This window comes from Malaclemys terrapin, chromosome 16 (genome assembly GCF_027887155.1).
Source record: "Malaclemys terrapin pileata isolate rMalTer1 chromosome 16, rMalTer1.hap1, whole genome shotgun sequence".
NCBI lineage: Eukaryota > Metazoa > Chordata > Testudines > Emydidae > Malaclemys > Malaclemys terrapin.
In genome coordinates, this window is record NC_071520.1 from 6968841 (window position 1) to 7113019 (window position 144179).

Consider the following 144179-nt stretch of genomic DNA (forward strand, 5'->3'; position numbering starts at 1 on the left):
GTCCAGCCCGGGACTTCCCTGCAGCCCTCCCAGCCGCTCACTCTGCTAATCCCGGACATTGTGAGTGCTTTACAAATTCCCCCCGGACGCTATTTTTAGAACAAAAAGGAGGACATGTCCGGGTAAATCCGGACGAATGGTAACCCTATCTAATAAAAAAAGAGGACCCTCCACGGGCCCTGGCCCCGCCCATTTCCCCTCCCCCTAGCCCCGCCCCAACTCCACCCGTTCCCCGCCCTAACTCCGCCCCCTCCTCCCTCCCACTCCCAGCCAGGGGGAAAGGGCTGCCCCAGCGCTACCGGCTTCACGGTTTGCCGGGCAGCCCCCAGACCCTGCGCCCCCGGCCGGCGCTTCCCCTGAGCCGCCGGAGCAGAGCAGCTGGAGCCCGGGAAGGGAAGTGCCTGGCCGGCGGCTCGGGGTCCGGAGGCAGGGGGGCTGCCCGAAGCCAGTAGCGCTGGCTCGGGCAGCTCGGCTCTTAAAATCTGAGAGGGAAGGAGCGGAGCAGAGCAGCCGCGGGAGGGGAAGTGCCCGGCCGGCATTTTCCCGGACATGTTTGGCTTTTCGGCAATTCCCCCCAGACGGGGGTTTGATTGCCGAAAAGCAGGACATGTCCGGGAAAAACCGGACGTATGGTAACCCTAGTCAGCAGGGGCTGCTGATCCGTCCCATTCACCAGGGCTGCCATCCTGCGGCTTCAGCATTAGTGGCTGGGGTGACTTGGGGAAAGGTCTCAACCTCCCCACATCCCACTTCACTGCTGCCAGAATCCCTCCTGCCCCCCCCCCGCTACAGTCCCCTCCCTACCCAACCTGGGTGGGGCTGGAGGAGAGGGGTCGGAGAACTTGAGCTGTGGAGTGGAGGTGGAACAGCTGTCAGGGGCACTGAGGGGGACGTGGCAGGAGCTCCCCGTACAAGGAGGGGGGTTGCCACTGGAGGTCACTAGGAAGGACAACAAGACTCCATCCTGGGGGTCAGGAGGGGGAATCCATCCCTCAGAGGTGGGCAGGGGCTGGGTAGAAATGCTGCTGGTTCCAGGGGCCGTTAATCCCCCCTGATTCCTCGGAGGCGTCTGAGTCTCAGACAGGTTCTCGTTCCCTTGCAGCAGGAGGACGTCACGGCCAATGTGATGCGCCAGCTCCGTGTCATGCGGCACTTGCGCCAGGTGCCTGAGGCGCTGCAGGGCCTGTGCCTCTGAGGCCACCAGCAACTCCCGCTCCCTGCTGCAGGTACTGCTCTGGCTCTCTGTAAATGGGGAGCTAGTGGAAGGGGAAATGGAGCCCCCTAGCACTCACAGAAACCCTCTCCCCTCTCTGTGGAGCAGGGTCCTTTCCTCTGCCCCCAAATTCCTTCATCTGGGACAGGAGCTCTTTCCCTCACACCCATTCCCCTCCCCCCTTTCTTTGATCTACCCCCATCCCATTCCCCCTGCGCCCAGGCAGAGCTCTGCCTGCCCCATATGGGGCAGAAAGGCCTGTGATATGCAGGGGGTTAGATTAGATGCTCTAACTGTCTCTTCTGCCCATAAAGTCTACTCATTTCTGAGAAACCGACTGCAGCATTGGGAGCAGCCTCTGCTGTTTTACTGTCTAGCCGGCTTGCTTCCTAGAATGAACACTCATTGAGCGGGGTGATCCACAGGGAGTAGCTCAAACCTCCAAAGTGTCTGGCCTGCGGCAGGACATTAACGCTGCAGGGGAGGAGTGGGTGTGACAGTGACATCACAAAGGCCTTTTGCAGGACCTCAGCCTATTGGTCAAAGGTGCTGGGGAGGTGGTGACCTCACAGAGAGATGCTGACATCAGCCAGGCAGGACAGGGGCTCAGGGCCAGGGAAACCTCAGAGTCCCCTGTAGCTTTCCTTCAGCAAGTCTCCTTCTCGAGGTCTCTCTTTGAGGACTGAGATAGTATTAGGGGTCACGTACGTGAGCGCCAGGAGGAACCTCTTTTGAGTTTTCTCCTTTCTTTTTCCTGATTTTACTAGAAAACAGACGTCCCTGTTTAGAAGGTAAGAGCCTCCGAGAGGTTTGGAACCTGTTCAGTCTGATCCATCTGTTCCACAAGTCCTTCAGTCCAATCCACTTCCCTAACTAATTTCCTTAATTTTTTAAAGTTAGCCCTTTTGAAAAAAAAAACCCTAGTCACAGATCTATTTTTGTTTACCCTTCCATTTAGTTTAAACTGAATTAGCTCATGATCGCTCAAACCAAGGCTGTCCCCTACAACCATTTCTTCTAAGAGATCCTCACTACTCACCAAAACCAAATCTAAAATGGCATCCCCTCTTGTTGGTTCAGCAACTACCTGGTGAAGGAATCCATCAGCTATCACATCTAGGAAAATCTGAGCCCTATTATATTAATAGCACTTGTCCTCCAGTCTATATCTGTTAAAGTCTCCCATGATCACACAATTCCCATTAGTATTTACTTCATTAAAAACATTGAAGAGGTCTCTATCCCTATCCAAATCAGACTCCTGTTCTAACAGACAGCAAACCCCCCCCCCCTCCCCCCCGAAAGGCAGAGATAGAGCCCAGGAATCGAGATGGTGGGGAAATTTCATTGAAACCGTTTCTGACTGAAAATCCTATTCAAACTAAACCAGTTTGTTTCTTGAAATCATAACAAGTGGCAATGAAAATTCTTTGTCATAATGTGTTAAATTGTCTCGTCGCACTCAAAGAGGAGACACTTAGATCTCAAAAATTAGATAAGATGCTTCAGTCTGAGCTAAGTAGTTGCTGCTCTTAACAATTGCAAAATAATACAATACAAATAAAATAAACTATTTCAGCCATTCTATTATGTCCTAATCTGATCTGAGTAAACATGATAGGACACCTCATCTTATGCACTGCTCCTAGTGACACTCTCCAATAGACCCAGCAGTCCTTATTTCCAGGCCCCTTCACTAACCACTGCTGCACACTCCCTCCCACAGCTGGCAATTACAACCAGGCCCTCATGTCCGGTCCCCCTGCTTTGAGAGGGAGTGTACTCCACTGGAGTGATTGGAGCAGGGAACTGGGAGTCAGGACTCCTGGGTTCCATTGCTGGTTTCCTATTGACCTGTGGGACTTGGGGTAAGTTGCTGCCCCCTCTAGTCTCTGTCCCCAGCAGTCAAATGGGGATTTCATACTTTCCCACTATTGGAAAGTGCTGGGAGAATCCCCCAGCAAAAGCTGCTCTGACAGTGCTAAGCAGCATCTGTTTGCTTGTGAGAATGTCCTATGGGACTGTGTCAAAAGCCTTATTAACACCAAGATAGATCACATCTACTGTTTACCCACCTCCACCAGGCCCCTAACCCTGCCAAAGAAGGAGCTAGGATTGGTCTGGAATGATTTGTTTTTGACAAGTCCATGCTCACTAGTCCTAAGAACCAAATTGTCCTGCAGGTGCTGACAAACTGATTGTTTAATAAGCAGAGGCTGCTCCCAATGCTACACTCGGTTTCTCAGAAATGAGTAGACTTTATGGGCAGCAGAGACCATTAGAGCATCTAATCTGACCCCCTGAATATCACAGGCCTCCTGTCTACCACAATAGCTACTTTTGGGGCAAACACATTCCGGAAAGGCATCTAGTCTTTATTAAATGACATCAAGAGATGGAGAATCCACCACTTTCCATGGTAGCTTCTTCCTGTGGTCAATCATCCTCGCTGTTGAATATTTGTGCCTTATTTGTCATAGGAATTTGTCTCTTTTCACCTTCCAGCCATTGGGTCTTGTTCTGCCTTTCTCTGCTCGATTAAAGAGCCCTTTAATACCCAATATTTTCTCTCCATTAAGGCATTTCAACACTTCAGTGAAGTCACCTTTCAATCTTCTTTTGATAAGCTAAACAGGTTGAGCTCTTTCAATAGCTCACTAGAAGGCATTTTTCTCCAGCCCTCAGAACATTTGGTGGCTCTTTGCTGCCCCAGCTCCAATTTCTAGGACCATCTTTTTCAAAGGAGGACACCAACACTGGAGGCAGTATTCCAATAGCAGTCTCACTGCTGCTGTGTCACCTCCCTATCCTACTCACGGCTCTGCTCCTTCGTCTAATGATGGCTTTAGCCCTGTTCACCACAGCATCACACTGGGAGCTCATGTTGAGTGGCTTCTCCACTATGGCCCCTAAATCCTTTTCAGAGTCACTGCTTTCCTGGATACACATCCCCATTCTGGAGGTGTGGCCGGCGTGCCTTGTGGCTACGTATAGGACCTTGCATTGGGCTCTGCTCAAACTTGTTTTCTTTGAATGGGTCCAGCTGGCCGAATGAGCCAGATCGCTGTATATCACTGCCCTCTCGCCATCAGGAATTACCACTCTGCCTGTATTTTGTCACCCCCCAATCTTATCCGCAGTGATTGTATGTTTTCTCCCAATTCATTGATAACAATTATTTTAAAAAATTAGTCCTTGAGAGCTTCTTCAGACCCTTAGTACCCAGGACCTGCTCCCCACAGCACAGTGAGAAAGGCTGTCCAGCCCTGCTGGTACATACCGGATAAGCACAGAACAAACACACTTTAGGAGCTGTGTTGTCCATAGGCTCTGAACAACATGTGGGGGTCAGCAGCTTACAAATGCATGACAGACCTGTAGTGTAGACAGGTCCCAACTGTGTCTCGGTTTCCCACCCTGCTCTAAGTTTAGTCACAGCCGCCATGTCTTTTCCGCCATGTCCCTTAACCCCACGTCACTGCAGAAGAGAGATTTTCTGGTAGCCAGCTGGCTCTCGTGCATGTGGATGTCGTTCCAAAAGACGTGCTGTGGCTCAGTCCCATGCTATGGTTGGCTGAAGGAACCACTTGGTCACATTCTAGGCCCTGAGTTATACAGGAGGGGCGACTAGATGCACATAATGGTCCTTTCTGACCTGAACCTCTATCAATCGCTACATTTTCTGCTGCTAGGAAGAGAACTCTGAACCTATTTTCTCTCATTCACTTTCAGTCGGAATAATTTCAATCCAGGCCAAAGGATTTCCTCTTCCATTGTGTCTTCAGCACCTTTGCGAGCAACCAGTTACTGTTACCCACAGGTTTCCAGTTTCAACCTGTCCCAGGGTGAGATGGCCAGGAAAGGGGTTGGAGCTCAACTGCACCTGGCCCAGGTGATGCAGCTCCCTAGGGGGATGGGAATAAGTGTGGGGGTCACGTGACAAGACGCAGCCTGTGACTAGGACCCAGGCCTGCTGAGAGATAGAAGGGCAGCCTGTGCTCAGCCAGGAGAGAGACCCCAAGGGAAGCAGGCATGGGAGGGGCTTGGAGAGTCCTTTAAAGGTCAGGGACAAGCTGGGAAGGGGCCAGGCTGAGCACTAAGGACAAGGCCCTAGGAGGGAAAGACAGGGCAGTTTAGGAGATGGGGCAGATAGTCCAGTTGGTTTCGGCTCCCAGGACCAGACACCCAGAGGTGAAGGTGATTGTCGGGGCTTCTATCCTTCTTCCCCAGTGTAGATTTGATAGTGGAGAAGACTGATGCCGTAAGGGGGAAGTGAGTTACCCCAAGGTCACCCAGTGAGTTTATATCACGAATGCATACTCGGAAGGATCCAATAGAAACATGGATTTTCCAGTCTCTTCTTTCTAGGAGTCCCCAGGGCTAAGGTAAAACCCCTGCTGCCCCTCCCCATTCTGCTTACCTCCAAGATGTGCTGGAGTTTGTCTGTGCTGGGGGGTGCTGTCAGCAGGATCGAGAGCTCGTCATCCATGTTCTCTGGGCAGGCCTTGCTCAGAGCCTGCCAGCGGAGGGAGACCAGGGGTCAGGATTATGGAACCTGTTGTGACACCTGCCAGGATGACAGCAGGCCCTGTAGTCCTTGCCCAAAGCAGCTCTCTGCAGAGGGCCTGGTGCACAGCAGTGTAGGGAACAGCCAAGCTGCTAGGGATGGGAGCTGGGCTTCCTGGCAGAGTCCAGCACCCAAAGCCCAGCATCTGCAAGGAAGGGATTCCCTACAGAGGGGCAACATCATCTCCCACACACAGGGAGTCTCCCCCTGACACTTGATTCATCCTATGGCCTGTTCCCATCTCTGCCCACCACACTCCCAACTCAGCAGCTCCAGCGACCGAAGGGAGCACGAACCAGAGGCCTTCCTGCTCCTGGGACAGAGGAGTAGGTTGATGATCTACCTGGATGTGAGCGTTGGCCTTCCCCATGCCCAGGGTCTAGACTCCATTCAGGGCAGCGCACAGGAACTGCGATTCCTATTCTGGATCTAGTGGCAGCTTCAGTTTGCTGGCAGGAGACTGTACATGAGACCTTGCAGTTGCGGGGGTGACACAGGCACTAACATGTGCATGGGAGTTTGAGCAACAGGGCAGAGGCCTGTGTGGGGCAAGGAGGGCAGGGATTTGGGAAGCAAGAGCAGAGGATCAAACCCTTTCTTAATGTGGGTCGGGATGATCCCCATTTCAAAGATAGAGAAAGTGAGGCACCAGGTGGGAGAGTGACCTGGCCAGGATCACGTTACCGCTCAGTGGCAGGACTGCAAACAACCCGTTCCCTGATCTCCTCACTGGACGCTGCTGCCCCTCCTGTATGACCCCTCCAGCCATCCTCGCCCACAGGCCATCCCCACCACTCTCCAATACCAGGCTGTTTCCACAATGGAAGCAGGCTTGTAACAGAGTTCACTCACCGATAGGTGCCCCTTCCTTCAAGGCCTGGGGTCACAGATTTCTTGGGCTAGCATGCCCGCCAGCAGGTTTTTGGCTGGGAACTCAGCCCTTCGGCCAGGTGACCATCTTTTAGTCCACTCCTTCCTGGGTCGCGGTCATCCCAAACGAAAAGTCAAAAAATGTCTTTAACTGAAACAAGATCCTCTGTCCCTTGGGGGCTTTTCCTCAGCCTGACTTTGGCTCGGCCTGCCCTTGCTGGCCTTGGTAGCCCTTTCTATGGCCCTGTACATCCCCTTCCTTAGAGACCGTGGGAGAACCAGTCCTACCCTGGATTCTAGGTTCTGCCCCAAGGCCCTGTACCGAACAGCTAGGCCTGCTCCTGTACCTTTGTTGCGGTTTCCCCTGGTTTCCCCTCAGCTGGAGCTCACTCTGTAATCCATTTGGCCTAGCTCCAGGCTTTATAGCCCACAGGCCAAGCCCCCCGTTATATACCCTCCTCCTTAGAACCTGGCCCACGCGGGGGCAAGTTCTATTCTTCTCCAAGCTTCATCCCTCGTCATCTCATCGCTGTCACCGGCTGCGCGCTTGTACAGCCTGTGCGCAGTGTCTGCAGCTCCACTGCCAGCTCGCTCGGGGCAAACCTTCTCTTCTGCAGTATCCCGACGCTCTTCCTGCAGCCACTCAGTCTCATGAACAGCTGCTTGCAGAGCCTCTTCTGAAGCCTTTAGCGTCTTCTGTTGCCTTTTTGCTACTGCCGCTGCATCTGCCAAAACCTTTTCGGTCAGGGTCTGAGAACCCACCATGGACTGCTCCACCCTTGTGTTTGTCCCTCCTCCAGTCTGCTTCATCTCTGGGCCAATCATTTCGTCCTTCATCTCCCTGCAGCACCCGACAGGGTGTGTTGGTGGAGGATCTGCAAGGTCCATGGCCACCCCAGCCACCTCCACCTTGCCTGCCTCATGGGGGTTTGTGTCAGAGGACACCTTCTCCTTTCTTTCTAACTTCTTAGGGCCCTGGCCCCTCGTTCAGCCACTCAGCAATTTCCTAAGCAGGCCATGTCTTTTGATATGGCCTGCTTCTCTGCCCCCAAAACAAAGAACTCTTGCTCCCATCTTGGCATTAGGCCACGCTTGTACACTTTCTCAGGCCCTTCTCCCTGGGCTAACCTTCTCAGCACAGCCCAGGCATGCTCTCCTTCTCTGCTCTTTTTGTCCATGGGCATAGCAGACCCTGGGTTGATTTCCCTTTGCAGGATCTCTCACAGGTATTGCTGCTGCTGCGTCTGTAGCTCCACCTGCACTTCCTTCTGCGTCTGTTGGTCTTCTAGGAGCTGCTGGAGAAACCCCTAGATCTGCTTTGGCTGCTTAGCCAGTCCCTGGAACTGAAGTGGGAAATCCAGCGACCAGCTTGGTCCCTTGATACACCTGCTTGCGGGAGGGATAGCTCAGTGGTTTGAGCATTGGCCTGCTAAACCCGGGGTTGTGAGCTCAATCCTTGAGGGGGCCATTTAGGGATCAGGGCAAAAAACTGTCTGGGGATTGGTCCTGCTTTCAGCAGGGGGTTGGACTAGATGACCTCCGGAGGTCCCTTCCAACCCTGATATTCTATGATTCCTTCAGCAACCAAGACTTCCCTCACGGATCACAGGGGGAACTCAATCCTGCCAACTATGCCAATCATAAATGAATCTACTCATCGTTAGGTGCCCCCCGGCAGCCAGGCATGGCATCACAGCCCTCTCGCTGGGCTAGCGTCCCCCATCCATGGTCGCTCCAGCACCTCGGCAGTTTCTCTGCCTGGTAACTCCGGCCAGGTCACCACCTTTAGTCCACCCTTCTGGGGCCCAGCTTGCCTCACACTAAAAGTCCAAAGAGGTCTTTCCACAGACAGAAGTCCTTCTGCCATCACTGGGGCACTTGCTCAGCCTGTAGCCCCCTTGCTGGGCTTGGGAACCCTCTCCAGGTGCGTGTACGCCACCTCCTCTGGGGCCGGTAGGGGAACCCAGTCCCACCCTGACATTGATAGCAGCTCAGGGCCCTGGACCCAACAGCTAGGTCTGCACCTTTCTCTTTGCTGCACTTTTCCAACCTCTCTTCTCAAGTTCCCCTCCAGGCTTTCCTTGCTGCTCTGAACTTCCTACCTCGTTCTCAATCCTGTTGCTACCCCAGCTGGGCTGTATCACCACTGAAGTCTGGCTCTTTAGGGGGGCGGATATGGTGCCTCTCAGTTCGGGCTCATTCTGTAATCAGCTTTCTGTGAGTGCTAGGGGGCTCCATTTCTCCTTCCACTAGCTCCCCATTTACAGAGAGCCAGAGCAGTACCTGCAGCAGGGAGCAGGAGTTGCTGGTGGCCTCAGAGGCACAGGCCCCGCAGCGCCTCGGGCACCTGGCGCAAGTGCCGCATGATACGGAGCTGGCGCATCACATTGGCCGTGACGTCCTCCTGCTGCAAGGGAACGAGAACCTGTCTGAGACTCAGACGCCTCCGAGGAATCAGGGGGGATTAACGGCCCCTGGAACCAGCAGCATTTCCACCCAGCCCCTGCCCACCTCTGAGGGATGGATTCCCCCTCCTGACCCCCAGGATGGAGTCTTGTTGTCCTTCCTAGTGACCTCCAGTGGCAACCCCCCTCCTTGTACGGGGAGCTCCTGCCACCTCCCCCTCAGTGCCCCTGACAGCTGTTCCACCTCCACTCCACAGCTCAAGTTCTCAGACCCCTCTCCTCCAGCCCCACCCAGGTTGGGTAGGGAGGGGACTGTAGCGGGGGGGGGGGCAGGAGGGATTCTGGCAGCAGTGAAGTGGGATGTGGGGAGGTTGAGACCTTTCCCCAAGTCACCCCAGCCACTAATGCTGAAGCCGCAGGATGGCAGCCCTGGTGAATGGGACGGATCGGCAGCCCCTGCTGACTGAATCCTCCTGTTCTCTCCAGCAGGGCCGGCTTTAGGAAGGGCAGGGCCCAATTCGAACATTTTTGGTGGGGCCCCGGCAGGGATGACTAACAAAAAAAATAATGGAAAAAAAAGCCTTTCATTTCTTCCATGTATTATTTACTTTCCATAACTATATAAATCATAAAATTATATATTATGTACATTGCATCATATATGCTGTTGATCGGTTATTAATGAGCTCCGTTTCACGTGTGTGGGTCCCCGCCACTCCCTGAGGGTGTGCTAGGGTGACCAGATGTCCTGATTTTATAGGGACAGTCCTGATTTTGGGGTCTTTTTCTTATAGGATCCTATTTATCCCCCACCCCCTGTCCTGATTTTTCACACTTGCTGTCTGGTCACCGTAGGGTGTGCACATGTGTGGGTCCCAGCTGCTCCCTGCCCCCCTCATTGAAGCAGGTGTGCAGGGTTACTGCCCTGGGAACTGCAGGGCACCAGTGGACATGGGGCTGGCTGGAGGCAGGGCAGGGGCTCACTGGAGGTAGGGTCTGGCTGCAGGCAGGGCAAGGGGTGTGGGGCTGGCTGGAGACAGGGGTGTGTGGGGCTGGCTGGCTTTGGGCAGGGCCGCAGGGGGGTGCAGCAGGGGTTGCCTGGAGACAGGGCAGGGGGTGCGGCAGAGGCTGGCTGTGGGCAGGGGGTGCAGGGCTGGCTGCAGGCAGGGCAGGGGGGCGGGGCTGGTGCAGGCAGAACAGGGGGGGCGGGGCTGGAGGTAGGGCAGGGGTGCAGCAGGGGCTGGCTGCGGACAGGGGGTGCAGGGCTGGCTGGAGACGGGGCTGGCTGCGGGCAGGGGGTGTAGGGCTGGTGCGGGGACGGGGTGCAGCAGAGGCAGCTGGAGCCCCGGCCCTTTAAATAGCCCCCGAGTCCCCCGCTATCCCAGGGCTCTGGGGGCTATTTAAAGGGCCCAGGGCTCCCCTGCTTCTACCGCCCCGGCCCTTTAAATAGCCATGGGAGCCCTGGGGAAGCAGGCTATTTAAAGGGCCGGGGCGGTAGAGGCAGCGGGAGTCCCGGACTTTTTAAATAGCTCCCAGAGCCCCGCAGCCCTACCCCAGGGCTCCAGCAGTGGGGGTCTGGTAGCAATTTAAAGGGCCTGGGGCTCCGGCCCCTGCTGGGAGCCCTAGGTCCTTTAAATTGCCCCCTGGGGAAGCCGGGCCACCCTGGTACAGCGCACCGGCTCTTGCCAGTACACCGTACCGGGGCTTGGGCCCGGGGCCCGATTCAGGGGAATTGGTTGAATTGGCCTAAAGCCGGCCCTGGTGGGGGTATGGCCACAGAGCCTCAGGGAGGGGAACCCTGAGGTGTGGGGGCTGGGTGGGTACTGGGAGTTCCTCCTGAAGGGACGGGGGTTGGCCAAGGTCACTCAGCCCCGGGGTGTGGGAGGGGGACTGGCTGAGGGCACTCAGAGCCCCAGGAAGTGGGGGGGGGGGGCTAAGGGGAGGGACTGGCCAGGGGCACTCAGAGCTCGGGGGACGGGCTGTCCGGGGGGGGGCACTCACAGCCCCAGGAGGTGGGTGGGGGAGGGGCACACAGGATTTCAGGAATTCCCTGGCAGTGAAGAGCTGCTGGCGGCAGGGAGGAGCCAGCCGTGACAATCCCCACTTGGGATCCCTGGCTGGGCTAGTGGCTATGGGGGCCCGTGGCCAAGCTGCAGCGGAAGGTGACCTGAAGGAAATGCCTCGGCCTCGGCCTCCTGCTAGGAAGGGCCTGGGCCAGACAATGACCCACCGCGCAGTGTCCCAGCTCCCTGCCCCACAGCAGAGTAAGGTATGAGCCCACCTTGTGGGGAGGGGTCTGGCTCTTTTCAATCCCTGGCCTACGTGCAGGGACTGTGCTGCTAGGGATTGGGCTTGCATGGCTAGACGGACAGGGCGGACGAGCTCTTTCCCTCCAAGGGGCCTGAGAACAGCTGCTGGCTGCACAGAGTAGCTGCTGGCAGCTGGTAACAGCTGGGGTGGCCAGAGAGGAACACAGAGCTGCGGGGGCAGAGAGCGGTGGGGCCGGAGGGAGGGGAATAGGAAGCCTTGCGTGAGGTTAGATGTAGCTTCTCTTTGGGAGGGGGGCCAGGAGGAAGAACCCAGCTGTCTTTTAAACACTGCAGTTCAAACTCCACCAGTGGGCCTGATTCAGCAGGTCCTGCTGTGGCCTGTCTGTATTCCCAGCTGCCCCGGCAGTGGGACACACAAACGCTGCTGCCCTCCCGTGTGTAACGCAGGGGCCCGCCGGCCTCCCTCTTTCCATAGAGGCAGGACCTCAGAGTCCTGTCTCCGTTTCCAATGCAGCCCCAGCTAAGGGCAGGAATAAATTCACAGCCATCGCTGCCTCCTCTGCAGGGTAGGAGGGAGGGGCTCGCGCCAGGCACAGCAAATAGCGGACTCAGGACTGAGACACCTGCTTGGAGATCAGGGGATTGCCTGGAACAGGGGGCCACTGGGCAGTAAATGAGCCTGTAGCTCCAGGTGCATAGAGGCATGACTACTGTGCATGTGCCCAGAGCTGTCCCTTGGGTACGGCGAATAGGGGTGACCGCCCCAGGCCCCATGCTATGGGGGACCCTGTGCATCCATAAAATCATAAGGAGACGGGCGGGCAGGCGAGAGGGGGGGCGAGGAGAAGCCCCCCTACCAGAACCTCCCACGCCGCACAGCGGGTCCTGCCCACTGGTGGGCCCTGCCGATCAGCACCTCCCCTCCCTCTCAGCGCCTGCCGCGGATCAGATGTTTTGCGGCATCAGGAGGCGCTGGGGGGGAGGAACGAGGGTGCAGCGCGCTCGGGGGAGGAGGTGGGACTGGGTGGGGAAGAGGGGGGCAGGAAGAGGTGGGGTGGTGGTGGAGCGGGGGTGGAAAGAAGCAGGGCAGGGGTGGGGCTTTGAGGGAAGGGGTGAAGTGGGGACGGGGCCTGGGCAGAGCCGGGAGGGAGCACCCCCCAGCAGATTGAAACACGGCGCCTATGTCCCAGGCTCCACACCCCGCTAGGGACAGCCCTGCATGTGCCCCCACAGTTTGAAAACCTCTGTGCTAAATGGAAGGCAGAAATCGGGGGTGCAGCCTGGGATCATCAGTATTTTGAATTTCCTGGCAAGATAAAGTATATGATGCAGAATTCCCATAGTATTGGAGCAGGTGGAGAGGTAAAATAATAATAATAATATCTACCTCTTAGCCCTTTGCATCAGTAGACATCAAAGTGCTTTACTATGAAGGTCAGCATCATTATCCAGCTGGGGAAACTGAGGCACAGAGGGGAAGTGACTTGCCCAAGGTCACCCAGCTGGCCAGTGGGAGAGCCAGGAATTGAACACAAGCATCCTGAGTCTCAATCCAGTGTGCTATCCACTAGGCAACACTGCTGCAAGAGACAAAATGAGCCTGAGACTGACTTGAGGTACTCACATAGCAGGCACGCAAAGCCATACTGCGGCATCATTGGTGAGATGTAGAAAAATTCCCATCCCAAATGGGGATGAAAAGCCCAAATCGTGAAAATTTTCACCAATCAAAAGAAAAAACAAAACAAAAACAGAGCCGATCAATCAAAATGTTTTGTCAATTTCAAGCGGTTTTAAAAATACATCCATGTTCTAAAAAGTAACTTTAATTTCTAAACAAAACGTTGATTTGAATCCAGACTTTTACTTTTGAAAATGTCAAAACAAGAAGTTTTGACAATTTCTCAATTCCCCCCTCCGAACATTTTTAAAATGGAATTTCAGCACTGAGCCTTTCCCACAAATAATGTTGGTTTCAATGAACTAGCATTAAAAAAAAAAATGGTGGAAAGATTCCCAACCAGCATTCCTGCTCAACACTGTCATATCCAGGAGAGATGTTTCCTTCTATTCAGAGATTAAATCCATTAGCGCAGAGGGTCTCAAACTGTGATCCGTGGACCACCAGTGGTCCATGAGCTCCATTCAGGTGGTCCACAGATAGTTCCCTCTAAGGTGCACACCTGGGCAGCCACACACAAGAGAATGAAGGGCCACCCACCTAATTAGTGGAGCTGCATAGGCCTGGCTTCACTAATCAGGTGCCTGGACCCTGGAGAAGACGCACATGTAAGGTGAGGTGATGGCCTTGGGGGGAATAAGAGGTAGGTGGGAGGGGGCAGTGGTGAGAAGAGGGGCTGGAGGGAATTTGGGATGTGCAGGGCTGCGGCGGCCAGAGAAAAAGGCGACTTTCCCCAGCTCCAGGACTGTGGCTGCCAGGGAAAGATGGCCCTCCCTTCTAGCCCCAGCTCTGTGGCTGCTGTGGTGGGGGAGAGACCCCCCACTCCTTCCCAGCCCCCACTTAGGAGCTGCTGTGGTGGGGGAGAGAGGGAGAGACCCCCCACTGTCCTTCCCAACCCCAGCTAAGGGGCTGCCACGGAGGGGGAGAGAGGGCACATCCATCGCATTAGAAAGATAAGACTACTGATATCAATATGAGTTGTGTTTTTATTTGTAGAACAAAAAAACATCATGCATCCGAAGAAGTGGGCTGTAGCCCACGAAAGCTTATGCTCTAATAAATGTGTTAGTCTCTAAGGTGCCACAAGTACTCCTGTTCTTTTTGCGGATACAGACTAACACGGCTGCTACTCTGAAACCTGTCATTAATTAAGGGTTTTTTTTATATAGCGCTTTTATCCAAAGCGCTTTACAATAGTTAGCTAACCGTACAAACAACATTTGGAAAGATCATTATGTGGTCCGCTGAGACCCGCAGCAATTTTCAAGTGGTCCATTGAAAAAAAAGTTTGAGAACCACTGCAGTAGCATTCTAAAACCATGCGTTAGAGACCGTGATGCTATTCTTCATGCAGTTAGAGCCAGGAGTTCCCCAAGTCTGAGCAGTGGCAGCCCACAATACAGAGAAAATGAATGTTAAGGGCTTGCATACACAAACTATTAGTTGACAGCAAGCTGGGATATGAATCTATACTGCACTAGCCTGCCACGGACCAACTGTCCAATCCTGCTGCTGCTCGTTAGCTGCTTGTTAAGTGCACTTCGGTCTAGCCCTGTTTCAAAAGACTAGATGGAAGCCCATTAAGGACCCGTTGTCTGGCTAGTGATTTGGAAGGCCCAAAGAGTTCAAGGTGTTTATAAACTTTTTGACTTTCCAACAGTAGATAGTAATAGGCAGGCCCGTGTTTATTTTTAAACAGGGCTCTGGTTTTATTTAGTTACTTGTTAAACAGCCGAAAGCATTTGTTCAAATTGGAAGTGTATGGATTGAACACAAGAAAGAGTAATCAATTCAAAACAAGCATTTATATTGAAATTGTGATGGAGTGATTATGCAAAACAAACTTAGTCAGACCTGATCAAAGTCTCTCTCCTTCTGTAGTCAAAATATTAGAGTTTATTTTTAAAGCAACCTTTGATGGAAAGGAGAAGGTTAATTTTACTCTCACTTCCTTATCCAGTTCTTACCAGACAGACAAGGTGGAGGAGAGACAGGGTGAAATATGGCTTTTGTTGAAGTTTTTGGAACACCCGACTGCTGGTTAGTTACAAGTGGATGCTTTGGCTGGCAAGTGGACCATGACACCCGATGCTTGGACCCTGGTTAGTTAAGATCTGGTCAGGGCTGTCATCTGGTTAGAGCATTTCTCCTTACACAAGGCAGGTTTGGATGGATGCAATATAATTGACTTCATGATTTGATGAAAAGTCAAGAGAAAGAGAACTTCCACTATGTTACAGCATCTGTGAACCCCCAGCACTAAGACACGCCTGCATCACCTCTGCCAGATCACAGAACCTGGGAACCCCCAGGACTGAGACATCCCTACATCCCCTCGGCTAGATCACAGCACCTGGGATTTTGCCATTGACTCACCTCAAACCAATGTCCACTGATTTTGGGCATCCACCTTGAGACACCTTTCAAAGAACCCTAGGGTTAGAAGTAGGGTGCCTTTACGTGCCGGTTTGGCTGGGACAGTCCTTTTTTTAAGCCCTGTCCTGGCAGTCCTGCCTTTTTGGGCAGAAGTGGGCGTTTGTCCCATTTACTCTTGCCCACTTGATTGGGAATTTTTTTGCTGAGCACCTGCGGCTCTGGTTGACTTCAGCTGGAGTTGTGGGTGCTCAGCTGCTCGGAAAATCAGGACTTAAGGCCAGATTTTGAAATGTATTTAGACTCCTAATGATGCAGATCGGCGCCTAGTGGGAATCTCAAAAGCACCTGGGCCCTAGGTGCTTTTGCATCTTTAGGTACCTAAATACCTTTAAAAATCTGGCCCTTCTCAGGTGGGGCACTCAAAACTATGGGCCACTTTTGAAAACATTGGTCTTAACCTCCTATGCCTCAGTTTTCTCTCAGTAGCCTAGGGCCCCGCAGGGAGGTTGGCCTGTGAGTTCATTAATAAATATTCCTAAGATGCTAGGAGATCTTTTTAAATGCAGGCAAATGCAGCAGGTCTGAATGGAGGGCATCCAATCTGGAGAGGTGAAGAGAGAGGAAGGCATCCTGCCCCTAGCACATCAGGGATAACTCATGTACCACATCCCCCAGGTCCCCTCCATAACGTTCCCAGCAGAACTTCATTCCCCAGATACAAAGCACAGCAGCGTTTCATGGTAGCAAGCAAACACCATGGGCCTGATTCTCCAGTGCCTTGCGTCTTGTGCAATCATTTAAGCCAGTGGGTGCAAAACACCATGGTATCAGAGCAGTCGCATTTTATATCCACCTTGCACTTGCCTTGCACGGGTGAAAGTGACTGCGTGCGGTGCAGGACAGCCATGAATCAGGCCCTGTAGCTTTCAGCGCCGCAGTAGCTTTTGGGGCTATTACAGTTGAAACTGACACGATAGATGACCAGACTCCAATGCGTGATCTTCTAGCTCTTTGGCAAACTTGCCTTTTTTTGCTATAAATGATACATCTTTTCTTTGCCCTATTACATTACAAATACGCTGGAAATCTTCGCTTCTGCCAGGCTGTTACTGTAAGCAGTTTGAATGACATCTAGTGGTGAGCTGATGTCAGGGGAGGGCCCTGAAGACACCTTGGGGAGTGGCCAGCAGGGCGGCTGGCGGAGAGGGCCAGAGCAGAGCGCCGCAGAGAGGCGCAGCAGTGATCTCTTGGGGCGATGAGCGACTGCCCGAGCAGCGGAGTGTGTAAGGTGCCTCCTTACCAGGACCGGCTCCAGGGTTTTTGCCGCCCCAAGCGGCGGGGGGGGGGGGGGGGGGGGGGGGGAGGGGGAAGCCACGATCGCAGTTGCGATCGGCGGCACTCGGGCGGCAGCTCCACCGCGCCGCTTTCTTCTTCAGCAGGAATTCGGCGGCAGGTGCTTCCCTCCAAGAGGGACCCGCTGAACAGCCCCAAGCACCTGCTTGCTGGGCTGGTGCCTGGAGCCAACCCTGCTCCTTCCACGCCCCCTTCCACACAGGGGGGGAGGTGAATTCTGCGGATGAACCTCTGAACTCTGGGGCTGCACTGGCCAAGGACAGCAACTATGAGTGGGGTGCAGAGAAGGGATGGGCAGGGACCTGGAGAGGAGAGAGGGAGGGGGTGGGTGGGAACTGGGGAGGGGAGCAAGTTGGGGCTTGCAGGGCTGCTGTGGGCCTCTCACCCGGCCCCGGAGCTCCCTGCTGCCAGCAGGGGGGAGAGAGAAGCCCCTTCCCCAGAGCTAGCTGTTGCCAGCAGAGAGAGGGCTGGGGGGAGTCCTCTGGCCCCAGTCCCCGGGCAGGCTGCCTGCACCCCAAACTCATCCCTAGCCCCACCTCAGAGCCCGCACCCATAGCCAGAGCCCTCACCCTCCCCCCCGCATCCCGATCCTCTGCCTCAGCCCTGAGCCCTGTCCTGCACCCTGAACCCCGCATCCCCAGCTCCATCCTAGAGCCCTCACCCCCGCACCCCACCCTCTGCCCTACCCTGGGCCACCTCCCACACACCGAACCCCTCGGCCCCACCCCACGTGGCTCTCACATTGACGTTTTTTTGCCAAAGTGGCCCCCACTTCAAAAATAGTGACGAGCACTGCCCTAGACAGCGAACCTGGCCCTTGCTACAGCTGCCTCCACCTGGCGGAAGGGTTGGTTTTCCATCTAGGTGTCCTGGTGATTTTACTTCCCCAGGATTGCTTCCAGCTGCCTGTTTTGGTAGCGCCCATTACTGTAGTCACTACACACTTTCATTCCACTGAAGAAAACCAGTATCTACATCAATAAACAATTTAAATACCTCCAGCAGCGATGCCCCTCGTGACCCGAAGAGGGAGCTCTTTGCTTGTCTAATGCCCTAAGATTCAAAATATGATGCACAACAGGGAGTCTTGAAATTGAGGAGTGATTGAGCCGGAGACAGGGTGGAAGGGTGCTGGACATTCACAGGTGTGGTTTGCTCTGATGTTAGTCTGATGGGTGCACCTGGGCCTGGCTGTGTTGTGGGGTGTTTAGACCTGTGGTGGGACCATTGTTGGTAGTTCTACACCCAAAGAATGGCGCACATTTGCCCTTACACACGCTGGGCACATTTGCCAAGCTCTTCTGGCCAGTTCCCTGGCTCTGTGCCACCTGTGCTCTCCCCTATACCCAGGGAATCCCTGGGCAGCTGCCTACAGCTGCTTTGCGCTACTGGCGCTGCAACAGGGAAACCCCCAAACTAACCAAAGAGCCAAGTGACTCCCCCCAGCCCCATCCGGAAAAGACCTAGGGGCTGATTCTGATCTCAGGCCAGCTAAACTCCACTCCTGACTCCTCGCCTTAGAGACCAGTTGGGCTTGTGTTCTCTAGGCATAGGGTCCAGAGGGTGGGGGTAGGGTGGCAGGTGACCAGTTTTCTACTGGAAAGTCTGGTCAAAAAGGGGACCTGACAGTGTCCAGTCAGATCTACTGACTGGACAGCCAACGTCCAGTTTACTGCGGACAGAGGAGGTGGGAGGCACCGGGTCATCACCCGCACCAGGCCCTACTCAGCCAGGGCCACCTCCGGTCTGCACTGGGCAGCTGCAGCTCCCAGCCCTGGCTCCGCAGGCGAGTCCCTCCCGACCCAGGCACAGAGGGGGTGGAAGGGGAAAAGCAGGGAGCGACCGGGGGAGAGGGGAAGAGAAGCGAACGGTGGAGCAGGGCTTTGGTGGAAGATGCGGGGCAGGGCCTCAGAGAAAGGAGCAGGGGAGGTTCTGGCACTTCTGCTGGAGTGTCCGGTTTTTAAATATATAAAGTTGCAACCCTAGGTGGGCTATATCTAGGCATAGTGGGGTGAAGCTGAGCAAAGGGGAAGTTAGATGGACTAGCGCCAACGGAAGGATGGCACAGTGGTTAGGGCCCCTAACCTGGGATTTGGATATCTGGGTTCATGTCCCTGCTCCCCCACGACTTCCTTTGTGACCTGAGGCAAGTCACTTAGCCTTTCTGTGCCTCAGTTTCCCCATCTGTACACCGGGGAGAATAGTCCTGTTCTCTCCCACAGAGCATCTGAGCACCTCACAACACCTATCCTTTAACGGGGACCAGAGACGTATCACAGACCGACTGGCGTGCTGACGGTGAGCTCTGTGAGATGTTGGAACAATCTTCCTGCATTCAGCTGCTGGGGCTGGAGAAAGTACTGGGAAATATACAGCAAGGGGCCAGTCCTACCCTGGCTGGCTAGACCTTCTCCATAGCTGACAGCTCCGATGTTCCTGAGCTTACTAGCCTACTACAGTACGTGCAGCCAGACCCTGTTCCTTTAGAAGTGTTCCTTGGCAGAACGGATATTTGTCAGCAAGCAGCACCCCGTCTCGCTCCCTTCCGAGCTGGTGGGGGCGGGGTCCCATCTGTGGGGTAATGGTCAGCCTGGTCCTCCGCGGGTGTAAGTGAGCGCAGCTCCATTGACTCAGCTGAGGAGCCGGCCCCAGCTCCGGGTCAGTCCTGTAAGACCAAATTTAGGGATTGGGGATGAGTCTCTCCACGTTTTGGGGCCCAATTTGACACCCCAGAAGGTGCTGAGCACCCCCCCGCCCCCGAGAACCAGACTCCATTCAGCTGTTTCAAATGTGGCGCCCAAACCCCCGAGTCACGGTCAGGGGTCAACAGGGTCTGCACAGCTTGCAGCAAGCGACGCCTGGCAAATCAGGGAAGTCCTCTATACCCAGAGGCCATGTAGCATGGGCAGGGGCCATGCCTGCTTCCTCCCGGGGACAATCCAACCTTCCTAGCACCCAGATAGTGCTGCCAAATGCGGACTCAGGTCATCTTCCCCTTTATCTAGCCTGGTACAGAGCCACCCCCTGCCACTCCCCATTTAACAGTGATCTCCCCCCCCCAAAAAAAACCCCTCCCTCCAGGGAGGCACTTCGCACTACTGGCCCCATGACCTTTCCCCACCTCTCCAGCCTAGGAGTGATGCCCTGTCGCTGGGTGACAGCTTTCCTAGGGGGCCTGAGAGCTGCGGGAACGGGCCCCTATGTGGCTGCAGCTGCAGGCACAGGCAAGGGAAGGCAGCAGCCCTGGATAAAGGGTGGGTGATGCCCGCCCTGGCCTTCCCCTGCACTCTTCCTTCCACTTCTTAGAGCCCCCTTGCTTGTCCCCTGGCTGGCAGCATGGGCATCCATGTCTCAGGGGGCTTGGCTATGAGGAAAGGAAGATACCTGTGCTCCAATAACTGTATTGGCAAACAGAGCCCAGCCTTCCCCACGGAGCAGTCTCTGGGCAGTGTCATGGGGCCAGCCACCCGGTCTCCCTCCCTAGCCCCACCTCACTGCCTTTCCCTTCACGGGGCTGTCGGACCCATCACTCGGAATGGGGGCTCACACTGATGCTGGCATGTCCAGACTGTGTCCTTGCCTCCCCAAGCCGCCGTGGGTCCCTGGAGGCCCAGAGCAGCCCCTGCCATCTCTGTATGGAGAGACCGCTCGGCCCAATGACCAGATGGGCTCTCACGAACAGGGATGGATTCAGGAAGGCACCTCGATATTAGACAGTAATTCCATGGCCTTTAACCTGACAAAGGCCCCAGCTCCTCAGCTGGTGGAAATCGGCATCGGCGTCGTGGTGTGGTGATGTCACAATGCCTGCAATGGAGTGGTGCCGATTTATGCTAGCAGCCCAGGCTGTATCCCTACAGGGATGCAAATGACCAGCCACTTCTCTCCCTTTGCAGCTGCCCAGGGGACGTTCAGGGAGATGGAGTGTACTTAACCAACCTGGAATTGGGCCCAGACACCTGGGCTGACTCCCGTGAAAAGTACCAGGGGATCTTTAACATCCGCAAGGGGGCCCCGGCCTCCATTTTCTCTCTCCCGTCCAAAAGCCCGTAACAACGACACCCTGCATTCCTAGTGCCAAGCCTTTAAAAATAATGGGTGGCCTCAAATATCATGAGATTGTTTTTTAATTTGCTTTCTGGACCTTGAGGTTACACTTCGGTCATGTTTTCAAAGCTTTTCTCTAAAATCACACAGGCTAGAAGCTGCATTCATTTTAAAAAGTTAGAGATCCTCACGGACTCCCCTGACTCTGGGAGCTGGGGCTTTAAGACAGACAACAAACATGAGCTAATAGTAGGGTGACCAGACAGCAAATGTGAAAAATCGGGCCGGGGTGTGTGTGTGTGTGTGTGTGTGTGTAATAGGAGCCTATATAAGAAAAAGACCCCAAAATCAGGACTGTCCCTATAAAATCAGGACATCTGGTCACCCTAGCTAATAGCCACTGTTGGACCTATTCTAGATTTTTTTTAACCCAGTTATACTTTTGGCCTTCACAACATCCCCAGCAACAAGTTCCACAGGTTGACTGTGCGTCGTGCGAAGAAGTATTTCCTTATGTTTGTTTTAAATCTGCTGCCTATTAATTTCATTGGGTGACTCCCAGTTCTTGTGTTATGTGAAGGGGTAAATAACACTTCCCTGTTCACATTGTCCACAGCGTTCATGATTTTATAAACCTCTATCATATCCCCCTCTGTTACCGCTTCTAAACTGAAGAGTCTCAGTCCTTTTAATCTCTCCTCCGGTGGAAACTGTTCCATACCCCTAATCATTTTTGTAGCTCCTCCCTATATCTTTTCCAATTATAATATATATTTTTTGAGATGGGGCAACCAGAACTGCACCCCATATTCAAGGTGTGGGTGTACCATGGATTTATAGAGTGCCATGATGATATTTTCTGTTTTCTCTTTCCTAGTAGTTCTTAACATTGGTCGATGTTTTGACTGCCGCTGCACGTTGAGTGGATGTTTTCAGAGAACTATCCACAATGACTCCAAGATCTCGGTCTTGAGTGGTAACAGCTAATTTAGATCCCATCGTTTTATATGTATAGTTGGGGTTATATTGTCCAATGGACGTAACTTTGCATTTATCAACATTGAATTTCATCTGATTTTTTGTTGCCCAGTCACCCAGTTTCGTGGGGGTCTCTGAATAAGGAGGGTGTTAGCCACGACTCCCACCTACTGTAGGAGCTCAGATACCATGGTGATGAGTTAGGCTGGCACAAAGGGGATCTAGGGCAGTATGACAGGGTGTTCTACTCACCGCAGGTATGGGGCCTCCTCCTGTCGGGCCAGTGAACGCCAGCCAGGGCAAGGCCCCAAAGTCACCCAGGGAGCTCACCTATCAGCAGAAGGTTCTGTAGTGCATCGGACACCAACGAAGAGCCGCTCCGTCCCAGCCCAGCAACGGGGGGGTGGGACATGCTGATACCACACCCTGCCAAGCTCTTTGCTTCTCAGAGTGCTTGGCAAAGGCGGGTGAGGATCACGATCCCCATTTTACAGCTGGGGAAACTGAGGCACTGCTAGGGGCAGTGACTTGCTTGAGAGCCTACACCGGGCCCATGGCAGAGCTGGGATGAGAACTCACCTCTCTGAAGGATGTCCTCGGGGGGCCAGATTTTCAAAAGGGCTCAGCTCTCTAAATAAATGAGCAGATTTTCAAGAGAAGCGAGGAGCTGATCCCCTTTGAGAAATCAGGTTCCAGGCGTGGATACCGAGCACTTGGAAGTCTGGGCCCGCTGTCACCCAGAAAGTTTGTTCTTTAACCCTTTCCTTGTTGCAGGACACGCCCAGGACAACTGGCAGTGTGGCAGGTGCACCATGGTTAGGCCAGGCACCCACCAGCCCGCGAATGGAGGTGGAATGAACTCTGCTCCAGGGATCAAATCTAGCATCCAGGAAGGGGTTAAACAGACTGTTTTTTGAAGCAGGCATTTACTGTAGAGACGTGTGTCTTTTAGCGGGTCTGGTCCCTTACAGTCCTTTAAATAGGCTCCACCGAGGACCCTTGGGATTCCCAGAAAGTGCACAAGCAGCTGCGTCTTTGCTCTCCCGCTTCCCCCCATCATCTCCGTGATGGTGGCCATCAGATCAGCACAATCAGGGCCTCTAATGGACTGGTTAGCCACAGCTCTGGCTGTTACTCTCCTGCCTTCTTGATTCCCTGGACCTCTCTCTGTCACGGCCATCAAGAAGCAGGGGGTTGGGGAGGGGGGTGAATGGTGACACCGAATTGCGCTTCGAACAGGAGAGGGGAAAAGAGGGCTATTAACAAGATGGTCCTTCTGTACGTTCAACTCGAACTGTCACAAAGCATTAGGCGGCCTGCTCATCGGAGGAGCTGGACAGGGAATGGCACAGCGCAAAAGAGCAGGGGTCACCTTGCTGTTAAATAGTATTATGGGCTGCCTGCAGCCGAGCGGCTGAACTTTCAAAACCACCTTCGGAACGGGAGCCTGAGAGCCTTGGGGCCATTTTGCAGCAGGGGGATGGTGGGTCTGCGATTCTCCCCCGGGTGGTTAATACACCCGGAGAAAAAAGGACGTATGCTTTTCGATTTGGTCCTTGAAGTTTAGCCGGCAGGAATCAGGGTGAAAGAAAGGTCGATCCTTTAATAAGACAGGCAGATACTGCAGCTCCTACGTACAACTAGGTAGGGACGTAGAGGGAAGTCACGGCCTGATTCAAAGCCCGTTGACATCTGTGGAAAGACTCTTCTATGGGCTTTTTGACTCTTAGTACATAGCAGCTAGGAGGTGGAATCCTGTAACCAGCTGGTAGAGCCCATGGGAGGCCATGAATCCCAGCCCATCTGGCAAGATTGGGGAGCCAGAATGGCTATGATCAGCCGGCTCCTGCAGAAGCCGTGATCCTGGAGGTAGGAGGGACACTGGCTGCAACTCCTGCACTGAGACAACTTGGAGAACTTTGCTCATCAGAGATGCAGAGTTTTCCAGGCTTTGTAACTGCTAGTCCAGGACTGGAAGGATGGACGCAGCCCCGGGGGAACCTTCATGCTTGTCTGATCAGGAGCAACTTGTCTGGAGCTGGACGCTGGTGAAGGTGAACAGGGAAGGTAAGACCCCAAGGGAAGTTCCGGTGAGTGCCCCTGCTGAGTCACCGAGACGGTTCTGTGTCAGGCGGTCCCATGCCACTCCTTTCCCTGGCAACAAGTAGATAGCCAGAGCTCTGAGAGGCGCCCTATAGCAGCTCCATGCCAGGAGTAGGGATGGAGAACCAGCGAGTGGATCAGTACCACTTGGATCAGTAGGGAGTTCATACTAGAGCTTAACTGTTGTCCCTTTCTGTCCCCCAAGGACCCACAAGCAGGAGACCATTTAACAAGGTGTTGGAAGCAGATCCACAACAAGTCAATTTCCCTCCCCAAGTGACCAGAGCCAGTTTCTTCCAGACCGGATGAAGCTTTAATGAACTCACTTGCATTCGCACATGCATCACCGCCCCGTGTCAAGCCTGCCGGAGTGGACAGCACTTCCCCTTAGTAGATGAGTTAATGAAGCTCCTTCCTAGCTCATTGAGGAGAGCCCTGTATTTCTGGGGGCCAATGGCTGTGTGGGATCTGTACCCGACGCCCCCTCGCTGTGGTTAATTCATGTCCCCAGTGTTAGTGTATGTTCACAGGCAAGAGCTGCTACAGTGGCCGTGACAATCTCCTCTCTACAAAGGCGAGGGGCTGAGTATATTCCAGAGTCCATGCCAGAGGGAGCCTGGGGATCTGTATTCTAGTTCCTCCTCTGCCTTTTCCCAGCAGGTTGGCCTCTTGTCTGGGCCTCTGTTTTCTGGCCGGGAGCGACAGCCTTTGCTCACACAGAGGCACCTGACAATCAGCTAGTCTGGAAGGTGGTTCACTGATTCAGCATTGCTTAATATGCTAGGCACACAGAGCGTGCGTGCGTGCGTGCGTGCGTGCGTGTGTGTGTGTGGGACGGGGGGGAGAGTTGCCCTCCCAGTGCCACATTATATCCCCCCTGACATGATGACATGCCAATGGAATTCCAGCACTTCCGAGAACGCCCCCACTTTCTGCCTCAGTGAAGCCATGCACAAGGTCTGCATGTTTAACAAACCCCGGCGACCTCCATACAAACACCACGGAAGGATCAAAGCTGGGGCATTCAGCCCCAAAAGCACAGGTCCTTAACACCGAAACTAAAGGAATAACTCCCTCAGGTCTGACTTAGTAGCAGGCTGTTACAGTTACTAGCTGAACCACTAGTGGGAGACATGATCGCACACACTAAGTGTCTTACACTCGCATCTATCCCCTTCATTTTCCCCCAACAGTTGTGTTATACAGCCATGGTCGAAGCCGGGGGTGGTGGCTGGTCTAAATTCTGCTGCTGTTGAATATGCTTAAACTATTCATATTATTACAGTAGTAACCAGAAGCCAGACCCCTACTGCGCTAGGCACTGTACACATTACATGAGGTCGTCCTTACCTAGAAAAACTTACAGCTAAGGCTGGTCGAAATATTTTCGTCAAAACTGTTTATTGGTGGAAAGTTGGATTTTGATGAAGTGATTTTTTTTTGGCTAAAATTTCAATTTTTCAGTGAAAAACTGAACACCTGAAAAACCAAAATATTTCAATCTGGAAATGATGCCATGGTGCCTCATGGTAATTGCAGCTTGGTGGCCTCATGTACCTGTTGGCTCTATGGGCTTGTCTCTCTGACCAGAGTACATCTCCCAGGATTCACCATGGCCTCCCATGATGCACTGCCTCCCTTCTCCAAGAGCTGGGACCATGGTGCACCATGGGAGATGGAGTATGACCACTGAGCCTGGCCTACAGTGGAGAATGTGAGCATGAGGAACCCAGAATTCAGCTCCTGTGAGGCACCCCAGCAGCACTTCCAAACTGAAATCTTGGGGTTTGACTAAAATTCTTGGGTTTTGAATTTTTCTCCCCAAAATTGAAATTTTGCATGGAAACCTCATCTCCCATTTTCCAAACAGCTCCACTTACAAAATAAGTTTACAGACAGCACGTAAAACAAAGATGGAGGCACACAAGGAAGCAAGTGCTCTTGTGGTAGCGTGACAGGGCTTATGAGATGAAAGTCCAGCCAAATATCCCAGACACAGAACATCCACCTGACTCTCCTCATCTGGGCATGGTGGCAGCAGAAGGGTCTCTGCTGTGCTGTCATTTCCTCTCAAACAGCATTTCTAAACTGCTAGTTACAGTTCAAAAATCAAATACCGCTTGCTTTTGGGCCTTGCTGTCATTAACAAGAACGTGGTGGGAGGCTGTGTTGTCTAGCGGTTTGAGAACCAGTGAGTTTTCATCTACACTATGCGCCACTGGTGGCGGCATGTAGTGTACATGTAGCTACATGCCACAGTGAAACATGAGCTGCATGTGCACTGTGGGGCATAGCTACGTATGGCAGTGAAAGGCTCTGGTAGCAGGGAACGGTTCAGCCTTTCCCCACTGCCTTCCTCCACCAGAGCCTTTCCCCATGGCAGGCAAAGACTCGAACAGTGGGGATGCAGCGGACAGGGACGCACTGCTTGGGAGAGCAGGGTCATGTAGTAGATACCCACATCCTCCAGGCATGTCTTTATTCCCCTAAGCCGTGCCTTATGGTCTCCACTGCTATTTATATCCCTGCTGGGGGCCCACATGGGTACGTGGTCTATATGCTGCTGAAAGATGCATGGCATGTAGAGGTGCCCTTAAGGCAGATTTCTGAAGGCTCAGAACTCAGCCTCCCAAGCGCTGTTGAAAAACTGTCCCTTACTCTGGTGCCTAAATGGGACATGAGCTCTTTCGAAAGCCCGATCCTTCGCAGCTCTGATTCGTTAGAGGTACGGAACATTCCCAGTGACGAAACTCAGACCCTTACCTTCTCCCTGGGCTTGTTTCCCTCTGTTAAATGAAGATAATGGGCTAAATTCATCCTTGGTGTAACGCCATTGAAGTCAGGGATGGATTTGACCCAGCTTTAGAAGGTGCTTTGAGATCCGCAGCGGGAAGACACTCTCGCCCTGTGAAGCGTTAGTAGTCAGTATTACTCTGGAAGAGAGTTGGTAGACGTTGCTGTTTCCTTTCGTTTGCCACGTGCGGCGGCAGGCTGAATGCGAACTGGCTGCTGGGTAGCAGAGGAGGCCAGGAAGCCTGCATTGTATGCGAGCAGCGACGGGAGTGAAGGGTTGGCAATGCTCCGGCTTCCTGAAGGGGCACCCGCAGCTGACACTGATCAACGTCATTCCCACCGGGCAGCTGCTGCGATTCATAAACAACCGGCGGTTACATTGGAGTGGGGAAAGAAAATTAAAGGCCCCGTTGAATGACAGGGGAGCCTTTGAAATGCAGTGATTTATAGGCCTGCCCTCTCCCCGCCCCTCCTTCAGAGGAGTTCTCCAGCACAAGGATCTGAACAGAGAAGCAGAACTAGGAGGCTTCTTGAAGGGCCTCCATCACCTCTCTCGTTTCTTGAGCAGGGCTCCCTGATGAACATCCGTTCTTTGGTCCATGCACCGACGCACCAAGAACAAAGGTGGGCAAGAGGGAATCCCCTGTACTGCGTATCTCTTGGGCTGCTGAGACTCGGCCCAGCCTCCTGTGCTGCCGCCGGTCCCATTCTGATCAGGAAGCAGATAATACTTGTGCCAGCGATCGGGTGATTAACCAGCCACGCGGAATAACTTTGCTGCGCTGGTGGCTGTGAGGTTGGACTGCTGCAGGGTTACGGAGGGCAGGAATGGACGAATGCGAGTTTGTTCCTGTTTGATACAAACACACTCCTCTCTGGAAGAGTATTCTGGGAAAGGGCAGCAAATGGAAATGCTTGTATGTCGGATCCCCATCCCCTGCCCTGGGCTGGATTGTGGGTCTTCCAAATGTAAACCCTGTGGGGCCAAGATTCTCTCTCTGTCCGTTTGTAGAGTGTCTGGTACAATCGGGGTCCCCTTCCCGGTACAATCGGGGTCCCCTTCCTAACTGGAGCCATGGAGTGCTTTCATAATAATGTGATAAACCCATAATCAATAACAATAGCAAATAGGTGGGTTGGGATGTGGAGCCTCCCCCCACAACCAGGTCACGTATTTGAATTAGCCTGTGGAACTCACTGAGAACAAAAGCTTAAAGCTATTCAGAAAGGGACTGGACATTGATATGGATAATAAGCAAAATGCCAGAGTTAGTGTGGTACAGATTAAAAAAAATGAACCAGAGTTTTGGAAAGGACACAAACCCACCTGTGCTTCTGCAATACTACTAGTACTAATCATTATGATGGGCATAACCCAGACTGTAACTACCAGGGGTTAAGAAGAAACTTTCCCTGGAGGCAGGTTAATCCATCACTGTCTGCTGGGGGAGGTGGGGCCGGGGGAGGCTCTTGCGCCTTTCTCTGACGCAGCTGGTCTTGCTAGTGACAGCGAGGTCTAGGTGCTCTGATCCGCTCTGGCAATTCCTATGGTCCTAAGGATCCAGAAATCATTATTATCTGATGACTGTTCAGCAGCCTCTGGGAAATGAGTCTCACTTCACCTGCTGGTGGACAGATCTGTCTACCTAACTAATGTCACCACCACAACGGGCACTCGCCAGGGACAGAAAGGGAAAAGGGATCTAGGGCTTATAGTGGACCACAAGCTAAATAGGAGTCAACAGTGTGATGCTGTTGCAAAAAAAGCAAACATGATTCTGGGATGTATTAACAGGTGTGTTGTGAGCAAGACACGAGAAGTCATTCTTCCGCTCTACTCTGCGCTGGTTAGGCCTCAGCTGGAGTATTGTGTCCCGTTCTGGGCACGGCATTTCGAGAAAGATGTGGAGAAATTGGAGAGGGTCCAGAGAAGAGCAACAAGAATGATTAAAGGTCTTGAGAACATGACCTATGAAGGAAGGCTGAAAGAACTGGGTTTGTTTAGTTTGGAAAAGAGAAGACTGAGAGGGGACATGATAGCAGTTTTCAGGTATCTAAAAAGGTGTCATAAGGAGGAGGGAGAGAACTTATTCACCTTAGCCTCTCAGGATAGAACAAGAAGCAGTGGGCTTAAACTGCAGCAAGGGAGGTCTAGGTTGGACATTAGGAAAAAGTTCCTAACTGTCAGGGTGGTTAAACACTGGAATAAATTGCCTAGGGAGGTTGTGGAATCTCCATCTCTTGAGATATTTAAGAGTAGGTTAGATAAATGTCTATCAGGGATGGTCTAGACAGTATTTGGTCCTGCCATGAGGACAGGGGACTGGACTCGCTGACCTCTCGAGGTCCCTTCCAGTCCTAGAATCTATGAATCTATAAACGTATGTGGAGATTGGCTGCTCCGACATTGGAGCAGGATGGTAAAACATGGATAAGACTGACCTCTCCCTCTAGGTGGTTCCTCCAAGACAGAGGGGAGGTGCATATGGGAGGTTTTCCCTGCACCTGTCTAAGGTACTTATATTCATAGGACCCAAGCACCTCACAATCTTCAACATACTGATACTCCAGACTGTGAACCCCATTTTACAGATAGGTAAGTGAGGCAGAGAGAGGCTAATTGATTTTCCCAAGCTCCCACCTGCCATAGCAGGGAATCAAACCTGTGTCCCCTAAGCTGCAGGCTAGTACACAAGCCCCTGGACCACCCTGCCCCTTAGTTCTCACTTCCTGAGGGTGCAAAGCCAGCCTCTTTCACTAGCGCTATGTTCACTGACGATGGCCACCCTTGTGGCTGTGGTTGGGACCCTCCATTTGTGTGTGCAAGGTGGGTCAGGAGAAGGGAAGCCACCCAGCAGTGCCCCCCAGTCCCTCTTCCCAACACGCTTCTACCCTCAGCTTCCTTCTCTGGGTGCTGTGTGTGTAAAGGGGCTTGGGGAGGGTCCACGCAGCAGCTGCCTTTGATCAGCCTAACATGTGGGAGACAGGAATGCCGCCTCATGATCAAAGGTGGGAACTCGGTGACAGCCAGGACTTGGCAAAACCTCATCCGTATTAATACACGGGGGTGGGATTACCAACCCACCCAAGCAGCCCAGTCTGCGGCCAATCAAGGCTCCAGGGGAGGAATCTCTGCCCACAAGGCGGGGGAGGGAGAGGAGAGATGCCCCTGCACTGTTTCACAATCAGTGCACTTACAGATAGAAGAAATACACAAGCTGCCTAGTCCCTTCTATCTGCCCAGCCAGGGCAGCTGTGCTCCTTGCACTGGGGTATTGGGGGCTTTAGTCACGCCCGTTCGGCAAGTATCAAGCAATGGGCTTCCGCCTAAGCTGCAGGACCCCGTTACCCTGTCCGAGGCTCCCCATACACAGCTGTGCCGATGCCCCTCAGTCCTGCCCAGCTAGTCAGCCCTGGATTCTCCCCACCACAGCTCTGCCAGTGCTGACGTACAGCACCCCTTCTTATACCAGTCCATGGGCCCCCACGCCACCCTGCCTGTGCTACCCCCGCAGCCTGCGATCGGTCCTCTGTCCCCAAACCTCCACAACCTGGGAGCTGCACATCTGGCTCTTCCAAACCCAGGGGGGATTAAGAAAGGCCCCCGTTTGTGTCCCATCAGGGAATTATTTCGAGGCACAGGCCCAGCAGCCAATCAGGTAGAAGAACCCACATTTTGAGAGGAGGGTGAGAAAAAAATAAACCGAGGTGGCTGTTTTTGAAGACACTGACCCCTGTGTCCTTGGACGCCAGCCAGAGGGAAGCCGAGTCACCCAGAAAGGATGATAACACCAAACACTGGGAGTATGCCGAGCAGGGGGCACACAGGGCGCAAGACTATCTGCAGCATTTCATGCTTCCACAGACTCGCATCCATCTGATCATGCCCGGCTCCTTTTCCTTCTGCGTATCCACGGTGACGCACATTCTTCTTTCCCTTTCAAGATTTCTAGAAAGAACAAAGCATCTGGGAACTAAACAGCAAGCGGGTTAGCTGGGGAGACATGTTCTGGTGGCAAAGAGCATAGATAGCACATAAAACGCCTTGGAAGGATTCGCTTTTTAATGGTAAATGTCGATTTCACCGTGCATGAACAAACGGATGAAAAAGTATTTCCACTGATAATCATCCAAATTTACCGATAGGCAGAGTAAGAAAGGCTGCTTGACAACGTATTTGAGTTTGAGTTAAGGATATTTACTCTGTGTGTTTTGCCATGGGATGTTGAGAATGTGTGTTTTAGCCATTACGAAGCTTTAACACTTTGAATCTCAACATCAACTGTCATTAAATGATTATTGGCCGACCCCCTATAACGTCCCATAAGAAAGAAAGTTTAAAGTGATAAAAATAGGGGGATGGATGCTTAAAACCATAATTTTGCACAACTGCAAAAATTTAACGGATAAAAATTTAAAAATGCTTGAAAACAAACATTGATATCATCCAGCTACGTTATTTTTTAAAAATCGATCACATATTGCCACGCCTGCACGCGCACCAAGTGCATCGCTCCCAGGTTATCATTCTACCTGTTCCTCCCCAGTCCCCCAACAAACAGCAGATCCTTTAGTTGTCTCCCCAGCAGGCAGGACATAGGAGAGAGCCAGGGAGGTAGATGCTGGCTTCCAAATCTCAGATCAGTTGAGACCCTCGGGCACAAGCCATCCAGCCTACACAGGGCCCCGCTCCCAGCTACAGGACACACAGACTGCAGAGGGGCACTTGCCCTGGGAGATAGGGGCATCATTCAGGCCCACCCAATCCTAGGAGCGCATACTGCTGAAAACCGGAGACTGACGCCCTCCTCCCATGTTCGCAAAGGGCAGCTGCCAGGGCTTGGGACACTGCTTTTAAGCTCAGAGACTTTCCCAGTCAATCCAATTCCCAGCCTCCAGCCCTGGCTACTAGCCTCCCTCAGTTAATCCCTTCTTGACCATACTGCCCCCACCTGGTAAGAAGAGGGAAAGAAATAGGACCCAGAGCCTAGGGGCAAAGGACCGTTCCAATGGTTGCTCTGCCCCCTCTGTACAGACAGCCTGTTCCCTGATACTTTGCGCCTGAGATGGCAGAGGGAGGGATGTCCTAACACTTTTATCGCCCCCATAAAGATAAGGAGAGGGTTAAAAGGTCACTGGCTATAAAAACAACTCTGAGGAAAAGGGAAAGTGGCCAAGTCCAGTTAAACGCCTCTTGAGAGACAGCTGGGTTCTAGAAAAGGGGAAACCCACGTCCACTCTCTTCCCTCCATTACGGACTCAAGTGTCCCACTAGGTCATGTGGCCTAGGTACCTGTATAAGGGTGCAGGATTTGTGGGTTTGCCTTCAGCCCGTGAACCAGTCCGATGTCACCTTCTCTCTCTTTTCCCCCCCAACCCATTGTGCAGAGAGATCCTTGCTGTTAGTGTGGGAAACTCCTCTGGGGGAATTGGCTTGATTGAGCTGTAACAAGCAAGTCAGGACAGTTAAAGGCAGGATTCTCAGCCAGGGAACTCCCTGCTGATGGAGAGAAGAGTGAACTGCTGCATCCGCACAACACGGGCGCACTCAAAACTCTTCGCTTCACCCACAGTGCAGCAGCACCAGAGTCTAGCAGAATTGGACTCGAGGGGGAGGACGTCACTGCAGCGTTAACACAGGGGATCAGCCCCAGGGTAGCCTAGCCACAGTACAACACCCAACCCAGGTTGTGTCCTTACAGGCGCTCTGCTCCGCCGGGCGTTGCGGTGGACTGCTGGGGGCACATCCCAGGATTCGTTGTGCTGCAATAAACTGAGCTGCTCTTTGAGTCTTTCCCAGGGAATTGTGGGAGAACTGGTCTGTTTTTGATTGTGCCTTACACTACAGAAGCAGAGTGGGCCAGACCCTGGACTGGGATCAGGGGACGTAGGTTCTGTTTCCCCGTCCATCAGGGGACTGTTGCCTCTCGTCTTAGACTTAGATTGTAAGATGTCAGGGACTGTCTTTCTGCTGGTGCAGCGCTTAGCACAATGGGATTCTGGCGGGGTTTTGCGAGGAATACAAATAACAGTATCTACAACACAACAACTTTACCTTTAAGGCACAATTTAGGCCCTCCTAGAAACACATAATGACATATGAAGCATGAGAAGAAATCTGGAGCTATGTCAATATGACCACCTAGCTCTTAGACAACACTCCTCATCAGTCAAACCCAAAGGAAGTGGGTATCCTCATCTCCATTTCACAGAGGGGGAAACTGAGGCACAAAGAGGGACTTGCCCAAGGTCACTCAGCAGGTCAGTGGCAGAGCCAGGATTAGGAACTGGGTCTCCAAAGTCCCAGTTTGGCGACCTAGCCACTTAGGCACTCTGCCCCTTACACTGCGGTAATAGAATCACACCAATGGATCGAAGAGCAGAAGCCGGTTCCTTGAGTGAGAGAGACGTGGTTTTATATTAGGCTCATCCCCAAGTTCTGGCCCATGCTGACCTCTCCTGTCTGTGCTCACTCTTAGCAAATTCAGCCACGCCCAGCAAGCAGCTTTGGGCAGGAGAACGAACATGCTGCTACCATCATGGTGCCTACAACACCCAGGTGCAACACTTCTACCAAAGCTCCATCCAGCCCTGAGCTTTTCCATTTCCTTTCACATACATTTTTTTTTGGGGGGGGGGGGGGGGGGGCTGTCCCATTACTTATGTAAGTATTTATTTTTGTTGAACAAGGCACCACTGTCATTGTAAAAAAAAGAACCATTTAAAGGCCTGATAAGTATTAATCGTGGGGGGTCACTCTCTACCCAGCGGGGTCAAAGATTACTTCCTCACACTTGGCTGCCTGATAATAAGTCAATCAGGGCTGGGGTTTCGAGACAGAATTTATCAGCAGGCTCTGGGAAAGTAAAGAGATGAAGGTGGCTGCTAATCCCAAAGCCAGGTGATAATGGAGGGACCACGCCAGGGGGTATAGCAGAGAGTGAGCCTATGTGCCCTGGGTATCTTGGCTTTAGGTGTCATGGACCATGCACAGGCAGCACGGTGTGCATGTGAGAGAGATTATGGGAGGTAAATAGCAATAGAAAATTGAATCCCAGAGAGAACTTGTCTTTCTATAAGAAATCTACTCAAGGTCTGTAGTACAAACCTTAGAATATCAGGGTTAGGATGGACCTCAGGAGATCATCTAGTCCAACCCCCTACTCAAAGCAGGACCAAGCCCCAGATCCCTAAATGGTCCCCTCAAGGATTGAGCTCACAACCCTGCCTTTAGCAGGCCAATGCTCAAACCACTAAGCTATCCCTTTTTTTAAAAAGCAACAGTATTTTGCACAGGAATGATCCCAAAACACAACAGCTTCCAACTCCGCAGCACCAGAGCCATCAAACTAGAGGACTGCTTCAGCATTTGGAGCTGCTAGGAGTGAACGACTGGTGTAGCCGTAGCTCTGGACGGGGCACTGCTTCTCCATCTCGCAATTCCACAGAAGGGCAGGTAGAACCAGGAAGTCCTGGGGGCGTCCTAGCCATGCTCCTGATCTGGATTGTGGAATAGTCAAAAAAAAAGACCCACCCAAAAATCCACAGTGGGTTTTGCACTGAGCTCAGCGCATGCCAGGACAGAACTGTGGTCCAGGCCGAGCAGTGTGGACACTCGCACTGTGTAAGCTCGTTCTCATTATCTGACTGCAACAAAGTAACCCAGGGCCCTGGGCTTCTGATGGATGAAGGATGGAGTTGCAGGGTGCAAGGAGCTCCCAAATCCCACTCCTCGTGGGCCCCAGAGCCTGGCAGTGCATCCCCAGCATTTGGCCCTCTCACCACTCTTTTACTTCCAGACGCTTTGCAGACATTAGTGAAGCACCCACGGAGGGAACGTCTACACTGCGACCCAACCGAGCTTGTGCCCTAAAATAGCAGAAGAGCTGCAGCAGGTCAGGCTACCTGCCCGAGGAGAATGTCGCCTGAGACACGAGGTTTATGCTCGGATGGCTGGCCTCTGCCACCATCCGGGCCACTGCGCTATACTGCTATTTTTAGCACATCAGCTCGATCAGGGCTAGTGCGGGTACATAATTCCCAGCTCGGGCAGATGCCTCCAGCTGCAACGTAGACGTACCTTAATTGCCCACTCTAGAAGACGCCAGGCAGTGCATTCCCTGCGCTCCGCTGCACCAGCAATTGAAGGCTTGCCAAACCTGCGTCCTTCAAGCCATTCCCTCCCTATGCAGCATGCCAAAGAATGGCTTTGCTTTGCCGGGCCTGATGCCCCGAAGAACACACAGTACTGAAGGGAAAGGTTTGTACGACTTCCCTATTGCACCCCCGCTGAGCTTGGGACTCTACTGTGGTAGACGTGAACACACACACTGGAGAGACAGTTCCTGTCCTGAAGATTCTACGGTTTAACTACATAAGACAGACAAAATCAAACCAACCAGATAGCTTTCTTTGACAGGTAACAAGCCTTGCGGATGGTGGGGAAGCAGTAGACGTGGTATATTTTTACTTTAGTAAAGCTTTTGATACTGTCTTGCATGACCTTCTCATAAACAAACTAGGGAAATGCAACCTAGATGGAGCTACTATAAGGTGGGTGCAAAACTGGTTGGAAAAACCATTCCCAGAGAGTAGTTATCGGTGGTTCACAGCCATGCTGGAAGGGCATAATGAGTGGGGTCCCGTAGGGATCAGTTCTTGGTCCGGTTCTGTTCAATATCTTCATCAATGATTTAGATCAGGGGTCGGCAACCTTTCAGAAGCAGTGTGCCGAGTCTTCATTTATTCACTCTAATTTAAGGTTTTGCGTGCCAGTCATACATTTTAACGTTTTTAGAAGGTCTCTTTCTCTAAGTCTATAATATATAACTAAACTATTGTTGTATGTAAAGTAAATAAGGTTTTTTAAATGTTTAAGAAGCTTAATTTAAATTGAAATTAAAATGCAGAGCCCCCCAGACCGGTGGCCAGGACCCAGGCAGTGTGAGTGCCACTGAAAATCAGCTCGCATGCCGCCTTCGGCACACGTGCCATAGGTTGCCTACCCCTGATTTAGATAATGGCAGAGAGAGTACACTTATAAAGTTTGCAGCCAATACCAAGCTGGGAGGGGTTGCAAGTGCTTTGGAGGATAGGATTAAAATTCAAAATGATCGGGACAAGCTGGAGAAATGGTCTGAAGTAAACAGGATGAAATTCAATAAGCACAAATGCAAAGTACTTCACTTAGGAAGGAACAATCAGTTGCACACATACAAAATGGGAAATGACTGCCTAGGAAGGTGTACTGCAGAAAGGGATCTGGGGGTCATAGCTAAATATGAGTCAACAGTGTAATGCTGTTGCAAAAGAAAAAAAAAAAGCAAACATCATTCTGGGATGTATTAGCAGGAGTGTTGTGAGCAAGACACGAGAAGTAATTCTTCCGCTCTACTTGGCGCTGATTAGGCCTCAATTGGAGTATTGTGTCCAGTTCTGGGCGCCACATTTCAGGAAAGAATTGGACAAATTGAGAAAGTCCAGAGAAGAGCAACAAAAATGATTAAAGTCTAGAAAACATGACCTATGAAGGAAGATTGAAAAAATTGGGTTTGTTTAGTCTGAGAGGAGACATGATAACAGTTTTCAGATACATAAAAGGTTGTTACAAGGAGGAGGAAGAAGAATTGTTGTTCTTAACCTCTGAGGATAGGACAAGAAGCAATGGGCTTAAATTGCAGCCCATTTAGGTTTAGGTTGGGCATTAGGAAAAACTTCCTGTCAGCGTGGTTAAGCACTGGACTAAGTTGCCTTGGGAGGTTGTGGAATCTCCATTACTGGAGATTTTTAAGAGCAGGTTAGATAAACACCTGTCAGGAATGGTGTAGATAATAGTCCTGCCATGAGTGCAGGGAACTGGACTAGATGATCTCTCAAGATCCCGTCCAGTCCTATGATTCTATGAAAATGTGGGAGGGGAAACTGAGGCCCAGAGCAGGGAAGTGACTTGCCCAAGGGCACCCAGAAGGTCAGTGGCTGAGTAAAGAATAGAACCTAGATTCCCTTTTCCCAGTCCAGTGACTGGCCCACTTTGCTCCTGATACTTACAGAAGCAATCAAGGATCCAAGCCAATATTTACTTGCTGAAGGGTTTGCAGGGGACACAGGAAGTCAGCTGCCACATGGCTAGAACTGCAGGCTGGTAGTCAGACCTGCAAGAAAAGGCAGGAACCTGTGGTCACTCCCAGAGGCAGCCGCCTCCCCCTTAGCTTCCCAGGTGCTAGAAACCAAAGTAGGCTCCTTCTGGCTGGGTTCAGGGCAGCAATTTGTTACCAACAGGTACAGCAAGAATTAGGTGGGTGTGGGGGACAGGAGAGAGAGAGAGAGATGCAGAGAGAGGAAAGAAGGAGAAACAGATGAAAGAAGGGTGAGAAAGGAAAACTCAGCAGCAACTCTAAAAGCCAGGAGGAGTTGGCGTGAAAGGAGAGAGGTGCGGGCACAGGGGAGCGAAACAGACAGGAAAGAAAGAGAGGAGAGCATTGCATTGGCACAGCCTGTCAACACGACAGAGCAGGGAAAGGCTCCGAGGCAGCACTAGGGACAGGTCATTGCTGACACTTCAACATGGCAGGAGACCAACTAACTGAGCAGACAAGCCCCGTGCTGAGAGAGAGCAGGAGGAGGACGAAGGCTGAGATCAGAGCCCCTCAACACAGAACCAGCTTGGCATCCCCTCGGCGAGGACACAGGCCCCCCTCGTGCCCCGGGGAGCCAAGGCGCTGTCAGGGGGGCAGGTGTGGCAGAGTGACTGCTCCTTTCTCTCTCACCAGAGGACAGGCCATGCGCCTTGGCAGCAGCAGGAAGGCCTCAGTGTCAGCTCTGGGGGAAGGTTTGGATCTCGCCCCCCCCGGCCCCTCCGACATGCATCTTGCAAACACTTTCCCTATCAGAGAGGCTTTACATGGCGAATATTGAAAGCACCTGCCTGCCCTGGAATGGAATCAAAGGCCCTGGCGTGCCATTTGAATGGAACAATTATCCCCAGCCAAATGCTGTGCAAAAGAATGTAGGGCACCGTCTCATTTGGGAGCCCCCAAATAGGAGCAGAGTGCAATTAAAATAAGCAATGCCAGATGGTTTATTAGCAAATACAGAGCTGGGGGCCGAGATTTGTTTACACATTCCAGTAAGCGGCTTGGGAGCTAGTATATCACAGGCACGCTCCCCTGCGCGCGCACACACCAGATGATGGAGCAGGGGGGTATTTTATTTGTTGAGAAACGTGGCGTGCAGATACTGCGGCCGTGAGCTCATCAGTCCAATCGGTGGGATTAGATTCGATTATTGCATTACCACAAAGGATAAGCCCCGGAGAACGGTTGCATTCGATTAATAGAATGTAAGGCCAGAAGGGATCTAGTCTGACCTCCTGAACATCACAGGCCAGGACATCGGAGCCAGTGAGCTCAAGACCCTGCGTTTGGCTAAAGCATCGCTTCCAGAAAGGCATCGTCCAGTCCTGATCTGAAGCTATCAAGAGCGGGAGAATCCAACACATCCCTTGGTCGTTGATCCCATTGGCCACCCACTCCCATGGGGAGAAGCGTGGGCCTTATCTCTAATTGGAATTAGTCTGATTTTAACTGCCAGCCATTGGTCCTTGTGCTGCCTTTCTCCACTAGGTCAAAGAGCCCCTAAGGAACCAGTGTTTTCTCCACGTGACGATCCGTATACACTGCAATCGAGTTACCGCTCACTCTTTTTTTGAGAAACTAAACCGATTCACCTCTTTAAATCTCTCACACCAAGGCATTTCATCCAGCCCTCAATTCATTTGGGGGGCTCTTTTCTGCCCCTTGGCCGCATTTGAAGGATGTTGAAAAGCTGGAGACCAGCACTGTGTATCCCACTATTGTTCTCACCAATGCCGCAGACAGAGGTAAAAATCACCTCCTTGCTCCTACTCCCGTTTTTACGGCCAAGGATTGCATTAACCCTTCATGCCATAGAATTGCACTGGGAACTCATGTTGATCTCCTTGTCCTCTGTGGCCCCTAAATCCTGTTCGGAGTCACTGCTCTCCAGGTTACAGCCCCCCCATTCTGTAGGGGTGGCCTGCATTCTTTGTTCCTGGATGGATGATGTAGCATTTGGCTGTATTAACCCCCGTTTTGTTTGAATGGGCCCATCTTCCCAAGCAATCCAGATCGCTCCCTGTGAGTGCCCCACCCTCCTCATTATTTACCACTTCACCAACCTTTGTGTCATCTGCAAATATTAATGATCAGTGATTTGATATTTCCTTCCAGATCATTGATGAAAATGGTAATAGCGTTGGGCCTACTGCAGACCCCTGTGCAGCTCCACCAGAAATATGCCCATTCAAATACAATTCTCCACTGACAAGGACTTCTTGTGATTAGCCAGGTCTCACTCCATTTAACATGTGATTCATTGATATTGTCTAGTCAGTGCTATTTTTTAAATAAGAAATGGGATGGATCCCTTGGTGATTACCTGGTTCTGTTCATTCCCTCTGAAGAACCTGGCATTGGCCACTGTTGGAAGACAGAATACTGGGCTAGATGGACCTTTGGTCTGACCCAGTATGGCCGTTATGTTCTTATGTCCTTCAGCACTAAGTTAAACACCTTACAAAAGTCTAAGAATTGCATCTATGCAATTACCTTTATCAGCCAAACTTGTCATCTCAAAGAATGAAGTCAGGTTGGTTTGACAAGATCTAGTTTCCATCAAACCATGTTGAACGGCATTAATTCTAATTCTGTGGACACAGGAGATTCCTAGTGGAGTCTGTGGGACAGAGTTCCCCTAGCTGCTCCACTCCTATCAGGTGTTTGATCCTGCAGCTTAACTCGAGCTGATTTATTGGGGAAGAGGTGACTCAGACTCCAGCCTTCACAAAAGGGAAGGAGGAATCACCCTGGTCAGTGGCACTGCTTGTATGTATAAAGTTCAGCAGGTGTCAGTGTTTGCAGGATCAGAACCTTAGTTGATGAGCCAGAGACCTTGTCTCCGAAAGATGCGCACCTCTGGCATATACCCACTAAGGGTAACTAGCCACAGGGACAAACAAGCAGGGATAGAGAAAGAAATTGCTCTCTCTCTTGACATCTTCAAATCAAGACAGGATGCCTTTCAGGAAGACATGCTGAAGCCAAACACAAGTTACTGAGCTCAGTGCAGGAGTAACTGGGTGAAATTCAATTGTCTGTGCTACACAGGAGGGCAGAGCAGATGATCTAATGGTCCCTCCAGGCCTCTTGAAGTCTATAAAATGTTAAAGATGTTGAAATCTTGCAAGCAGAGGGAGATTTCAGCCCCAGCTGGGGAATCACGTGGAAGCTCTTGTGAGTTCTCAGACCTCCTGAATTGTCAAACTCTCTCCAATCCAGCTTTTCTGACAAGATTTCTGCCGTCTCAGCCTTTGTTGTATTGCCAACGCTTGCTATCTGAATCCCAAGTCTCCAGATATTTGGGGTTTCTGAAAGCTCCTGGAGTTACGAGAAGTTCCATTTTCACTGAAATACATTAAAGTTTCTAGCTCTCACGGTGGGGGAGAAAAGCTGGAAATGTGATGCAAGTGTGGGGTAAAGGCTCAGAAACCAGAAGGCAAGAAGTAAATACCCAACATGTTTTTTTGTTTTAAATCACGATTTTTTAACATTTGATATTGGCAATAATGGCTTCCTCCAACGTAGACACAGAAAAGTCATGTTTTATGATCATTATTTGTGACTTGTATTATGGTAATGCCTAAGCGCCGAAGTCTCAGACCCAGAGTCCACTGGCTAGGCGCTGTAAACACACAACAGAAAGGTGACCTCTTCCCCAGAGAATTTACAATCTAAAGGCTAGTCTAGGCTAGAAACGCTTTGCCCATACGGCTGTACTGGCAGAACCCCCTACTGAAGATGCAGCTTCTACCAGAAGAAGGAGTTCTTTTGGTGGTATAGTTAAACCGCATCCTTGAACAACATAAGCTATCCCGAAAATAGGTCTCTTTTGCAGATATAGCTGCCTCTACACAGGCGTTTTTGCCAGCATAGCCATGTCAGCCAGGGTGTGTTTTTTCCCACACCCCAGGGCCCAGACTGGTATAGCTAAGTAAATGGTGGTAGAAATCTTGCTGGTGATCGTTTGTCCTGTAGCTCAAATGACACAGCTGTGTGCTTTCAGAACTGGGGGATGAGGTATTAATCCTGCCTCCCTGAGAGTCTGTGATTTATATCTCAGGAATCCGTTTATTTAATTTTCCTCCTGCCATTCCAGTGTTTATTTTCAAACTGGTTGCATAAACCAAAAAGAGTCTTTTTAAAGCAATGTTGGGCGTGGTTATTTTGATGATAGGTCATGCTTTGGAAAACAAAAAGCCACCAAAAATTCATCCTTATTGCTACTGACTTTGCATCAGCAAAATCGTGTAAGTGAACGCATTTTATTAATCAGCTTTCATAATTATCTTGGAAAGCTACTAAAAATATTCAATGTTCTTTAAAGGATTGTTTTTAGAAGTTGAAAGTTAATCGTACCTTACTCTTACGTAGCACATTTCAGCTGTAGACCTCAAAGCGCTTTACAAAGGAGGTAAGACATCACCTTATTTTACACATGGGGAAACTGAGGCATACAGAAGAGACGTGACTTACTCAAGGTCACATATTACTAGGAGAGACACGAATAGAGCTCATGCTTCCTGAATCTACTCTCACGTGCTAGCCATTGGGCTAACACAGTCACACAATATAAGAAAATACCTGTCCCATAATTCAAATGTTTTATATTCTGCCCTAATATTTCAGTACAAATGGTTTCAGCTTAGGCCCGGATTCTGTCAGTGTATCCATGTGGGCAGTTCCTGGCACCACGCAGGCCCAAGATCTTCTCAGCACTTCACTGTGTGCTGTGGTCAAAACTAGAGTTTGCCAAGAACAGGATTTTCTATATTGGCATAAATTCCACAATTTCATTTTTTTTTTCCTGTTCCAAGACAGGCCAAAACCAAAAATGTGGAAGTTTCCTGAAAAACAAAATTCTGAAGAAAATTTTGTTTGGGTCGATCAAAATGTTTCCTTCCGATTTTAATCTTTAAAATGTTTTTAACTAGAAAACCCAATGAATTTCAGTTTGAAAAGCCATTCCGAAAATGTCCAAGTGGGGCGTCTCCATGTTACCAAAATGCCTCGATTCATTTAAGTTTCCTAAAACAAAATGTTGTTGAAACGGACACTTTTTCAAAACATTTCAATTTCTACAAAAAAGACTTTTTTCATCACAACACCAGTCTGATCGGTTGTAGTCAAAATGTGTTCATTGATCCATCCTGGCTTCCCAGGAATAACTGGGATTGGTTTGATTGGGAGTGATTTACAAATCGATGGTTCTCTATGTAACGCCTCTGGGGGGAGATCTGTGTTCTCCAGAGCCAGTTCTACAGGCCTGCTGCCAGACACAGCTGAGAGCAGCCTTGCGAATGCCATAACCTGCTCTGGCTGTCCTCACAAAAGGCCTTTATGCCAGCTGGGTACTGCTGGGCTGCTGCCTGCCCATGCCTTGGGCACTGGGGAGTCTCTGGCTGGAGTAGTGGCAGGGTTAAGAATCTGTCCCGTTGATTTCAGTAGATTTACGCTGGTTACATGAGATCAGAATATGGCCTGTAGAACCATATCTGCTAGAGATGGACAAGTCCGCCTCTAGCTCATCGGTGCTAGTGACAGGGCAGGCTCAAGCAGGTGCTTGGGGCGGCCGCTCCGGAGACGGGTGGCACGTCCAGGTATTCGGCGGCAATTTGGCGGACGGTCCCTCACTCCGCCTGGGAGTGAAGGACCTCCCGCCGAATTGCCGCCGCAGATCATGATTGCGATCGCAGCTGCGGCTTTTTTGTTTGTTTGTTTGTTTTGGCTGCTTGGGGCGGCCAAAACCCTGGAGCCGGCCCTGGCTAGTGAAGGTCTGTTCCCTATTGTCCAGTCTCACTTCAAAGGAGTGAGCAATGGGGCTTCCACTGGCTACATGGGAGACTATGCCACAGCTGAGGCAATCTGTCAGGACAGGTTCTTCCCAAATACACCTCTACCCAGATATAACACGACCCGATAGAACACAAATTCGGATATAACGTGGTAAAGCAGCTCTCTCGGGGGGCGGGGCTGAGCGCTCCGGCAGATCGATATAACGCGGTTTCACCTATAACGCGGTAAGATTTCTTGGCTCCCGAGGACAGCGTTATATCAGGGTAGAGGTGTATCAGCATTTGTTGTTGTTCATGTTTCTGCTCTTCCTGTACCCTAAGCCGTCCTTCTCCCTCCTGTGTTTACAGCCCTGCAAGCCAGGGCCTGAACCCCTCACTGGACACCTCTGACAGTTTATATACTGCGGCGAGGTTCCCTCCAACAGTAGGAAGAGATTTTAGTGCCCTTTTAAGTGCGGTTAAGAATTACAGCAGATCTTCCCAGGGGAGGAATGAGAACAGGCGGCTCCATCTGGGAAACACTCCGCAGCCTTCCTGTTACACGAGGGCTTGGCAGCGCCGGCCCGCGGAGCGCCAGCTCCAGCCCGCGTGGCTAACAAAAGGCAATGGAGTCCCGAAAGCAGCCATGGAGCCTCGAGAGCTCTAGCAGGAGAGCTGCAAGCAACGCCACAGCAAGCAGCTCAAAGGCAACGGCAACGAGCAACCGCTGCATGCCATGCAGCCACAGCCAGCACTCTGTACTCGACTGCTTGAGGTGGGAGACCCCCGTCTCCCTGCCTTGCCCACAGTGCTTCTGCTGTTTGTTTTTGTGTCCAGAGCTGGAGGAGGTACGGTTGCCAAGCAGAGGGGGCTGACACCTCTAACGAATTACAGTCATCCCAGCTCGAGGTGAACTCCAAAGCGCCTGTTTACACAATCGCTGAACTGCCTTCAGCCGCTCTTTGGTGCCAGGAGTCCCTCCAGCCGTGATGGATCCCAGCCGAGTGGGCGCAGAGGCTCGTGTTTATCATGTCAGAGTGATAGGCTTTGGATGGGGGAAACAAGTTGCTGTATTTCCTGGCGTATTGGCCACAGGCGTGATAAGATGCCCACCCAACGCTTGTTCCAGAAAACACCCTTTCCTGCCTTTTCCCCCAGTCACTGCACAAAAGCCTATGGCTAGAGAGCACCTCACATCAAAACATTTTAGAAACTACAGCTGCTGGGGATGGTCATGGTGCTCTGATGGGAGTGCAAGGAGCCCAAGACCACACAGGATTGGGCCCTAATGAGTGAACTGGAGCAAATACCGGTGGGAACGCATTTGTGCAGTTTAGAAGTGAATTCCCCGTTCCAGGGGAAGAGTCACCCCTGTGCAAAAGGCCAACCCAAGGCCTATCCACCACATAACTACCGCAGAGCTTTATTCGGCTTCCCATCTCCCTACTACCTGAACAACTTCGGTCCCACTTAAGCCCATGCGGGTTAAGCCACTGCCTGAACTTCTGGCTTAAGTTGTGCTAGCAGCCCAGGACTCCAAGCAGCCAATATGGGAGTCATGGACCAGCAGGGCTGAGGGAAGCCCCAGTGACCCCATGTTTCCCCTAGCCATGTCCTCCCATACACCAGCAGCAGGTAGAAGCTACAGCACTGCTCGCCGGTCACTGGGAGTTCCCCATACACTGGCGAGGTACTCCCTTGGCTAGTTATGTGGGCTCTGTGGCCACTTTCTGCCAGTTCAAAGCAGCCATACTGCACCCAGGTCTGACAAGAGGGGGAGAAAGTGGGGGGATAATTGTACGGGACCCTGAGCTCAGAGGGAGCCCAAAATGTCTGTGTAAATAAAATGAAATGGGAGGGCAAGCCCAAGCGAACGTGATGTACCGGGGCACATTTCTTTAATGAGCCCGTCCCAGCACTAATAGCAAAAAGGAAATGGGATAGAAAACTAGGTTTGTCTCAGGCCAGCCAGGAGGTGGAGACATCACACACTGTAGCTGGCTGTTGATACACGGAAGGGAAGGGACCGTATTCGGATGCTAGATCTCTCTCAGAAGTGACTGGTGTTCCAGTTTTATTTCAACCTAAAATGACCCAAATTGTACCATGACATGCTCTGCCATCTGCATGATCTCCTCTAGGCCATGCTGATTTCCCTGCTGCAGGCCTCCGGGCTGCAAAGCTTCATGAGTGGTGAAAGGTGGAAAGCACCGAATTGGCTCCGTGGCCATCATAGAAAGCGTCCCAGTCCCTGCTGCAGGGGCTGACCAGCTAAAGGACAACAGAGTTCAGTAGGGTGAGACAAGGGACTGGAGGAGCCGTACTGCAAATAGCGAGGAGGGAGTCAAAACCATAGGCTACACGCACATGGGTGCGCGCACTAGGCCGTGGTGCTTGTTTTAGTCATGTCAGCATATTATTATAGCCAGCTCCCTTCTCCAGGAACTTGGAGGAATAAGACCTCAGGGCTGGCCCTTGAGGGAAGAGGCTTCTCCTTCCCCGCTTATCTCCTGACCTCCTCATTTTGTTCCAGAGTTATTTTTGGAAATAAAAGCTTTTCTTCCTCCCCCAGCCCTTGCTTCTACCACACAAAGTGCCATTTTAAGCATCCTGCCCACCCAACCAGAAAAATGGCAGCGGAAGCCAGGGTAGAGTTAACCTTTAGAGCCACTAGAGGAAAGGAGAGGCCTTCTCGACTGATTAACCCTCCACTAACATGGCCACCTGCATGGAAAGGCCTCATCGGCATGATAACACAGGGAGGGGCACAAGTGAGCCGAGCTGCGAGGTCTCAGCATTCTTCTTGCCATTTGGTTCATTGGATGAGAGCTCTGAGAAAGGAAGAGATGAAAGAACAAAAGGGTGGATAGAGAGGGGGGGGAAAAAGAGGGAAAGGAGCATGGAAGGGATTCTGCAAAGGATGGAAACTGCAGAAGAAAGGGGCTTGGAGGGCAGTGAGTGCCGCGGGGGGAGGGGGTGTTGCTGGGTGACTCACCGAGGCAGGGGTGGAGCTGGCGCAGACAGGTGCAAGTGGATACCAGGATGGGGCCAGCTGGTGAGAGCAGCCTGGAAGACCACAGGGCAAGAAGAGTTCCCAGCTGACTGGTGACAGTTGCACAGACTGGCTTGCTGCTCTTCCTGTGGGATTAAGTAGTTGTCTCTGGGGGTCATCTGACCTGGTCCTTACTCATGGATTGGCTGCTGCAACATGCTTGAAGGATGAGCCATTGCAGGCTCTGGCTGAGGGCTTAGCTCACAGTGACGTGTCCATGCCTCTATGCATCGAGTCTCTGCTCTCAGGAGTCACCGGACCAAGTCCCTGTGTGCTTATTATTAATATCACAGCAGCACCTTCGGCCCCCAGTTATGATTTATTATTTGAGTTGTGGTAGCACCTAGGAGCCCCAGTCCAGACCTGGGCCCTGTTGTGCTAGGCGCTGCACAAAGACAGTCCCTGCCCTGGAGAACTTACAGTCTATATAAATGAGATCAGGGCCCCATGGTTCTGTGCACACTGCATACACACACTGGGAGACGGACCCTGCCCTTGTAGTCTAGATGAGACAGATAAAGAGAAACTGAGGCACAGAGAGGTGAAGTGGTTTGCCCAAGGACACACAGCAGATCAGTGGCAAAGCTCGGAATAAAATGGTCACATATAACAGGGTAGTATCCCAATAAATAGTCTGCAAGCCCTCTAGTGGCACGCTCTGTGTTCTTACGTTTCGAAACGTTCCAGAAGAGCCATGCTAATATGCAGCTAGGCCTTGCACGTAGTTAGTAAACCCTGTTCTCTGGACCCCAGCATGCTCACATGGCTTCTTCAGATTGCATTTGGTGTGTAGAGGGCACAAGACCCAACAAAACCCCAGGTTTCTGGATCCCCAGCCCATGCCCTATCTGCAAGGCCCCACTGCTGGCCTGCTCTGGGGCCTGAAAACACCATAGGTATCAGGCTGGGCGTATCGGCTGTATGGCTCCTTCCCACAGCTGAAAGCGGCTCCAGGTGTGTAGCTGAGCAGTTTGAAACTTGCCCACCTACAGACCTCAGGCAGCCCTTACTCTGGTGAGCGCCCCCTGCTGCCACTAGTCCTATAAAACCGCGGGGCAGTGCCGCCCAGGCGCAGGACTGCAGGGGTCATTGCGCTTTTGTTGTCCGCCCGCGTCACCGTGCGCCGACGCAGAGTCACAGTGGGAAGCCATTGAGAAGGCTCAGGCCCCGCGTGCTGACCCCACCTGAACTACAGCCTCTTTCCCAGGATACGCTGACGGCAGCCCTGTGTGCTCATTGCAAAGACATCGCATGTCCCGGCAGCTCACTTGTGGCTTCTTTCCAGACGTGGCCCCTCTCACTCTCCATGGGAGCGGGGTTTTTTTTGGCTCCTTTTGCCCTTGTTTTTGTGTGTTCTTCGAATGGCTGGAGCCCTGCCCATAAGGGAAGGGGGGGATGAGAGATGAGGGCTCCAGGATCTGACGACCTCTTCACACATACACCCCCTCCGGGCCCAAACACTGCCAAGTCAAGGGCATGCTTGGCATCTGTAGGTCAACAGGGTTTCTATGCCGACGCCAAGGAAACAAATCCCCGTCATTCATGGTGATGGAGATGATGGCAGGAGACTGGACAGGTGCCAGATCCCAAACAAAGTCAGAGGGAAGGAGAAAAGGCACACGTGCTGCTTGGTGCCAGCTGCTACAAACACGTCAGGGCAACAGGGCTCCGAGGCAAAGGTACTGCCTAGAATGTTAACCTCTCCAATGCCACGAGGATGAAGTCCACTAAGAGACCTGGGCACCGATCCTCAAAGGTATTTTGGCACCTAACTCATTCATTTCGCTGGGAATTAGGCTCCTAAATCACTGTGTTGAGTGGGGACCTGGAGCCTTTACATTCCACCTGCCCTCTAGGAAGGGAGTGGGGTTGGGTTTTTTTAGAACAGCAATTCAATGGATGTGCGATGACCAGCATCTTGGCTAGGAGGAGCATGGGATTGAACCGGAGACCTCCAGAGCTTTCAAATAAAACAACCCTGCTCCTAGACTTGTGCACCAGGCCCAGCTCTTGTAAATAGTAGCTGGAATAGACACCTGCCCTCTGGGGATTGGGCACCAAGAGGGACACGAAACACCCACAGACCAGTGGATTGTAGATACGCCATGTAAAGCCAAAAATCCCCTGTGGGATTTTAACACTCCACGACTGCAGCTTACGCAGTGAGAAATTGGACAGTCACGGCCTATTTGAGTACAGTAGATTGTGCAAAGTGATTTCTGAGTCAGGGCACTAACTTTTCGCCCTGAGGAGGGCAGCTAGTCTCAGCTTGTTAGAAGAATGACCCTGGGCAGTGGCTGTAAAGGGTTTTCACTTCCCCCATTTGGAGTCTCTCCTGCTCTTCCCCTTTCCTTTGGTTTGCATCCTGCTGTGCAGTATTGCCAGAGCTTTCAGCACATCTCCACAGTAGCCTCATCATTTATTTTGCTGCTCAAGTGCTTTATGCTTCAAAGACAGCCTGGAGGATGTATGCGCTCCCTAGGTAGAGACCCCCTGCCTCAGAGTTGAGTCTGAAGAAGCTGTTGCAGTATAGCTCCATCTGCTGTTGCAAAACGGGCCTTGCAGTTCAACGGAACACGATTTGCAAAGATGCTATGGAAGCTGGTGCATCAAGGAGCTAGGAGACAGGGCCGGCTCTGGCTTTTTTGCCGCCCCAGGCAAAAAAGCCACCGGCCGCCCCACCCTGTGTGGGGGGGGAGGGCGGCCGGAGCCCTGGGGGGAGGGGGGCGAGCCCCGGCGGGGGCTCCGCTCTCCCCCCGGCGGCCGGGGGAGGGCGGCTGGAGCCCTGGGAGGAGGGCGGCGAGCCTCGGCGGGGGCTCCACTCTCCCCCCGGCAGCCAGAGCGCAGGGGGCAGGGCGGCGAGAGGGCGGCGAGCCCCAGCCAGGGCTCGCTGCTCTCCCCCCGGCAGCCGGGGGGAGGGCGCCGGGGGGGAGGGTGGCCAGAGCGCCGGGGGGAGGGCGGCGAGCCCGACCGTGGCCCCGCTCTCCCCGGGGGCCGGAGCGCCGCACCGCCCCCCTCCTGGTGCCGCCCCAAGCACAAGCTTGGTGGGCTGGTGCCTGGAGCTGGCCCTGCTAGGAGCCCTGGACCCCCTGGTGTGTCCTCCCTACTGCCAACCTCAAATGCCTGCCCCTGGCAAGAAGTGATACAGCCTCATAAAAGAAGCAGGCTGGAAGAAGGGTGACCCAGAGTGAGGATTCATTTGTCTTGTTGCCGTATGTTTCTGGATGCCCTTCCAAAATCCTGGCTGCCTCCTGGGCTTTTCCTGGCTCTGAAGAGCCAATCAAGTATAATCCCTCTGAATGTGACAGAATCCTTGGTCACCTGTGTCCCTAGCTGCAGAGAGCCGTCAAATCCCCCTCACTGACACGGCAAAGCTAGAGATAAATACAAGAGATACAATGGCAGCTCCGGGGTGGCCCGGGAAGAGGACGTGGTGAGTGGAGGGGCTGTTGCTGGAGGCACCAAGACAAACTGCAGCTCATAGAAGCTGTGTGGCCTAGTGGATAGTGCACTGGACTGGGACTCAGGGGAAGGGGAAATATATGCTCAGTGTCATGAAGGAATAACAGTGAGGTCTGTTATGGGGAAATTCACTCCTGTCAGTGGGATCTGGTTTGTGGACTCGGTGTTTCCAAGTCCACACTGCCTTGTAAACCTGGGCTTACAACTGCCGGACCTGGCTCTGACTCAGCCCCGACAGAGGCCTAGGCCCCAGGTCCTGAGGGCTTCCTGCCCTCAATCAGACGGATGTGTGTGTGGCTGGAAGAGGGGCTGGGCTCAGTGTGCAACACAGACGTACCTACCTAGAGCTGAACTGGTGCCCAGGCCTTGTGCTGGCTCCCTCAGGCCACGGCACAGTCTGAGCAGCGGGGAAGCCTCTTTGCCAGGGCACTGGAAATAAGGCGGGTTACAAAGATTTACAAAATGGACAGCAGGGAGCAATCGGCCGGGGGTGGGGGGGAAGCAGAGGGGGGAAATAGAACCTGAGGGGCCTTTTCTACCCCAGCCTGATCTGAAAAGAGGAAGGGAAATAGGTAAGCGTCCTCTGCTATTTGAAGGGTACAGCTGCACATGCCTCTGGCGAGGAAAGACATCACCACAAGATGTCACCAGAACCCTTTGAGCAAAAGGGAGAGAACCCCGTGTGTTGTTGAATGGGCTCATCTGTACCCTGGCCAGGCATTCACCTGGTGTGCCTATCGCCTGCCACCGCCTGCTGCAACAGGCGAGGGATGCCAAGGGAGCGTTACCAGACAGTTGTTCTACCACCAGGCCGTCACTATGGTGATCGCTTGGATACATCACTCCTGGGGTAAGCTGGATAGCAGCAGAGGTGAATGATACTGGAGCGCAGGCATGGGCTGGCTGTTTGCCATCAGTATGTAACGAGCTGACTCCATACTCTGCATCCAACATATGATAACAAGGGAAGGCATGTGGCCTCCTTTAATTAGAGGACCAATTTCTCCATAGCCATCTCTGAAATTTACCTTTTTCTGTGGGAATCCCCTAGTGCACTGAGTTATTTCACTGCAGCCTTTCACCCCTCTAGAGACAGGGGGTTAGAAATCCTAGATCACAAATGAATTAAATTAGCTGCTCTCAGTCTAGTCTTTAGAAAACTTTCATTGTTGGGAGTGAAACAATACCAGTCTGCTGTGATGGGCAGTGTCTGCTCAGGCGAGGGTTGAAATGACATGGAGTGTTTTAGGTAGCTAGGCAGAGCTGTGTAGTATAGGATTGGGAGAGAAAGGCTGTTTGGTATTGGAAGAGCAGTGTGGCGTTCCACAGGACTAGCAGGGAATGCTGCAGGTCAGATATAACTTTCAATGGCTGAGCCAGAAAAACCAATAACTTAATAACACTGTATGGAATAATTGATTATACACAGTGTAATTAGTTATTACCTGCAAGCAGCCCTTGGCCTCATGAGGGTATCACTTTTAGGGACACTATCCTTCACCCCAAAGTCAAATTTTAAAAAAGTAAATCAAGCAAGCCAAGATAAAGAAAGCCAAAGGTGGCAGCCAGCTCTTTTCTAGTCAATGGGAAGACAGACACAAGCCAAGTTATGTGTGGATATTAAGTGTTTGTGGAATCAGGCCTTGCGTTGAATGTGAATAATAATTAAGCAGCTGAAAATCTGGATTCTCAATGAGCAACGATGCAGAGGTTGTATCCTTGTCAAACAGCCTTTCTCCCACACGGCCCATGTTCCCTCTTTATCCACAACCCAGGGGAGTCAATGGAAAGACTCCCCCACTGATTTCAGTGGGCTTGGGGTCAGCCACAGAACAGCAGATATTCTATAAGGGGCAGAAGCTGGCAGGGTCAGTGACATCGGAATCATGCGATTCCTCTGAACGAGCTAGACGGAGCGACAAGGAAGTTGAGGCCATGCAGATGTTGTCCTTTCTGGAGCTGAGGAGAGTTCTCAGTGCACGTATGGTGCTGTGTGTCCTGCTCAGGCCTGGCAAATAAAGAAGGCTGATGTCGATGGGGATAGTCCAGCAAAAGTTGAGCGAATGGAGTGGTGGAAAGTCTCTGCACATACCCTCCCACTGGAACCCAGACGGACAGATGGGGGCAAGAGAGACGGCATGAAGGACTAGCCCAGCCCCCCCAAAAATGAGAGGTGTCAGTCACAAGAGGAACACGGGGGCAGTGACTGTCTTTTTGCTCTGAATTTGTACAGCACAAGGGGTCCTAGCCCATGATTGGGGATCCTAGGGGATCCGTAATATACCTAACAGTTAAAGACAGGGCCAGCTCTAACTTTTTTGCCGCCCCAGGCAAAAAAAAAAGAGCGCTGCTCCGCTGTAACACCCCCCCCGCCACCAAAACCCCTGCCCCCCCCAGCACCGCGCCCCCCCGCCCTGCCAAAACCCCTGCCCACCCCCAGCGCCGCCCCGCCCCGCCAAAACCCCTGCTGCCCCCCAGCGCCGGGCCAGGCCGCCGAAACCCCCCCCCGAGCGCCGCGCCACTGCACCCAAACCCCCGCCTCCCCCCCCGAGCGCTGCGCTGACCTGCCCAAACCCCGAGCGCCGCTCCAGCCCGCCCAAACCCCTGCCCGTCGCCGAGCACCGTGCTGGGCCACCCAAACCCCGAGCACCGCGCCGGGCCGGGCCGCCCAAACCCCCGCCCTCGCCCCCAAGCGCCACGCTGCACTGCGCCGCCCAAACCCTGAGCGCTGGGCCGGGCCGCCCCAACCCCCGACCCTCGCCGAGCACTGCGCCGGGCCGCCCAAACCCCGAGCGCCGCGCCAGGCCGCCCAAACCCCCGCCCCCCCCCCCGAGTGCTGCGCCAGCCCCCACCCTCCCCAGTGCAGCACCGCTGAAACAAAAACAAAAAACCTCGAGCGCCGCCCCACCAAATCAAAAAAACAAAAAACCCCGAGCGCCCCCCGCCACCCCAAGATTGGCCACCCCTTCCAAGGTGCTGCCCCAAGACGTGCTTGGTCGGCAGGTGCCTGGAGCTGGCCCTGGTTAAAGATAGTAATTCCCCTATGGAGAGCCAGGAACTAAAGCTGGAAAATGCCAGCCAGGAGCCATGGTGGCACAAGGGATGTGTGGGGGAAAGCAGTGTCACTGCACCTCCTTTTGGCAGCTTTGGTGCATCTGACCCCAAATCTGTATTTAAAACTAGGTTTTTCTGAGCTTCCCTTTGGTGACCATTCCTGAAAAGTAGCTTTAAGGGGAAAGGCTTTGACTACCGGGAAGGGCACTGGGCTAGGAGACCTGGTGTCTATTCCTGGCTTTGCCACTGCCTGCAGACAAGTGACTGGAGCTCTCCATGCTTTGGTTTTCCCATCTGTCCAATGTGGCGAGCGGTGACGGCCCCCATTGGAGCTCTATGGATGCAGAGTGCCATGTGCAGAGCCAACTCTGCGCCAGAAACCCAGCCCTGCCATCCAGAAGGGAGAGTTCCCGGCAGGGCCGGCTCCAGGTTTTCTGACGCCCCAAGCAAAAAAAAAGCTGGAGTGCCGAAGCAAAAAAAACCCCCCAAAAGCCGGAGTGTTGCCCCTTGAAAAGAGCCGCCCCCAAAGGGCCAGAATGCCGCCCCTTGAGAAGTGCCGCCCCAAGCACATGCTTGGAATGCTGGGGCCTAGAGCCAGCCCTGGGTCTGGGGAAGGAACAGTGATATTCAGGGGAAATATTAAACAGCAGTTTCCTTTCAATCGATGAGACAGGAGCCTCTATCCAGTTTATGGCCGGATCCTCAACTGGTGCAAACCAGCATAGCTTCATTCGAGTCAATGGAATTACTCCCGTTTACATCAGCTGGGGATCTGGCCTGTCCACTCTGTGCTCCTGGTGTCACCGCTGGAGGAGAGGCTGAATTTAATGCCGTGCTTGCTTTTTCCAGGGTAATTCCTAGCTGAAATTTACTCATGGCCAGATGCCTCTCAGGCAGCCAGGTGAACCCGCAGAGCCCTGCACTTAGCAGACGGGACTAGGTGCAGCTTTCTTGGCAGCTATCTGGAGGGGGCCAGTGCTGAAGGGGGAAAGGGCTGGTTTGCTAAGTGCTTTAGAGGTCTGTTTGCTTCTGGGAAGCGCTGATGGCTTCTGAAGGGAAATAGGCTGGTGCGTGACTCTACCCTTCACACGCAGCTCTTTCAGCAGGGCCCCGGCTCGTGTGTGCGTGCTGACATCTCCTCCTGCTGCCCACCTGCCTGCTGCTAAAAGCAGAGAGAAAAACCCAATCCCTGCCTCTCGCCTTCTTCCCACGATGGGTGTGGTGGCGACGGGCCGGGCAAGGGAGGCGAGGGACAGGACAATTAAACTAAGTGGCCGTTTCCCATCTGATGGGCCTCCTGCGCCCCCTTGTCAGGCTTGTGCCCTGGGAGATAAGTGGCCGGAGGCCCCTGTGGAGATATGGACGTGGGCGTGGCTGCCTCAGGGAGCCCTCTCCCTGGCGGAGGGGCAGCGTTGTAGCCACACTTAGATCGGGCTTTGGATTTCAACCAGGCCCAAAGCTGGATCCCTGTTTAATCAGGGCTTTCAAGCACATCTCTAGCAAACCCCTGGTAGTGACAGGGCCAGCCCTTCTGCAGAGCAGGATGGAGTCCCCAGAGCAGAAACCACGGGATGCTTGAGCTTAGTCGGCTGCAAACCTTTGGCTCAAGTCTGAGAATGGACAGATTCCTCCTACAGCCCGTTATCCAGTGGAGGATTCATGTGCTTTCAGATGCAGTTCCTTCTGAGGGGGCAGGCTATGCACTGTCTCTTCTCCTCTCAGAAAACCTCTTCTGGGTTTTCCCCACAAAGGGGGGTCCATAGCCCAGGAACCCCTACTTCAGTCCTTCTGCTCACTTACTCTGTGGCTCTCCTGGGCCCCTCTATCTTTTCTTTCCTTTCTCAGCTCACACTCACTCACCCACACAGCTATCAAGAGAGTGTAAAAGCTTTATTCTGGGGAGCCACATTGGCCAACAATGGCTGTTGCTCTTGCATAAAGATCTAGTGATTTCCAAGTGGCCAAGTGCTAGTGTAACCACGTGCAGAGAGCTTGCACAACATCTATGGGTTTAAATAAGATTTAAGTGGTACCTAGGCTTTCCGCTGGCCCCAGGGTACGTGGGTGAATTTCACCCACTAAAATTGTGATTGAATGCAGGGAACAGGAGCCAAGTAGTTCTCTAACCAGGTTGCTGGAAATTCACAGACTCTTAATTCTTGTTAAGTAATTCAGAGTGGCCAACCTTTGAAATCTGCTCACCAGACAGTATTGTAAATTATTTGGGAGGTTGGCAGCCTGTGGGCAGCTATGAGTACATTCTGAGGAGCGCTAGTTTATTATGATGATAGTAACACATGGAGACTACTGCCGAGATCAGGGCCCCATTGTGCAAGGTGCTGTACAAATACATAGTGAGAGACAACCCCTGCCCCAGGAAGCTTAAAAGTACAGACAAAGTACCCAAGGGAAACAGAGAGAAGTGATTTGCCAAAGATCACACTGCACATTAGAGCAGTAAATAGAATCTGGATGTCCCGGGCAGTGCACTACCCACTAGACAACATTGCCTTCCCACTTTAAAATATGAATTTTAAGCCTCAGGTTATCAAAACATATCTCCTCCTATTCAACCCTGTGTCACGGAGTTTGGGGGGAGACAAGGCCCTGCACCCCTGGCTTCCTGCAATTCACAGTGACTCTCAGCCAGACAGTAGAACAGAAGGTTTATTAGACGACAGGAACACAGTCCAAACCAGAGCTTGTAGGCAAAAACAGGACCCCTTAGTCAGGTCCTTCTGGGGGGTAGGGATCTTAGACCCTAGCCTTGGGGTTCCCGCCGATTCCCCAGCCAGCCCAAAACTGAAACTCCACTGCAGCAGTCTCACTCCCCCTCCCCCCAGCTCCTCCTCTAGCCTTTGTCCAGAGAGAGACCTAGCTCCCCCCTGAGCCCTTATAACAGGGCCAGGTGTGGCCTGGTTGGGGCATGGCCCCAGCTGTGGCTGCCTCCCCAATCAGCCCAGCCTTCCTCCACCAGAGCGGGGTAACTGCATGCTACAAAGCCCTGGTGTGATTTCGTATACATCTAAATGCTAGTGCTGGGAAGTTGCACATCACTGACTGGGCATCTAAAAATCTTGCCACTGATTTGAGACAACAGGGATGCTCCACTATTGTCATGTCTACCCGTCTATTTAGTCTGCCAGCTTTCATATGTCACCAGCCTCAGCCACACCCTTATAAAAGAACCATTACAGGCTGATAGCCAAACAAGAGGTCATGCTCTAAAGCTGGTTATTGGCCAGTTTGGAGCTGATACCAGAAGCAATTTCTTCTTCAAGAGTTTTGCAGAATATGGAATAGACACTGGGGCCTGAGTTCCAATTCTCTTGAACTCATCGGCGACTGACCTCTGACCTCACTGGAACCACTGACCTGACTGGAACAGGGGCAGGGCCCAGGAGAGGCAAGCTGCTAATGTCCAGCAATAAGGAACTACCTGTGGCAAAAGAGGGCTTTTCACCCAGAGGCTGATGGAGAATAGATCAGAGGGATCAGAATGGTGGGATTTTTGCAGTACTGCCAAGCCTAGATGTTCAAAATCAGGAAGCAGGCCCTCTAAATTCATGAGATTTTTTTTTTTAAATGATAATTTGGGGTTTCTTTTTATTTGTTTTCTGATTTTTGAGACTTTAGAGGTCCCATTTTCCAACTTCTCTCTGCAGCCAGGAAAGCTTTTTCAAATAAGAATCCCCATCCACTTTTCAAAGGTGGGAAGTATCATCATGCCCTTTTACAGATAGGGAAACTGAGGCACAGAGCGGTAACATGACTTGCCCAAGGTCAGCCAGCAGATTAGTATCAGAACTGAGACTAGAATGCAGGTCTCTGATAGCCCAATCTAGCCACTAGGCTACATTGACTTGCCATTAAAAGGAAACCTGCGAAGCCTATGTAATCACATGACTCCAGGAGCTGGGGCTTTAAGAATCTGTCCTCCCCCCCACCGGGAAATATCACAGGAGCTGGCAACACTGTTCTCCAAGCTGGACTTCAACAGGAGCCAAGTTAGGCCAATGCCGAGCACTCTGGAAAATCCCATCCCAGTTATTCTTAATCCTTGATCTTCTCTACGGAGATGCATTAGCCTCTCTGTACAGCCCCCCCAGTGCCTGAGCCATAAGTGGGATCCCGCTGAGTTTATTACGGAGGCAGAGGTGCTGACTCAGCAAGGTTTCGCAAAGCTTGGTTCTCCCTCCCCTCCCCCCATTTAGATCAGGTTGCGTTGTTTAATGGACTGGTTCACAAAAGGCACGTCTGTTGCAAGCCCCCACTGCGTCTTATAAAAGTCAGCACTGCCGTCAAGCCGCGAGCTGGGCTGGATGGACTCGCTGCTGTGCTTTAGAGGCAGGTTATTGCCTTGTAAAACCCCCTCGCTGGAATGAGCAGCACTCTATACGGGCAAATCAATGCTGCCCTTTGATTTGTTAAATAAAAAAAAAAAAAATTAGATTTCAAGGAATATTCAATATGTTTTGCTCTTTGGTGTCCAGAAGGAAAGGAAATTATTAGCCCGTTAACAACTGCCCCTTGGTCTGTTTTCCCTAATTCAAAACAAAGTGCTTAGAAATTTGCAACCGGGTCAGCTTGAAACATTTTGTTTTGCCTCTGATCACTTGCAACACCCTGTAAACTTGGTGGCTTTTCGCTCCCTCACTAAGGGGATTTCTCCTGTTCGTTTTTTCCATGTGTCTCCAACATATGGAGCAATAAAAACCAAGCTCGTAGCTGGTGTTGTGAAATCGTTGGGGGGAAAACAAATTCAGATCTGCGTGACCTGGCGGAGACCCGGACCCGAAGGAAGCTCATGTTTTTATTAGCCAGGAAATTGCAGGATCAGCTCGGGTTGTGCCGGGTGTCCACATTTGTCCAAGTTTCACATCATAACTTGCATCTCGGTGGAGTCATTAATATGGAAGGAGAAATCTGCATGGATGGGATGGTAGCTTGATGGGAGGGTGAAGGAGCGAAAAATGGATTGTGATGTAGATGGTTGGGTGGGTGGATGGATGGATGGATGGCCGGGGAACAGATGAAAACCTGAGTGAAGAATTGAATAGATGGAGGATAATAATGGAGAAAGAGCTTGGGGAATCTGAGTAGATAGAAGAAAATGAATGAAAGGAAAGGGGCCTGAGGCAAAATGTAGGGCTGGTTTATAGAAAAGTGACAGAGTCTTCTATGGCCCTGACTGTTCGCAGGCATTAGAACCTTGCATAGAAATGCGGACTGACCCCGCTGATTCATTGTGGCATGTGGAGATCACTGGGGATTTGGGGGGAAATGGCTCTCTGGGCAAAGGGAACTAGATACGGGACAGAGAGATTATACACTACAGGAAGAGCCCGAGAAGCAGCCTTGTGTGGAAGAAGGCTTGGGCTGGGATTTATGTTGACGTCTGGTGGTTTCAACTGCCTATAAATGATCCATCCCAGGAAAACAGGGTGAGTTTGAGGACTGGGCTAAGGGTCAGGACGTAGTCCATTCACAGGGTTGAATAGCTGCTCATTAGAAATTATATTACTGGTAGTATTCAAGTAGATACCAAAGGCCCCAGTCAGGGCCTGGGTCCTATTGCACTTGAAGCTGCAGAAACATATAGGAAAAGATAGTCACTGAAGAGCTCAGAGGCTGAAACAGAGCATACGGGGCAAAAGAAGTCTAGGATATATTAGCTCCATCCACTCTGTTGAATTAGTACTTGTACCCTTTAACAATGGGCCATTTCCTCACCTGGTATAACTCACTGTACAGGAGCTTCACTGAAGTCAATGGAGCTGCACTGATTTACGTCTCTGGAGGAGTTCATCCCAGGTATATTTTTGTCTAACTTATTTTTAACAAACCATCCATACTAATTGCTGTTACCCCGCCCGCAGTCATGCGTGCTATGCGTTATCTGTGCATACACATTTCACCTGCTTTCCTAGCCTATGACCTCTGGTTCTGGCCCCAGGCAATAGCTCACATGGAGTTGTCACAAAACTGCTATTTGCTGTGAGAACAGCGAGAAACAAACAGGAGATTAACAGGGGACCTCGCACCAGCTCTAACTGCAAACTGCTGGGAGGTCCCCTGTTAATCGCCCGTTTGTTTTCCCAAGAATAATTACCCCAGAGCATTCCCCAAAACAAAGACTCTGTATTATATTGGTTCCCTGTTACAAGTTGGCTTGCCCCACGGGCTGGAGAGCCTGGGCCTAAGCTAAACCTGCCTATGATGGCCCCCGCCTGAGAGGAATCAGGTGATTGATTCCCGTATACAAGGAGCAGGAACCTGCAGGGCAGAGCCAAGCCCGAGGCAGAGGCAATTGCAATCTCTGTCTCTCTCTCTGGGCAGGGAGGAGGATGAGAAACCTTGGGTTGGGAGGACTTAGGAGTGGACTTTGTTCTGGGGCTTTGAGCTATTATTTTATATTCCTAGAATCTCAGGGTTGGAAGGGACCTCAGGAGGTATCTAGTCCCACCCCCTGCTCAAAGCAGGACCAACCCCCAACTAAATCATCCCAGCCAGGGCTTCGTCAAGCCTGACCTTAAAAACCTCTGAGGAAGGAGATTCCACCACCTCCCTAGGTAACCCATCCCAGTCCCCAAGGAGGGGTATCGTGACCAAGAAAAAGGCTGAAGTGAAGTTTCTTTGAACAGTCCAAGAGGGGACACTATGTGTATATGAATAAGGGTGTGCATGCTGCTTTGATTATGGGCATGATGGCGTGCGTTTGTGTGCTCTTTGCATGTGCAATTTTGACCATTAATTGCACACGCCTGTAGCGTGTGGCTGCGTGAACTGGTCTGAATTGCTGTACCTATGTGTATAGCGCGAGTGTGTGTGTGTGTGTGTGTGTGTGTGAGAAAGGTCTGAATGACTATCTCTGCCAGCTGCCTTGAGCTCAGGGAGGGGGATGCTATGCGCTAAATTCCTTGATAAGGACTATGTGAACACAGCGCTTTGTGCTATCCTTTCCTTCTCGGCTTTGCTTCTCTCCAGGGGCTCGTGAGCAGGGGCGGAGCTGGGGGAGGCGAGCAGACGGCTGGCGTTTGTAAAATTGTGTCCAGCTGTCATCACTGGCATTTGTCAAATGAAGTGACCACTCTCAGGACAGGTACTATTTCAAAAGTGGACATCACTTTAAAAAAGTGCTAATGTACGAGGCTGTCAGGTCCTGGCCTCGGGAGCAAGATCAGTTCTCTGATGTTTGGGGGAAAGATAAGGAAGCAGCGTAATCGCTGGCTGTGGTCTGTGTCTCTAACATACCCCGGGGAAGGGACCTAGTCTGGGCTGTTTCTACAAGTCATTCAGCAGAGTGCAACCAAACCTCATCTTCCCGAAACTCTCGCTCAATGATCATCCTCCCAGCATCCTTGTGTTACTCCAGGCTGGGAAGGAGGTTGCGTTTTGGAATGGGTTATTCCTGATTAAGCTCACAGTGTTATTTAATGTGTCAGGGACCAATCATATGTTCACAGAAGTAATAATATTCCAAACACCAAACAGACTTGCATAGTGAACTACCATAGCATCTACAGGCCTCAACTGAGAGATGGGCCCCCACAGGAGCCAGTGGGGCCTAGTACAGTGGTTCTCAAACTTGGGCCGCCGCTTGTTCAGGGAAAGTCCCTGGTGGGCCGGGCCGGTTTGTTTACCTGCTGCATCCGCTGGTTTGACCAATCTCGACTCCCACTGGCCGTGGTTCGCCGTTCCAGGCCAATGGGGGCTGCGGGAAGTGGTGCGGGCCGAGGGATGTGCTGGCCGCCTTTCCCGCAGCCCCCATTGGCTTGGAGCGGTGAACTGCAGCCACTGGGAACCGCGATCGGCCGAACCTGCGGACACGGCAGGTAAACAAATCGGCCCGACCCGCCAGGGGCTTTCCCTGAACAAGCGGCGGACTGGTTTTGAGAACCACTGGCATAAGGGACTGGGACTCGCAAAACTTGACTTCTGTTCCTGGCTCTGCCACTGGTCTGCTGGGTGACCTTGGGCAAGTCACGTTACCTCTTTTTGCCTCAGTTTCCCCATGTGTAAAATAAAGATAATGATACTGACCTCCTTTGTAAAGCGCTGTGAGATCTACAGCTGGAAAATGCTAGAGGAGGGTAGTATTATTATTGTGCTAGACACTGTACAAACACACAGTACGAGACAGCTCTTGCTTTGAAGGGCTTAGTAGTTTAAATAGACAAGACAAAGAAAGGCAGCTTGATTATAAACGGGAAGGTGAAATATAAAGAGATTACATGACTTGTCCAAGGCCACTGTGAGGAGTCTCTGGCAGAGCTGTGAGTCACCACAGATCTCCCGGGTCCCACTCCAGGCCCTGAACCAAGAACCCAACCCCCAGCTCAGAGCTGAATGAATAACATATTTAATAGAAACAAAAAGTTATTTCAAACTGAAAATTAAAAAAAAAAATCATTTAAAAAAGGCCAAGATGGGTCATTTCAATTTTTTTGGAATCTTTTTAAAGTCTTTTTTTCCACAATGAAAAATGTGGCAAAATTGACACGTTTTTGAGAAACATTTTGGTGTCGTCAAATCTGCATTTTTTGTGGGAAAAAAGTTTGGCGGGAAAAATTTTGCCCAGCTCAAATTGCAAACTCCTCAGGCCAGGGACTGTCTCTTACTATGTGTGTTCCCAGTGCATAATGCAAAGGAGATCCTGATCTCCCATAGCTGCTACTGTCAGGGGCGGCTCCAGGCACCAGCGCACCAAGCGCGTGCCGTGAGGGCGGCAAGCCGCGGGGGACGGTGTGCCAGTCACCGTGAGGGCGGCAGTCAGGGAGCCTTTGGCGGCATGCCTGCGGGAGGTCCACCAGTCCCACGGTTTCAGCGGCAATTCAGCGGCGGGGACGCCGAAGGCGTGGGACCGGCGGATCTCCCGCAGGCACACCGCCAAAAGCCACCTGACTGCCGTGCTTGGGGCAGCAAAATTCATAGAGCCGCCCCTGGCTACTGTAATCTGAAGAGCAGTGATAGGACAGCAATACCACCGTGATCTAAAAGGCGGCCATATATTTTCTTATTTCCTCCCCATTTTCACCGAGCTGCTTGGCTCCCACCCTTAATAACAGATCTTGGTGGATTTTGTTCTAAACTTCATCCCATGAGCTCTGCACTCTTTCACAATCAGCTGCCAACTCTACACAGTGACCTTTTAATGGCACCTAACCTGGTTGAATTTTAAAAGTCCCCCTCCCTTTTCATCCTCCTTATCTAACGCTCTGTAATTCCAGACAAGGAACATGATTTGGAGGGGGTTTTTGCTATCTCCCCCAGGTACTGAGACAGATGGGCAGGGCCATCTGAAAGCTGTTCCTTTAGTCTCATTGCCTCAGGAGCGAAAGAAACATTATTTGTTCATTTCCCATCTTTGCTCTTTACCTGGTTAGCGCAGAAATGATCAAACCCTAAACTGGAAGGGTCGGGTCTGATTTCAAGAGGTCAGCAATGGACTGCTAAGCGGGCCACCTGATTATATTGTTCTGGCCATTCAGGGTCCAGCTACGCTGCAGTAAACAACAAAGCATGACACCAAGTCTCAGAGCTGGAGTCAATTGGCTCAGGCTGGCGGGGCTTGGGCTGACGGGCTAAAAATAGCAGTGTAAGATGTTTGGGCTTGGACCGGAGCCCGGGCTCTGAGACCAGCCCCCAATGTCTACTGCAATTTTATACCCCCGCAGCCCGAGCTGCTTGAGCCCAAGTCAGCTGACAGGCCAGCGGTGGCCAGGCCACAGGTCTTTTATCACAGTGTAGACGTGCCCTGCGAAGCCGACCACCCGGGGTATACTGCTCTGGTCATTCAGAGTCAGCGCCAATGCCCACTGAAATTAACGGGAGCCTTTCCATTGACTTCCCTGGCATTAGATTGGGTGCTTGGTCTATCTGGGCTTCCCCATTCTGCTCATCTGACAAAATCCACTTCTCTTAAGATTAAGAAGGGGAATTTAATCTTTATATTCAACTCCGGTGAGATTTACAACCCTGTGCAGTAGACCACCACACTATTTTGAGTTTCTGGATTAAAATCTTTTTTGGTGAATTTAATAAAAAATTACTTGTGTTGGTTTTTTTTATTTAATAATAAGATACGATGGGCGGGCCACATAGCACAGTTCACGGACAATAGGTGGACCGCAATCATTACTGAGTGGTGCCCACGAGAACAGAAAAGACCACCTGGTCGGCCTCCAAGAAGATGGGAAGATGACATTGTTAAACGTTTCGGACGAACATGGAGAAGAAAGGCAAGAATGTGAGAAGAATGGTGTATGTGTTGTGATCGGCGCAGTCTTAACGACAGCTGAAGACCGATCGATCCACGTGATGCAGGTGAGGTTAATGTAAAATGCACCAAAACTATTTAGAAATTTGGGTCAAATTTGGGAAATAGTTTTGATATAGAAAAACTTGGGGGGAAAAAGGTAAATATTGAAATGTTTTGTTCTGACATTTTCAAAACGAACCATTTTGACATTTTGTTTTGAATCCACGTTTTCAAAATGACATGTTATTTAATAGAGTCCAAGGCCATAAAAACCATTTTGAATTGGAAATTTGTTTAGAAAATGTCATTTTAAATCAATATTCAAAACATTTTGTTTGACCTGAATATATATATATATATATTTTAGTTTGTTGAGGCAAAAACAAAACAAAACAGTTTTGGTTCAAAATTAACAATTTTGTTTAAAAAATTGTTTTATCAGAAAAATCAATTATTTGCTCCGCTCTAATTTGGAAGACCTACATGGCCTGACCCCTCTGCAAAAGGGTGAATTTCTCATAATTGCTACATAAACAGATCACAATGTTGACCAAGAAGATCCATCCTCACTTGGGATCCGAAGGGAGTTTTGTCCCCTGGATTTTTCCTTCAGTGCTACCATCATAATGGATTCTAGCCATGAATGGGTGATTCCTGTTCTTCTCACATGGGTGATTCCTGTTCTTCTCACATTTTTTCTCTGTTGGGGTGAGAAGGGTCTTTGGTCTTCACCAGACTCTAACAAGTCTAACTCTGGTATTTTGATACCACCATGACACCTTCTGTGGTGATGCTGTCCGTATTCACAAGCTGAACTGGCTCAATACCAGGATGGGAGACCTCTGAGGAACGTCTAGATGCTACTTGAAATGGTGTTGGTGGCTTAACTGAGAGGAAACCTTCCACAATTTTGCAGCAGTGTAGACACAGACTGTGTTTAGCATTGTGTCAGCTAGTCCGGGTTAAACACTAGTCCCAGAAGGGTTTATCCAGAACTAGCTGACATGCTGCTGAACATGATTTTTCCATCTCTACACTAACTATGTGGCCGGCGTCTCGTTGATTAATTTGACTCTTCAAAGGCATGTTCCAATAGGATAACAGTTTGGAGTGAAGACAAGCCCTTTATCAAGAATGATTGCAGCTGATGGAGAAAAGCATTGTATTTTGATGAAAATATTTGATGAAAATGAAAACAAATTAATTTTTGACAACCTATTTTGGGTTTTCAGTGAAAACCTGAAAATCCCCAAAATGAAAATATTTCAGACAACCAAAATATTTATATGAAAATGGGAATTTTCCATTTGACCAAAAAGTCATTTATCACTGAAAAAAAGTTTAGATGAAAATGTTTCAACAAGTCTCATACTGAACCAATGCCCCTGTTTGGTGGTGTTGGTAGAGCTGGTCAGTTTTCTTGTTGGAAAAATTTCACATTAAAAAATGAAAGTTAGTCAAAATTAAAGTTTTTCATGGAAATGTGTTGATTTTATGGGAAAAAGTAAAAATATTTTGTTTTGATAGTGTTGAAACCTTTCTTTTCAGTGGGGCCATTTTAATTTTTTTTCTTGTATATTACTGCAATTATTTTATTGTATTTTATTATCATATACATTTTTACTTGTATATTATATTACAATATTAACTGTAATATTTACGTACATATATTTATAATTGTATTCTAAAAATCAAAACTAAATAAATGGAAACAACACTATTGAAATGAAACAGTTTGACTCTATCAAAATGAAACGTTTCAATAGTCCTGAACTGAATGTTTGTTTCACTGGATATTTTAAAAATTCCTGAACCAGAATTTTTTCCCCCTGAAATGTCAGAATTTCTCATGGAACAGAAATTCTTGTTCTCGATCAGCTCTGTTTACTAGACACTGTTCTTTGGCAAATGCCATCTTTCCATAACTCACACAAAGACACCCTGAGGTCCTTACCACTTATGATAATAAAATATCCCATGGCACATTTCTTTCTTCTTTGTTACTAACATATTTTGAGTAGTGTTTTCTGTTGTTGCTTTAAAAGTAAATAAGTGTAAAGGATAAAAAATAAATACTTTTATGCACAATGCCGAATTAGCATGTGGAACTCACTGTCACTAGAGATCACCAAAGCTAAGACCTTAGTAAGATTTTTAAAAAGGATTAGATATTTATATGACTAATGAGATGTCCACAGTTACAGGATAGATAGGATAAATAGGGCTTAATAGGGTATGTAGGTTCTCATGCTTCAGGGCGTAAGCCAATCTTTAATTGATGGGGCTTAAGAAAAAAAATCACTTATAGACTGTTTGTTCCTGTATTGTCTACTAGGAGGTTTCCTGTACCTTTCTTCTGAATCATCTGGTGTTGGCTACCAGGATACTGGAGCAGATGGGCCATTTTTTGATTTGTTATGGCAATTTGTGTGCGACTGTCAAGAAGCTGTAGGCACAGATGAGTATCCAGGTGTAAGTACTGAGGTAGGAAAAAAATAAATTACTAAAATTGTTCAGATACCTCAAATCAGAAACATCAATTAGACTTTTCAGCAGCTTTCAGCCTTGACCAGCTCTGCCCCAGCCACCAAACCTCACAACCACTAGTGGTAGGTTTCTTATCATGGGCATCTTACCAGTAGGGATAGGGAAGGCATCATCGTCCCATGTCTAGGCCAATTGCCTGAGAGGAGACCTGATTCCATTGCTTGTTTGTCACTGACCTGTTCTGTGACCCCTTTGTGCCTGTTATGCCTTCTAGGCTTTGTCCAGCTTGTCTATTTAGACTGCAGACTCTTTGGGGCAGGGATTGTCTCTCACTATGTTTGTACAGTGCCTAGCACAGTGGGAATCCACTGTCACTCAGGACCTCAAGGCATTGCTTTAAGACAAATACGTAACAACAACAACAATAATATGGGCTTTCATGGGGTTAATGAACTCGTGTGAGGCAAAAAGTCAGTACAGTTTTACTACCCGACAACTTCTACCAGAAAATCTCATATATAGTAAATCTCTTAAAACTTTTATTTGTAAAACATGATTTTACTATGGAACAAAAAAAATTTGGGAAATTACTTAGAAAAAAAAAAACCTAAAAAGAGCTGAGAGTTGGAGGATGGATTAGTGAATAATGTGTGAAATAAAATATTCCTGTCTAATATGTCTAAGCAGCTCCAAGATTATATACCGTAAAAACAATGAGGAGTCCAGTGGCACCTTAAAGACTAACATTTATTTGGGCATAAGCTTTTGTGGGTAGTGGGTTTTTTACCCATGAAAGCTTATGCCCAAATAAATCTGTTAGTCTTTAAGGTGCCACCAGACTCCTCATTGTTTTTGTGGATACAGACTAACGCAGCTACCCTCGATACAAGATTGTATAATGACTGGAGGTACCGACTGAATTTCTGAGAGTAAGTTTCCTTGAGGATATTTACTACTTCTGTCCCAGTGCATTCTGGGAGAAGGGAAATTTCAGTCTGGAACAAGGAAGCCAGAGGATGAGGATGTCATTCCTGCGAGTTCCTCAGGGGATAAAAAGTCAGGAGCCACCAATGAGAAAGATGGTGAAAACACAAAATACAGGGAAAAGCAGAGCAAAGAACTGTGCTGTGAATGGGCCTGAGCCAAAGAGAGTCCGAGTAACCCATAATTCTCAGTGGTGCCTGTTGGAATTGCTGGTATTCAGCACCACCCAGAATCAGGCGCTCTGTGACCCACAACAACAGAGTAAGGCTTCTGCACCAGAACTAGGACAATCTCTTTTCATGAAGTTTTTATGGTCCAATGACCCATCTGCCATCTGGGTAGCAACTAGAGCTGTGAGCAACTCAACCGTTTTGATTGGCAAGGGTCTGTGGTTGGTTTAAAGTCATCAGAACATGAGGCTTACCAGCTGTATCAGACCAGTGGTCCATCTATCTGCATCCTGTCTCTGGCAGGAGCTTCTGAAGAAGGTGCAAGAACCCTCCAGTAGGCAGTTACAGAATAACATGCCCACAGGAAACGGTCCTACCTAACCCAACCCAACCCAAAGCCAACCAAGTAGGGTCTCATTTCAGGCTTTCTCAGTCAAATTTTCTAGACCTTGCTGGGGGCAGGATATGCAAAGCCACATCGGACAATTAAGTGCTCAACTCCCTGCTTTTCAGAAAGGGCCGAGCACCCATCCTGTGAGAAACCATGCTCCTCGAAGGCATCTCAAGTTGAACACAAATAACTGACTCTCTAAGTAATGAGCCAGTTTTGAAAATCTTGCCTATCCCCAAGGAAATTTCTAGGCCAGGAGTTTCATGCTCATTTGTGTGGCCAACTAGGAGATCACCCTTAGAGAGAGACTAGTCATCTATTTTGGTGTTAGCTCCTTTTCCCCCTTCTTCGAAATGTTAATGGAGGTCCTTCTCTTCTCAACGAGAAAGCCCTCTCTCTCTCTCGCTGTCCTCTCTAAGGACCGCCAATGAGAAAGCCCTCTCGCTTGCTGTGCTCCATTGAAGTTACTAGTTTAAAGTCCCTTTGAGGCTGTTCCCCTCTCCCATGTCAGTATGAGATAAGCCATGTGACTGTATTAGTCCCGATGAGCACTTCCATTTAACCCTGCTATTCTGTCTCCAAGGCCCATCTCCTTGCAGCGGGGCAGGGAAATATCAGAGGCACCCATGTGACCTTTCCTGGCTCAGAAGGTAGGGACTGGCTGTGGGAGAAACACCCAATTATTTAGCAGCTGTCAGGGTTAAGCTAAGTAACCCTAGGATGGGGTAGGTTGAGCCATGTGTGTGAGAGAGCAATCTCCCTAATGCAGACTGAGGAAGAGAGCGACGTACGAATTAAATATATTGCGCAACGCCAACTAGATGGATGCCTGGTTTTCGAAGAATGAAAAAAAGCTGGGGATGTCCCTCCAGACGCTGGAGCAATGGGCTCTGAGCAGACAAGCCCCGCCAATTCATCAGAGGACGTCAAGCTCTCAGAGCTGGCCATGGGATAAATCAAACTGCAAGAGGGGATGAAAAAAAAAAGTGTCGGAGGGGGAGTTGGGGGGAGGGAGAGGGACGGACAGGCAGTGAGAGGGAGAAAAAAAACTAGATCAAAGGCAGAAATTCATCAGAGATAACGGAATTATTTATTTTTCCTGCTGCTAGTGGGGATTTTTTCCCCCTTTGAGGCCCCCCAGATCCTCTGGGTTCCTACGTCTCCAGCCAGTCTGTTATTCTCAGGCATCCCACCCCATCCACAAAGCAACATGTTCATTTCATCACACTGCTCTGCTCTGCACAGGGAGACCTTTTGATCTTCATCTTTTCTAGTGTTTACGCGGGACAGTGCAAGAAATATATTTACAGTACACGAGGCTCTGGCTGATGCTGTCTGTACTCATTTGCACATTAATATTGGGAGCGAGGAGGAGGAAAGAGCGCTCCTTTAATTCCCCCATCATTTGTTAAAATGTTTATTTATAAATCCACAGGGCCATTTGTCTGGTTATTACTCAGGGCTTGATCAAATAATAACTCAGATTCTCTGGGTCACACAAGACAAACCAAATATACTCTAGATGGGGGTCTTTGTATAGCCTGTAGGTCCATCCTCTTGCCTTGCACTTTGTGTTTCAGGGACTTGGGTGGGCTCAGGGGACACATGGAGCTCTTCATCTCTAGGGGTGTCAGTTCAACTCTTGCCTAGGTCAATAGCAATTAAAATTGTTACTGCGGGAGAGCTTGTCCTGGGCTGGCTGGTGGGCTTAGGCTAGTTCCAGTGGCCAGGTTACAAGAAACCACTAACTGGCCCCCTTCTCGGCAGTCTCAAGTATTGTACAGACTCCACAGTTGCCATCTAGCCCCTTCCGTTTGGGAGGCACATTGGAGGTTGAGGGGTGGGGGGTGAGGGTGTGAGAAGGGAGCTCTCTTTACTGCACTTGCAGTGAAGCTAAATAGAAGGCTTCCCATTCCGTGTTTGTCATCTACATCTCCCCTCTAACTGCAGGGCTGGGCTTTCTATACCTCTTCAGGGGCTTTTTCTATTCCTTTAGCTTGGGGTTGAATAGACTGGCACCATCTCTCTTTTCAAATGGTTTGCTTTGGTCTTCATTGCTTTTCCTAACTCTTGGAACATGACTACCCCATAATATCACCCCATAGGCCATTGTGTGTCAGTAGCTGCTGTTGTGTTCTGGAGACCTCACAAAGCTCCTGGTAGCAGAACCGGAGAATGGAACGCATGTCCTTCCAGCAGCTCCCATTGGCCCAGAGCAGCGAACCGTGGCCACTGGGAGCCGCGATTGGCTGAACCTCTGGTCACGGCAGGTACACAAACCGGCCCGCCACGGGCTTTCTCTGCATAAGTGGCGGAACAAGTTTGGGAACCACTGGTCTAGGGTTTTGTAATAAAAACAACTGAAGTCCGTGAATGCAGATACCTGCTCTGTGACGGGGTGTATAATCTTTTATAACCTTGATTCATGTCATATGACCAGGGCCAGGAAATAAAGAGCCATCTTTTCCCCCAGTATGCTTGTGTGCTCCACTACGGTTATAAATACCTCCAGAACAAATGTGTGTAGCATATACACACGTGATCTGTGTGGAGCAGGGTGTCCAGATGTCCCGATTTTATAGGGACAATCCTGATTTTTGGGTCTTTTTCTTATATAGGCTCCTATTCTCCCCACCCCTGTCCTGATTTTTCACACTTGCTGTTTGGTGACCCTAGTGTGGAGGGATAACCACCACTCATACCCCACCCAGATGGAAGGATATTTTATGACCTTTGTAAATCTCTCGTTGGCCCTGCCCAACTGGGTGCTTTCCTTTAACACTATCTAAGCCAGCGGTGGGTGTCCTGGCCTTCAGGATCCTAGAGTGTGTGCAGGGGAAGAACCATCTGGAGGGTTATAGCTGGTTATAGAGAGCTGCTGGGGAGATGTTTGTTGCCCTCTATGCACCATCCTTCTGTCTGAACTGTAGCATAGCTTGCAGCTAAGGAATCTCAGGAGGAAAAAGTCTCATGTAGCTCCCCTATCCGCCAGAGTAGGGCAGGCCACATGCATATACATTCTTACAAAGTTCAAAGGGCCCTTTGGAGGATAAAGCCATAGATCAGCCAAGCTGTTCAAATCAGTCGAGAGGAGGGATGGTCTTGTGTTAAAAGCATTAGGCTGGGGCTCTACAGATTTGAGTTTAGTCCCTGGTTCTGCAAATTGCTTAATCTGTGTTCATCAGCTATGAAATTGAAATTGGATGGGGGGAAGGAAATGCTTCTCAGTGGTATAGGGTAATGTGTTTGTTAACAGAGCTGGTTCAAACTTGGAAATTCCAAAATTCCTTGAGCTCAAATCAGAACAAAACATTCAGAATTTCAAAAAGTTTCCCACTAAGCAAAAATGCCCCAACATTGTTTCAGAAATATTTAAATGATGGTTTGGGACTTTTTCTTTGCAATAACATTGAAGCACTTTGTTTCTGCTTTTTCATATTGACCTACTGAAACAAAAAACATTTCAATAATTTTTCATTGAACATTTTGATGAAATCAGTATGTTCCCATGAAAGGTTTCAATTTAGTCCAATCAGCATTTTCTGACACATGCTCAGTCAGAACATTTTCGACCGGCTCTGTTCACTAATGTTTTGAGGTGCTCAGATACTGTGGTGATGAGGGCCATATAAGGCGATAGATTCAGTCAGATTCCTCCACCGTTTGTCTGCGGAATGCTGACATTTGAAATGGATTTAAAAAAAAAAATCTTATTGCAATATGGCACCTTTCAGTTGGATTAGCTATTGTTAAATAACATTTTAAAATAGAATAGTAATAGCGAGATCTCTAGATCTCAAAGTGGTAGAAGCTCTAAGGATTAAGGTTGCAAACCATTTCCATTTTTAACCCTCTTGTTTTCTGGTGCTCACAACTTTGCAAAATTAATATAGGTATATAGGAAAATGGATATTTTAGGAATGGCTAATATCAGTTTTTGGTAGTCTTAGTTTAAGACTTCTTGCAGTTACTTTAATCCCCCTTCTCTCTCTCTCTCTCTCTCTCTCTCTCACACACACACACACACACACACACACACACACACACACACACCCTAGCTGTAGTCTCCCTCGCGGTGGTGCAGAGGGAACGGCACAGAGCAGAACTCTGAGCAATTAACAGCTTGGAGTGGATTTCCCGCCCCGCTCGTTCAGTCCTAAATTGGTGAGTCACAGCTTTGAAATCTGCGCTGGATGCCAGCTGAAAACAGAGGCTTTACACGATCAAATTGACAGATGATGCAAGGGCTGCCCTGCTAGGCACAGACTCATCCATATTCCGAGTTAAAAGAAATATTGCATTTTTAAGGGTAAAGAAACATATTTAAAAGATAAAGGAAGAGAAAAGCTTGCTGGTCATTAATTATAATAATAAAACAGAGGAGGGGGAAAAATTCACTTTAAAGACACGTTAAAGCCCCCTAATCTTCAAAGAGATAAAGGATGGCCAGCTGCCCCCAAGTGAAAGAGACTCCGCCAGGAGGCAGCCGCGATTCCTAAACTGAGGAGCACTCGAAAGGTTACTCCCGCACCCGGCATGAAAATAGGCCAGGGAATAAACTTGAACTGAGCTTGACTGACTTCAGATGCTAAAAGGGAGGGGAAGGAGGAGAGGACTGATGGACACTGTACATAGGTCTGAGGGATGGGGACAAACGGCTGATGCCAGCTCAATGGATTCATGGGCCTGGGAAAAAAGCGCTACTCACTGGCCTCACAAGTCATGACTTTAAAGGGAGAGTGGAGTGCTCTCCTCTGACTTAGTCATGTCCTCCTCCCACCCCGAGAATATGCTTTAAATACCTACTGAATATTGGGCTTTCCCCAGACTGTGCAGATCAATGGCTGCAGCTGACATTGGTGTGGTAGGTGGGTTTGACTAATGTCATTATTATTGGTGTCTGGGTTTTGATTAGGGTTGGACCAGGGCTGGTGGGTATTTAGGCCCAGATCCTGAAAAGACATTTATGCTCCTATCGCCAATTGAAATCAGTGGAAGTTAGGAGCCTAAATACCTATGAGGATCTTGGCCTTTAGCGCCTGATTCAAAGCCCTTTGAAGTCAATGGGAATCTTTCCCTTGACTTCAATGGGCTTTTGTTCAGGCTAAAGGTCCATAGAACATTTCCTGTGTTGGGTATTGCATTGGACAGATGGATGTGAATTAGGTGGAAGATAATGTAGAGGGCATGGTTCTCCACTGCCTCGCACTTGGTGCAATGATTCACACACACACTAATAAAAAGTGGGTGTCGAAAACTACCCGACCTGAATGGTTATCATCATCAATCATCATTTCATATCTGTATTGCAGAAGGGCATAAGAGAGCTCTAGTCATGGACCAGAACCCCATTGTGCTAGGCACATTACCAGCACAGAACAAAGACCTTTGATTGGGGTAAATGACTACACAAGATATAGAAAAGTGGAGAACTAGACCCAGATTCTCTGCTCTCCCAACTTGGGGCCCACTTAATTTTGAACTCACACGTAAAACTCATTGAAATCAATATTCTGCTTAGGATTTGTTTCAAATTTGACATTGAACTCAGTGAAGGCAAATGAAATAATAATTAAAAAAAAATAGAGAATAGAAGATTGTGTCATACAAACAAAGCCTGAGCATAAAAACAATCTGTCCAGGGAAGAGGGTTTTGTTGAATTCCAAGTAATTCCCCATTCTGTTGTATGATAACAAGAATTCTTATGTGTATGCACACAAGCTTTTAAAGGTTCTAGACCATCCACAGCTTTGAAGGCCTAGAACGGACAGTCAAACAACCATGGGACAAATGGCTAGTTTTATACTGGCTGGGCCAGCAAGGTCACAGTAAAGGAGAAATTGGAGGATTCTCAATCCTCCATGAAATGTATAAGGGACCCTGTTTGAAGTGGATTGGGAGTGGATGCAGAACAGCAGCCAAAGCCATCAGTGACCAGAAATGTTTGGACCAAAGCAATCTGGACAGTAGGTCTGGAACTGGGGACGTTCTACCAGTACTCCTCTCCAGTCTTCACTTCTTCCTTCAGGAAAATATTCCCTGCCCCCTAAAAATTTTGGCTGAGAGCAACTGGGGAAACTTCATTTGAAATAGGGGCAGAAGTTAGCTGATGTAGCAGGGATATGAGTCACTTAGGAGAGTTTCTCCAGCACTGCCATGATAGCAGGACAGCCTGTAGGTAAGAGATGGTATTTAAGCATGGGGGAGGGGAAGGGGTCAGCCATGTGGAGGTGCAAGTTACAGTCCAAAATGCAGCGCTTTCTAGAGGGAGTTCAACACCATTATCCACTTAAGACATTCCTCACGGAACGTTGAAAGGCGTTTCCTAGCAATGCAGAACCTACACACATGCTGAGGAAATTAGAGTTTGCTGCCTCATGCCTAGATTGTCGCTAGTGCTTTGTAAGTGCAATTTATTGGATTATTAATAATATTCTGTTATACTTCTTTTAACAAGAACCGAGTCCAACTGGTGATCTGCCATCTGGGTGTAAATCATTCCAAACAAACAATACAACTCCACAGAGTCCAAACTAACTGGCTTCCAGGAGGGCTTCTGGAATTGTAGCCATGTGCTGCAGCAGATTAATTCACTAACCTCTCTGTGAGGAGGTGTCTTTCCCGATTTGCTCTACAAACACAGTGAATTTACTGTGTGGAATCCAAACTCATCCCCTTCCCTGGCGTTTAGCTTTATGACAACAATAAAAAACCAACATGGTACTTTAAAAATCACCTCAAACCTTCTCCCCAGGTGTGGCTGCTCCCAAGGTTCCTCCCTTAGGGCTGCTCAGACCACAGATCCTGCCCTCTCTGAGAGACAATCCCACTTCATTTATATCTGGGTGGAGTAATGGTCATCTGTCTCAGTGAGCCAACAGAACCCACCCACACCTTTCCCACCAGAATCAGAACTTGCTAACAGATTGGGGTTGCTTTGGCCAAACACAACCAGCCAATTACACTTCCTGGCTACTGGAACAGAATGAGAACAATTAACGGTCAAAAAGAACGGAGTTTATTGAAAACAAAAACAAACAAACAATATAAAGGTCAAGATCAGAAGAAAACCAATCTCAAGTATCCTGCCCCCAATTTACATAAAAGGAAACAAACAAAAAATCTTAAGTCTTCACCAGAAGGATTCTCATCAGACAAACCTTCACGTTAGTGCATTTTCTAGTCTCCATTGTACACACCCAGGGCCGGCTCCAGGCACCCAAGCACATGCTTGGGGCGGCACCTCGTAAGGGGCGGCGGGGAGAGCGCGGCGCGGCATTCCGCGGGGGGGGGGTGCGCTCCGGCGGCGTGGCGCTCGGCGAGGGGGGGGCGGGCGCCGGCGGCTCAGCGCGGGGCTCGGCGCTCGGCGGGGGGGGGGGGCGGGCTCTGGCAGCCTCGGCGGGGGGGGCGGGCTCCGGCGGCGCAGCACTCGGGGGGGGGGGCGTTCTGGCAGCGTGAGGCGCAGCGCTGGGGGGGGAGGGTGTTCCAGCGGCGCTCAGCAGGTGGGGCGGGCTCCGGCGGCGCGGCGCTCGGTGGGGGGGTGGTGCTGGGGGGGTTGGTGCAGCGCTCAGCGGGGACTCGGGGGGCGGCACTTTTTTTTGCTGCTTGGGGCAGCAAAAAAGTTAGAGCTGGCCCTGTACACACCACAAACCCAATAACCCAGGGGTGGCCAACCCATGGCTACGGAGCCACATGCAGCTCTTCAGAAGTTAATAAGCGGCTCCTTGTATAGGCACCGACTCCGGGGCTGGAGCTACAGATGCCAACTTTCCAATGTGCCAGGGGGTGCTCGCTGCTCAACCTCTTCCCGCCCCCTCTCCTGAGCCTGCCATGCCCTCGTTCCTCACCCTCCCCCAAGAGCCTCCTGCATGCCACAAAACAGCTGATTGGGAGGTGCGGGGAGGCAGGGGGAGGTGCTGATCAGCGGGGCTGCCGGTGTGTGGGAGGCGCTGGGAGCAGGGTGGGGGAGCTGATGGTGTGTTGCTGACGTATTACTGTGGCTCTTTGGCAATGTACATTGGTAAATTCTGGCTCCTTCTCAGGCTCGGGTTGGCCTCCCCTGCAATAACCTGATGCTTGGCCAAAGTTCAGGACTGGAATAGCAGGGGTGAGAGTTTCAAGCACATTGGCAGAGCAGTGAGTGAGTCCGGGCTGCTCTATGCCCACAGGGCCTGGTTTTCCTCATGGCAACTCTGGCAGATCAGGAGAGTCACCAGAGTAGAACTGGTACAAGTGAGAGGAGAATCAGGTCCACAATTTTGTTTAAAGGGAGGGGGGAGATATACGGATTCACTCTATTTATCACCATCAACACTATGCTTGGCTTGGGGTCAAATTGTAAAAACACCTTTTAATTAGAGCTGGGTAAAATATGGATGTTTCATTTGATTGGACATTTCAAAACATTGGGGGAAATTGTTTTGGGTTGGACCAGCCCCCTGAATTTTGAATTTTTTTTGGCAAATCAAAGAGTCAAAAGAGTGTTCATTTTGAGTCACACGCTTCATTTTGATTGGCCATTTTTAGTTTTTTTTTTAAATAAGAACATTTTGGAAAAAAAAAAAGTCTTTTCAAACAGCTTGAACAATTCAGCAGTCAGCATGGATTCATGAAATGTTTCAGTGTTGCCTGATCTGTATCCCCCCCTTCGCAAAAAGCTCTACTTTTAATGCAGCTCAGAGCACCCCTCCTGGACCCCAATGCAACTGCTTGGTAGATGTTCCTATTCCCTTTTTCTACAGATGCCTTTAATACCCACCTAGCCAGAAACTGAACTGTTCCCGTTCCATCCTTTACTCCCTTGCTGAGCAGTTCCTTTTACATCCATTCCTGGGACTACTTGTCAGGCTTTACAGAGTCCCTTTCTGTATGCGCCCAACCTGGGCCACACATGCAGGGAGCCATCCAGATGCCTGTTAGATCTTGGAGGAACTGATGGTGGAATGCAGCCTGATTCTCACTGCTTTGGCAGGCTCAGAGCCCCAAACCTATTTCACTCAGGTGAGGTAGGTTAGAAGTAGTATATCCATTTTGCGGATGAGTTCAGTTGAGACACAAAGCAAGCAAGTAACCTGCCAAAGTCAGAGAGTGACTAAGCGGCAGAATCACTCAGGAGTCCTGGCATCCAATCCTAACAGCTGGACCACACACCCCTGCTTGTCTCAAATAGTGTTCCATTGGCCTGAGCCAGCGAGCTCCATCATTGATGGACCAGCATCTCTCTAGCCTCCAAGGGCCCTGGAGGCTTCTAAAAATTGTTTCCAATCTAAGAGCTGTGCTAGCACTGAGAGTATATCATGATGATCAACACCACACTGTCTCTTCACCTTGCCAGCCAAAACTAACAAACACCCAGCTCCTCATTCATTATTCTAATTCCATTGTAAAACATGCCAAAGCTGGCTCTGTCTGCGGTTTTACTTGATGTACTGCCTTTGCAAGAGAGGCAGGGTCTAATGAATTGGGTAAGCTTGCCGGTCAAGTTCTATAGCAGCTGCAAAGGACCTCACAGCTCTTCCAACCTCTCCCAGCAGGGGTCACTAGAGGGAGTTGCATGGAGTGCAGAGGTAATTCCAATTCCCTCAACAAGAGTCATTCTAGAGCAGGGGTGGCCAACCTGAGCCTGAGAAGGGGCCAGAATTTACAAATGTACATTGCCAAAGAGCCACAGTAACACATCAGCAGCCCACCAACAGCTCCGCCCCTCCCCCCGCTCCCAGCACCTCCCGCCCACCGGCAGCCCCACCGATCAGCACCTCCCCCTCCCTCCCTGCACCTCCCGATCAGCTGTTTCATGGGGTACAGGAGGCTCTGGGAGGGAAGGGGGGAGGAGTGAGGGCATGGCAGGCTCAGGGGAGGGGGCGGGAAGGGGTGGAGTGGGGGCTGGGCCTGTGGCAGAGCCGGGGTTGAGCAATGAGCACCCCCCGGCCCACTGGAAAGTTGGCACCTGTAGCTCCAGCCCCAGAGTCGGTGCCTATACAAGGAGCCGCATATTAACTTCTGAAGAGCTGCATGTGTCTCTGGAGCCACAGGTTGGCCACCCCTGATCTAGAGCATGGTGCAGGAGCATTGGCTGTAGAGTACGTCACAGCTACTCCTGCCATAATCTCCACCAGCAGGAGTCGCTGTAGGGAATGGCGCACGTGTGTTGGCGGTGGAAGCTCCCACAGACCTTACTAGGATGCCTGGGTTTTTAAGGGTTACTTTCTCCTGTATCTATCTGGACCATTATTTCTGCAAGTAGACTGTCACTTTGATGGTTTAGAAGCTCAGCAGGGCTTTAACCCTTCACTGTCCCTACCGCTTGGTTGCCACTGAGAATGTTTAGCATGGATCTCCTCTGACTTTTTCCCCGAGGAGGCATCAGTTCTAACTGAAGCCAAGTTCTGCATGCAGGTTCCTGAGTGATTTTATGCCAAGTGACATGCTGTATGGGTAACCAGACCGATTCCATAGCCATCTCGCAGCATGCCGGCCAAAGGACCTTGTCAGTTCGTCTGCCTCCTAAGCGGGAAGGGAGGCGGGGACCGCCCTCATCAATTACAAACATCTGTTTCTCCCGGATCAGGGCAGAGCAGCTGTTATCTCTGCCAGAGTGAGACTCAGAGTTGGAGAGTCTTTGAGTTATACAGTGATATCACAATAGGGCTTTATTTGGCATGACAGCTTCCATGCAATCTCTGCGCCCAGTTGCCAAACATGGGTGTCTAAACTTAAGTGCCTAAAGACACAGTCACCTAACTGGGTACCTTGACACTTGAATGTTAGGGTTAGGCTTGCACCAACCCCTGAGGTCTGAGCACCCTTGAACTTGGTGCAAGTCTAGACCAGAATGCTGTCACTGGTCCTCAGATCTATAATGAACCTAGCCCCCAATCCTGCATTAGAGGGACCTCTGGATCTGGATCTGAACCTTGTATCTCAGCCCCATCCCTATGAAACATGGATTTAGGTACCTACATTTAGGGGGTCCCCGATATATCCATTGCTGGGATGGAGAAAGGCTTGTGCATAGGTCCCCGTCAGTGCCACCAAACCCTGTTGGAAAAAACAAGCAGACAGTTAGCCCTGGTCTGCACTTTAAATGTAGATCGACTTAGTGATGTCACTCACACCCCTGAGTGCTGTAGGTGTAGGTGCAGGTTGGTCAATGGAAAAATTCAACCTAGCGACCGCCGCTCTGGGAGGTGGGTTATTGACGTCGATGACAAAACTCCTTCCATCAATGTAGGAAGTGTCTTGTAGCATAGACCTGCCCTTAATATGGCCTGGAGTGGCACTGAACTTTTCTATGGCCCCACCCCCTCTCCCGGCCAGGTAGAGGGAGCGGCGGTTGAGGGAAGCCTTGGCAATATAGCCCCATTAGCTCTATGCTTCTGGGGAGCTAGGGGGCCTCAGAGCCAGCATGGAGATGCCAGGCCTTGGCATGGAGAGCCAAAACCTCCTGCAGCTCTCCCAGGATCAGCAGCTCTTAAGGGGTAAATGTGGTAGATCAGCAGTCTTTGTACAAAATATGCCTTGTGAGATGACACTTAAAAACTCATAATTTGCTGATCAATACTGTCCTGATGAAATGTGTGCGGCAACACTGTATGTGAAGTTAGACAATCCCACTGGATGGTGATCTTAACTCATGTTCCAAACTGAAGTTGGCAAACAGGCCTGTCTCAAACAAGAGAAGGTGTGCCCTGCTTAATATGCAGGTAAGCTGTAAAGAGAGTCATCAAGCAGGAAGGGAAACAAAAAACTCCAAGAGGTGAGGAAAAGCAGCAGGGGGCATCTTTTCCTATAGGCAATGGGTGTCCTGAAGCTCAACTGGAAATGTTTTCCAAGAGGGGGATGGACATCATAAAACTGAGGGACAAACACCCCAAGACAGCCCTCCTCTTCTCTCGGTCCATCGAGTCACTACACCAGAAGAGCAAAAGGAAGGAGCCATTGAACTAGACAAGGGGTCCTGACCTAAGAATTTTGTTCAGTAAGACTGCTGAGCGCATGTGGGGAGAAAACCTGGCTTTGAATTTAACAGAGTTGGTTACGTTATGCACCAGTTGCATTTTATCTAGGGATGGGATGTGCTGGGGTCACCCTGCAATATAACCCAGGTTGGTAGGAGCTCAGGTGTGCCTGGCTGGCTACAGCTCACACAGGCACAGCTGGGAGTGACTTGCATGCTGGAGGCTGTTGTGAGCAGTCCAGGCTGGAGGCTAGAGCAGCCAAGCCATGTAAGGGAGGTGCAGCTACTCATTAGTCTGGATTGTATCCAGGGATCCTCCCAGCTGCTTCTGCCCTCAAAGACCATTGGATCAGGTGAGCTAGGTCTCTGGAGAGCAGCGTAAGGCACTGATGTTGCCTGTGATGGGGCTATCCAGAAGATGCTGCTGGTCCGACACCGTGGTGCCTTTCTCCATTCGCTTTCCCGCAAAGAATCCACCTCCCAGACAAACCCAGGAAGCTGGAGTCAGACACTCACACCACCAGCCCTCACCGTGGACACGGTTAGCCGCTCTCACCCCCGGCAGTGCCCTGAGCCTGCCTCCTGCTACAAGCCTCTGTGTGTGTAACAAGAACCCTCCTCTTTGACTATATACTCTCAGCAACTGACTGTTAAAATATAACAGGGACAGGGGTGTGGGGAAATGATGAGAGGGAGGCCAGGCGGCCTGGATTTTCCTATGGTGGGTGTGAGGGGAGGGGGCCAGTTCCCAAATGTAGTGAGCCTAAGTGGGATTGACTCCATGTTGCTTCTACTCTCTGTTGTTTTCTCTCCAGATCTTTGAGCCTGGAAGCTGGCAAGAGGCCCCTCAGCGTCTTAACGGCACATCCATTTCCCTGTTTCGTTCCTACTCCTGCTCACGTCTGCTGTCCAGAGTGATTCCATGAGGCTTGACGGCTGTGTCAGTGATGGGTGAACATCAAAAGGCTGTGGACTCACAAGGAACTAGGAGTTTGGATACTTATTCAAATCTTGCAGATCCTGTTAGGTTTGCAAACTGTGTGTGGAAATCGCCTGGGAATAGCCTTCCTCATGCAATTGCTGGGATTTCCTGCTCCAGCAGTAAATATCTCCAACAGCTGGGGCTGGGACACTAGATGGGGAGGACTCTGAGTTACTACAGAGAATTCTTTCCCATTTGTCTGTCTGAGGGGCTTGCCCGCGTGCTCAGGGTCTAACTGATTGCCAGATTTGGGGTTAGGAAGGAATTTTCCCGCAGATCAGATTGCCAGATACCCTGGGATTTTTTCCACGTTCCCACCATAAGGCACGGGCCATTTGCTGGTTTGAACTAGAGTAAATGGTGGATTCTCTGTAACTTGAAGTTTTTAAATTAAGATTTCAGGACCTCGGCCAAAGGTAATGGGGGGGATGAGGAGTGGGGGATGAGGTTCCGTGCCCTGCAATGCGTAGGAGGTCCAACTAGATGACACAGGCGCTGACTTTCCAAAGTGCCATTGGGTACTCAACCCCCAGCTTTGCCCCCACTCCACCCCTTCCCCCCAAGGCCCCACCCCTGCCCTGCCTCTTCCCGCCCCTGTTCCATCCCCGCCCCACCTCTTCCCGCTCCACTCCCACACCCTGCCTCTTCCTGCCCAGTTCCACCCTCTCCCCTAAGCGCATTGCATCCTTGCTCCTCCCCACTCCATCCCAGCCTCCTGCATACTGAAACAGCTGATTGTGGTGGGCTGGAGGCACTGGGGGGGGTGAAGGGCAGCTGATGGGGGGCTGCTGGTGGGTGCTCAGCACCCACCATTTTTTCCCCGTGGGTGCTCCAGCCCCAGAGCACCCATGGAGTCAGCGCCTATGCTAGATGATCATGATGGTTCCTTCTGCCATTTACGTCTATAAGCTGCTCCATATTAAGTGGCAGGACAAGAGCAGCAACAATGATACTCACGGCTGAACCCACCAACCACCTCTCTCAGCACAGGTTTGGTTTTAGCAGCTTGCTTGGTCGGGACATTTTAGGAGGGAAGACCGACAAGTTATGAAGCACCTTTTCCAAGGAATGCCACTATGTTGGCAATGATCACATGAGCACCAAACCCTTCAGTAGTGCGAGAAGACCACCAATGACAGACATAGACTGAACATCCAGCCAGACAGCCAAGGACATACATAGAGAGCAATGCAGGTGGTGCTTACTCTGCCAAGAGACCATGTCCTTTTGGCATCAGCCATGATGACAATGAGAAATACTGCAAGCAAAGCAGCAGCTTCCTATAAAAATGCAGAGGAGTGGGGGAAAGGAAAACAAGGCCTTGTCTATACACAAGAGTTGCATTGGTTTAATTCAAATACGTTTTTAAATCCATCTAAACACTCTTGAAACCAGTTGGCAGCTGGTTCACACGGAAACCAAATTAAGCAAAACTGATTTAAGGGTGTCCACAAGGAACTGCACTAGTTTAAGTAAAATTGAAATGACAATTTTAGTTAAACCAATGCAACTTGTGCATGTAGTAAAGCCCTAGGAGATGCATTCAGGCAAGATAGATATGGAAATAGTTCCTGTAACTGCAGCTAGTGAGAGGCCCAACCCCAGACTGGTTCCAGACACTCACCCCCCAGCCCCAGTTTTGATCCAGATAAAGATCCAATCTCTGTGCCTTGGAGCCCTCTGCAGTCTGGGCTGGTTAGGTAGGAGCATGCAAATCGACTTCACGGTGCCCAGGAGATGTGAATATGTTTGGGGAGCTCACACAACCATGATTTAAATAGCATATGCCCTGTTTGTAATGTGTTAAGAGGCATACCCCCTCCTTTCCCACCCTGCTCCACCTTGAGCCTTGCCATGGAGCAGCAGGTAGAGCCCTATAAATAAACGACAATGGGAAGGAGACCATCGGTTCTCCAGGAAAGCTCTTGGAAGCAGAGCTGGACACCAAGAGGGAGAGGGAGGGGGAGAAGGGTGTGTGTGGGGGGAAACTGACTGATGGTGATTTAGAACCTGTCTGAAAAGCAAACAAAAGCAATTGAAAACGGCATCATCTAGAAGAACTTAGTAGGTTGTATTTTCACAAGTGAGGACTGATGGTAAGGCCAGTCTAATCCCCCAGTGGACTTTCCACACCTCCACACAGAGTCTGACAGCGCCAGCTGTTTTGTCTTGCAGCTGATTGTTGAAATAACATTGCTAGACCCTCGCACTATTGAAACCGTGTGTGTGAGAGAGAGAGAGAACAGGGAACTGGAAGAAAATATTAGAGGAAATCTGTTAGGATTTCTAAACCCCACAATATCCCCCAATTTCAAATCTTCCAGGTTGGCATCTCATGTCCTGGTAGTAATGGACAGTGACCCTCGACTTGTTCAGGCAGGATCAGCATCTTTGGTCTAAAAAATGGGCTTAAAGTCTCCTGAGAACAGGCTCTCGCTCTGTGCCAGGACTCCAACTGATTCTGGGTGCATCAAAACCCCACAGGGATCGCATTCGGTTTGCTTTCAGTCCCAGTTCGAAGCACGAGTTCATCAGGACATGGCAAGAACAAATTCACAGGGTGCAATGGTAACCTGCTGCCTCACGTGATGATTCCCATCCTGGCCGACACACCAGGCTTGAACCAGGAACCTCCGCAACTCAGAGCACGAATGGGTTATGCCTAGCTGGGTCAGTGACGGACGCCCAACCTCTATGGATTGGACGCAGAGCGGGATCCGTAACACGCACTCACCAATGGGTGAGGGGGAAATGAAAGAGATGGGCTCCCCTCAAGCTTTTCACTGCCTTCTTACTAACCATGTAGCTGCAGAATTCATGCAACCTCTGCTGATCCCCACAGCTTTTTAATTGCCATGTGGTTGCATAACCCATCCCTACTGGCTCAAAAACAAACAAACAAACAACCACATTTATTACTTTTAAGTCAATCCTGTATTTTGGGGGGCAGGGATCTGGCACATGATTTTTGAACACTTAGGGCTGGCAATATTGCCGGACAACAGCTTAAGTGTGACAGCTGGGAACTCAGATGACTGTACAATATGCAGATTCCAGTTTATGTATGTGACGGCAGGCTGGTATGTACGTAGCTCTCTGCATGCAGGTCTATGCACATCCATGCTCACATGACGTTTCCTTCCACCCTTCATGAGCTTCCTAAAGTGTGCCATTATTGCATCACGGGTTTTCTTATTCCCATGGGAGCACCTGAGAACATCTGGAATCCAGACCAGATTTGATTTGCTCCTTTCCTCTTCTTGAAAGAGAGGGTGTGGGAGGGAAATGACTGACCCTTGGTAGTAATACATGGGGACATTACAGTGGAATACTGGGTGTCAGTGGGTCGTACTGAAAGATAGAACTGTCTGGAAAAAAAAAAAAAACTTCAACAGAATACTTTTCTATCGGAAATCGCAGCTTCTCCAAAGTCTAAATGTTTCATGGGAACATGTCCATTTTCATGAGAGGACTTCCTTGTTTCATGTTGATAACGTTGAAGTGTTTGGTTTTGATGATTGTTTCAACTTTTATATTTGAATAAAATATTAATCACATCTGATATTTAATGTTGTATATATTGTAAGTGATAATGCTTTGAAATGATCAACGCAAAACGTTTCTGAATCAAAAGCTTTCAGAATTCCCACCCCATGGTAAATTTCAAAATTTTGACTTTTCGTTTCGATTTGGGATGAGAGCAAAATTTCAGTGTCTGAATTTCCCATGGAACAAAAATTCCATTTTCCAACCATCGCTGCTGGAAACCAAATCAAAGCAGTTTTGACCCTGTCTAGCCTGGCTGTCTCCTTCCCCTCACTCCCATCCTCTGGTTCTCAATGGGTACGTCTACATAAACACCCACGGCTGGTCCATGTCAGCTGACTTGGGCTCGCAAGGCTCAGGCTAGGACGTCTTTTAATTGCAGTGTAGACAGTTGGGGTCAGGCTGCAGCCCAGGCTCTCAGACCCTCCTTGCTTCTACACCACAGTTTTACAGCCGGAGTCAGCTGACGCAGGCCAGGCGTGGGTGTTCAATTGCTGTGTAGACATACTCTAAGAGGGGACAGAGAGGAGGGTGCAGGAACAGTTGGGGTCAGTGAGACAGGAGAGAAATAAGGCACACCACAAAAGATGTAGATTTTGCTGTGATGCCTGTAAAATGCTGAGGAAGCAGGCTGGAATAAAGTTCTCCCTGCACATGGTCATTTACAAAGCAAGTTCTAATGGTCATGAAAACTCATAGGCTAATACCATGGGCTACAGGCTGGCACCACGCAGACTGTGACCGTGTCCCTCGATCCCGGCCCACAGTGCTGGATGCGATAACACACCCAGACCACCACCAAAAGCAATTCAGTCCTGCACCTGCGGCAATCCCGGCTATTCAGTTCTGGGACAGCTGTATCATCCTGGAAATATCCATTCCATGATCCTAATCCATGTTTTGGAATAACCAAAGCAAGGCCTATCCCCAGGAATCCATCTCAGCTTTTGCACTAGTCCCACTGTATGCTGGGACAAGTTAACATGCCATCTGTGTCATGTGATCCTTCAGGAAAGCGAAATGTGCTCAAGAGACTGTGTCATGCTATTTTTTAAAGTATATTTATTAATGAGAATCAGTCAGGACACAGCAGAATGTCCTCTGGGTATGTCAGGCTCTTTGTCTTGAGCGGCAAAAAGTGTTTCATGTGAACATTTTAGCTTTTTGAGTTAATTGCAAAAAAAAATTCCTTCATTTATCAGATAATTTTTGCACATTTTGATCAAAAGATGGAGAAAACAGACTGAGCACGTATTACTTTTGAGTGGCTTTTTCTACCCTGGCCAGGGTAGCAAGAATACTGCAGGCTGCCATCCTGTAAAATCCACTGACCTAGGGCCAGCCTCTTTTATCCTACTACTATTCTAGCTAATATTACAGCAGCCCGCTAACATTCACGATTACCTGAGGGGAAAGGTACTTTAACAGGAAGCGTAATAAAGCAATGCACTAATTCTATAGTGTGTGAGCACCTTCTAGTCATGACAGTATTACTCTAGTGTTTGAGTCCTAGAACAATTTCTTGCATAAGAAATTATCTTATCTGGGCTATCTTGATTATCACCTCAAAAGTTTTTTTCTCGTACTTAATTGGCCTCTCAGAGTTGGTAAGACAACTCCCACCTGTTCATGCTCTCTGTATGTGTATATATATATCTCCTCAATATATGTTCCATTCTATATGCATCCAAAGAAGTGGGTGGTAGCCCACAAAAGCTTATGCTCTAATAAATGTGTTAGTCTCTAAGGTGCCACAAGTACTCCTGTTCTTTTTCCAGAACAATTTATTATTTAAACATTTTGAACTTGGGTTTAGCTAGAGTGGATCAGCCACGTTCTTACGCAAGGTTAAAGGACCACAGGAAAGATGGCTTAGAGATTAGGCCAATAGCCTAGGACTTGCAAGCCCTGGGTTCAAGACCCTGTGTCTCTATGTGTTTCCTGTGTGACCTTTGGCAAGTCACTTAATCTCTCTGTGACTGGGTTCCTCATTTGTAAAATGAGAACAATAATACTTCCTTGTCTCAGAGGAATGTTATAAATATGTACTCCCAGATACTAGGTTATTGGGGACTGTAAAAGTATCCAAGGATGTGTCTTTAAAAAAAAAAAAGAGTGTGTTTTGCTGATGAAGTTTAAAATAGCTGCTTTTTAGGAGGAAGTGCTGTGTCTTTACTGCTACTTTAAACCAAACCTGCCTTTTTGTAATGAGGACAGATCCTATGTTAGAAAGAAGGCAACAAAGAGGTAGAGTTCAGGGGTTCATGGCATCCCGGCCTATACTCAGACTACTAGACCCCCACTTTGTGTCCAAAGATAGTCTTGAATTACCTACAGAGGTGCCCTCAAAGAGTTCCTAGCTATAGGAAGGCTATGAGACAGATCCAGAGAGCGGAGCGGTCTGAAAATGTTTGGATACTGCAGTGATGAGCGTTGGAGAGACAGAAAGGGGGTAGGACAGGGGATATTTATGGAGCTGCCTCTGCATTTGAGGGGGGGCATTTAATACATTCTGCAAAAAGAACCCATCCTGGGTTTATATGACACTCCCCTCTCAACTTTGAAGGCTCCTGAGGTCAGACTGTTTCCCTTGTATGAGAGAGCGAGTGAGTGAGTGGTGGTGCCTTTAGTTAACATGCTGTTGAGTGACTGAAAAGGCCAGCACGATAATACATGTGCTTAAGTGAGGATTAGTACAGCGGACTGCAGCGGCGGAATGTGAAACCACCACAAGGCAACTTCTGAACACAAAGGACATTGCAGAAGAGTGACTTACCAGTCGCATACCCCCTCATGGCTGGGCACCACATTGCAGGGGCTTTCTCTTCAGTCACCGCCACCAAACCCTATTCATGTCTGCTGATGATCCCCTTCTTGTGATGTAGCCCTCCAGCTGGGTTATGTTCTGTCCCACCCCTCCCAGGGTATCAATGTCCCAAACGAGTCAATGTCCTGACTCATTCTCAGCTGTGTCCGATAATTGTAATTAAGCCAAACCATCAGGATCACCTTGGAAGAGGTAGGGGACTAGTTGCTGCATCCCAGGTGAAGCTAGGCCTGATTTCCCCAGCCTGTAATAGACGACATAACATGCTTGACCCTACCCCTTGTTGTCCAGCTTAAACAATTCAATTTTCCATTTGATGGGAGTGGATTCCCAGGACTATTTTCTTCCAAAACCATTGTTAACTTTTGCCTTGACTATAGATGGATCCAACCCTCCGATCCACCTCCCACCCCATTGCCATCCCTGAGGTTTGGGGGTGGTCAAAATTGAAACAGAGCAAAAATGTTGCAGCTGGTGCTTATTTTGGTACGGGGAGGGGGGCCACGCTCCCAGATCCTGAACTTTAAGGGATTAAAATGTAACTCTGCATTTTGCAACTTGGGGCCTATTTCCAATCATGACCCATCTCCAGGCTGTGCGTATTTCAGATGTGGGACCCCAATGACCTCTCCGAATCCAGACTCTGTGTCTAACCCGGAAAAGGAGGGGGGGGAGGCAAAGAAACATAAAGTCTCCGAGTAAGTGAGCTCTGATGCACTTTAGCTGTGAATGCAGGTAACGGACAGACGCTGCCTCAAGAAGAAAACAATTCCATAACCCTAACCTTAGACATTTTCCTGAACAATTGAAGGAAAGGAGGAAAAAAAGCAAACCAAAGGCCCCACATCTAATTGATTTCCTGATGCAGACTCCTGTTTTATCACTTGCTATTTATTGAGTACCTGCACTGGAGAGCTGCAGGGTTTCTGCTCCCCTGGGATTTCTCTCCTCCCCCCTTCCAGACCTCAGCGAGGATGATGGACTCATTCGCTTCCATTCACCCTGTCAACAGCCCCCGGCCTTGATGGAGATGGATTACGAGCAGTGCAGGCAATCAGGTACACTTCATTAATACTGCATTCCCCTGGTTAGCAAGCGACCGCGTACAGCGTATGCTCGGTGAGTCCCACATGCGTGGTGCCAGCCTGTTTACCGCAGGGTGCCATTGTGTCTCTGGGGGTGGGGCTGAGGAACATTCAAAAGGATCTCTCTCACATCTGATATGATCCTACGTTTCTGGGCCGTTCCTAGGAATGGGCTGAACCAGCTGTGATAAGGATCCTGTAGTGTATTTAACTCTGCAGTTGTCTCTTGGTTTCTATGTCCTGTGCTAGTATACCCCTAAGGACTCTGCCATCTACAGAAAAAGGCAGCCATTTTGTATTCATTTCAGTACAGACTGTTACAGAGGAAGCAAATATACCCTCTGCTCTCTCCTAGAAATTTTACTTTAGTTCTTTCTTGTTCTTGGTGTAAAGCAAAGGACATTTTGACAGAAAGTATGTTTGCTTTTTGTATGGAGAAGTCAGGTCAAACCCCTCATGTATATTGATCCTGAATCAATGCTTTTGTAAGGTTTGAAAAAGTTGAGTTCTTTCTTTTCCATGTTTACTCTACTTTGTATTTCTGTATTCCATCAGGGGCCAAAAACAAACATCAAACTACCATGAGAGAAACTTTGCAAGAAATCTTGCAGGAGGAAGCCTGTTCTTTTGAGACTTATTTCTGGGAGATATCCCCTCATGATTCCAAACCAGGACTTTGTGGAACCAAAGAAACACCTGTACCTCTCCCCTCCGCAAATGCACCAGAGAATCCACCCTGGGTTTTACATTGAACTTGCTGGATGCTGTGACAGGACTTTGGGAGGTTAGCTTGTGTTGGGTAGATACTCATGAAACACAGTTCAGAAAAACTCAGAGTTCTGCACTGTTATGGAGTCTCAGCGTCTTGAGTTTAGGAGCCCCCACTGGATTCAGTGGGAGTTATACCACAGATTAATTTGGCCCAGTGGCCCCAGTTCAGGGATGAAATTACACCCACTATGTGTGCATGTCTGGGGGGCTATTGAAAGGGAAGTGTAAAGCTAAAGGTAATGGTATCTCAAAATGAAGCTGAGAGGCGCAAAATGGTGGCCTAATAAATGTCAATTTGAGTTGTTCAGGAGGAGGAGTACAGAAAATATCTGAAAAGCAACAGTGGAGCTTATTTTCTAGACTCTGAAATAGCAGCATGAGGTCAACAGCTGAGATCCCAGCTCTCAGGACAGTTGGGGTCAATTAGAGAGGCTGGGGGTTCTGGGAGCAGGGAGAGACACCAGGTTGATGGGCTAGTTTTGGAAGGATTCTGAGTAGGGCTGGTTGAAATTTTTCCAAACTCTTTTTCTGATGGAAAACGGGGGTCTTGACAAAATGAAATTTTTCATAGAAAGCATCTGCTTTCCCAGAAAATTTTGAATTTTTGTTAAAAACCAAAAACCTAAATACTTTGACTTTTGAGTTTCCAATTTAAGCAAAATCAAATTTTCCTCAACCTCCACCCCCACATTCCCAACCAGCCGTAATTGTGACACTTGTCAGGGGGAAACCAGGTGTTTCATGTTCTCCTGATATAACAGATGCCACAGAGAAGTCCTCATCTGCTTCCCATTACCACCCAGAGACCTCATAGGGTGCCTCTGTTCTACATAGATGGGAAATCAATGGTCAGAGCTGAGCAAGGGGTGGAAAAAAATGATCTATGAGTAAATTAAATTAGAGACTTTCTACATGACTAATTGACTATTGTAGTAGTCTAAATGACTACTCTTCGGAGCCCCCTTGGGAAGAGTGGGCACTGCTGTTGTCTCCCCAGATCCTGGTGGGGTTCCAGTGGGGTTGCCCCAGGGTCCTCCACAGCAGGGACAAAGTAGTCTAAATGATGCTGCCACCGCCCACAAAAAGTGGAGTCCAGAGCCTTCAGAAGAGAGAGAGGGAAAAACCATCCACTCTCCTTTCTGAGAGGCCCTGGGCAGCCAAGGGTCATGAGCAGCTTCTCCAAGACAGCAACCCTGGCTTCCAGGAGCTGAGGAGCTCTGGGTGATAGCCCTACCTTTCAGAACGCCACCCCAAACTGAGCTAGCATCAGCCTTTGTAAGGACCTGCATCTCTCCAGACTTGACAAGCATCACAGAAGCTCCTATTTGGCTGACTGTCCACAGGAGCTCTTTAATGCCTTCTCGACTGGGGTGGGGATCTGCCCCACCACAGCTACCCTTTCATGTTTGTTTCCTGCCAGCATCTGAACCTTCCAAGCCTACCTGGGCCAATAATGGTGAAAAGTGAATTTTGGTTGTGAGTAGTACTAGTCACGGAGGATGAAATTCACACTTATGCACTGTTTAAGTCTCATGAAGGCCACAGAGGATTGTGCTGGCAGGGGCATATTTTCCCCAGATGCGCTGGTGGTTAATCACCTAAGTCATCCAATCATGGAAGAGAAACACTAGCCCACACCTTTTAGTGCTAACTAGCACAGCACACGTTGAGGATATGTACCCAAACTGTTCTGAAATGATCTGCACCCCAAGAATTATTTACCAATCCTTTGCGATTACAAGCCCTTTGGAGAATTTCACCAGCTGTTCACACTCTAGAACAGAAAATGGGGGGGGACCCCAAGACATGTTCATTAAATATTAGTGGCCAGTTATGTGGTCGTCTCAAGATGTAGAAATCTCTGATACCACTGTGTGGTGGCAGTTAGGACATGCTCACTTTGCTGCAGTGACCACTGTAGCAGGACATCACATCAGAAAAACTTTTGGGGGGGCAGTTGTGTTACTTTCCCCACTTCTTCCTCCCTGCTGAGGCTGCAGCCATTCATGGGGGAGGTGTTAGTGTTCTGATCCCATCCCAGAGTGGGGCGGTGAGGTGGGAGGCTAGTCCGATTCTGGGGAGTGAGGAGGATGGTGGGCTGGGAGAGAGGTGTCTCACCGATGGCCAGCTCTGCGTGGGATTAGGGCCTGGTTTTCTCCACATTCAGCTCCGACCCAGGCTCCTGCTGCCTGGCTGGTGGGGAAGGTATGTGTGCCAGAATCTGCTCAAGATAATCTGCTCTCCCCCTCCCCCCCATAGACCTAGGGTGGTAGATTTAGCCTGGTTGCCTCTCCATCATGATGGACAGGTGGCTAGGCCACATTTGAGTGAGTGGCATTGTGATCTGGCGCATGGGGTTGCCACGTCAACTCAAATTTGGCCTGGCCGCTCTTCCCTCCTGACAGAAGGGCAGCTGGGCCAAACCTGCTGCTCTAGGCAGCTGCCCAGACATTTGCCACCTATAGTCAGGGGAGAAAAGGAGGGGCAGTAGGGCTCTGCCCCATAGCAAATGGTGCCCCTGCCCTGTACTCTCCAACATATCCAAAGCACTCTAGATTTCTGCATTACTGTGTCACGAACTTATTGCATGGGAAGATTGGCATTACCAGACTGGATCAGACAAATCGTCCATCTAGTCAAGAAGGCAATACCAGCCGCTTAAGAGGAAGATGCAAGAAACCTAGCAGTAGGCAGTTAGAGGACAGCCTGCCCCCAGGGAAAGTTTGTGCTTCACGTCCATTAGCAATGCTGCCCACAATGAAAACTGTATCCACTGAAAAAGGGATTTAAAAAAAACCCCAAACTTCTTATTAAAAGAGTCACATTTCTGGTCAACAATTATTTTTTTTAATCAAAACCAATACTGAAATATTTATAAAAACCTGGTTTTTGGTAAAAGAAGAATTTTTGGTAGCTGCTTGATAAAAATTTGAGACCCCCCCCCCCCCTCCCGAAACCAACAAAACAAAAAAAGTACACGAAAAATTGCAAAAATAAAAAGGAGCTCATTTTGAAGCTTTTGCTATGAAAACACCTTTGAAATTTAGTATTATTTTCCACAAAATTTGTTTTTCATTTTTCACCAGTTTTGTTAGTGGCTGAATTATGTCCCTAGCTTGAGAGTTGAAATCCCACCCCACGCTCTTGCTTTTAAATCTTGACTAAACCAGCTCTTAATGTTCTTCATTATCAGATGCGAGCCGGTGTCTGTGACGGGAAGGTAAAAAGTTTCCTTGTTGCTTTGTCATCTCTTGGGCCCCTCACGTCCCTTGAAAATAAATGCCTGTGTTGTGCTTCAAATGTTTCATTTTCCAATATATTGCAGGAATAGAGGGGAAGGCAAGTACATTTTTCCCGGGGGGGGGGGGGGGGAATTGGGTAGTTTGTATTCAGCAGCAGGTAGATGGCCTTTTGATCCCATGGGAAGCCTAGGGCACCAGGGCCTATGGATACGACTGGGGAGACCGGCTCCACAGCAACTCCTCTTTCTCTAATTCCCTTCTGAAATACTGGAGCCACTGTCACTTCTCATTAAAAGAGGCAAATGCCTTTGTTTTAATTTCCAGCCAGAGCGGACTGGATAATAGTATTAACCCCAGCAGGGGGTTGCAATAGACGGCACCTCCTTGCTTCAAATGTTTGGACAAAAAAAAAAATTGCTCTCATTAGGGCAGAAGTCCAGAAGATGTCGCTTTTGTACCCTTGTCTCGAATGGTATCGAGTGGCTTTGTTCTGTCTGAAGTCCTCCTCATCTCATCAGAGCAAGACCAGAAAATATAATTGGTCGCAGGCAACAGCTTGTTGTCAAGGAGCCAGAGAGTGAGACGCACACATACACAAGGGAAGGGAAGGTCAACGGCACCAGACTCGTGATTCCCAATTTTCTCTTTTGGGGGGGGTGGGGGAGAGAGAGAGAGAGAGAAAAAACTAGGTCATCCTCAGTGCCACCAGCCAAAACCATTTTGCCCCTTCCTGGAGTGGCAGCCGCTAAGGTAAAGAGTCTCTGTGAAGCCTCTGACTTGGCTGTAAAAATTGGCTCTGGATGGAGAACTAATCAATGACAAAAAAAACACCACAGCTCGGGGTGAGGAAATGAATGATTTGTTTACAGTGTTAGCCCTTTGATTTTAATAGGATCCCCAAACCCAACGCAAATTGCCTGGGAGATTTTGAGTCAGACTGATACGTGGCATAGGTAGCCATGGAGAGGCATAACAGATAGTAAGATCCACCCCCAGAGGGCCCTCCCAGAACTTGGTGCAGAAGGGTAAAAGTGCAGTGTATCTTTGTACTTTGTCCCCTCCTTCCCAAGCAAATTGGTAGGGAGTGATGGTACCTAGGCTCCACCTCCATTGGCCAGTCCATATGAACTGGTGCAGGATGGAGGAGTAGTAATGTGCTAGGCCACTGGTTAGGTCCAGCAGGACCGGCTCTAGGCACCAGCAAAGCAAGCACGTGCTTGGGGCAGCACATTTCCAGGGGCAGCATTCCGGCCCTCCTTTTTTTTTCAGGGCAGTTGCGCTCTCGGAGCTGCACCACTTAGACGAGGCGAGGGCGCCGCACCCCCGGCTGCAGCGGGAAGGGGAAGCTCCAGCCCCGGGATGCTGAGCTGCCAGGACCCAGCTGCTACCTGGGGAGGAGAGGGTGAGTCCTGGCGGGGAGCCGGGGCTGCGCTGCCTCATCTGCGCACTGGCTGCTGTGCTGCCTTGTGCCACCCCTTATATCGGGGCTTCTCTGCGCAGCCAGGTGGGGGAGGGGTGAAAGCCCCTGCAGGCGCTGGGAGAAGGTGACATCACTCCCTCTGCTTCCAGCACCGCCTGCGAGCCCAAGCCCGACCTAAGCTTGGGGCGGCAAAAAAACCTAGAGCCGGCCCTGAGGGCCAGTATCTAATTACAACCCTCTTAGTGGAAGGGGGCATCAGAGAAGCGATTGTCTCTCCGCATCCTTTGCTCCTGCATCAGCCCCGTGATCTGGTCTGCTTGTATAGGCTCCATCTCACCTTACTGACTCTAAATGGTTTCTGGAAAAATATACACATACACCAGGGGTTGTTACTCCACAATAATGTTACCAAAAGATAAGTATTTGACAGAAGGCTGCAGACATGCAGTGACTGGTCATAATGGGGTTGGCCAAGGGAGTGGTGCTCAGCTCTGAATTAAGGTTAAATTGGGACTCTGGGTTCAAAGGTGAATCAGGAGTAAGGGTCAGATGTGACAAGGCCTTCCAAAGGAAAAATGGCAGGACTAGAAACTGGGATCCAATCCAGAACCAAAATGGTAGGAGTAGGTATCTGTGGTTTAGTATCCAATTCTCCCATGGCCCAGCAGGGCTTGGACTGGAGGGGATAGATTTGGACTCTCTTTGGGCTTATAGACATGGGGTCTGATTCTCTACTATGTTCCAATCGTTTTTAAATGGTGGGACTCCAGCGGTCTCAGTAGAACTATTCTGGTAATGCTGGGTGGGAAATGATTATTCTCCCCCATGAAAAATTTTGTTTTGACAAAGAAAAAAGTCCACCATTTTCTGTTTCTGGGGGGAAAATAGTTTTCCATTGCCAAAAACAGCCAACCAAATATTATACAATACAAAACCCCAAAAGCTAGAGAGGAAAATGGAATTTTTTCCATGAAAATTTCTGTTTTGCTGGGGGCGGGAAATCAAAACAAAAACACCTCTCCTCACACAAACACATTTTGATGGAAAATTGTCAACTAGTTATTAACCTTAACTGAAGGAGGGCATTGGAACCCCGTGGATGACCTCCATTATCGGCAATGGGTCATTCGTTCTCTTGGTGAACAAGCATGTCCTGAATGTCCTTCCACCATCACAAGTTGAGAACACTCATGTATGGTGCCAGTATACTCCACATTTCCCTGAACCCTGCTCCATGTGCAGGAACAGAGTAACTGAGATTCAGACCCCAAATAATGATCTCCCTGTGTCTTAAGGCCCTAGTTTATTTAGGTTGCCAGGAGCAGATGCTGGGGTCTGACGGGCAGGCAAAGATTTATTTTTCCATAATAGCTTGTTCTGGTTCTGTACCAGATAACAGCCTGGAGAATTCAGAAGCTTTTTGGGACAAACATTAGAGAGTGGCTGATAGAGCATTCAGTGGCCATGGTGGAATGGCCACCATCTTGTCTGACACAGGGATTGAATTGGAGACCTCCAGAGCTAAAAGTGGGGATACTAACAGAACTCCCCCCTAACTCCCAGGCAGAGTTTCTCTGAAATGATGAAATGGTACCGTGGTCATTGTACCAATCCACAGATACCACTGTGCAGTGCCACAGAGGGGGACCTGTAACCCACACTCACCAGGGGCTTACAGCAGCAGCTAGCATTAACCAGATATTTTCCTATGGACACCACTAGGACCAAGGAGTTGGATTTCATTGTTTGTCTCTACAGCTGTCCACTGTGGGATCTGCAGACAGCTTACATACATTCCACATGAGTAGGGCTGGTGGGATTTGGTCCATGACAAGGAGCCCAGGCTTCCCAAGCCCACAAACAGATGCCATGAGCAGGCAGTACTTGACTTATCTCAGAAGCTAAGGGGTACCACAGCAAGAACTGGTGCAGAACTTAGGGGTGGGCGCAAGGCGATGGAAAGGAAGGTGCTGCAGAAGACAAACGTGGCAGTGCAGTCAGGAGCTAAGCAATAACCGAGGAAGGCTCGGCCTTGGAGAGAAATGGCTGTAATCATAACCACACCCGTCTCCTCTGCTCCGAAGTGTATTGTCCGCTGAAAAGAAGCAAGTCTGGTTTGGAGTGGGGTTGTGGGGGGAAATCACAAGAAAGTGTTCAATTAATTCCTCATTTACAACACAGCACTGGGCACATTGCTGTTCTCCGTCCCTGCCCCTCTCCCTCACCTACTGTCAGTATGTTTAGAAACAGGCTGGAAATGAATGTTTCTTTCCTGTGGGGTAACTGTCACAAAGGATAAGATTGTTTGTTATGATTCTATGAAAGGTACAAAGCCAAGTTTTAGAGATCCAGTTTATAGAGGCCTGTGAATTGGGCATGATGCCAATTCTACATTGGGCATAGGGCTAGTGAAGATTTTTAAGTGCTCAGATTCTCCAGCCAAATGCCTGAAGAGGCAATATAACCCATCCGGTAAGACACTGAAGGGGGAGTCTAAATTTCCTTGCCGGTAAAATGAGAATAATGATTAACCTTTACCTTCCCTTATAAGGTGCTGTGAGATCTTTGGATGAAGAGTGCTATATAGGAGTTTGTTATTAACTGCGTAGCTATTGGGTGGAGGTTGAAAGACAAAATGAAAATAGAGCTGGTCAAAAAAAACCAAAAACAAACCAAAACACCCTGCCTTGAAAAATGTGGTTTTGTCAAAAATGAAAAAGTTGTGTGGGAACATGTTGATGTCCATGAAATTCTACAGGGAAAAAGTCAAATTGTTTTGACTTCTCATTTTGTTAAGGTCAAAACCTTTTTTTTCAATAAGGTAAAAATGTTTCATTTTGGCTTTATAATTTTGATCAATTTAATTTTGATGTTTATATTTTAACATTATATATTTCATGTTATACACAATATTATATGTGATATATGAATATAAAACAAGAGTCAAATTAAAACATTTTACCTTATCAAAAAGGACACAAACTGAAACTGTTTGTTATCTAAATGAAACATTTTGATAGTCCTGAATCAGTTTTTTTAAAATTTTCACTTCACAGGAAATTTCAAAATTTCACCTTTTTGTTCCAAGTTGGAACAATTTTTTTTTTTTTCAAAATGTTGGAATTTTCCATGGAATGGAAATTTTGGTTCATAATGACGTGACTCTAGCTGGTCAACGGAGCAAATCAAGAAATACCTTATTTTTCCCCACAAAAAATGTGCATGGAAATTAAACATTTTTGTTTTCATCGATATGGGGGGAGGGGGAGAGATTCATTGAAAAAGCACAATTTTTGTTGCCAGAAATCAAACATTTTAAACAAACAAACATTTTAATGAAAATTTCTGCTTTCCCATAGAAAAAGTTTTCATAGATAAATGATTGATCAGTTCTAGACATTAACAATGGTGGTTTTGTGTGTGTGTGTGTGTGTTTTACAGAAATGTAACAGCAAGTAGTTTGGATAGTTAAAGGCCTTAAATTTTGTGACTCAATTCACTGAAGGCATGTTGGTCTCCAGTATAATGGCACAACTTGTTGGGTATGATTGTGTGTCTTTGTTCTACGATAGCAATGATTTAACTGTGGTCCCTGGAGCTTTGCAGGTGACCCCCGGAGACCTGTCTGGGCAGATGGTGCCCTCTACTCTGCCAAATATCTAACTAAGAAGGTGCATTAAAAGAAACTAAAAATGCATTAAATCCTTTCTTAATGTTGCCTGTCTGTGGAAGCGTAACCCACTGCTCAGTGTGACCCCCCACCCATAGCTGTTGAGAGTAGAAAGCCCCGTATTGTAGCTCAAGTTGTAGGGTTATGTGGTTTTCCATTCTGGAGGGCCTGAGTTCAGGCCCTGCTTTGTCAGCCAAGATGGCAGTTGGCAGAGAAGCAATTACTGTAGTTCCCAGTGATGCTAGGTTATTGTGAATGTGAGGGAAGTGGCCAGTGGGAGAGGAGGTGGTAGCCCTGAGACAATACATCTACTGTCCCATACCATGAAGAAGTTAGAATATTCCTCCTCTGGATTATATCCCTGCTGGAGGGATTGTGCCTCAGGGATGGTACAGTCTGAGCCTGGCCAGCTTTACTGATGGTGCAAAAGGGGATGGTAGAGCCCATTGGTTCACCTTGACCCCTAACTACCCCACCCTTTGGTGGAGGTTTGTGCCCATCCTTCAGGAGGATGCAAGGCCTGCATTTGTGCCTGGATCCAGCTTTGGAGATGCAAAGGATGCACACCTCCCCCTCTCCTTTGTGCCTCTGGGCAGGAGCTGGGCCACACTATGGAGTGTTCTGATCCCCCTGGGAATCTTGCGAGAGCCTGCACTGCTGCAAAACGGGCTGGAAATCTTAGACGCCAGCGTTTGGCCATGCCTCAAACCCTGGATCCCACTGAACAGCGGTAACATTGTACCTTAAATTGTCATTTGTCCAAGACTGAAGCCAACAATGTCTGGACTTTGCAAGGCCTGCTGTTATTTGTGGGAAGGGAGAAGGAAGACAAATTTTCTTTTGGTGGTGGACTCTTCATTTAAAAAAAAATTGCTATCACCTAAAAGTGGCTCTGCTTTGGAATGTTCGAGAGAGGCCTGTGGGGATCAGGGGTCAGAGTGATGGTGAGGGAATTAAAGGCTTTGAATAAATGGTTTGTTCCATAGTTGGACAGTTTATCCACTGGCTTGGGAAAATGGGATTACAGGATATCCAATGTGGGAAGTATTTGTGGGAGGATAGATAGAATTACACAAAGTCTTAAAGCTGCACAACCATGGTAGCCATTTCAAAACATTACATAAAGCAGAAGGAGACAAAAGAGGACAAAAATCAATGTAGTAATTCTATTTTTGTATTTTATTTACTTATACCAATACTAGCATTCAGCCCCCTCTGCACTGGGGGAGACTGCTGTTGTCAGGGTCTATGGGTTTGAATTCCCTCCACTGAGGCTCAGTCTACACTACCCGCCTGAATCGGCGGGTAGAAATCGATCTCTCGGGGATCGAATTATCGCGTCTCGTTGGGACGCGACAATCGATCCCTGAATCGACGTTCTTACTCCACCAGCGGAGGTGGGAGTAAGCGCCGTCGACGGGGAGCCGCGGAGGTCGATTTTGCCGCCGTCCTCACAGCGGGGTAAGTCGGCTCCGATAGGTCGAATTCAGCTACGCTATTCGCGTAGCTGAATTTGCGTATCTTAAATCGACCCCCCCCCCCCAGTAGTGAAGACCTGCCCTGAGACTAGGGCTAGCTGGTTTGGCCCTCAGGCCAGTAAACGAGTCCATCTGGGCTGGGGCAGAATTGGTGGCCTGCCTGATTGGCTGCAAAGAGCCATCCAGTCTGCAGTTACGCTCAATAGCTGTGCCAGGCTGATGGCTTATCTATTTGTGCAGCAAATAAATACAGTTAAAAGCTTCAAATTTTTAAGTGTGAGATTTGACAGCACTTGGAAGGATCAAGTTGAAAATATTAGTGGTAAGTGTACAGGCAGAATCAACTGTATTTTTGGAACTTCCTGGGGGTGTGGATAAGGAAGCAGCAGTAATGCAGTACAGAGAGCTAACACCAATTATTGACTACGCCGGTCTTCACTTTGGCATCAAAACTGAATTGGAGACAGTTCGACTCAAGCCAAGCTCAGGTGTTGTGAATGCCATGTGGCACCTTCATCACAATGCTGATGTACTGCAGATAGGCATTTCCCTCGCAGCTGTTTCTAAAAACGTCAGTCTGAAAGTTTTAACCTTTTGAGCTAAAGTCATTGACAACAGTGAAGAGGCAAAAATTCAAAAATGTCTCACGTAAGTAGGATTAAAGCGTGGACAAAGGATGTTGGCGAAAAGAAAAACCTAAAAAAGAGATTCATATCTATAGCGTCGGGGGAATGCATTATAAGTGGAAAATTATACCTACGGAGGTAGATATGGAATTATACAATGAAATTAAAAGAGGAAAAGGAGTGGTAAATAGGCAAGATTTAGCAAATCAATATGTCTGTGATAAATGGGGACACTACTGCCAAATGTATACCGATGGCTCCAAAGATGTAAGAACAGGCAGAGGGAGAACAGCATTCTCTGTTTTCACTGGGAATCAAGAAAGCTGCAAGGCTATCAAATTTTGTAGTCCTTTTGACTGCTGAACTGGCAGGAATAATGCTGGCATTAAGTTGAGTCAGAGATGTGCCCAGCTGCCACGGTCATCCTGTCCTGCTTCCTTATTGGGACTGCTGGTGATCAGAAATAGAACTTCAGATATCAGAAGTGATACTTAATGAATTACTACTGTTAACGGAATTGATGCAGTTGGGTGGAATCACAGTAATAGCCGGGATCTCAGCATGGTGGGCAACAACCTGGCAGACAAAGTGGCAAAAAATTGCTGTCAAACATGAGCAAGTTGATTTGGAGATCCCTTTAGGTAAACTGGAGATTAAAAAAATCTAATTGAAAAAAGACATTGAGAGGAATGGCAGGAACTATGGGCAAACAAAATGAAGGGGAAAGATTCTGTGAATTAGGCCCAGGAGTCACAAATTCCGATATACTCCAAGGGCCTGGGGGGAGAGGGAGGGGAAGAGAGAGAAGTGGCTCTATTTAGAATTTTAACTGTCCACTGTGGCTTAAATAGTTATTTGTTTCTAATAAAGAAGGTTTATGTGGAACGTACATGGTCCAGGAAACAGGTGGTCATCTCCTGTGGGAATGACAAGAGGCTACCATCAAAGGGGGTATTTATCTGAAATAACACAGAGGCCCTAAACTATTCAAATTTTCACTGCAACACCTAGAAAGAGCACCAGAAAAACTGGGTCCTATTTTAAAAAAAAAAAAAAAAAGCTACATGCAATATCACAATTCTTTAAAAATACTGGGAAAGATGAAAGACTAATTCTTGAGTTACTGAGGTATCCAGTACTCGATGGTCACCGAGTCAGCAAGACAGTCTGCATCACCATTAAACAAAGAGGTTGCTGGCTGTTCAGGGCTTATGCCTGCAGTTGTAGTGTCTCTTTTGCTTCCCTTGTTCCCAGCCTTGCTCCAACCCTACTCCCTTATCCAGCTTCTGACTCCAGCACTGACCCTTGGCTCTAACTCCTGGTTCCTGTCCCTGGCTGTAACCACTAGGCAGGGAGGTCTGGCTCTAATCACTAGGTATGACTGCCCATGCCCCAGTCCCTGAGAGCAGTTAATTGAGGAGTGAGCTTTTATACACAACAGCAAACCCCTGCTCACAGAAAGCTCTGCGAGTTTTACATCTGTGCAGAATAGATAGGAAAGACTCAACAAGACTAGCTTAGAAAAACTTTCCCCTGGTCATGTTAGGGCATAGTTTCCCCATCACTGCTGTTTAGCATATTCCTTGGAGGTACTGGCCACTGTCAGAAACAGGATACTAGATGGGCCACTGGTCTGATTTGGCATGGTAGAGCTGGTGTTCTGAAAAGTACCATGCTATACAATCCCTGGGGCTCACTTTTTCTTCCTTAGAAAGAATGAAGGGCTGAGCTGTAGTGATTCCAACCAGTGGCTCCAGGAAGCCTTGGATGCTTTAATGGGCATGCTAGTAGGTGCCTGGGAAGACAGTTTAACTTGCTCTGCCACTTATGGGGCTCCTGCCAATATAACGATAAAGTTGGTCTCTCATGGCTTGGTCTCTCATCCAGCATACGGAGCACATGGTGGCATGAGGGTGATATTGGCATGAGTTTGGGGCGCCTGCATCACTCACAACAAGCAAAGCCCTTAGCTTAGGCAAGTCTTGTCAAGCAAGTGCCAAAAAACCCCAACCTGTTATAACCCTAACAGCTGGTGGTAGTATGACACTTTAGAGAAAAGATTCATGTGTGTTTTATTTTTGTTGGGAGGAAGCACAGTCTAGTGGATCAGGTACTGGACCGAGTGTCAGGAGACATGGGCCAATCCTCTGGCTCTGTCACTGACCTGCTGGGTGACCAGGGGCCTCTGCCTCCCCTCACCCTTTGTCTGTCCTGCCTTTTCAGACTGTACACTCTTTGGGGTAGGGGCTGTCTGTCACTATGTTTGTGCAGGGCCCTGCACAACAAGAACTACTGTAACAATAATCAGATCCCTCCACCTGTGTGTACGTTACTTTAGCATGAAGGTCGGAAACCCATGACTGCTGGCTCCTTGGTAGCCGCTGCAGCCACACGGCCATTCGACAACCCTAGCAGAGCAGCAGACAGGCACGTCGGAGGAGCCTGCTCATGGAGGCCCTGATTGGCAGTGTCTACTGAGTCCCCTGGTTGGCTCCAGTGTGTTATTTAAGGCCAGGGGGAAACAGTTGGAGGCTATCTGTGCAGCTAGGCAGATCCTGGCTTCTTCTTGCATTTCCTGATACCTTGCCTGGCTCCACTACCCCAACCTTGGCAGACACAATGGACTTTTGACTTGGCACAGCTCACAGTCTCCAACCTAATCCTGCAGCAGGACATCGGGGAAGATTGTGGCTACTGGCCTTGACCAGTGCCTGGGATCCCGATACTTAATTTCTTTTTATAAGCTTCTATGCGACAGGACTATAGCTATGAATTAAAAAGAGGGCCCAAGGCCAAGATTTGGGGGTTGGGTGGGTTGTTTGGGCTCATTATACAGACAAGCTTGAACAAAAGTCTAGAATTAGAACAGAATTTCCCTGAAGCTCAGGGGTATTTAAAGCCAAGGTTCTGATCCAGTTTCATCTTTAATATGAATAACTGTTAAAAACCTATGGCCCTGGTTACATGCTCAGTTACACTGAACTTCCACCTATTGACTTCAATGAGAGCTGTGCTCATGGATCTGAACGCAGAATTGGCCCCCCATGACATTTTCATTTACATCAGGATGTCAGTTTTACAGTTTGTGATTTCACAACCCATAAATGCTAGATGTTAGAAAGCAGGACCCCTGGGTCCTCAATAGGATATTGCAGGTATTTCTAGTCCTGATGGGTCACAAGATATCAAACTTTAAAACTGTTGTTGGTCCACCACTGAATATTGCCCAACGTGGACCAGGGCAAGAGTTGCTTTTTTTTATTATATTATTATTAGTAGTAGTGTGGAGTGGGGGGGATTGAGGGGTTATGCCTCATTTCCCCAAGGGAGGGAATAAATAGTTTCTGTTGCATTTGTTCTTACCTGGGTGTCTGTTGAAAGCTGCTCAGAGGTTTGGCATGTGTGAATTAGCCCTGGCTGAGGAGGTGAATGAGTAGGTAGGGAGCAGGTGAGCTGCTCCAAGTTGAAAATGAAATGCTGCTTATCACAGGAGAGTCCCATATATCACCTGGCTGCAGAAATAAATATATTTGCAAACCGGATATCGTTAACCCCTGGGGTATGTGTTTTTACATGATGCATAAATGGCTTTTGCAACCTGCATAGGACTGGAGCTTTCGATTGGCTGTCAGTTACATCATAATCATAGCTTGAATGTAAAGGTTCTTGAAATTACATGGTAATGAAAACATTCATTTCATAATAGTAATTAGACACCCAAGGCAATATATCTCTCGGGGATTATTGCCTTTAGCTTTGTGCTGTTTGGCACATGCTATAATCACAAAGAAATGCACTGCCTGTCAGGTCACATTACTTAAACACAGTCTGTATAGTCACCTCTTAGATGAGATGGCTGGATTAGGGCCATAAAATTGTATGGACAGTGGTGGCTCGAGTTAGTGTGTGTAACTGTTCCCGGTAATGGTTTGCAGCTGTGAGAGCTCAGCTTGGAAACAGCCTCAACTCCGAAGCTAGTTCTCCCCTCTCTTACAAGCTGGTTAGGGGCTTAGTCAGCCCACTGAACAAGGCAATGGATTTAGGAGAGAATTCTGTGGCCTTTTACTTCTGTGTCCCATTCGGGGCCTGTAGATAGAGTCAAGAAACACCCAGCAGACCGGCTCAGTCTCACAGGTGCTGCCTGCAGAGATTTTCATTGGTCCAGTCCCAAGGTGGATTGCCTCCACTGCCTGCTGCCCATAAATAACAATCTCATCATTTACAGGATTTCCTGGAGACTGCAGCAGTGAAGGAGAAGGCAGGGAGGAGGAGAGGGAAGGCTACAGCAAATTGTGTCACTCCAAAGTTATTTCACAGGTGTGCAGTCAGACTGGGCACCTGCAGGAGGCCAAGCGTCTGAAACTATAGGAGAAGGTCCCCCTAGTCCAGTGCCAAAAGACAGGAGAATTGCAGCCAGCAGGTGACCCCAAACAGGTGCTTCCTACCCCTGCTAACAGCATCGGAGGAGACATGAAGGGCCTGTTACAGCCTATGCTGCCTGACTGCTTCACAACTCATGTTTCCCGTTGCCACCCTGAATGGCATCATGAAAGTTCCACAGTGCCTGAAGAGGCTATAAGCCAAGCTGCTGGGAGGTGGTCAGCAAGGGCTGCTTGGTTCCAAGCCCTTCATGGAAAGTTCTCTCAGGAGCCTGCAGGAATTCTAACAAGATGGCATTTGGAGGGATGCAGCCATTTAGGACAATCGCGTTAGCTCAGACTCCCCAATGCTGCGCTCCTCCCTCCCATGTGCCCTTTACCTTTATGTTCAGGTGGGGGAAGTTGTAGCTCATTCCCAAAAGTGAAGAGGTGAGGGGCTGATTCTGTGCTGGGGCTGGTGACTTTTCTTGACAATTTAGCAAATCTGAACTTAAACCGGTTTCATGGTGGTCTGTTGTTTGACCCGAACATTAACAAGCAGATTCACAGATTCCAAAGCAATTCAATGTTCATTCAGGTCTTCTTGATCCTTCCAAGATCAAGTAAGTAAGTAATCTGGCCCCCAGTCCAGCAAAGCACTAAAGCTAGGAATCAACCTGTTGTCGGCACAGAGGGCCCGAGGGGGCAACAGCTGTGTTCGTTGCCCGGTGTGCTTTGCCCCAATGAACACACCAGGGTGGAGAAGCAGACAAAGTTTATTCAAGAGCTCTGAATAGGCACTAGGAGACCAGCATGTCTCAAATCAAGTGCACTGATAGAAGCAGTTTTTCCCTTTTTATCTTTTTTTTTTTTCCTTCCCTACCTCCCCCTGCAGCAGTTACATTAAACGATCTTGGCTGTGCAGCTTGGGAACATTGTGAACTTCTGCAAGTTATTTTGTCCTTCAGCTAGAAGCATGTAGATTTCCCTTATCACTACCGCTTTCCAGCTGCTGGCCTGTGAGGTTAGTAAAGTTTAACATGGAGGGGCTTTGGTTCACTTTGGCCTAGAGCGGGGGGGCTTCATCGACTCTCGTGGTCTTCCACCCCCCCGAGTTACCTAGGGTGATGCCTAGTGACACCAACAAACCTGATGGAAGTAGTATTCACATGCTTAAAATGCTTTGCCAAATCAGAACCCGATTGCTCTGAACCTTGTGGGATAAGGTCCAAATGTTCAGGTCAAGTAATAGTAAAGAAGCCAATCAATGGAAGATTCTTGAGGCAGGGACAGTCTGTTCTGTGTTTGTACCGTGCCTAGACAATGCGATCCTGGACTAAAGCTAGGGATTCTTAGAGCTATGGTAATACAATAATAATTATAAAACTGAGTTCAGCCTTGAAAAGTCCAAGTAAGAACCTGCCCTCAGATGGGCACTTCGTGAATAGAGTCTCTACTCCACTCCTAGTGCAGATGCATGCATGTATGTTCCCTTCCAGGGGATTCCCTTTATTCTTACCTTTAGAGCAAAAGGTAAATCTTGGTCTTGTCCCTGCTGAATCTTTCTAAAGTTTCTCCTTGCCAGATCTCCTCTCTAGTGTGTTGCATTTAGCAACAGCTACACAGATCATTTTACGCTCCTGGGATGGCACTGAGGCCCATCCGGTCTGACTGCCAGGATGAGTCAGCAGATTAGCCCTATGAAGGGCCTTAGGAACCTAGCAGCCCATCACAGGCACACGCACAACTCCCAGTGATTTTAGTGGGAGCTGTGCCTGTATCTTGAATGGCAGAAGTGGATCTGTAGGCCACTGTGCATCAGACAGGCCAGGGAGCAGTACAAGGTAAGGATGTTATTGTACATTGCATATATAATTGAAATACCTACAACTGACAGTCTAATCTTCTTTACCAGGGACTCCACAAATTCCCTCAGTGTAGAGGCCTAAGTTGTCGCTGCTTTAAGGAGAATCCAAGTTTATTTGGAGACCAGAGCACAAGGACTGCTTGAATTGGGGAAAGACTGGTTCTCCCTTTCCTTGCCCCATGTGCAGTCATTACTTTCTAGGCCAGTGGTTTTCAACCTGGGGGTCCTCAGACTATGGCTAAGACGTCCAAAGGGGCCTGTACCTCCATTTGAAGTTGTTTAGGGGTCTGTAAATGGAAAAAAAAAGTTGAAAACCACAGCTCTAGGAAATAGGCGTTAGATGGGCACTAGAGGAGGAAACTACCTTAAAGGACAAAAAGCTATGGGCCTGATTCTCATCTCCCTTACACCAAGTTAGCTTGACTGGCTTCAGTAGTTACTCCTGCTTTGCACATAAGTCAGAGAGATCAGAATTAGGCTCTATTGCATTAAACTAGAGACAGGCCTACCCCTACAACACAAATCCAAACACCCCTCCCCCTGCACTTTGCAATTCAGCTCCAACTTTGGTAGCTCAAGCCTGTCCCAATAGGTTAGACATTTTGGCTGCCAGGTAGGGCTTTGTCCTAGCTGCTGCGCTGGCCTCCCCCTGCATAACAAAGGCCACTGTAGTTTAGAAGTGGAAAACTGTTCTGCAGGCCATACAATGAGCTAGTGAAACAGTATAGTCACCAGGGGACAAGTGGAATCCAAAAGGAAAGCAAACAAGGTGGGAGAACAATAATCCTCTCTTTCTCTACTGCAATGATTCCTTTGCCTCTTGCTCTCCCTCAGACTGTCTCAGGGCCAACTTTAGGCCGATTCCCCCGAATCAGGCCCTGCGCCTAAGAGGGCCCCACGCCCAGTGGCCTTTTTAATTTTTACTCACCTGGTGGCGCTCCGGGTCTTCGGCAGCAGGTCCTTCAGTCACTCCGGCAACACTGAAGGACCTGCCGCCGAAGACCCGGAGCACCGCCCGGTGAGTACAAGCCCCACGAATTGGGCCCCGCACTTAAAGCTGGCCCTGCCTGTGGCCTTTTGACACGCACACCGAGGTACCTCACTGCCAAGTCCCTGTCCTAGGAGGGGAGGGGAAGGGAGGGAGAAGGTTGCAGGGTGATCTCCTACCTCCATGCAGCCAGTGGCCTGTGCTTGCCACTGCCATGTTGTTGCCTCAATGCTTATTTATTGACAAAATTTGCAGAATTTTGCAGAGTTTTAGAATATTGTCCACAGAATTTAATTTTTTGGTGCTGCATTCCCTCAGGAATATGGGGGGCTGGGCAGTTGGGGGGCTGTGAGGGGCACTGGGAGGGGCTGTGGGTGGGAGATCGCTGGGCATAGGGATCTGTGGTGGAGATCTCTGGGTGAGGCGCCACTGGGCATGGGGGTTGCTGGGCAGAAGGGGGTGAGGGGTACTGGGCAGGGGGGCAGTGTGGTGGGGCATGCTGGCAGGACAGGGGAGCAGGTGGGAGGGAAGTGCAGAGGTTAGGGGTGAAAGCAGCACAATTAAACTGTTTTTAATAGAGTGCACGTGGCAAGTTTTCCAATACTATAAGCTTCTGTTTGTGTTGCTAAGAGCAAATCGGGCACAGGGGCACCAGTTTAATAATACTGCATTGGGCCCCATAAATCCTAAGGATGGCCCTGGATGGTCTCATTCATTTTGTTCTGTTTCCTCTTGCTGTTGTTCTATTTCATAGACTTGTCTCTCCTTTCTTAGAGGTTTTTAAGTCAGGCTTGACAAACCCATCCTGGCTGGGATGATTTAGTTGGGGTTTGGTCCTGCTTTGAGCAGGGGGTTGGACTAGATGACCTCCTGAGGTCCCTTCCAACCCTGAGATTCTAGGATTTCTCTTCCTTCTGTTTTCCTCTCCCTCCCACTTTTTCTTCTTTCCTTCTCACCCCTCCTTAGTGATCCAGGTGTAATACCCTAGTGGTAGTTTTTCCACTTATTTATCCATCCCCTTGATGCACACATCTTTTCAATGGAGCATTTGTATACCTAGGCTTCAGAGGATTCGGTTTTTATTGGTGAATGTCAGTAAACATCGATTTCCCCATACAGGAAAAAACTGATGAAAAAAATATTTATTCGATAATCAAAATTTACAGATAGGCAAAGTAAGAAAAATGTTGCTTGAGAACTTAGTCGAGTTTGAGTTCAGGATAGTTACTGTGTGTATTTGGACATATGATGTTGACAATTTCTGTTCAAGGGTGATAAAGCTTTAACTTTTTGAATCTCAGTGTCTTCTGCTATTAAATAATTGCCTGCTCCCCAATAATTCCCCACAACTGTAAAATTTTAAAATAAAAATAGTTTAAAAATGCTTTAAAATAAATATTGATATTAGCCATCAAAGTTATAACAAGTACAGATTGAATTCTGCCAACCCTGTGTACACTGTACCTTTTGGAATATTTTACATTTCCCACATGAGGATTTTGATTGCCTGTCTCCCTTTGGTTAGAAGTGACTTTTTGGGGGGGGGGGGGGGGGAGGGGGGGATTACTAAACACGACTTTGCTCTTTTTAAATTTTTTATAATGCACTTCAAAGACTGGCCTAGCCAGCTCCTGGGGATTGCTCCCCTCATCGCTGCAGCTCAACAGAAATGCTGGTTGTTTAAGGGCCTCCCCCTGCCCAACAGATTCTCCTGGGGGGCTTTGCAAAACTTCCCCTCCCTCTCTCCCCAGCACTGCCCCAGAGCTTGTTAAATTACTCAGGAAATCAATCATGGTTAAGGGCAGATTTCAAAGCTAGAAGAATTCCCCATTCAACAGGCAGATGGGTTGACTACTCTCATTTAGCCCTGCAAGCCGTGAGCCGAGATCATCCAAGGGTTCACCTCTCGGCCTCCCGGCAATCTCGATGCGCAAACAGCTTTTAAAATGTCCTTTATTTTTAAAAGGGTGAACTTGATGCTCATGAAAGAGAGAATCAGGTGGTTTACAACCTGGCACAGTGCATTGGGCCACTCCACCACTCTGGCTATGCACTTCAATCCTGAGCTGAGACACGCCCGGCTCTTCCAGTCCTGCCCTAGATAGCGCAATCCCATTGCTAGGTCAGTCCTAGCCCCTGGCCTCCTGGCTATCCTGGGCCAACTGTGCTACTGATCTGTCTATGCATCTTAGCTGCAGCACCCTCTGCTAGTCCAGTCCTGCAAACCGCTACAACTCTGCCAATGCACCCCAGAACAAGTCTGAACTTCAGCACCCTCCTGCGTTCAGCTCTGGAGCGCCTTACACAATTAGGCCAGTGCACTGTTGTCTCCTGCAGCACCCCACCTGCCACGCCATTTCTGGCTCAGCTCCCACAGCTCATTCAGTGCCCCTCAGTCCCAAACTGCAACACGTGCCTACTACGGTTGTCATGAGCAGGGCCAAATTAAGGCCATTGAGGGCTCTCAGTACACCCGCAGTGAGACCTCCTATAGACAACCGCACCATGGCCTGGCATCACCTTGGGGTGGCAGCAGGTTTCCCTTAAGATGAATGGGGCAGTTCACAACTCTTGAACCTATTGTTTCAGGCTGTCTTCAGACTCAGGCAGGCATTGGATACACTAGGGTCATGGCTCCAATCCTTTCTTTGCTTCCAGGAGTGCTAGAAACTGTTTAAATGGAAGCTGAGATTCTGATCTCACCACATGACTCCAGGAGCTAGAGCCCCAGACAGGGGCACATCCTGCCTAGACCTTAATCCAGCTAGGCTCTTAAACTCCTCACGGCTCTGTTAATGCCCCTCAGTCATGACCCACAGCTATTCCACCACTCCCATGCTGGGTAGAGATTCTCAGCACTGGAGGCCTTTTATACCGAGCACAAATATCCACTGCAGATTGGAATGAGACAACAACAACAGCCTTGCATCCCCATCCCCACAAGCTGTGTTACAGTTCCTATTGCTGCTGCTGGGGCCAAAAAGGCAAATCCCAAAGGCACCTCTGGTCATAGATGCACCCTTGGGAACACAGAGGGGCAGGGGGGGTTATCAGCTGCAGAAAGCCCTTCAGTATTAAAGGGATGTGCAGGGAGGAGGAAGAGGGAACCACAGAAAAAGAGAAGTAAAGGGAAGTATCACGGGGCCAGTACACCCCATCCTCCTGGGGGTGGGGCAGGCCCACCATTAAAGCTAATAGGCCTCCCCTGGGCTGCAGGGAAGCACAGCACACAGGCCAGAGTCAGAGGTGGCTCAATGGGCTACCCACTAAAGGGGACAGCCAGGTGTGGGGGACCAGGCCCTCCCTGCTCCCCTTTATACTGCAGCAGCAGTTGGAGCATGCTCAGCAGGGTCAGGGGGCGTGGCTTCTGCCGCTAAGAGCACTGCTTTAACCCCTTCCACTCCAGTGCAGAACCGGTACACCCCATCACAGGGAGCTTGCTGCACCCATACAATTCTACCAGCATCCCTGGAGGTGCTGGGAGGAACGCAGCTGTACATTTAAATGACTGATTCTTGGGGCATCTCCAGGTGCTTGTCCTCCCTTCCGTCTGACTGGTTAATTGCCATGGGGGAGGTTTCGGCCCCACTGGGGTTATGCAATGTCTATGCCCATTAGAAAGGTGATTCCTTGTCTGTTATCTCTGCTCCACATCTCTGCCTCCACTAGGGGGCTCCCTCACCCACAGAACTGCTGAGCTGGGGTCAGGCTTCGGGATGGCCTTCCCTCTACTCCTCATATCCAACCAGGGGTTGGAACCAGCTGAATAAGAAAGAACTCCCGTGTCTTGTTCGATGCTTGGGGTGGCAGGGGGATTGTTTCTGTGGGTTCTTCCTAATACACTGCAAACTAGGGGTAATGCACAGTTGCCATTAGGGATCTGAGTGCTTTTGGCCTGGATTCTTATTTAGTTCAGAGAAGAATCAGCCCAGGTCCTTGCTCTGTTAGCTCAATGCCATTCACTGTGCTCAGAATTAGGAGGTTACTCGTGCTCTGGGTTTGGCCCCAAGGATTAGGGGGCTGGGGACCCTCCCTATGATTGCAGTGAGCTGGGTGTTCCACCCACCCAGCCCCCGCGGGGAGAATGCATTGCTCTGCCGTCTTTGCATGGAGTTTGTTGCCTACACTTTAGAAAGGGTAAAATAATAAAGAGTAGGGAAAGGCTGATTTTTGCCCCATTCATCTGGGATCCCAGCCACCTTGCTTCTCTGCCTGTGCCCACGGCTCTAGGTTCACACGGAGATCTGCTGATGCGTCTCAGACCAGACCTGCATCCTCTTGTTTCTATCATCCTGGGGTCCCCACTCAGCTCTGCTAATGCACCTAAAATCCACCATGCAGCACCCCCGCTAGTCCAGTCCTGGGTGTCCACACATCGATGTCCCTCCGTCCTGACCTACACCACACTCCTGCTTTTTTCAGTCCTGGTCCATCCCCCAGCTCAGCTAGTGCATCTCAATTCTAACAAGCAGCATCCCCTGCTATTACGGCCCTAGTTCTCCCCGAGCAGAAACTGCAAATGCCACCAACCTGTGCCGCTTTTTCAAGCGACACAAGTGATATCCGTAATTCATTTACATCCTGATGATGAACGGAAGCCTCCATGGAGGAAGACTTAGTTCGCCGACCCACTGCACTGCATAGCCCTCCAGCAAGATCTGCCTAATTTGTTCATGGCACGGTGTGAGACTGAATCCTTGTAGGTTCTAAACACCTCAGTTCTGAGAGTGCGATACCTGTAACTCAAGGCAGGTCTTGCACATTTGGCTTATGAGGGCAAGCTTGACACAGCACACTGACTTAGCCAAGCTGAGATGATAAAACAGTGCAGCCTCTAACAGCAGCAAAGCAGCATTCATTCCTGCTGTATAGACTCCATGCGTTGTGCACCGCACACACAGTTCATTGGTAAATCACACACGTGCCTGGGGAGCTGGGATTAGAACCTTGATTTCCAGAAGTCTAAAATGCACAGGCCTCAACTACTTGCGTCTCTTAGCTAGTAGCTGGAGCATCTCTCTAAACCACGGCATAAGTCAGCCACTAGAGGGCAACATCTGTATATTTAGGCTTGGAAGGATGAGATTATCGGTAAATGTCAGCAACTCTCGATTTCACTGTACACGCACAGACAAAAATATATCTCCATTGATAATCATTGAAATGTACAGATGGGCAAAGGAAGAAGAATGCCACCTAAGAACTTACTAGACTTTAAGGATGTTTACTTTGTATATTTTGACATGTGATGCTGACAATTTGTGTTTTAATGTTATAACTTTTTGAACCTCGACCCCTACTTTCATTAAACGATTATTCCCCCCATAACTTCTTACAAGAGTGAACATTTAAATTAATAAACATAAAAAATGCTTAAACCCCATAATTTTGGGCAACTGTGAAAATTTAAATAGATAAAAATGCTTAAACATAAACATCAATATTATCCATCAAAATAAATAAAAAAAAATTCTGCCAAGCGTACTTAAATCACACTATGGTGATGAGAAACATCCAGAGAACACAGCAATATGGAATGGGGCTTTAGGAATAAGGTTGACAATAACATACTGGGAAACAACCCTCTGGGCAAAAGAGAGGGAAAAGAAACCTACCGATGAATTTTCAGAACCCTGCTGTATGTTCTACGACAGGCAGGGTTGATTTCTGATCACCTGTGACTTGTGGTTTTGTCTCCTTGAATGATTTGGTGTCAGTCCTTTAGGCAGCCTAAGTGGATAGCAGACAATTCCTCACCCACACACTTCTGGTCCTTAAATGGAGTTGGCTGGGTAGGTGGGTGGGGAACATTTTTAACTTCACCCCATGGCAATGGAAAGGGTTAATCCATCGCTGCTGCTTATGGGGGAAGTCCCACAGGATCAAGTGTTTGTCTCTGGATGTTCACGACGTCTCTCAGGGCGCAGCTTTAATGTTTTATATTATCACCAGGGGTGGAGAACTTTACATTTCGTCTAGCTTCTACACCTCGGAGGTGCAACACGAGACATGATTTGGGAGCAGGGTCCGCTGGCTCCAGATCCCCCTAGTGCAGATTTTAGGCGACTTGTTCCACTGCACCACGGTTCAGAGTGGATGTTTTGCCACCCACAGCCTGGGTCCCACCTGTTTTGCCTATAGTCGCCAGAGAGTAAATTGTGCTCACACTCTGTAACATGCCTGCTCCTTTAACAGGGATGCATTTAAGAAGCCTCTGCCCACTGTTTGTTGGTTTGCTCCACAGAAGATGCCTTTACTTCCCAGAACTGTCCCTTTAACAGGTCAGGTCTCCAATGCATTCTTCCCCTACCAGTGCCATGGCTGGAGGTTTCTTGTTTCCTCAGAGGCTCATTTCACAGTGTGCCATTCATAGTTTGTTTCATCTTCTCCTTAAAGAGGCAAGCGCCACAGTGGGCCCCACCGTATCCTAATAAATGCCAGAGGAATTTGTGATTAAGCCGTTCCATTAGCGTTTTATCCAGCAGGCTTTTGATTTGGTCGGTCATCAGCCCCAGGCTCTGCCCTGAGCACCCCCACTACCTCCATGTTTATCAGGCCCCGAGTGGTGGGAGATAGGAAAGGACTACGATAAGACTTTTCAAGTGGCAGTGTGCTGTAAACATTCCCACTGGTGCTGTTAGATTAGAGCGCTGGGAAAATGCCTCAAGCCCCCCGGACCACCAATGTGTCATGACAGGGCTAGGGGCTGCAGAGTTGTTGAAAAGCCAGGTGGGAGGAGCTGGTGGGGCTGAGAGTGCATCAACTAAAGTACTTGGCTGTCAGGCAGCAGGACTGGTTATTGCCTCACAGGATACATGGCTCGAATGCAGTGTGTAATGCACACCCACAGGGCCCAATTTTCCTGGGTGCTGAGCGTTGACTACAGGGGAGTTGGGACTGATTAGCCCTTCTGGATCCCAGGCCCCTCCGGCCTGTATATATCCAGGCCAACACTGAAAGTGCAGGGCCGACGAGAAGGGGGGGGAAGCCGGTACAAATTACCGGTGCCCGGCGGTCCGGAAGGGGGCCCGGGGCCTGGCTTCCCCCCCCACCTTGTCGGCCCTGTTTAGCTGGTCCGCCCTTGCTGGGGGGCCTGAAAAAATTTTTTCACCAGAGCCCGAACCTGCTGTTGGCGGCCCTCTGAAAGTGACTTAGGGTTTGGCTCCTAAATTGAGATTTGAGTAGCCAACCCTCCAGCTGTAGTGCTGGACTCTGTCTGTCGGGGCTATGTTTAACAGCTCAGACTAGATAATCATCACAGACAATTTTTAAATTGAGATTTTTCTGAAAGATCTGCTTTAGGAATGATTGGGGGGGGGGAATTCTCTGTGTTATACAGGAGGCCAGATTACATGAGCACAACGCTCCACTCTCCCATAGGAATCTACGAATTCAGTAATCCCATCTGGCCTTAAATTCCACAACTCTGTACGCTTTGACAGCCTTTCCTGTTCTCCCAATGGGGAACGCAGAGCGGGTCAACACTCAGCCTTTCCATTTCACAGGCAAGTTTGACTTTTTCAGAAGTGTGTTTTCATTTGAAATTAAAAATATTTTCAAAATTTCCCGCCAGAAGGAATTTCTGGACAATTTCCCAAAAATGAAATGTTATTGTGGAATGGCAACCTTCTCTAGAATGGAAAGTTTCCAACGTGAGAAAAAAATGTCGTTTTGAATTTGGGAGGGAATTTTTCATTAAAATCAACTTGTTTTCCAAAGGTTCCAATCCGGAGGAAAATGGCATTTTGCATCAGAATCATGTTTCAGAAAAAAACAACAAAAAAAACCCAGCTCTAGTAGAATTCCTTGGTGTCCTTCCATAACAACGTCCCCAGTTGCCACAGGCCTCCAGGGACATCTAGAAATCTGCAGGATTTACCCAATAATCTGGAGAGATCCAAGAAACAGGTATATTTTAGGGTACAGAGGCTGTTTTATTGTGCTGTGTTTGTGAGTGCAAAATGGTAAGGTGTTACCATTCGGCATACTACTCATTTTGACTGGTGTAAGTGACTTTGCACAGTGCTGGGCAATGGAGAAGCTGGTCCACATGGCTATAATTTTAACTCTGAGCTCTGGCAACACGTACAAACTAGCCCATCTTTGCCAATGCACGTCAGTTCTTGTACAGGACACGGAGTGCCTGGAATAATGCTACAAAGATGGGTTCTCATGTGCAGTATAGGCAGTAAATTTGCAAGTCCAGTGTGGCCTCATCAGAGGAGGGATGTGAAACCTTATAGGGTTTCGCAGAAAGTGATGCTGGTGGTACAGTAGGTGGTGCTCTTTCCACTGAGAGAGCACTGAACCACTGCCTCAGCATGCGGTTTGCTAGAGCTATGCAAAATCTTCTCAGCCAGACCCAAAACTGCAAAAAAATGTATCTAGCTCCAGGTTTTGAAACCTGGATCTCAGATCTTATTGATCAAAATGTGGCCAACACAGGCTCAGCTTTCAGCAAACCGGGGCTCATTTATTGGGCCAGATTCTCAGCTGGTGTCAAGTAAATTCAAAGGAACTGCTCTGATTTTCATCAGCTGAGAATCTAGCTCATTTCTTCACATTTTTCAGCTTAATATGTATTCCATTAGAGATGGGACCAAACAAATCCAATTGACTTGGGTCCCCCCCCCCCGAGCTTCATGGCTGTCTTTGCAATCTGAACCTAAAGCTAAATGTTGCAGATGGCCCCCCACATTAATAAATGAGCTGAAACAAAACTTTGGATCCAAACAGCCCTGAACATTGAGACACTCAACATCCAACTCTGGATCTGAATTATGCTGCTTGATCCTAGGATGTGATTTCAGCGGAGCCTCACTTTGAGTTTTGGAATTCAAAGGAATTCAGAACTCAAAACAAGACTTTTGGGGTGCAAATCCACCTGGGCCGCAAATGACGAGAATGTCTGCAGGAATCCTATGGAGAGAGAGTGAGATTCCCATCACTCTTGCATTCGGGAGCATTGCATCCATAGTGATAAAGGGCCAAATTCTGCTCCCACTTACCCCTGAAGTAAATGGATTTACTCTGCATTACGCAGATGTAAATACCAGCAGAATTTGGCCCATGTGCTTTTTGCGGCTCGATGTGCATGGCTAAAGAGCGGTCACATTTCATCCCAGAGGTGGCTGCATTTCAGTGGTAGGTATAATAACCTTGTATGTAGAGTCTGTAAGAACCTTAGCACCAGGGCTTCTCTGATAAGCCAGTGGATTTACATCAGCTGAGGAGCTGAAGACTAGAACAATAGAAATGTAAAATTTTCTTAGAAACCGGTAGTAACAAAACAGCCTTGTATCAGCCTATGAGCTGAAACATGATTCACACATGTAATGAGCATGATCTACCTCCCATTGCTACTGAGTTCAGTGGGAGAAGGATTGGGCCCTTGTGTTCTACTCAACTCACAATCCTGTGCGATCTCAAAGGTACATCCTCCCCCATAGGTTGGGCCACCAAGGATCCAGGAGAGGGGTGCGGGGGCAGCAAGGCTGGGGTCGCTCTGCAGTCTCAGTTCCCACATGGAGGGAGAGGAGGTTGAGAAATGGTTCCAGATGGAACAGAACCCAAAGCCAAAGTGAAAATCTATCCGTGAGGCTGGCGACTGGCACCGCAAAGCCAAGATCGAGGCTTTTGCTACACAATACGGCATTGAAGGAGGAACACAGAGAGGCAGGGGAATGCATCCTGCAGATCGGATGACGCCCGTGTCCGCTACACACCCTGTGCTCTGCAGTTTCTTAGTCACAGATTATAAATCCACAAGTGCTAGTGTTGAGGTACAACTGCAGGGGGAGGAGAAGAAGGAAACATAGGCCCCCCCAGCATCTCCCCACCCCTTGCGCATTTCTAGTGGCCAGTGACTCAGATACAGACATGGTGCAGATCTTAATACAGCAAACCCTGCATGAAATGCATGGGGAGGAAAGAGTCTAGACAGACAGTCAACCAAACTCCCAGTTCTGCTCTTGCTTACACCAGTTACCCATTGACTTCAGCGGAGTCACTCCTGATTTACACCAGTGTGAGAACAGACTAAAGCGCAAATGTGTTTACAGGGGTCTGACCGCTGCTGGATGCTTCATGCACTGAATACCAGCCCCGATTCCCATGCTGGTTTTACGCTGGTGTGACTCTATTCATGCCAATGGAGCTAGCCCATATTTATACTGGCAAAAATAAACAGGAGAATCAGGCCCACCCATTTGGGTGTAGAGACGAAGAGTCGGATTCTCTGGTTCACATAAGCAGCACAAAGTGACCTTAAACTGGTCAGAGATTCCCACTGGAGAATTCACACTGTATAGGGGGAATCTCTGCCAGGGAAAATCTGGCAGGAGCGGCAAAGCCACCTACCATGCCAGCTGCCCTCACCCCCAACAAAAGCAGGAGGAGGGGGCGTGTTGGGCGGGGGGCGGAGGTGGAAGAAGGTATATTGGAGCTGAAATCTCCAGCAGAAGGACCCCTGCTGCTTTAACTGCCGCCGGGGCTGAGCAACTGGGGATCATGGAGTCGCAACCAGCTCCCTACAGCCGCCCCTGTCCAATAGGTCAGAGCGCAGCTTGGATGTGGTGGAAATTCAGGGTGAAGGGGATTCAGCTCTGACCCCATTTACACCAGCATCAACACAGAGCAACCCCCTCTGCATTAGTGGGGTTGCTTTGGATTTACAGGGATGTAACCGAAGGAAACGGGGGGGGGGCAGTTTGGAGGTAGGGATGGACTAAGCACCCAAAAAGTGTTCCTTTCTGCTCTCAGCCAGAACCTCTTGGGTCTGCCACAGGGGATGAAACTCACACAGCCATCGTTTATCATTGTTCTGGCAGCACCTGGAGGCCCGAGTCAGGGAGCAGGGCCCCACTGTGCTAGTCACTGACATGCAGAGACATTCCCTGCCCCAAAGAGCTTACAACTGCAGCATGTGTTAGTGGAAGGGAGCTTTTTTCCTGCTCAAATCTGGAATTGAACTAGCTCTCTCTGTTCCATTTGAGGGACAGGCCTCCTCCCCCCACATCAAGTGCAGAGAGGAATGAAGGGGGTGGTGGGGTGGGAAGACTTTTTCTAATTTCCCAATAGGCTGAGGTTGGGTTTGACTAGAGTTGCAAGTGAAGGTTCATTCTGGTATTTATTTTATCTGAGGCTACATCTACACTACGGGGGGGGGGTCGATTTAAGATACGCAAATTCAGCTACGCGAATAGCGTAGCTGAATTCGACGTATCGCAGCCGACTTACCCTGCTGTAAGGACGGTGGCAAAATCGACCTCCGCGGCTTCCCATCGACGGTGCTTACTCCCACCTCCGCTGGTGGAGTAAGAGCGTCGATTCGGGGATCGATTGTCACGTCCCGACGGGACGCGATAAATCGATCCCCGAGAGGTCGATTTCTACCTGCCGATTCAGGCGGGTAGTGTAGATCCAGCCTAAAGTAGTTTGCACACACACATGCCCAATAAAAACCAAACAGCCGCCACACCTACCAGCCTGGAGATTTATTATTGGTTTGTTTGTTTCCTTTTCTATTCTCATTCTTCAGTGATTTGTGTTGCTTCTTTGCATTTGGATTGTGTTTTTCCTTAAGTGTCATCATAGAGATACACACATACAAACCCTTCCATACACACCCACACAGTCATACACACCGTGTCCCCCCCGGCCTCTTGTCTTACACCTAGATTGCAAGCTCTTTGGGGCAGGGATCAGCTCTTTGGTCTTTGTTTGTACAGCACCAGGCACAATGGGGTCCTGCTCCACGACTGGCCTCCTAGGTTCTTCTGCAAGCATAAAACCACATCAGTACTACTACTACTACACAGGGTAAGGTCCTAAGCCAGTGCAAATTGCTTTCAGGGGAGATAGGCCCATTTATATCAGTCAAGCATCCTTCCCACAGAGCCATACTCGTTTGCTCATTTTGTTTGCTAATGGATCATCACAAATCCTCCCTGAAACACTGCGTGGTGCCGTGAGCTCACTGGACATCACTCCTGCCTGAGTCTATTCTATTTTCCAGCCGGGGACAGATCATAAAACATTCCTGGATCCAGACGATCTGGAAGTCATGAGGAAGGGGGAATTTTCTTTGAAGCAAACAGCTGGCCTTCTGTGGTGCTTTGATGCAAACTCCCCCTGCCCACCAATAGCACCTTGGCCTCCACACTACTTTCATAGCTTCTACGCCGGCAGCGCTGAGTTCTGGGGTCCTCCCACTTTCCCCTATTGGTTCCACCGTGAGTAAATCTCAGTCCTCAGACTCTCTAATTTATGATTTTTACATTTGCCGTGGGTCTCTGGCCCTGTTATTAATGACAACCTTCAGGAAAGCTCCTCAGATGCAGAGCTTGATTTTCTGCCCAGGACCTGTGGACAAGTTTTTCCAAGACAGCCTCAATAAAGCAGCAGGTTTCCATTAAGTCAGAGGGACTGGACTCCTTTCCTTTTGGGATATTGAAATCCTCTGGAGCGGGATAAATCTTGTATGTTTCACTTTCTGAATTTCTAGCTGCATTTTCTTTTTTAAAATAAGAAAACTCCTTTTTGTCTTACACTGGCATTAGCAACATTCTTCAAGAGATGCCCAGACTGTGGCCTGGGGTCTGCATGCAGCGTGTGATATCCTCAAATGTGGTCCACTTGTGGTCTCAGCCCTCTCTGTAATTGGCGGGTTGAAGCACCATAGGTTTTTATTTGTGGTCAACACAGGCAACCAATGATTCCCAGGAGTCCATCAAAGGTAAGAAGGCAAGCTAACTTTCTAGAGGTGTGCATTAATTTATGATGAAATATGCAAATACATATGCAAATTAGACATGGCCCTTAACCAACTACAGCCCTCTGTGTGTCAGTGAGTGAGTGTTCCCAATGTAACTCACCAAATTGTGTCTAATCTGAGTACAAAATATTTTATATTCATTGGTAAGTATGTGTCCATCTCCAGGCTTCCTATGATATGTACTGCACCTTTTTATAAACCCGTCAAATCTTCCCAAAGAGCAGCATAAATGTTTTCTACAATGCCATTGCCAGTGGGGGGGGAGAGAAGAGGGCTGGTACATAGCTTTTGTATATGACCATGAATTCTTTAAATCAGCACAGTATAAAATAGTATGGATCAAATTACTGGTGGCTGTATCAGGTGACGGTCAATATAGAATGTGACTTAATTTGCTTTTAGCTTGTGCCTCTTATATTCAATGTGCTCTAGCACTTTACAAAGCAATGCGCTAAACACAGTACTGTCACAGTACTCAGCATGCGGCTGAGAACTTAGAAAGATTTTTTTGACAAGGATGCTGCTGTTACTAATAAATCTTATCCCCTTATATTTATATACTGTAGCTCCTTTCATCAAAAGGACTCCAGTGCGTAGGAAGGGATCGGTCGCTGAAATGCAGGTGGAGGATTCAGAATCTGTTACTGGATAGAAGGTCTACACAGCAGTCTTAAGGAAAAGTGGAGAACAAAGACAGACAAGGGAGATAAATATTTAAGCTTCGTGTGGCAGAGAATGTCTTGTTATTATATGCTTGTACAGCACTAGCACACGGCCGTGGGGCCCTGATCTATAAGGTATATAATAGATATAGACACACAGAGCCAGGACAGTCCTACTCTTTCTGAAAAGTGCCATTCCAACTTTAACTTGCATCTACATAGCCACCAGAGAGAAGAATGAGGGCCTGCGTGGATTACAGCATAGATAATCTAACCCTACCCTTATGCTGTTAATAGGGGACTTGAGCCTACAACTTTTTGATTCCAGGGCAAATGTACTGCCAGCTAAGCCTGTCAGAACAAGAAATGAATGATGGCAGGAGTAGGGATATGACTGTAACATCAGCTAGTATTAATGTACCAAATGGGTCAATGTCGGGGCGGGACTCATGGTTTAAAATTGGTGTTTAGGCTATCAGACATTATGTTTTAACTATCAAAATGGCCCCACCAACTGATTTTTCAGACTGTCCTATGTTGATATAAAAGAATCATTATAGAAAACAAGTGCCAGACCCTAAGCTGGGATCAGCCCTCTATATGATAATAGATAATAAAGTGATAAGTAACAGTCAGCATGGATTTGTCAAGAACAAGTCATGTCAAATCAACCTAATAGCTTTCTTTGACAGGGTAACAAGCCTTGTGGATAGGGGGGAAGCCATGGATATGGTATATCTTGACTTTAGTAAAGCTTTTGATACTGTCTCACTTGACTGTCTCATAAGCACATTAGGGAAATACAACCTAGATGGAGCAACTATAAGGTGAGTGCATGACTAGTGGGAAAACCGTTCCCAGAGAGTAGTTATCTGTGGTTCACAGTCAAGCTGGAAGAGCATAATGAGTGGGGTCCCACAGGGATCAGTTCTGGGTCTGGTTCTGTTCAGTATCTTCATCAATGAGTTAGACGAGGGCATAGAGAGTACACGTATAAAGTTTGTGGATGATACCAAGCTGGGAGGGGTTGCAAGTGCTTTGGAGGATAGGATTAAAATTCAAAATGATCTGGACAAATTGGAGCAATGGTCTGAAGAAAATATGATGATATTCAATAAGGACAAATGCAAAGTACTCCACTTAGGAAGGAACAATGAGTTGCACACATACAAAATGGGAAATAACTGCCTAAGAAGGAGTACTGCGGGAACGGGATCTGGGGACATAGTTGATCACAAGCTAAATGTGTGTCAACTATATAACACTGTGGGGAAAAAAACATTATTCTGGGATGTATTAGCAGGAGTGTTGTAAGCAAGACACGAGAAGTAATTCTACTGCTCTACTTTGCGCTGATTAGGCCTCAACTGGAGTACTATGTCCAGTTTTGGGCACCACATTTCAGGAAAGTTGTGGACAAAGTGGAGACAGCCCAAAGAAGAGCAACAAAAATGATTAAAGGTCTAGAAAACATGACCTATGAGAGAAGATTGAAAAAATTGGGTTTGTTTAGTATGGAAAAGAGAAGATTGAGAGGGAACATGATAACAGTTTTCAAGTACATAAAAAATTGTTACAAGGAAGAGGGAGAAAAATTGTTCTCCTTAACCTCTGAGGATAGGACAAGAAGCAATGGGCTTAAATTGCAGCTAGGGTGATTTAGGTTGGACATTGGAAAAAACTTCCTAATTGTCAGGGTAGCTAAGCACTGGAATAAATTGCCTAGGGAGGTTGTGGAATCTCCATCATTGGAGATTTTTAAGAGCAGGTTAGACAAACACCTGTCAGGGATGGTCTAGACAATATTTAGTCCTACCATGAGGGCAGGGGACTGGACTAGATGACCTCTTGAGGTCCCTTCCAGTCCTACAGTTCTATGATTCTGTGACACAAAGGGGCTGGAGATTGTTTTGGGGAGGGAAGTTTCACCAGCATGTGTTGGCAGATGTAGTCCTTGGATGTGGGGGCGTTCGAGGGCTAGGAGGTGTGTGGCTGGAGCAGCTTACTTAATAGCCGATCTGCTCCCGCGTTTTTCCCTCTCTCAGCTGCACTAGTGAATTCAGCATCTAGCCCTTAAATTTAAAAAAGGAACTCTGGGTATGTCTACACTGCAAAAAAACCTCTGTGGCCACAAGTCTCAAAGCCAGGTCAACTGACTTGGGCTCGTGGGGCTCGTGCTCTGGGGCTGAAAACAGCAGTGTAGATATTCCTGCTCAGGCTGGAGCCCAGGCTCTGAGAGCTACCTGCCTCACCCCATCTCAGAGCCTGAGTAGGAACAACTACAATGTTTTCATCCCCATATCGTGAGACTGTGTTTGTAGCCCCAGGCTCTGAGACTCCCTCTGCGAGTTTTGTTTTTTGCCATGTAGATAATCTCTGTTTCTAACATGGACTTATGCTCTTTGAGCTTTCTAAATTGCAAGTGGCAAAATTATTTAACTTTTTACATATAGTAGATGGCTTCCTACTACACATGCATGCAGACCACACACTCAGGGCTAGAATGGGGATGGACTGCAACATGCAAGTGAGCAGCAGTACAGAATTGTTTGCAACACATCAGCTTAAGTTGGCAGGGGCCTTTGAACATATAGTGCACTTGTAATGGCCATTGTCATGACATAGATACACCCTATCATGGAGGCCAGGTCACGTATGGTTAAAAGAAAGGGAAAGGCTGTACTGGAGCTGGTTAGGTCCTATGCTGAAGACCCAGACTATAAGGCGTGGTAGTATGGCCTAGTGGCTGGAGTCAATAAAGTCACCTACCTTCACGGAGCTGTGTGGCCTATTGGCCTGTTGGGGAAGTGAGGCACCACCTAGGGGTGTGTGGCACCTGGGTAGGGGGACTCGGGCCCTCCCTGCTCCTTTGAGTCCCTGTCCAGGGCCCTGGCAGTGGTGAGGGTGCTCAGCTCTGACTCAGTGGAGATCTCCCCAAAACATGCTGACCTGCTTCCCGGTCCTCCAACTAAGTCCCCTGGGCTGTTCCCTACCCTGTCTTCCTCAGTGGTGATCCACAGTTCCCGGGTCTCTGGGGTCCTGGTCTGGTGCAGCTCCTCATGGCTTGGGCCCCTCTCTGGGTTCCGCAGGCAGCCTGGAATCCATCTGGGGCTCGGCATGCCTTGGCTTTGTGGTCAGGGCCTGTAGCAGTTCCCAGGAGGGAGCCTGTGATCTGCATCCTTCCCCTTCAGCGGCCTGGCCAGACTAAGTGGGGCTGCTTCCTTTTATGTCCTGTCTCCAGGCTGAACATGCCCAGCAGAGGTGGAGGGGTGTGGCCTCCTCGGCCTGCAATGCACAGTTAACCCTTTCTGGGCGAGGAAGGGGTAGGCACACCTCATTACAGCCACCATCTTGTCTGACACACTGTGCATCTCCAAAGCTAAAAGCATGACCTGCTACAGCACTAAATCTTTGTGGGGTAGGCTGTGAAAGACTCATAACCTCTCTGGATTGAGTAGAGGGGGACCTGTAACACATTCAGCAGTGAGCTGCATACATTTAATACTAGTAAGCTATTACTATTTGTATGTCCTATGCACAATGAGGTCAATTCATGGCCGCTCTGGGAATAAAATATATTTTGTTTTTTAACTTGAGAGTTTCCATTTAAAGAATGCCAGCCTGCAAGTCAGATAATGCTGGGTTAACACTTGCAGTGTGGTGGATGGGGATTGTTGTAGAAGTTCAAGGTCTTGGTCCTTAACTTCAAAGCACTCCATGACCTAGGCCTAGAATACCTAAAAGACAGTCTAAAGATCTGGGACAAAAACCGTGGTTGACCACTTCATTCCTCTGGCACAGCAGAGCTCTCACCAATAAGAGTAAATTCTCATCTCTGCAGGAGGTAGAACTTCCTCCAGGAGCTGGTCCAAGACTGTGGAATGAAGTCCCCCAAGAACTCAGGACCATCACAAACCTCCCCACTTTCTGCTCCAAGTGCGAGGCACATTTCTTTGACCTTGCCTTCTCTAATAGAAACACATAGCAACAAGGATATTTATGAAATAAACCTATCAAAAGAAGACACTCCATTACACATGCTTCTCCCTCTGGGGAGAGGATGAGAGAACAAATGTGTGTGAGAGTGTATAGTCATGTCGCTTAATGCTCTACTGGAAGAAACTTAGATACTACAATGATGAGCACAGTATAAAAACATATATAGAATAGAATGAGCAATTTTCAGTGCTGCTGAAAGTCCTGAAAAGATTCAGGCACAGAATCGCTTGGCTCCATCCTTCTGCAGTAGTTTTATGCTTCACAACAGGCCCCATATCCTGTTAAGCAGTGGCCAGCTGCAATAAACACAGTCATTAACCACATTTCAGAACAAATACATAATAATATGTGGTATTTATATTTTTACCACCCCAGTGGGACTTTGGCAAGTAAATAATATTTTACCACCATGGGCCAAATAAACATACTGAAGTGGAAATAACATATTTCCTTTGCCTGTAATAACCACACTGTTGTTCCAAAGGGGGTGTCAGCTCTGTGCTCCTGAATCAACTAGACCCTGCGGCATTTCCCCTCTTCTCTCTTCACTGTACGATGACCCACAATACTGGGACCTGATCCAAAGCTCTCATTGATGTCAATAGAAAACCTCCGGTTGACTTAACTAGGACCAACCCCATGACCATTAAAGAAAAGGAAGGATGAATGGGTTTGGTTAAAGCAAGATACTGCAATCCATCAGTCTGCAACTCTTTGCCCATCCTCCACCATCTCTTTCTCATAGGATTCTTGATCTGATAGGGATGGACAGAGGGAAGGATCTCAGGGCATCCGTGAAAGCAATTACATTTTTTCTTTATTTTCTCTTCCCTATTTCCTTTCCTTCCCTTTTATAAAAACAAGTAAATTAGATAACCAAACTCCCTCTCCCCCAGCCCTTTATTTCCCACGTAAGGTTGAGAATTTAAGTGCACTGAAGTCTGGAAATCCCAGGTTTACATTTCCAAATTAACCATGTGCTGACTGCATTGGGCATATGATCTAGCCTACTACTGATGAATACACACACAGCCGTAAGCAGAGACGTGCCAGGTACCTGAGTTTCCATGAGAACTTTAACCTCTGCATTTTCTGAAGTTTGTTTAAATTCTCAGCCTTAATGTTTCACTACTGTAACTTCTTGCACTTCATGGTAGCCTTGTTTTTTATTAGGCACCAAGGCCCAGATCTTCAAAGGTATGTAGGCACCTAGCTCTCAGTGAAATTAATGGGGTGTTTGCCCAGATCCTCAAAGATATTTAGGTATCCAATCCTGCCACTTCCATTGACGTCAGTGGGAGTTCTCACATGAGACTTCAGGACTGGGTCCTTATTTTGCTGGGTGTTGACTTATGAGGGTGGGCCCATGCTGTGACCACATTTGCTGAGCTTTGAAAGTCAGCATCCTCTATAACTACACTATTCCTTAGGGTACTTTGGGCTACAACCTCCCCTCTTATACACACAGATGGCTCCCACAGCAATCAACAGATTAAATTCTGCATGCAGGTGGCTCCTTTCACGTCAATGGGAGTTGCATGTTTGAACACAGAATTTGGCCCTGTCTGTACAGCTGGTGACTTGTTAGAGATCTACAGAATAAAATAAGGCTGCCCCTTTGCTGTGTGCCGGTACTGAGACCTCAGACGGTGTTCACCTAGTGTCTGGCCAGCCCTCCCTTCTTTTTAATGGAAGGATCAACTCCTCAGTTCAGGTTCTATAACTCCAACTACGGAAACAGCTGCCCATTCCCTTCCCCGCCCTGGATCAATACTGTCCCTGCCAGGTCCCAGCCTCAGCATTCGATGGCATACATTATTTATCACTAATTGGACTGGAGGCTTTGTGGGTGCCAGTGAATCAATTAATGAATGAGTATTTTCCATCAGGGTTCTCAGCACCCTCCAGAGAGACTTGCAGGAGCAACGACAGGCGGTGATGGGCTTGTGGCGAGTTCAGGGGTGGAAGGTAAATCTCAGAGTTTCCCATTTGCAAGGCACTGGCGAACTGAGCTGGAACCCAACACAAAGCAGAACTTACCTTGCACACCCACACCTCCCTGAGGTCCAGGAGAAGACTTGAGCCAGTTTTATCTACGCACCATCTCATAGACTCATAGACTCATAGACTTTAAGGTCAGAAGGGACCATTATGATCATCTGGTCTGACCCCCTGCATGCTGCAGGCCACAAAACCGTCCCTACCCTTCCCTTGACTCTGCTGATGAAGTCCCCAAATCCTGTGTCTTGGTGACTTCAATTGGCAGAGAACCCTCCTGCTAGCGATCCCTGCCCCATGCTGCGGAGGAAGGCGAAAAACCTCCAGGGCCTCAGCCAATCTACCCTGGAGGAAAATTTCTTCCCGACTCCAAATATGGCGATCAGTAAGACCATGCATGTAGGTAAGAGTCTCCAGCCTGACCCTTGTTAGCCATTATACTATTTACCTGCTATTGCTCGGTATTCCTCAGCTAATATGTTTTACCATTAAACCATTCCCTCCATAAACTTATCTAATTTAATCTTAAAATCTCCATCACCTTCCACTCCCCTAGTGACCCTACCTTACCTTCAAGGGTCTATTGCTGGGGATGGAACCCTTTTGTCCCACTCCCCTCCCAACCTGCTCAGGGATGGACCACTGTCCTCCTCTCACACTTATAATCTGCAGGTGGGAGTGATCATTTTGGATGCAATTGAATGGCCTCCTTTACAGGTTGTCCAAGATGCAGCCACCTTACGGTCTTAGGCCTTGTCAATACACTAACTTGCGCTGGCTAATTTAAACCGGTTTAGTTAAAGTAGTGCAAACCCCTGTGTGGATGATCTTATTGTGGTTGAAGAGCAGCTTGTTGCAGTTTAGTTTAACCTCGTTCCTAATCAGTTTAAGCTAAACCCAAATAAGCCAGGCTAAAGCTGAAATAAAAGCATCAATGTAGCAGTTGGTATTTGTTTAACAAAACTGGTTTCAACATCGCACCTGAAGTTAAGGCGGCACGGTTCTGTGTAGATGAGGCCGTAAATGCTCAGACACCACAATAAGGGGAGTGGCATAAGGACCAGAATAGAATGCAATAGACTAGACTTTCCCATTTCCTTATTCTTGGATCTTTAGGGAGATTGTGTGTAAATCCACCATCACTCCAGCCTATGGAAAAGACCGTCAGCTAAGTAGCTCCCTGTCTGCTTCCCAACTCCAGTTAGCAGCAGCAGCAGGGCCATGAAATCCCCCTTCAGTCCTGTTGCTGCTAATCTGAAGGTCAGTTTATCTCCTACTCTGGCTGCGTAAAACAGCTTGTGAAGGAGAAGCAGTGGGGCTGCAGGGACATTTCTCACTCCCGCGACTGGATGGGAACATGGACTGTTGGCCCTGAAGAACTTTCCCATGGATTAGAGGGGCCAATAGAGCTTTATTGACCAACCAATTCAGAGGGAGGGATCAGGCCAAACAGTTGCCCCTTGAAGCACCAGCCTCTAAAGATCCCTGAGAGGTTGATAGGAGACAACTGCTTCCTTCCTCCTAAAAAAACACTCAAAGCTACGGGAAACTGGGGTTCTAAGGACTTTGGGAGGCTGTTGACATGAGACATAGTCCCAGAAATCCTGTTGGAGGGAAGTGGGATATAGGGGCAGAGGGCTGTCAATAAATATACCAGTTTTCTTATGAATCTACCAGGTTTTGTGGGATCTGCATGGAAGGCCTGATCCAAACCCCGCTGGAGTCAATGGAAGACTTAACCAAAGCACAGAGGAATCACAACCCCTTGAATGAGCAAAACTCAGCCATGTTGCCTTGCTGGACCTTCCCACTGCAAGCTCCCTTGCTGCATAGGAAAATGTATCTCCACCTGGATGATTCCTTTCTCTCTCGGTACATACCAGGACATCCTCACCAGCTGACTGGATCGATTGCTCCTTATTCCAGGCCAATCAAAGAGAAATCAGGCCAGAAATCAGGAAAGAATAACCTACTCGTCATTTGGAATTCAACCTGCAGACGGACTTCAGAACCCACTTGGCTCATGGAACAGCCTCACCATGGAGAGGGTTGTAAAATGGAGCAGCCCCAAGGACCAAACTGCCCATGGACAGCCCTCAGGATTGGGGGAGCTCACTGGCATGCAGCCACCTTAACCTGACCCATGGTGGAGGACACTGCACACACGTATAGGAACAGACCATCTGCTGAAGTGTTTACCCTCTAAATAGACAAGCACAGAGAGAGGAAATGACTTGTGCAAGGTCAGAGTTGGGACTAGAGCCTGCATCTGCTGCATTCCAGCCTACTGCCCTATGCATTGAACCAGACTGCCTATCTTACGAGGCACTCATGATTACTATGACAGTACTAATCACGATTACTACTGGAGTTCATGCCCTGCTGGGAGAAGCAGATAGCATCTAACCCAGGTAAATGCACCTCTCTCTCTCTCTCTCTCTCTACTTCAAGCACACGCCCCTTAGCACAAAGGTGAGTACTGCTTACTGTATGTTCAATGCCACTGATTTCCATAGGCCACAAGATACCCCAGGAAGGGCACAGGCCCGTAAGCTGTGGGGGAGACGCTTCCTGCGCCCGTCACAGTGCTTTTTCAGCAATCACATCGGGCTGCTCCGTGCTGATTCCCAACAGATGTTGCCCTAATGAATAACAATGTAATCTCAGTTCCTTAATATAGTGCTGGGGCGTGATAAGTCTGAAATTGCTGTCATCGTCGGTGCGGGGATGGTCTGGTCATTGTTCAGAACTGTCCTCCTCCGATGATTATGTGAAGGGGAATTTATTTTCTTCCATCCACTCCCACTCCCCTCCCTCCCCCATATTAAAAATATTTGGGCATATATATTTAAAGGAGCTCAATAACAGGCCAGGATGTACATTTTGATGGGAGAAGCATGGATTGGAAATGGGGGAACCACATATAACCATGCCTAGCGCAGAACACACAATTCAGTACTATACACATCAAATCAGTGAAAGTCCTGGTTCTGCAGCAGCTACCATGATTATTTGCAACATATTTGGCCATTGTATGGGGGTATTCATGAGTGTAGAGCAGGGATGGACAAAGTTTTTGGCTCAAGGGCCACATCTGGGTACGGAAATTGTATGGCGGGCCACGAATGCTCACGAAATTGGGGGTTGGGGTGCAGGAGGGGGCACAGGCTCTGGGGTGGGGCCAGAAATGGGGAGTTCAGGGTGCGGGAAGTAGCTCTGGGCTTGGGCAGGGGGTGAGGTTCAGGGGGAGGGTCGGGCTCCAGCTGGGGGTGCAGGCTCTGGGGTGGAGCTGGGGATGAGGGGTTGGGGGTGCAGGAGAGTGCTCTGGGCTGGGACCGAGGGGTTCGACTGGCAGGAGGAAGATCAGGGCTGGGGCAGGGGGTTGAGGTTCAGGAAGGGGTCAGGGGTTCAGACTCCGGGTAGCGCTTACCTCAAGCAGCTCCCAGAAGCAGCGACATGTCCCCCCCTCTAGCTCCCAGGCGGCGCTGCATGGTGCCCTGTCCACAGGAACCACCCCTGCAGCTCCCATTGGCCACAGTTCCCAGCCAATGGGAGCTGCGGGGCCAGCGTGCGGAGCCCCTTGGCTGCCCCTATGCATAGGAGCAGGGCTGGCTCCAGGCACCAGCGAAGGAAGCAGGTGCTTGGGGTGGCCAATGGAAAGGGGCAGCATGTCTGGGTCTTCAGCAGCAATTCGGCGGCGGGTCCCTCAGTCCTCTCTTCCTCTTTGAGCTGCCGCCGAAGTGTCGCTGAAGAGGAAGAGAGGGAGCGAAGGACTCGCCGCTGAATTACCACCGAAAAATGAAGCGGCGCGATTGAGCTGCTGCCGAAGTGCCGCCGATCTGCTTTTATTTGTTTATTTTGCTTCACTGCTTGGGGCATCAAAAAAGCTGGAGCCGGCCCTGTGTAGGAGCCAGAGGGGGGACATGCTACTGCTTCTAGGAGCCGCACAGAGCGGGTCAAGCCCCAGAGCCCACTCCCCGGCGGGAGCTCGAGGACCAGATTAAAACGTCTGGAGGGCTGGATGTGGCCGCTGGACTGTAATTTGCCCACCCCTGTCTTAGGTCCTGTGATGGCCTGAGGGACAGGCCTCTTGCTAAGTCCTGTCTAGTCTGGACCCCTTCTGGGATGAAAAAAGTACAATTAAAAGTTTAAAAAAAAATCCCAACCCAAAAGATCTTTCTGTCCCCTCTTGGGCTAGTCCTTTAGTTTCATTCTCCAGCCCCCCTGGACTCAAGAGTTCTTATTGTGGGTGTGTATGCCCTTTCTTCAGAGCTGGTAGAGGAACCCAGGCCCACCCTCTGCTCTGCATCCTGGCCCAGAGACCCCATAGTGAGTAGCTAGGTCTGCTCCGTCAGACATGCTGCTGTTTCCCTGGGCCACTTCCTAACGCCAAGCCCCATGTGCTGCGTCCCTGCAGCCTGTGCTAAACACAGCCCCTCCTCTGGTTCCCAGGCCTCTCACTTCTCCCTAAATTCTCCCAGCACTTTTTTTCTATACCGGAATACCCACCCATCAGGACTGCATTCTGGGCCTTGCCCCTTTTCTAGGCCCATGCCCACACAGAGATGAATTCCATCTCTGTGGCTATCTTCAGTTTGCCTTCCCCAGGCCCTTCCCAGAGCACAGGAACTCCCTCCCTCTTGGGATCCTCCTCTAACTGAGTTCGCCACTCTGTTTATGCAGTCGTCTCAGATCTCCTCACAGTGGGGTCAGTCATTATAATAAAGTCTCCATATCACATTCAGCTGGGGGATAGCTGCCAGAGCTGATTCTGGCTTGCCTTAAAAAGCCAGTCAGCCTGTGACACCGCCCTCTTGCACATGAATCAATTGCTTCCATCCTACCCAATAGGGAAGTCCATTGGCTTCTTTCACAAGCCACATGTCACATTCAAGTGTCAGGAATGGGGAAGGCCAGACTATGAGGGGCGCAGCTTTACTGGGGGACACCTCCTATGGAAGTTTGATGGCTCTTTGGTAAACTTAGTTTCTGGGAGATGAATGTGATGTTCTTGGAAGCAAGCGTTTGAGAACATTAATCACAGTCAGGCTCTGCACAAGTTTCTCCCACCTTTTTCTGCAGTCCAGACCTGCACCTGAGAGCTGGTCAGGAACTTTCTGATGAAACTTTTTTGTTGGAAAATCCCCATTTGTTGAAACCTTAGCTGTCTGCAGGGAAAGGGCCAGTTTTGCTGAATTTCTGTTTCAAACAAATTTTTAAAAAAGCATTGAAATTGTCAAAATGTCTCATTTTGACGTTTTGTAAATGAAAAAAATTCCAGGTTTTGGGTTAAAGCACCTTTTCATTAAGAAATGTAAGTAATTAGTAGGGTTTTTTTTAATAAAAGTCAAAAATAAAATGAAATGCTTTTAAATTATCAAAATGAAATGTTTCGATTGACCTGATCCAATTTTTTAATTATTATTATTTTCAGTTTATGAAATTTTTCAAGATTTTAACTTTTCAGCCCAATTCACAGGGCAGGAAAAAATTTTGAAATCTTGAAAATTCTCACCAGATGGGAAAAACTGTTTCCGCCCCATCTCTACATCACTCCTGCTATTCAAGTCTTGCCCTAGTTACGGTCAACACATCTTTACCTTAACCCACAGTATTCTTTTATATTCCAGTCTGGGATTCTCCACCCATCTCTGCCAAGGTACCAGGATCTCAAGTGACACAATTTTTTTTGTCACAATATTTTTTTCAATGAACTTTTCAACCAAAATTAATTTAAAATAGTCACTTTCATTGCAATTGTTTGGTTTTTCAACAAAAAAACACACCCTATATTTTTGGGTAAAAATGTTTGGTTTTCAAAACCAAATATTTATGTTGAAAAAATATTTTTGTTGTTGTTTTGGGGGTTTTAATAAAAAAAAACAATTTTCCCTGGGAAATTTTAAAAACATTAAAAGAAAATAAGAAATTTCCAGTGCACAATTTTTTAGCATTTTTCAAGTAGCTCTTTTTCCAGCACACCCCTGTTATTCCACTCTGGGGTCTTTTCAGAACAGAGACAGCCTGTTATGGAAAACTAACCTGAGAGCCTCCCAAACTCTATTTCATTTGTGACTCAAGAAATCTTTACACAGAAGGTTCCAGAAGTGAGGGGCCAGCATGTTATCCCCTTGCATCTCATTGCTTCCCATGGTGGTTTTATTTGAGTTTTATGACTATGCAGTTTATTTGCTTGAAGCATTGTATTAGCTCCAGCAGAGGGCTCAATAAAATGGCTTTGAAAACATTTTGTTCCAATGTGCTGCATAAAATACAGCAAAAACCTGTCCGTGATTAGAGGAGATTTTTCTGGGGTCCAGCCTGGCTTCTAATCTGAAGCAGCCTCTTTTCTCTCTTGTTAATACTGTCCGAACAACTGAGGAAATGTTATGGTCAGGTAAGATACTCCTGTTTCCCAGTTTTAATTGAGCCCTGAATATTTCATGGACTATTCAGGGACCGACGGAACCAGAAATAATTTGTCTTTATTACAAATAGTACCAAGCTGCAAAGTTCACGTTCACAATACATCCAAATTTGGATCTGAAGTTTCAGTTTGTTCCATTGTAAACCTGGGACCCATTTGCAAAAGTGGGATATGGATCTTGACTATACCAATGTTTGGGTCTTTTGGGACACGGGAGTGTAGCGTGGGACCATATCTCATTTCCGTATGTTAATGGATGAATTTCAGAAGATTTGGAGTTTGAGTTTGTTTTGAGTGAGCACCCAGGTCTTTGGATACTTACGTATACAGAGCAGGTCCAAACATCCTGAACCCACTGGGTCTTCAAAACTGAAAACTCAGTTTCATCAGAACAGGTCCCTTCAGCTGGGAATTCCAGTTATCGGTAGTGCGGGGATGTGGACAGCTGTTGACTAGAAACTGGCCCCAAACCCATCAACTTATTTCATTCAAGGAAAAAACAGCCATTCTATGAGAAGACTATCAATAATTACCAACTTGGGTGAGCTTCAATCTATACTCAAGTAGAGGTGCAAGAAGGTTCTGTTTCCTCTTCCAATCTCCCGAGCCAGCTTTGGCTTTTTCTTGAAATTAATCCATCTTTTAAAAAAAAGAAAGACAAAGAAATGGTCACCCTCACTTACCTGGGCTAAATCTCAGGCTACATCTACACTACGGGGGGGGGGGGAGAGGGGTCGATTTAAGATACGCAAATTCAGCTACGTGAATAGCGTAGCTGAATTCGACGTATCGCAGCCGACTTACCCCGCTGTAGGGACGGCGGCAAAATCGACCTCTGCGGCTTCCTGTCGACGGCGCTTACTCCCACCTCCGCTGGTGGAGTAAGAGCGTCGATTCGGGGATCGATTGTCGCATCCTGACGGGACGCGATAAATCGATCCCCGAGAGGTCGATTTCTACCCGCCGATTCAGGTGGGTAGTGTAGACCCAGCCTCAGAGGAGTTAATCCCAGAGGGACCCATTCACAATTGTTCTATGGGAACAAAGAATTATCAAACCAGAACAACAGGGAATAACATTTACTTTATACCAAAACAAACAATGACACAAGGCACAGGGCAAATGTGTAGCAGGCTAACACAAAAAGAATGCCTGAATTATTCAGCATAACAAAGAGATTCATTGGATGGATTTCATTAATATTACATATCCTAGGGGCTGGGGAAAAACGAGCTGGGCTTTTTTAATTCTGGATTGAGCTGGGACGTCTAAATCCCATTCTGAGGATATGATATATCTCCTGCTCTTTTTATAAGTCTCTGTTTGTCAACGGCCGCAGCAGACATCTCCATGACTAACCCTGCGATCCTTGTGTCTGGAAACAGCACCGGTAAAGCAGATGGGAACTCAGCTGTAACTCAATCTAGCTTGCTCTGTGTAAAATGTAATAAGAAGGAGGCCCAGGCCTGTGATTGTAAATTTTCCTTCTGCACCATGCCTGTCCTCCTGAGTCTCTCTCTACCAGACTATTCCTTCAGCTGGGCAGTTGTGCACTGTCCTGCTGCCTTCTTGACTCAAGGATTCCAGGTAAAAGAAGTTGGCACTAAGGCAGATAGCCCGACTGGCAGGAGGAGGGAAGGCTGGCAGGAGATGGGGAAGAGTGAGAAGAAAAAACTGGTATGCAATTAAGCTACTTGTACCCAAATAAGGTAATTGGATTGGTCTGGGGTGGGGGTCTGACAGGAGGGATGAAGTCTTCTGCGTTCCATATGCACATATGTAGGGAGCAGTTCGGGAGGGGAGGTCACTTCCGTGGCACTGGTAATCACTAACTTGTGTGCAGCTGGGGAAATAACCAGCCTCTAACTGTTTTTCTTTTAGCTAAAGATTTTAATTATAAAGAAGTAAACTGAAGTGAAAAGGTCTCTCCCCTCCTCCTCTTTTAGACCGTCTCGTCCCAGGTTCTCACAGGCAGTTGGATGCTACAGTAAGGCCTGTAAATAAATAGAACTGAATAAAAGTAATGCCACCTATAGCCTCCACGGGCAATGTATCTTTCATATTCTTGCGCTGGTATTCCCTACTGCTCTCCTTAACAAGAGCCCTTCAGTTCACACTTATTGTTATCATCATGTGTCAGCAGCCTAGGGGAAAGGAAGTATGGTCTAGTGGTCAGCATGCTAGTTTAAGCGTTGGGAAATAGGAGTTCCATTCCCTGCTCTGCAACAGACTTCCAATGTGACCTTGGGCAAGCCACTTAGTCTTTCTGTGTATGTCTACACTGCCAATCCCCCTCTCCCTTGAAATTTAGCCACCACATTACCACGATCACCTTCCAATAGCACAGAAACCTCTGAGAGGGACACTACACTGCTATTTTGAGCCCCATAGACACTAGTCATGCAACTCACTGGCTTGGGTTTTTGTTTCTTTGTTTGTTTTGCAGTGTAGTACCCTATGTGCCTTGGTTTCCCATCTTTACAATAGGGAGAACAACACTGCCCTACCTCGCAGGGGCATTATGTGAATAAATATGTCTCAAAGATTGTGAGGTGCTCAAATACTATGGAAATGGGGCTATATAAGTATCTCAGGCAGATAGATTACTATGTTTATGTAAACTACATTTACTATCTACTATGATAGATTACCTAGTTTACTACGCACCTATTAGTTCTCACAACCTAATTAGGTTTGGCCTGGATCATGCTTTGGAAAGGCCAACACTGCACAGGAGGTAAGATCTTGCTCTGGAAAGTAGTGTTGTTCCATCTGACCAATCGCTGACTGAATGTCCCTCTCAGGGGTCACTGTGCTATTGGAAGGTGGCACTGCTAAGGAGGTGGCTAAATTTCAGTTGGAGTAGAAAGCACCAGCTGCAAGTCAGCTCCAAACCCTCCTGTTTAGCAGAGAAGGAGACTTAAAATGGGAACTGGGAGCAGTAGGGTCTGAGTCTAGCTGTTGCTGTACAGAGGTGTCCACATCGCAAAACCCACTCCCCACCACCAGACCCTTCTGTGGCTGCCTCAGCAGAGAGCGCCTTTCATTGGACTCTAGGTCAGGCTTCAGTCACATTGTGAGGACAGACTGGGAGGCAGCTGCATTGATGCTAGCTAGGCTACACCTGTGCTGTGGCTAGAGAAATGGGTTGAGTGACCAGGACCCCAACAGCTTTCACCAGCACTAAAGGGCTACTTGCGTAAGTTGCATGTAGGGAGGCAGATTGTGCATCTGAATTCATACACAGAGGCGTAGTTCTTACAGCTGTGCCCGCTGCCTTCGAATGGTTCATTCCACTGTGCTGGTTTGAGTTAGAATCATAGAATATCAGGGTTGGAAGGGACCTTAGGAGGTCATCTAGTCCAACCCCCTGCTCAAAGCAGGAGTAAAGCCACCTGCAAGATGATTGTGAGCAAGGAACTGAAACACCCAGGTCAGACAGCCACTTGAATCTCCTTCCGAAAGCCTGCAGCAAGTCAAACCAGAGTATCACTGGTGGGAGGAAAGGGAGCGGAGCTACCAAGGGCCCATCATCTCTCCACCCCTTCGGAAGAGTTCTTTCCCCTCCAGCTGAGGTATCACGTGACAGTGGCAGCTGTGCAGGGTAGAATATACTGCACCTGTTTGCACTGTAGTTGCACCATTATTAGCCTTCTTAAACAGCTGTAATTTGGGATGGAGGGGGTGGGAACCTGATGTCCCAAATCACAGCATCTCCATTGCTTTGTATTAAAATGGCCTGGGATGTACTTTGCAATAAATATATGAATACACAGCCATTTTAAAATGAGATACAGGCAAGCTGTTTTTAACTGAATTACCTCAACAGAACTTTAGCTGGGGCTCCTCTGGTTACTTCCTACTCTTCAGATTCCCTCACTGTAAAAGCCATTACTTAGTACGTCCTGATTTATGGTGCCTGAGAGCACACATCAGCTTAATTAGAAGAGCTGCTTTTAAGGATCGTCGTTTAAAGAGGCACTGATGGCAAAGTGGCTTCAGCCCCAGATTTGACCCGCAGTGCCATGAAATTGATATTATCAGGTATGGAACCTCCTCCAGATTGGAAATATCAGTTATCCTCAATAAAATCACCAGCTGCAGGCAAAGTTAAACAAAGAAACAAATGCTCCCTACAAACCCCAAAGCGTTTGATGATGAGGGACTTTTGTGCTGAGGTGACTTGCACCTTATGCCACTACACTTGTATACCCAAATCAGTGTGACTCCATTGACTTCAATAGAACTAGAGCAATTGACTCCAGCTAAGAGTCTGCCCGAAGGGGTTTTCAAACTGTAATGCTGTGTTACTGGGGATGGGGTATACCAATTCCACACTGCGCCAGAAGGGGTGAGCTCATTCGGCCTCGTCTTACTACACCTGCAGTAGGCATTACGCCTGGATAGAGGCACTGCAAAGGCTGAAGACAGCTCAGGCAAGGGCTGACCAGGAAGGAGAATTGATGGCTAGTTGGCCCTCAATGAGAGGAGTCTGGCTGGTGCCACTGTCTGGAGTTGGTCTGCTGGTAGACAGCCACCCTGGTCCTGTTGGTATCCAGGGTGGCCAGCCACCCTGGTGGAAGGTAGACAGGCCTGCCATGGGGAGCCCAAGTAGATGTGAAGGAAAGCCGGGTGGAAGGAAGTCTGCCCAGGAGTCTCTAGGGGGAGTTGGGTGGCTCCTACTACCAGGGGAGAATAGAAAACTCTCCCGCAGCAGAGCTGCCTGGGGGCAGAACGTGCTTAGAAGCTCTGCAGTGAGCTTGGGGAAGAGAGAGAGACAGCAGCTGATCCACTGGGAGCTTGTGAAGAGGCTATGAGAATAGAAAGGCCTTAGATCAAGCATGGCAGGAAGTGGCTGAGGGATGCAGTAAGGGGTCTAGATAGTCAGGCTTTATTGCTCATTAAAGCGTTCCTGGACCAGCACCCTGTGGAGAGGGAGGCCCTAGGTTCCCTCACTAGCTCACTGAGGAAGGTAGAGCAGAAACCCCCGGCTAAGGGGTTAGGGCTATTGAAACCCCCTGATAGCAAGGGTAAGGACTCGTGAGTCTAGAGTTGGACTGAATGCCCCGAGTAAGAAGGGACTGCTTTTTTTGGTTGGACTTCTGGCTTGTGAGCTATAGCGATACCAAGGGTTGCTGCCCCAAAGAATGAGATTTATGGCCCCAAAGAGAGATTCAAGGCCAAAAAATGAGACTTTTCAGGTGGTGTGTTAGGTCATTGATAAAATATTCATATTTTTTGTTTTTAGCAAAGTTAAATATATAAATGGGAAATTAATAGATAATTGAAAGACATTCACATAGTATAACCAGATTTTCACAAGCATGTATGTTAGTAATACGATACAAATAATGAGTGGATTTTTTGTGAGATAAGGATTGTAAGTTTGTCTGTATAACTTTGGATATGTTACATACTATATTTTAATAACCCTGGATAAAGCCATCAGTTATTATTTAACCCTCATCAGGATACATTGAAAACTGTATAGAAAACAGAAAATCTTGGACCCAACAGAAAATTGTTCTTATGAATTAATCAAAACTTTCTGAAAACATTACAACCAGACTTTCTGACAAAGTACTAGGAATAAATTATTGAACTACTACTAAAAACAAAAGAAAAAAGTCACCAAACAAATTACTGCTGGGGAACTCAAGTGTCCTGAAGAGCATTAATAATAATTATAATTAATAACAATAATCCTAATTATTAAGCATATTTGACTTACATAATCACGGAGGGATTCGCCATAAGGAATTTGTGGTTGTGAAGACACTGCTCTATTTGTGTGGTGTATTTCACTTTCCAGATGATGAGTTGCATCTTTTTCTTCTTGATGGTCACAGGACGGCTCCTGGCAACACGGGGTATATTTTTTTTTTAAAAAAAAAGCTTGCTACTGGGGCAACGAAGGGCCATGAATTTGTGGAGTGTAGTTTACATTTGAACTGTATTTTGCAAAGCCTGCAAACTTTTGATCAAGTACTGCTTGTTTTTTGGGGGGAACTCATAATTTTTTGACTCATATCCACACAAACCAAAAAAGGTGTGTAGCTTCCTGCCCCCTCTCATGCACATATAGAACGCAGGCCTGTAGTCTCCGTGGTTACCAAACTACACAAGCTTGGAAACCAGCTTTCCAAGGTCTAAGCCCCTTCTCTGAGGGCCCCAGATGTATTATTGTCTCTTTCCATGCCTGAGTAACAATATTTTAAATCTTTATATACTTACTCAGAACGAGTGAGAGAAGCTTAGGAAGGTGTGTGAGTGAGATGGCATGCTAATGAGGGAGTCTCTCACCGAATGAGTGAGAGTTGACATGTCTGGAACTATATGTGGCCCAGACAGAAGGCCAAGTCACAAGACCCCCACAAGGCCAAAGTGGCTGTCAGCAGGGGGTGCAAAAGGAGAGCCTGCCACGCCCAGCCACATGGCGGGGGTGTCAGCTGGTAAGTCACACTGTTACCTACTACTAAAACTAGTCAGATTTTTTCTCACAAAAACCCCAAATTCCCTTTGAAAATAGTGGTTGTTTTTTTCCCCCAAACTCCATATTTTTCTACAGGGAAGTGGGAAAATATCAAAATTGACAATTTTCTGATAGGAAAATTTAGAACAAATTGTTTTGAATTTCCATTTCCAAATAAAATGGAATCTTTCGTTTCATTTCAACGTAAAATGGAATTTTCTTTTTTGGCTTTTTGGGAGGAAATGTGGATGTTTTTTGCAACTTTTGTTTTCCAGCCAACTCCAGAGCTGGTTGAAACTCTTCTGAATTTTGAAATTTGGATGAAATTAAATTCAAAATTTGATTTAAAGCGAGAGAACTTTTTTACAAAATATTTGCAATTTCCTTCCTCCCTTCCCCAATGATACTGCTGGCTAAAATAAAAAAAAAAATTGGCAATATTAAATTTCAATTTTGGGGAAAAACTGAAAATGGTTTTTTTTGGGGGGGGGAGGACAGACAATCCATGACATATTTTCCCTTTTCTCCCCTTCCCCGACCCCAGCCATCTTGTGTGTTGTTGATTAAGGCTGTATTGTGTTTAAGGAGCTGGTACTTGGATATCAGTTTAATTTGTATATCTAAGTAATGGTAGGGCTTTTGGATCAGGCAACGCTTTTAAAACCATTTAAACTAATAATTAAACAATAAATTGCTAGTTATGGGGTTGATCACTTTTTTTTCTACCCCTGGCTTCCATTCCATATGAAATCTATCTTGTTTGGTAAGGCATCCCAGCCTCTTTCCACCATACCTGGTTTGTGCTTTCTCTTCCATTAACCCTCAGTACTGTATGTGGAAAGAAAAAAGGACCAAGGAGGAAAATGAGGCATTGATGCTTTTATGCTGCAGTTGTACTGCTGCCCTTTCCTTTGGGTTGCTGGTGGAGCTACAGTATTAAAGAGATGGAGTTTCTGCGTGTCAGTGTATGGTGAGGGAAAAGACTGGGGTGCTTTCCCTAGAGTGCTATTGCACATGTGGTGTGGGGGGATTGGTTGGGAGGGAGGGAAAGAATGGAGTTATAGGACTTGTAGTCATTGGACTTAGTCTTACTAGTAGGAGAGGATGGAGGGTTCAGTGCTTAGGGTACTAGCCTGGAGGAGCCTGGATTTAATTTCTTGCTTTGCCACAGACTTCCTGTTAGTCCTCAGGTAAACTAAACTCTAAACCTCCCTTCCCCATCTGTAAAATGGGGATAATAGCACGTTTCTACCTCACATGTATGTTGTGAGGATAAATACATTAAAGATTGTGAGGCGCTCAGGTGCCACAGTGATAAGGATCTAAGAGAGATTGGTCAGAGCAGCTGGGTAGGAAACTGATATTTTTATTTCCAATGTACAAAAGCATTTACTGATATATATATATATATATATTTGGTTTGTTTTTTTGGTGTCTTACCTTTGGAGTGTCCATCTTGGGCCCAATCTTCAGATGTGCTGAGAACCTGCAGCTTCAGTTGCTCCAACTGGAGTTGTTAGAAATGAGGAGCCCCTACAGACACAAGATGTGTAAGCATGGAAGCACCCCAAAATAGAGGGCCTTCCATTTGATTGGGCTTGGAGAGGGCTGAAAGTCTGAAAAACTAGGCTGGAAATCATAGAATCATAGGACTGGAAGCAGGGGTGGCAGGTTTGTAGAAATTTTGGTGGTGCCCAGAACCCGCCCCCCCCAAACTCCGTCCCCCCCACTTGCCTAAGGCTCGTGGAGGGAGGAGGTCTGGGGTGCAGACCCTGGGCTGGGGCAGAGAATTAGTGTGCAGGGTTCAGGCTCTGGGAGGGAATTTGGGTGCAGAAGGGATGAGAGGTTGAGCTCTGGGAGGGAGTTTGGGTGGGGAAGGGGGTCTGGGGTGCAGGCTCTGGGACTGAGTTTGGGTGTAGGCTCTGGGCTGGGGCAAGGGGTGGGAGTGCAGGAGGGGGTGAGGGGTGCAGGCTCTGGGATGGAGTTTGGGGATGGGAGGGGGTGTGGAGGGAGACCTGGCCCCAAATGTTGGTGGAGCTGGGCCCCCGGGCCCTGAATATTGCTGGAGCTCGGGCACCACAGGCCCATATAACTCACCGCCCCTGATTGGAAGGGGCCTCGAGAGGTCATCCAGTCCATTTCCCTGCCCTCATGGCAGGACTAAGTATTATCTACCAATGACGGAGATTCCACAACCTCCCTAGGCAATTTATTCCAGTGCTTCACCACCCTGACAGTGAGGATCCCAGAAGAAAAGGACTTCTTGTGAGAGTTCTAGGACCTCCTGCTTCCTTTCTTCTGGAAATTCGTTCAAGAACATGTTATTGAGGTATTCAGGTGCTTCTGTTGGGCAGCTGTGTCTGGAGCACTCTAGTGTCCAGGAATAGTGAACGTGAAAGGATCGTGACTAGATGGTTGAATAGAAATTCCCTTTGGACTCGTGCTCATGGGAAACTGTAGTTGCTGCCATCTCTAATACTGAGACATGTCAATGAACTTCCTTGGAATTCTGCCTCTCTGGGGGAGAGGGCTGTGTGTGAAGGAGCCTTCTACATCGGAGCACCATCGGTGACAGTCCAACAGCACTAACCTCATACTGTCACTGGCAAAGTGTGCACCTCTGCTGCCCTTGCGCTGTCTTCGTGTCTTAAATCAACAATGGCAAACCACGCCTGCTCCTCCCTCCCCTCTGCTTCTGGGACAGTGGGTTGGGGCTGTTCCTTCATCCATCTGGATGAAGCCTGCTGGTGAGGTGAGCTTTCTCTTAACGTTACAGCAATCTCCTTGCCTGGCAGCAGAGACCCCCTCTGTCAGCAGCAGCAGCCGTTTCAGCTTTCTGTTCCTCTGGGTCTCTCGTTCCCCCTGGCTGCAGGGGCTGGGTTGCTCCACTACTAACCTGAGTGCTGTTCCCGGCTCTGCGACTGAACTGCTGTGTAACTGCAGGCAAGACTTTGCCCCTCATTTGTCCCTTCTATAAAGCGGAGACGACGATGTTTGCCTTGCTTGGGAAAACTCTTTGAGATCTATGGATGGCAAGTGCTATATAAATATTTTCATTACCAACTTCAGCTCCGGTACCTCAACCTCCAGGTACGCTTCCCATATTTACAGTGTAGGGTCTAACGTCTGAAAATGACTAGTGATTTTGGGTGCCTATCTTGCAGCACTTAGGCCTCAGAGGGTGGTTGCTCTGCTCTTTGTGAAAACCAGGCCCCTTTAAGTGGAATCAGGCTGGGTAATCCAAGAATGAGGCGTCCAAAATAACTAGACGTTCAAAATCTTGGTCCAGGCACTAGGAAGGTCCAAGCAGAGCCCTTTAGCTTTCAGCCCAGTCTGCACCACCATGTTTCCCATCGTGCGTCCCTTTTCTCTTCCCACATGTGCTCCCAAACACTTTAAAGGTGGCCAGCAATTTTTTTTTCTTATGAAAATTTTCACTGGAAAACTTTCTCCACAGCTTTTGAGGTTTTTGCAAAAAACACAGAGGAAAAAGTGGATTTTTGATAATTAAAAGTTTGGGGGTTTGACCACCAGTACCCCAAAACTTCTGGTTTAAAACTGAAAAAAAATTTTTTTTTTAAAATGCAAAATCCTGAATATTTTCAATGGAAACTTTTTTGGAGGCAGGAGACCATTTTTGACCAGCTATACCATCCCCTTAAGCAGTCATTTCAGACAGGTGCTCTCCTCCTCCATTCCCCAGCCAGCCAAGCCCTTGGAAAATGCCTCCCATGGCCAGACACACCTGTCACAAAGCAAGGCAGATTCCTCTGCCCTGACACTTCAACACAACCCACTTGGCTGCATCTATTTTTAGACAGCTGATGAGTAAACTGGTGTGAAGCACTATGGGAAACGAGATGCAAATGTTGTTGTGGAAGCCCATTACTGTTTTATGGAGGTCACCCTGATCTAATTACGCCACTGTTCCTCCCAGCCCCAGCTTGACCCTGGCTGATCCTGAAACGGATTAACATGTCTTGGTCACTTGAGCGTGTGTTGTGTGTCTGCTCTGGCAGGGCAGCGGCTGAAGGTCTGGCCGTATCTCAGTGTTGTTTTGACCCCAGCCTTTCCCTCCCCCCGCCCCATGCCAAGTCCTTCGCAGACCTGTTGAATAGGGGCTTTCATTTCAGTGACCTCTGGGGTCATCTGTTTTCGGAGCATGAAATATGGCTGCCCAGTGGTCAGAAGCAAAGAGATAAACTTCACTGAGGAGCCTTAACAGGCCAATGAGCCGTGACTAATGATGATTGTGGTTTGTCTTTCTGGAGTTAAATTTATTGGGCGGCTGACCACTTAGTGCACTGCCTGGGGGATTAACCCTTTCAGGTATGACGAAGTGCTTGGATTTGCATTGGATAGAGAGCTCCTCCTTTCAAACATGCACACCAAGAGGAGGTTCTTTTCATGCTCCTGCACCAATCCTCTGCCCCACTCTGAGCAGGACCTTTCTCCATGCCTGGCACTGCCCCTTACCCCCAAATTCCTCTTAGCCCCCTCTAGTGTGGGACATCTTAATCTTTTTCACCCTTTCCCAAAGAATCTGTCCCGGGCTGGGTAGGGGCTTTCCTCACAGCTGATTCCTACCATAATAGCATACTATTGCCATATCCCTAACACTGACTCTCCTCTGTCACTTCCTACAGTCAGAAAAGAAGGGAGGCCTTGAACTCTAAGTCCTGTGCTGAGTTCAACTGAATTGCAGCTGGATTGGCCTCAGGGCTCAGCTAGGGTGACCAGATGTCCTGATTTTATAGGGACAGTCCCGATGTTTGGGGCTTTTTTTAATATGGGTTCCTATTACACACCCACCCCCGTCCCGATTTTTCACATTTGCTATCTGGTCACCCAAGGCAGGGACGGCTCTATGTATTTTGCTGCCTCAAGCACGGCAGTCAGGCGGCTTTCGGTGGCGCGCCTGTGAGAGGTCCGCTGGTAACGCGGATTTGGCGGTTTGCCTGCGGGAGGTCCGCCAGTCCCGCGCCTTCGGCATACCCGCTGCCGAATTGCCGCCAAAATCGCAGGACCGGCGGACCTCCCGCAGGCATGCCACCGAAGGCAGCCTGACTGTTGCCCTCATGGCAGCCGGCAGGCCTCCCCCCGTGGCTTGCCGCCCCAGGCACGCGCTTGGAGCGCTGGTGCCTGGAGCCGCCCCTGACCCTAGGCTGAGCTGCCAGACTGGTGTCCAGACACAACTGGGGACAGCCTAAGGGCTCAGTTACCAACAGCCAAAGTGCTAGGGACCACTTCTTACGCCTCACCAGTGCTCTCTAAAGGCACACAACTTGGAGGCTGTTGCACTGTAACTTATGCTTGTTTGTTTGATAGTACATCCTTGGCATACCTCCTGTCCATCTCTCAGTGTGGGGTTGGGGGAGGAATGGCATGGCTTTGCACACCTAGTATAGCAACATTTGGCTGCTGGGGCATAGGCACTGACTTTTTTTTTTATTATTTTCCTCCATGGGCACTCCACCCCCGCTCCACCCTGAGGCCCAGACCCATTCCTCCGCCCTCCCCCAGGTCCCGCTCGGTGCTTTTCGCCATCCTTCAAGCGTCTTCCGCCAGCCGCCAAAAAGCTGTGGCTGGTGGGTGTTAAGCACCCACTATTTTTTTTTCCATGGGTGCTTGAGCCCCGGAGCACCCATGGACTTGGCATCTATGTGCTGGGGAGTTTATAGTTTCCTTTGGAGAAAGGCAGGAGATAACTGGGATGGGTGAAGCTCTTGTATAGGTAGGAGTGAAGGAAAGAGCTGATTGGTGGAACAGACTGTCAATCACCTGGGGAGACAGGGGAGGGACTTCCCTTCCATGCAAAGTGTTCTGGGTAGGGAAGTCTTCTATAAAACTCCCCTGGCTTCCAGCTGTCAGTTAGTTGTCAGAGTATGTGTTGTGTGGAGGAGAGTGGGCATGTTGCCTGTCATGTTATAGACAGTATTCCTTGTTGCTTTTCCTTTTAAAATAAATCTAGAGTTTTTTAAACTTCTCTGACCTGGGTCTTGCTGCTGTGCTCTGCCACAATAATAATCTACCATGTTGTCAACTGGGCTAGAGCTGCTCGAAATAGTTTGAAATTTTAACAATTTTTTAAGTTGAAATTCAATATTTTAACAAATTGTTGTGGAAACTTTGTCTTTTTTTAACCTGCTCTAAGCTGGGACCTCTATTTTCTGCCCTAGAGGAAAAGGGTGATACCCCAAAGATATCCTGCTTATTTGGGGGACCTCTGAAAAATCATCATAATGGCCCTATCAAAAATCCTAAGGCTGGGCTTCATGGGATCCCATCACTAAGGGATGGCTGGGGATTGTCAGTGCTGAAGAACGCTCCTAAACTTACTTCAATTACCAAAATCTGCTTGCAGATACATAGATGCAACTCCCGTTCAAGACAGCAGGCCAGATTTTGTTTGTGGGTTGGGAGTAAAGGCAGACTTCCACTGAGTGGGTGTGTCTGAGGGGAGAATTTCCCCCTGGGCTAGTGTGTGTGTGTGTGTGTGTGTGTGTGTGTGTGTGTTAGGAGGGCAGGAGAGAATGTGGTTTCTTGGTTGGTAGCCAGAACGCACAAGCAAGCACTTTTTTACAGCACCCCTTTTATAATATGAA

At 48.9% G+C, this 144179-nt stretch overlaps 1 long non-coding RNA gene across 1 annotated transcript; it reads right to left on the minus strand.

The window, feature by feature from the left end:
* Positions 1-18729: 18729 nt before the first annotated feature.
* LOC128824932 (uncharacterized) lies at positions 18730-111567 on the minus strand. Its single transcript, XR_008442546.1, has 3 exons — positions 110857-111567; positions 77385-77462; positions 18730-19400 (listed from the first exon to the last, which is right to left on the minus strand). It is a non-coding gene; the product is annotated as an uncharacterized LOC128824932 (long non-coding RNA).
* Positions 111568-144179: the final 32612 nt, after the last annotated feature.